Here is a 136596-nt window from a genome sequence, read left to right as displayed (position 1 = left end):
TATAGCCGGGCGGGAGCCGCCGAGCCGCACGGAGCCCGGCCGCCGCCTCGCCCCCATGATGGGCTCGGTGCTGCCCGCCGAAGCCCTGGTGCTCAAACCCGGGCTGAAGCCGCAGGGGCTGGCCCTGGCCGAGGTGATCACGTCGGACATCCTGCACAGCTTCCTCTACGGCCGCTGGCGGAACGTGCTGGGCGAGCAGCTCTTCGAGGAGAAGAGCGGCCCCAAAACCGCCTTCACGGCCGAGGTCCTGGCTCAGTCCTTCTCCGGAGGTGAGTGCCCGGCCCCGCCGCCGTCGGGGCTTCGCCGCCGGCCGCTTTGACTCGGGCTTGACCCGAGAAAGTTCCCACCTCGGCCGCGGGCTGAGCCGGGGCAGGGGAGGGGGGGGGGGGGTCGGGGCCGCCGCTTTCCCCCCGAGCCGCCCCCGGCCGCATTCAGGGCCCCGCACAATGTCCTTTCTCTCGTCCCGGCTCCCTTTTTCCCCCCTCCTCTCCCACCTCCCTCTCGGATTTCTGTTCCTCTCTTAATTTACCGTGAAGGCTAATTCCATTTCCATTCACGATATGTCAACCATCTCATCTCCCCATTTTGTAAGAGGAATTCCTGGGCCCTTTTAAACAAGCCCCCGCGCCATTCAGGCACAATGTAGCGCTACAGCATTCCTAAAGGACTAATGAATTTAGAATTAGCAATTTCTTTCTGCTTGAGTTTAATGAATGCAGATCACTTTAACGGCATGACAAATTGCTGGATGGGCCGAAATAGACACCATTTAACCCCCTTTCTCAGCCCCGCTCCCTCGCCCGGCCCGGGCCGCTTTTCCCAGGTACCGGCTCAATGCCCTGGAGGGGAACCTTGTAGCGCTTTGTAGGAGCCCTCCCGGCCCGTTAAAAGCCCCGGCCCCGGCACAAAGCGGCGCTTTGGGGGTGCCGGCCCGGGCTCCCCGCGCCCCCTCCCCGGCCCCGGCCCGGGGACAGCGCGGCCGGGCCCGGGGGCGGCGGCGAGGGGGGACCCCGGGGTGCGGGGGGGGTGCGGGGGGAGGCAGCGGCCGGACCCCTGTCCCCGCCGACCCCTGTCCCCGCCGCCCTCAGAGGTGCAGAAGCTGTCCAGCCTGGTGCTGCCGTCGGAGGTGATCATCGCGCAGAGCTCCATCCCCGGCGAAGGGCTCGGCATCTTCTCCAAGACGTGGATCAAGGCGGGCACCGAGATGGGGCCCTTCACGGGCAGGGTCATCTCGCCCGAGCACGTGGACCTGTGCAAGAACAACAACCTCATGTGGGAGGTAACGGCCCCCGGGGCTTTGTCCTGAGCTCTGCGTGCCTCAGTTTCCCCTGGCTCTCCCCAGGGCAGGCTGCTTTAGGGGACCCGTGGGGCTGCAGGTGGGTGCGAGGCTCCTGCAGCCCGGTCTCGGGGCAGCCCCAAACCCCTGCTGCTCGTGTCCCATGCTGTGGGGTCGCATCCTGCCCTGCCCTTCCCCGTTTGGGGTGAAACGCCCGCCTGGTAGCTCCCCACAGCGTGCAGGGCGGGTGAAACCGGCTCTGCCCATCCCCTGCTTTGTCCCAGCCCCGGTGTGGTTACCCTGAGTGAAGCCGAGGGTTTGGGGGTGATCTGAGCTGCCAGGGCATCACAGCCAGTAGAAGGGGTTTTGCTCCTTTTTTTGGTTTCACCAACTGCCCGATTTGCACCGATTATTATTATTTTATGCAGAGTGGAAGCTTGCCTCACCTTTTCTGCCACCCCACCAAGCATCTTCCTGCAGGGCCAGCTCCGGCAGGCCCCTTCCTGCTCCTCGCAGGGACGCCGCTTCTCCCCGAGGCGGTGGCAGGGTGCTGAGCAGCCCCTTTGGGGCTGAGCTGCCGGCTGGGCTCCGCCGAGAAGGGCACCGAGGCAGGGAGCCGGGCGGAGAACCAGCTGTGCCCACCCAGCGAGCACCCAGCACCGCGATCGGGAAGGGGTCGGGCACCTCCTGTCCGGAGGCAGCGGCTCCTGGCTGCCTGCAGGGTCTCGGCCCCGAGGCCGTGCTGCTTTGGGGCTTGTCCCCAGCCGGGGACGTGATCCCAGAGCATCCCCCAGCACCGCGATCCCCGTGCAGGAGGTGGAGGGGCTTGGTCCGCCACGGGCAGCGCCGCCACCGAGTGCTGTGTCCCCCTGCCAGGTCTTCAACGAGGACGGCACGGTGCGGTACTTCATCGATGCCAGCCAGGAGGACCACCGCAGCTGGATGACCTACATCAAATGTGCCCGGAACGAGCAGGAGCAGAACCTGGAGGTGGTGCAGATCGGGAACAGCATCTTCTACAAGGCCATTGAGGTACGCGGGGCCGGGAGGCAATGGGGAGCTGCAGGAGGGGAGCAGGGCGCTGGGAACCCACCTCTGCAGATCCCCCCCTTGTTCATGGGGCTGTTGCTGGAGCACCCGTGGGAGCGCAGGGCACCCAGACCCGTGGGGAAATGCCATTGCGCGGGCTTCAGGGAGGCAGCGAAGTGCCCTTCTCTTCTCTGAGCCCACCAGAAGGGAACATGGGGTGAGTTGTGCTGAGCACGGGGAGAGCAGACGCTGCCCAAGCTTGTTTTGGGGCATAAAATGTGAAAAGGGCTGTGATCCTGGCTCGGCAGGGGCAGGGTTTTGATGCTGTCAACAAACAGGATTTTTGCGCATGCAGAACTTGCTTCACTGCAGCAGGGAAAAGTCTGGGGGTCCTGTGAATGCCCGGTGCTGGGTGCCGGCTGCGCTTGGCTCCGCAGCTTTCACCTGGGGGTCGCAGCGGCTCCGGGTGCAAAGGGAGCAGGAGGAGGACGGGGCTGTGGGATCCGGGCAGGGAGCGGCGCCGGTGCCGCTGCAGCCGTGCCTTGGGCATCCTGCTGCGGACGAGGGCCTCATCCTGCCCAGCTCATCCTCACGCTCCTGTACAACATGCGGGCAAGCACTGGGTCCCAGGGATGCCCCAGGGTGTGGGGTGAAAGCTGCGGGTGCCAGGATGGAGGCGAGTGCCCGGCTGCCCCGGCAGCATCGACCCCACGCCCGTATGAGTTGCGCGGTGCCTGTAGCACGATGGTGGGCACCAGCCCTGCTTATGTGCAGCATCCCCGTAAAATGATCCTATTGCAGGAGGAGGATGGCGGTAGCGCAGGGAGATGTTGGCGGGCAGCTGCCCTGGCTTAAAGCGGTGCAAGGGGACAGCTCCTGCTGCTGCGGGGAGAGGGGGCGCGGCTGGGAAGAGCTCGAGCGCCCGCGGGCACCGTAGGCAGCAGCAGCTCCCCCGATCCTTTGGCCCCTGCGGTGGCTGGCAGAGGAGCAGGCGGGCCGTGGGAGAGGACCACGGCCAACCCTGCGCTGAGCCAGCACCAGGGTTTGGGATCGGTGCAGTGGGGTGGGGAAGGCGAGTAGGGGGGTGAGGGAAGAACAGCCCTGCTGCTGCTGCGGGAGGGTGCGTGTCCCTCACCGGGGTCTGCGAGCAGGAGCCCTGAGCACCTCCGTGCTGCTCTCCCCATCCTAGGTTTCCCTTCGCAGGCTTTAGCTGCGCCCAGTTTTAAGACCTGAAATTCTTGAGGGCGGCTGTGCCCGGTGTGGCATTAGCTTAGCTGCTTTTTATCCTTAGATCGTGCAGAGGTGTGTAATTCGGGGCACAGCGGCGTGTCGGCCCTTGCGGACCTGCCTATGCAGGGCAATGGGGCAGGTGAGATGGGTACTTGGGGAGGTGCGAGTAGGGGGTTATCGCATGGCGATAACTAATCCGCAGGCTCGTTCCCTGCTGGACTGAATCACTGAGCACCGGAGCAGATCAGTTTAATTCCCTCAGCACAGGCAGCGCAGTTGAAATGTGGAGAGTCGAACCCTGCGCGGTGGGGACGTGGGGATGAGAGGTGCCTGTGTCCTGCTGCAGCGCCACGGGGAGGGGAAGGGGCTGGGGCTTTTCCGGTGAGAGCGTGGGGAAGGGGAGCACCAAGAGGGTGAGGAGCTGGGTCACAGCCGTGCATGGCAGGTCTGGGGCTGCATCCTTTGCGGGCTCCCCTTTCCCACCGGTGCCTGTACAGCACGCCTGTGTGCACGCACACCCCTGCGGTCCAAAACCCGCTGCCTGTTCAAACTCCTTGGGGTTTGCGCACCGAGAAGAAATGAAAACGCAGGAGAGGTTTGCCTTTTGTGGCTCTCCCTGCTTGCTAATCCCCTAGCACAAACGCAGCGTCTCAGACGGGAGCGAGCTCCCTGCCCTCGCAGCCTTGTGTCCCCCCCCAGCACCCACCTGGCCCTGCTGCAAACCCAGCACTGAGACCTCACTGGGGCAGGGCAGGCGAACGGCGCTGCTCCTGGTGGTGCCCTTGGCCAGCAGCAGGTACCTGCAAGGGCACCGTCACCCCCCTGAGCCCCACTGGCCCTGGGGTGTTCCCCACCTCCCAGCCCAGCACCAGCGAGCCGTCCAGCCCCGCTGCGCTGGGACCCCAGCGCTGTGCTGCTTCGGACGCCTTTCCCACCTGCCCACCACAAAATTGGGTTTGCCGGGTGCCTTCCTCACCATTCTGCATTCGTATTTTCATGCGGTTTTGCTCGCTCCTGCCCTTACTCGGCGGTTTGCTTTTCCCATCCTCTTCCTCAGCAATTCCAAGTTGGAAAATGCAATACTGGAAGATACAGTGAGGGCAGCGAGCTTTGCCCTTCTATCCGAAGGCCGCGAGGTTCTTAGGGGGTAATATAAATTGATTTGGGGTGCATGCATGTGAACGCGCTGCTGGCATGTGCACCAGCTCCCGCAGACCATGCACACGTATGCACACCCACGATGTGCATGCAGGCATGCACTTGTTTTTTTTTTTTTAATCCTTCCAACAATATTTTATTTGTGTTAAAAATAATTAACTTTCTGTTAAGAGAAAATGATGCAGAGAAACGGCACGAATTTGGAAGGGGAAGCGATATTGGCTTCTCCTTCTCAGCCTCTCGCCCGGCAGCCCCAGTGAGGTCCTTACACAGAGGGAGACTTAAAAATATGGAGTCCGATTTCCACTGCTTTCCGCTACTTAAAATCAGGCACATTTTCAGTGCTACGGTGATCTAACTTATGATCTGCGTTTTGTGGAAATGGTGCTTTTCTTGAACCACTCTGCGTACGGAAAGCCGGCCTCTGCAACAGCAGACTGTCTCATTCCTAAATTAGTTTTTTAAAACTAGGGACCTGCAAGGGAAAAGCATACACTTTTTTTTTTTAGGGTTATTTTTTATTGGTGTTGCCTTGTGCAGTTGCTCTGGTGTGAGGGCGTCCGTGCTCCCAGCCACGGCTGCTTTGCGTGGCGAGGCTGGGCACCTTTTCCTGGCTGCTCGCTCCGGGGAAAAGAACCGCATCATTGGGGGCAGGAGGGGTGCCCTCGTTTCATGGGAGCAGGGCTGGTGAAAGAGCCCTTCCTGCCCTCTGGATCTGCTTGGGCTATTGCAGGCATTTGGGGTTCGGTGCAGGCAGCATCTCGCCCCCGAGCCATGCTCCCCTCCGCCCCCCGGGCTGGGCGAGCCCTTCGCTGCAGCTGCATTTCCACCCGAGTGCCGGCACGGCCTTGCTAAAACAACCCCGGTGGGGTGGGCGATGCCGCGCGTGTCCTGCAGCGAGGGGGTGCCCGTGGCTGCGCCCAGAGCCGCAGCGCCGTGCGGGGGCGCTGAGCTGGGTGCCCACGTCAGTGCTGCCTGCTCTGGGGTCTTGCACCTCGCTGCGTGTTGTGGGATGGCTTATTTCTCTGCGCTGCTGCATCCTCGCCTCCCTGAGCTGCAGGGACCGCAGGGGCTGTGCTCCGTCGCTGCCAGGTCACCAGTTGTCACCTTCCTGGCCCTGGGGGACACCAAGGTGCAGCTCTGTGCCGGCGGTGCGTGGTGCTGAGCTGTGCCACCGCCTCCAGCACTGCAGCACGGGCAGCGCCGGGACCTCCGGCAGGACCTGACGGCAGCGGGATCTTTTAGGGATGGGGAATGGCCAGAGGGGTCCGCAGCGACCGGCTGAGGATGCAGGTAGAGCCGCGCCATCCCGACACCCCCGTCTGTTTGTCTCTCTCCAGATGATTCCTCCGGATCAGGAGCTGCTGGTCTGGTACGGGAACTCCCACAACACCTTCCTGGGCATCCCGGGCGTGCCGGGGCTGGAAGAGGAGCAGAAGAAGAACAAGCATGGTAAGTAACGTCGGAGACAGACACGGGCACGGCATCCGTGTTGTTCTCTGCTCACCCTGTCCCCAGCTCTGAGGGCAGGGGTGGGCATGGGGCAGGGACCCCCTCAGCTCTCTGGGGACAAACACGGGGAACATCGAGCAGCACAACGCACCCCATGCCGGGCACACAACCCCACGTAGCTCTCCCTGGCTCCACGATCTTCCTGGGAGAGGCTGATCTGCCTCGACTGTACTGCAGAGCCCATCTTCCCTGAGGCAGAGCCATGCAGCTGGGGCAGGTCCCCGGGATTTGGGGACCACCTCCGTGCCGACCTGTCCCTGGCCGGTGCTGGTGCTGCGACCAGCGACTGCTGGGCAGGGAGGGAGCCCTGACGCACTGCGAGATGCTGGGATGCAGTCACACATTTTCCTGCTCTGCATTTAACAGCACAAGCTGTTTTTTCCCCAGATCCCCAGCGCAGGCTTTTCTTTCCCTGGGCTTTCACTCTCTGCCTGTTTCGGTGGTTCCCCGGGGCGCTCCTCTGCAGGCAGGCAGCGGGTCCCTTTTGGGGCTCACCCAAAGGGTGAGCTGGGCTCAGAGCCGAGCCCCTCCGTGCTCCCCGCTCCGTGTGAGCAGGGTCAGAGCCCAGCAGGGCAGGGGGCGAAGCTGGGACTGAGGCATGTCACTGCTGGCAGCTCCCTGTCACCCTCCTGTATCACACGCCCACGTCGCTGCTCCGGGTGGCTGCGGCGTGCGGCTGGGGGCACCCGGGCAGGGGCACGGGGAGGTGCCTGCCCCAAACCCTCAGCACCACCTCGCTCCACCCCTGCTCTCTGACCCTGGCTGCTTTGGCCATGTAGGTGCAGGAGAAATGAGAGGTAGCCAAAGGAGGGGGAAAGCGCATCCCGTGTGAAATCCCTTTCTGTGGGGGAAACGGGTCAGCGTGAGCATCCCCCCTCACCTTAATTGGGGTGAGCCTGCTCCCGGCTCTGTCCCCATCCCAAATCCGCAAACACCAGCCTGAGGTCTTGCAGTGCCGGGGCTGGTTGTGTCTGCTCGTGGGCACCCTCAGCAGGCAGGGGAGCCAGCGAGGGGGCACGGGGTGGTTATTTAGGGCAGTCAGCCCTGCGGGCAACTCAGGAATGGGGGTGAGCCCGGAGGGCAGCACCTGACCGCTGCGTCTGTCGTCCCCAGAGGATTTCCACGCGGTGGAGACGGGGGCCAGCACGACCGGGCGCATGCGCTGCGTCATCTGCCACCGCGGCTTCAACTCCCGCAGCAACCTGCGCTCCCACATGCGCATCCACACCCTGGACAAGCCCTTCGTGTGCCGCTTCTGCAACCGCCGCTTCAGCCAGTCCTCCACCCTCCGCAACCACGTCCGCTTGCACACCGGCGAGCGGCCCTACAAGTGCCAGGTTTGCCAAAGTGCCTACTCCCAGCTCGCCGGGCTGCGGGCGCACCAGAAAAGCGCCCGCCACCGGCCCCCCAATGCCTCCCTGCAGGCTCACTCCCCTGCCCTGCCCGTGCCCCATCCCGCCTCCCTGGCCCATCACATCCCCACCATGGTGCTGTGAGCCCCGGCACGGCAGCGGGTTTTCGGAAAGCCGCTGCCAACGGGCAAAAGACTGGCGCTGAGACATGCAAAAAGCCGGGGGCCCTTGGCAGAGCTGGGGGGCAGAGGCAGGGCTGCTTTGCGTGGTGAGCGGGGCGCTGGTTTCGTTTTGGAGCATCGCCGTGTGTGTGGGGTTTGGTGGGAGGGGAGACAGGGACCCCCCCCCAGCTCTGCGGGCTGCACCTTGCTGGGTGCTCCCCAAGGTGGGGTGCGATAGAGGGTGAGCTGCTTGTCCCCGGGGCTGGCAGGGGGACAGGGGCGAAGGGATGGTGCATCCACGGGCAGGGCACGGCGCGGCGCCTCGTGGATTTGCTGGCGCACTACGGGCGGGCTGGGGCAGCCTCAAGGCTGTGCCTGGATGAATCGCGCCTGGGTTTTGCAGATAATTTGGTGGAAAGACAAATTGCTCTTGCCCCTTCTTTCTGCCCCAGCAAGTGCCCAGCAGAGAGACGTGGCACGGCCCTGTTGGGGCCACCAGCTTTCTCTCTGGTGGCCCTTCCCAAGGGACAGGCTTCCCTCCCGGGGAGCCCTGATTCAGCAAACGGTCGTGTTTCCCCCCGAGCTGCATTCGGCCTCCCTGCCTGCCTTCCTCCGGCCCCAGCCGTGCGCTGGGGTTCGCCCGGCGCCTGCGGGTGATGGGCTCGGGGTGCCGCGCTGGAGGGGACAAGCCAAGGGACGCCCCCAGCACGACGTGCCCACCGGGAGTGCCCAGCCACGGGCAGGTTTTGTGGGGTGCTGCTCCAGCATCGCTCCCCACCGCTCCCTGCAGCCGTGGGGGAACGTGTCGCTGTTCCTTCTGCCGCCCTCTGGGGACAGAAAACCCGTCCCTGGGCCAGCTCCGTCCCCGAGGACAACTCCAAGCGCCCTCTGGAGTCCTGCCACATGCGAGAGGAGCTGTGTATCATAAAGCTTGAAAGAAGGTATTCTAATATTAATTATAAGTCTAAGGTGTATAAAGTTCTCACAAACTGTGTTTTACTTCCAGGAAAAAAAAAAAAAAAAAGGAAAAAAAACCTGTCACTTTAACTTTGTAAATATTTATGTAAAACATTATTTACAAAACTTTGATATTATATATTATTTGATTGTATATGTACACAGTGTAAATACATTTGTACCTCTCTCTTGTATTCTAAATAAAAATTACTTGGAACATTTATCATTTAGAAGATGGATAGTGTTGAGAGCTTTATTTTGCTCTGTGCTGGGTGGAAGAATATAGTGATCAGGAAGAGTTAGTCTCAAATAACATGAGGCAAATAAGTGGATGTAGCGTCGACTGTTGGACCAAGCAGTGAGAAGAGGAAAGATCAGCTCTAGGAAACAGAAACCGTTCTGCAGATCAAAAGCGAAGGGATGCATTCACACTAGTAACAGATGGGGTGGTACTATTTGGGCTGGTCCCTCCCTGCCTCCACTTGTACAGCCTCTGTTTGAAACAACAACTGTTGATATCTTTTAATACCTTCCGTGAAATAATAGTCATATTTCAGCTGCGACACGCTACGGGTGCAAGTTTTGCTTGAAATAATATTTGATTTTGGTCCTGAGGAACCGAAGCATTCACGGAGGGTCAGCCCTGGCTTTTTTTTTTCCTCCGTATTTTCTCAGCAGCTCTAAGACTCTAACTGGTGTTTGAAGGAAATGAACACAACTTCCACGCAAATGTATTATTTGATGTTAGAGCAGCTCTGCCAAGGGTAAATCCTTCACCCTTCAAGAGCGCTTTTCGGGCACTACGCTTCCCTGCAGACACAGGCTGTGGGCTCATTACGGGCATCGCTTGGGCGGGTGGCTCTGCTGTGTAACGCAGGTCGGGCCGGTGTTCTGCTCGCTGCCTGGCTCCTCCACGGCCGTGGCGTGTGCTTCAGCCTCTGCGCTTCGCTGACGGGGCTGGAGGAGCTCTTCCAGGCACCTTCGTTTCATCTTGGGAGACAATCACAGCATTGTCTCCAAAAAAAAGGGAAATAATTTACATGTACACACACACGTAAGCAGAAATTAAGAGTCAGGGGAGGGGGCGGGCTGCTCTCCTTCAGGTGGAACATTTCGCTCTGTTCCCTGCTTGCTGACTTTATCCCCTTCCACCACAGCCTCAGCAGCACAGGGCTGCGTTGCGCCACCAGTACGAAGCAGCAGCGCCTGTGTTTCCCCACAGCCAATTCCCCTGGTAAGAAATGGCTGCCGGGCCGGGCCTGGCTCAACGCGCTGGGCTGCAGGGCAGGGCCCCGAGCTGAGGGGCTGGGGGCTCGGGGAGCCCCAGGCCGGCGCTGCGGGGTGAGGAGAGGCCGCTGCGGGCCCCCCGCCTCAGCACCTCAGAGGCCTGGCACAGGGGTGAAGGCGGCTTGCCCGCACTAAACATGGCCCCCCTCTCCCTTTCGATACCAACGCAGTGAAGCCCCCGCCTCCCGTTCGTGCCAGCAACCAAAATGGCCGCCCAGCACGAAGGCGGTGCTACACCTGATGCTGCTCCCCCCCTCACAGCGGCCCTCACTCAAGATGGCGGCGCCCACGCCTCAGGCGTGCTTTTTGCCAGCAGCCAAGACGGCGGCCGGAAGGCGCGTGTGGAAGGGGGCGCCGGCGCCGCGCCGCCAGTCCCCAAGATGGCGGCCGTCGCCATGAGGCTGCCGGTATCCCGCAAGGCGGCGGCGCCGAGCGGGCCGCGGGGCGGCGAGAAGCACCTGGTGGCGCCGGGGGACACCATCACCACGGACACGGGCTACATGAGGTGGGGGCCGCGGCGGTGAGGGTAAGCGGCGGGGAGGCGGGGGCCGGCCGATGTCGGGCTCTCTTCAGGTTCCCGTTCCTTCCGCAGGGGCCATGGCACCTACGTGGATGAGGAGAAGCTCATCGCCTCGGTGGCCGGTGCTGTGGAGAGGGTGAACAAGCTGGTGTGCGTCAAAGCGCTGAAGACCAGGTGAGCGCCAGGGCCTCGGTTATGGTGGGGGTGATGCAAGAGGCAAGGTGTGGGTGGTTGCTGTGGAAAAAGATGTGATTAGTAGTTATTAAACTGCTTTCTGTCCCTCCGCTAGGTACAACGGTGAAGTCGGCGACATCGTGGTTGGGAGGATCACGGAGGTAAAGCCTGCAGGCCCCCCCTGTGCTGCCCTGCTCGAGGCGTGACTTTAGGGGGCTCCTAAAGGCGTGCTGGTATCAGGGCGTTGTGGTTCTTGGTGCTGCGGGACAGCCGAGTGCTTGCAGGGTTGGATGTGACGCTCTTTTAGTCTGCAGGACATTGAATAAAACACCTACTGAGAACAGAGAAGAATATGTTGGGTTACAGAGGCACTGTTAGCGTGTGCTTGTTCAAAAAGGTGAAGCTGAAAGTAGGCTGCAGTGCTGTCTCAACTCCCGCTTGTCTCAGTGCTGGTGCAGACCCAACAGAAGCACTTGTGCAGGTCCTGGGGTGGGCTGTTGTGGTCACATCACTGCTTGTGGCCTTTTGGCTTGAAGCTGTCAGGTCCTGAAGATCTCTGAAGAGATCTTCTTAGTTTTCTGAGTGTACAGCAACAGATTTTTTCTTTTCCAGGTTCAGCAGAAACGATGGAAAGTGGAAACGAATTCCAGGCTAGATTCAGTCTTGTTGCTGTCATCTATGAATTTACCTGGCGGGGAACTGGTGAGTGCAGTTTGTACAGAGAAGTGCCAGAGCCCTCTCTTGTTCTGCTTCCACAGCAGGAAGTTCTGGAGAGCCCGTCCCACAGTTAGCACACAAGTAGTGTTGGTTTTTGTTCCTGCAGGAGGGTCTGTAGTACTCTGGTAACTAACTTTTAGGGTTATTTTGACATAAACGCTTCCGTGATTTAAAGGTGTGCTGACCAGTTTACCTAATTTTCCTTGGTGACCAGATTGCATTTTTCACAGCATCCTAAAGAGATGGTCCCCCCTAGCATAGGTATTAATTAATGTTTTCTAATTCTTAGTGATGTGTAATTTTTTCTGGCATTGTTCTTTTCAGAGAAGGAGATCGGCAGAAGACGAGCTTGCAATGAGGGACTATCTGCAGGAAGGGGACCTCATCAGTGTATCCTTCCACCGCTTGCATTCAGACATAAGAGTCAGGGGGCATGGGGGGAACACCTAGACCTCAGCAAGCCTGGCTGACACAGAGAGCTCTCTGCCACGGGCAGCTGGTGGCTGTTGGCTCTGAGCAGCAGTAGGGAGCTTGTTTCCTTAACTGGCCCTGACAGGCAGAAGTCCAGTCTGTCTTTTCTGATGGAGCTGTATCACTGCACACCCGGAGTCTGAAATACGGGAAGGTAAATTTTTCAAAAGCACTCGGTCTTGGCCTAATTTTGTTCCATTTGGCTTACATGAGTGTCTGTCGTGGTGCTGAGCACTCTTTAGATTTCCCAAACTGCGTAACTGGCTGGAAGTGGAAGCAGTTTAGAGCTCTTTCTCTGATGGCATCTCCTTGCTACAAAAAGAGGGGTGTGAGAAAGGCAGAAAGAAGAGGAGATGTCACTTTGAAGAGAGCTCTGGTGAAGGGTATCATTTAACATATCAGAAAGTTATAGCTAGGTTGGTGGTCCTGTGTTAGAAGGCCAGGTCTTTCTTAAATACAACACAGCTCTATCCATGTCAGTAGAATTTATTTGATTTATATCAAGGTAACAGCGTGATTTGGCCTTTTGGGGAGACACTTAAGAAAAGCTCTGGAGAAGAACAGGGTGTTATAACCCATTTGTGCAGGTTAGGAAGAGTCTTAGCTCCCACACTGGAACACAAAGAAGAGTTCCCCAACGCAGAGAGCGTGCGCTTTGAACTGCTGCTGTCGCTGTTACGGATTGTGAGTCCTGTTTCCCCCACTAGCTGCTTGGGAGTTGAAACCCAGGGAGAAAAATCTTCTGGCTCAAACTTTATCATTCCTCTTCTGCAGGTCATTGCCCCTGTGACTTGTTTCTCACTCCAGGGCTCTATTTTAGGCTTTACGCAGTCGGCATTTATCTCTGGTTTTGCGCATTGAAATAAGCCAAGGGGCCATTGGAGCGCAGGCTGCAGTCAGGATTACTAGACCAAGGGTATTAGCACTTAAAAGATGAAAGCGAAGTGTGCTTATTGCACAAAGGGTGAAGGACAGCGACTGGATTAAGAGGGAAAGTGTTCTTCTAAATTGGGCCTCTCAGTCCTCATTTTTCTGCAGGGATGGTTGATGTCTAGTTACGATCGAGATATTATTAACATTTGTGCTAAGCACTTAGAGTATTCTTCATCTTCAAAGGACTGCACAGGCATTAGCTAATCCTTCCAGCACTCCCAGAGGCAGGCAGGTTTTATATTCACTGTTTCACAGGAAAGAATGTTAAAATTGACCGGTTCTTTGACCAAAAATGGAGTGCATGTCAGTGACTTGATGTTATCCATGGTGGCTTGTGTCTCTCACACTGAGTGTCGTGGTCTCTTCTTCAGCTTGGCCAGGGTGTGCTCGTTCAGGTCTCGCCCTCCCTCGTGAAACGCCAGAAGACTCACTTCCACGACTTGCCCTGTGGTGCATCTGTGATCCTCGGCAACAACGGTTTCATCTGGATCTACCCAACCACAGAGCAGAAAGATGAAGAGGCAGGGGGCTTCACCACCAACCTGGAGGTGAGAGGACACGGAGGATGACGAACCTTGTTCTACCAATGATACTTAGCTAGTTTAACGTGGTCCAAGAGGCACACAAATAACTTGAGGCTTTCAAGAAGTGGGTATTTTGTGGCAAAACATTTTTTACAATAGGCTTGCATGATTTCCGTGTGTATTCATCTCTTTTCATCTGTCCTTCCTCAGCCAGTTCCCTTGTCTGACCGGGAGGTGATCTCACGGCTCCGAAACTGCATTGTGGCTCTGGCTACTCAGAAGTTGATGCTCTTTGACACTAGCATCCTGTATTGCTATGAGGCATCCCTTCCTCATCAGGTACAGCTAGTGCCGTACGCTTTATTCCACACTCTGGGGGGGGGGATTAGAAAGGCTGCATCAGTTGCTGCTGAAGTTAATAAGTTATGTGGTAGGGCTTCTTTTTATCTTTCCAAAGGATTTTGTAGTAAGTGATAATACGAACTTCCCCCTTACACATGACATAAATTGCCTTGGACATTTTCAGAAATAGTTTGAAGGGTTCTGGCTCTGGCAAAGCCCACCTATTTCTGTAGAGAAATAGTTCAATTTTTTGATACGTGTTGTGTATCTCTTGCTGGGTAGGATTATGGACCATCTGTGATCCCTGTGAAAATAGCATTGCATTTGAGATTGTATGAGGCTAAGGTGCAGTTTGAGAACAAGTGAAAAAGCAAGCATCATGTATTGTACAGAGACTGGCCTTCTGTTTATAGCTTCATTCTGCACATGCTGGTAGGCTCCCTCAAGTTGCAGCTCTTGCTATTGTACACCTTTCCTCCGTGAGTTTGTAGGTTCTGCCAGGACAGTCATTAGCAGTTCTCCTGTCATAAACGAGTAAGATCTGAAGTGGCTTTTTCTTTCATCCGCAGTGGCAGTACACTCAGCTAGATGGGGTGTTCTTTTGAACTGTTCTCCTGGTTAAGACATCTTTTCCCTTCCCAAATACTGGTTTATGGCCTTCAGTAAAGGTTGGGAGTTGTTAGTAGATTCTCCTTTGATTTCTTATGGTCTCTATATGAAATAGTAGGCTGGCAAAGTTAACTTGGAGTGCAATGGTAGTAGTTGTTTTTTGGTGCCAATGTTACTTTTCTTTCCACTCCAGATCAAGGATATTCTCAAACCAGAGGTGATGGAGGAGATCGTTCTGGAAACACGGCAAAGATTGTTGGATCTGGAGGGATAGTGTCAGAAGCAGTTATTTGAAGCCCCACCATGGCAGCTTTTGATTCTCAGTATTTTTTTTCAGTGTTTTAGTCCCAGACATTCATTCCATACTTCAGAAATTACCAAAATTGCTCATTTTAACTCCTCGGATACCTCCTGAGTCCTTTTAGTACGATAGTACTAAATAGTACTGGAGTACAATAGCCTTTTAGTACAGCAGTACATATCTGACCTTTATGAAGACACAGATACAACTGGGACATACCTTGTTGCTGTGTCTAGTGCCCCTGAATTTGGTGTAGAACAATAGGGAGGAAGGGATGTGTTTTGCGATTGGTTTCTTCCTTCCCAAAGGCTTTTAAATTGTTTTTAATTTTTCTTTATTGTGATGCAGATCTGCCAGTCTGACTTAGAGTTTTTATTTTCTTTCTTCGAGACCGCAAAAGTACAAGTCTTTGGAGGAAAGGAGCATATAACCACATTGTGAGTTTAGATGTTCATGGTTTATATGTCTCAAGGGTTTGAGACTGGATGTGGCTGTCCACGTGACCCGGGTAGCCACGGGTAAGCGGCACCTTCTCAATCTGTGTGCATCCTGCTAGTCCCTTTTACATGCCTGATGTGGCAAGCTCGTCCTCTGAAGAGGCTCCGGTATTGTTTTCTATACAAATATTTTATATTTCAATAAATTTTTTGAAACAGAGGTAGTTGTTCAGGAGCGTGTGCATTGGTTTATCCTCCTCCGGAATTAATTGGGTCTAACTAGAGAACTACGGTTGGCTTAAGTTTCCTTGTGCCAGGACTCTTGGAATGGTTGCAGTGTCCTGGTGCCTCCCCTTCCACTGTTGCTCTTCATCCCTTTCAAACAGGACTTGACCTTCATTTTCAGCATGTCTTCCATGCAGGGTAAGTGTGTAAGTGCCTGGCACTGTTCACAGTGGCTTTCTCTCAATTTTGCTTCACTGCAAGATGCCGTGGAAAGGTGAGTCATGCAGCTGTGTCAGGGCTGGGGGAGGCAGGGAGCCCAGCAGGACGCTGGCCTGAGGACCTTGGTTAGAGGTGGGCATGCTGAGCCAGATGTTGTCGCTTGCCTTTCCTGTGTAGAATGGATGTGGTGCTTTTCTTTCAATATCCTTTCAGATCTCTGATGTCGTATTAGAACTGTTTTATATGTGTATTGTGTGTGTGTGCGTATATATATATATTTGTTTCGTATTAGAGCTGCTTGCACCACAATGTTATAGTTGTTAAAAAGGCTGAAAAATCAAAAAGTCTACCCCAGTTCCCCCTGAATCTAATCTTAATGTTTCAAGTTCTCATGCTTGCCTCAGGCAAAAGAAAAAAATTTTTGCTCAGTCTTTTCCTGGGAACAATAAAAATCTTTCCTTGCTTTTCATCTGGTTCAGACTGCTCTGCCTGTGGTCCAGAGTAAGCACTAGGTGGCAGCTTCAGATCGTGTTTGTAGTAATCTTCAGCAGCTTTGCTTCATTTCTTTCCAAATAACAAGGGCTGGATGTCTGCCACCAGTGCTGCTACCTAAATACTTAGTAGAGCATTATGGAGCTCAGTGGCTAAGGACAAGCAAGGACACGGGTAATCCATTCTGCTGCTGCAAAACTCAAACTTTAGCCCATGCTGCCTCTGTAAAACAGTACTTAAATTCCTGGGGCTGTGTCAGTAGAACATTCCATGCAAGATCCAGGAATTGTTATTTCTGAGTTTTGCGAGGATTCCTTGGGAAATGTTAGAACAATTACATCCTCAAGATGACTTGGGAAGGTTGAAGACCAAAGCCTGACGGTGACGTTTTCAGGTCTGTATATGAGGCTGCTACCAGCGTTATCTGCATCAGCATGGATGGGAACAGTACAGAGACCGAAAGCTTCAGCAGTCTCTGCATCTTCCAATTAGAAGAGTACCTCTTTTTTTTCTATCCCTCTGCTGTAGTGTAGCAGCTGTTTATCTTACTACTGTTTGGGGAGACTGCGGTTTCTGCTGTGAGGCATCTATGGGTATGTACAGGCAATGAGATAAAGTGTCTGATGTTCCCTTTTTTGAAAGCATTTTTGAAGGCTAATGAGTGGTCTGTATTTCATCCAGTAGCTCTCTTTTTGTCTCTGCCACTTAACTATGTCAGGTAAAGGGCAAAAAAAGATGAAGAGACTGTACTTCACCACCTCCCAGAGAGATCTGATATCTGGAAATGGTTCTGCTGATCTCTTACATGAACGCAAAATGCTGCTCTGTCCTTCAGCAACCTCTCTGCAGGCATCTAACAGGTCAGGAAGGATCTGGGGGTGGGTTATGAGGCTCTTGAAAGCACCGTCAGTAATGTGGTAGAAGTGTTCTCTCAAATGTGGGCTGTCAGACCTGCAAGGTGAGACAGTGCCAGGTTCTGATAACGTGAATCTCAGGAAAAGGGAGCTGGTGTCTCTGCAGCGGGATGTGCCTGCACAGATGAGTTGTTCTCTTGTTGTTTGTTTGTACGTTTTTTCTTATTTTTTCTACATAGCAGCATCTTTTTAAAACTATCCTCCATGTCCAGGCTTCTCGTGCTAATCCTGTCTTCCCAGCATGGACTTTGATTACTTATGCTCAATAAATGAATATTCAACCCGAGAAAAAACAAGCTAGATTTAGACTGCTTCATCTGTACACTGCAGCATTCCTGATATTTTGGCCTTGGGAATGCGTTAAAAAGGGAAGGGCATGGGACTCATCCGGTTACGTGCTCCCAGATTCTTGGCAGTTTTGTTTTTCAACCTAAGAAGAAGAGCATAAGCAGGAAAGGTTTGTTTATTGATCACTTCTGATCTGTGCAGGGAAATGAAGGTCCTGGTATTTTTCTCCATGGCCACGAGAGGTCATTGCTGTTCTCTGCACATTCAGCCAGTGCCAAGCCCAGACCTAAATTCTGTGAGAAGGCTTCAACGAGGGGATTGTTGGCAGTTCCTGCAACCCCATCTACTGTAGCTTTGCAAGCCAGCACGTAATAAGAGATGGGAATGACAAACTTGCTGGGGAGGGATAAACTTCCTAAGCAGTTTCAAAGCTGTCCGATACAAGTACATGCCCAGCAGCCATTTACTGATGATTTGACTGAATCCTTGTGGCTTTTCTCTTTTGATAAATATCGAGAGCTAGTGCTCATCCACCTCACAAGCGATGTGAGCTCTAGCAGCACATCCCAGATTCCACGCAGAGGCTTCAGGTGTTAGTCATGACCCACAGTATGGCAAATGGCTCTTCTACGTTGCCCACCAGAGATAAGTGAGGAGCTGGGGGGACTGGGGGAGGTTTGGCAAACAGGACTGGGGAAGCCAGGGCCCCCATGTGCATAGGCAGGTCCACACAAGAAGATGGGCAGGCTGTATAGATGCCTTTGAAATGGGAAGTGCTCAAGATGCGGAGGAGGACTCCAGCAAAAGCAGCATCCTCTCGCATTCTTGAAATAGCCTGTGAGATTTTGCTAGGCAGCTAAGAAGGAGGGATGAAAAAGAAGAAACTATGGTTTCTGTGGTTTAGGAACAAAACCATAGCTGAAACCGGGGTGGAAAAAATTAACATAGAGAGAATGCCCATGTACTCACTAAAACAGCTTAGAGCAATATGATTTCTGGTCACTGCTGTCTGACAGCATCGAGCCTGTTTATAAACCAGCCACAGCACCTGCTTGTGCTGCCTATTCCAAGGCTGATACATAGCACAGATGTGCTTGCAAGTGGAGCTAGTAAATAGTTCCCTTGCTGGTGAGTGCTGCCTGCAGAAACTAGAGCACAAATCACTCATCTGTAGAAATAAATTTCCTGTTTCTTGGTGCTAGCGTTTGATTCATGAACTAATATGAAGAACGGCAACCCCTCCCTTCACTTCCAGTAATAACCACTGGGATTTCAAATCTGTGCTAATGGATTATTAATCCAATTACTGCTGCTATTATGTTACTTCTGTATCATCTGTGTGCAGTTTTGCTGTTCAAGTGAGGTGAATGGTATAAATAAAAAGCCTTGAGCAGACCCTAGAAGATACTGAAATCCCACTGAGATTAAAGGCAGTCTCGAAATGGTTGTCTCAGGTTTCTGAGGACTGGTAATTAACGTGGTAAGGCTTGGTATTTGATGAAGTGGTTTAAGATATTGTTACAAGGGAAATGGAGAAAAATATCACTGCAGCTGTTGGATGTAACAACCCCACATGTAATGGAAGGTAAATGGAGAAGGTACTGAAATTTCTGGATTTCACTCTGCTTCAGTCCTACCATAGTACCTGATAGAGATTATCCAGAAGGGATAGAAGGGAGAAGGCTCAGAAGGGAGTAACGTTTTCATTAAGGGATGGTTGGTATTGACTAATCTAGTAAGAAATCTCCCTCAAGTTGCTCAGCCTGTGTTGACAGACAGCTGGTTCCTCATTTTCCTTCAATCCATGGAATCAGCCAGGGTTGGAGCTATCAGCGTTGGAGCTGAGTAGATTAGACCATTGTAGTGAAAAGCTGATCTCCATTATTGAGATAAACCTGGAGAAATTCTGCTGAGAGGTTGTGGCCCTGGTTTTGTCTCAGGGTAATGTTGCAGAATTTCTCTCTACTGCATCTGTAGCACAAACAGCCTCAGTACCTGCAGCTTGAGTCACTAATGGGGAAATACAATAAAAATAGTTTGGGATCAGTATCGTGGCTGAGAATTAGTGATGTAGGAGCAGGCGGGTGCAGCAGAGGTGGAGGATCCCTTAGGCCTGAAAGAAGGGCTGTATTTCAAATGCTGTTGCCGGAAGATGAAAAATACATGTCAGCCAGGGACCTTGAGTGTGGCGTAGGAGATGTGGAGTGTGTTTGGATTTGTCACAAGGGAGGAGCCCATATAAACAAGCCACTCTGTGGCCAGATGGTTACCCTGAGCAGGAGGCTACTGCAGAAATTGCATTTGTGTGTTCTCCCATTGTCAAGTGGGAGCAGACGCAGACCTTTGACCAAGACACCCTGACCTCATACTGCTGCCTCAACCCTCCTCTATTCCCAAGGTGAACCGGAGAATGTACGAGGAACTAAACATCTTCGGCGTCACGGGCTGTGCCCCGCAGCGTGGGGAACGCGTGTGCTGCACATCTAACGGGCGCCACAGTGCAGGCTGAACAATGGGGGGTTTAACTCCGGCGTGGTACAGAACGGTGCACGAATAAAATCGTATTTGTTTTATTGCCTCTTTGATTGGCCTCTGCGGATGTTTTTGGTGTCAAGTTTTGCATATCCACTGACGGCATTAGTGAGGAAGCCAAGTCCTTTGTGCAGGCAGGACGAGTGATCCCCGCCTGTGGCGGAGCTGATGGCGGGGCGTGCAGCTGCCCAGGTCGAGGTCTCCTCATCCTTCCACGTTCCTGTGGGGAACGCAGGGTCCTGAGCTGTCCCGGGGCCTTAGACCCGTCACGGCAGGGGGGCCGTAGGTGGTCCAGGGGCCAGCCAGCTCTCCCTGACAGGCGGAGGAAGCGACTTGGGTGGCCCTCGCACAGGGACAAGGGCTGTGCCGTGAGCTTTCTGGGCCCTTGGCTGTGCTCCACGTAGGGGAAGAGCCCAGCTTTACGCCTCAGTTCGCATCGTTTGGTGGTGTAATGCGAGCAAATACCTCTCCCACCTGCCCTTTCCACCATCTTCCCCTTCACCCCGTTCCCCTCAGATATCCCTCATCCTGAGGAACGTGGGGGCACCCCCTCCATGCTGCCTCCCCCCCCCCCCAAACACCCCATCGTGACACCCCCATTTGCCTCATGGCTTCGTTCCCTATCCCCTCGGCGCCCCATTATTCCCTCAGAGCCCCCCTTTCCCTCATTTTCTCCCAAATCCTCACCCATTTCCCTCACGCCCCCCCCATCCCCCCCCGATTTCTCCTCACAGCCTCGCCCCCGTTCCCTCTCGGTGTCCCCCCCCACCCCCCAAAATCTTTCCCCTCAGCGGCTCCCCCGGCTCTCCCCGTCCCCTCCCGGGCCCGGCTGCGGGAGGGAGGCGGCGGCGATGGCGGAGGAGGGGCCGGAAGGGGATGTGACCGCCCGCCGGCCGGGGCCGCGCCGCGGGTTCCGCCATCTCCCTCACCGCTCCCGGGGGTCTCCCCCCCCCGCTTTGTCCCCCTCCTCCTGTCAGCCTCCCTTCCTCCTTCCCCTCCTCAGCCCGCTCCGCGCTCCCCAGGGCCGGGCTCGGCCTCGCCCCGCCGTGCCGGGCTCCCCCCCCCTCCCCGCGGGCATGCAGCCGGCCCCGCTCGGCCTCCCGGGGGTGCTGTGCGGGAGCCTCCCTCCCGGAGCCCGGCCGCGGCCCCGCTCCTCCTCCTCCTCCTCCTCCTCCTCCTCCTCCTCCTCCTCCTCCTCCTCCCCCCCCCCGGCGAGGCCGGCGGCCCCCGGCTCCCCGTGAGGGCTCCCCGTGAGGAAGGCCGGAGGCAGGCAGCCGAGAGAGCGGGCCCAGCGCTGCTTCGACGGCCTCCATGGCCCCCCGGCACCCCCCCAGCTCGCCCCGAGGGAGAGGCACGGGAGGAGGCGAGGTGAGGCCGGGGGAGGCCGGAGGACGCCGGGCCCTGAGGTGCCCCCGCCGGGCTCCTTGAAGCCGGGCTGGTGTCGGGGGGACCCGGCGGTGCGCGGAGCCAAGCAGGCGGCTCGGTGGCCTTCGCGAACTCAATGCTATGCAAAAGAAAAGGAAAAAGAAAAAAAGGAAAAAAAAAAAAAGGAACCTTGACCCTGGTCGCAGGGGGGGAATGAGCGTTTCCTGCCCGGGGTGAGCCTGCACGTGGTTTCTCGTGTGTGAGGTGAACTAATCCTGCTTGCCTCGGTGGAAGACACGCTGCATATGGCGACGTGAAACTTTGGTGACACTTGTTGTTACGGCGTGATCGGAACTCTTAACTTTTCTTTTTTGTTTTTTTCATAAAGCCACCTAAGAAGCCTTGCTGCTGTCTTCAAAAGCATTGGGAGAATCCGTGCTTGTCTTGGTTCTCTGCCTCAAGCGACTTTGTTACACGGTGAGTGCAAGCAGCACACCCACCTGAAAGAAATTCTCCTTCAAAGCTCCTTCCCAGCCTGGAAGATTGGGGGTCGCGGACTTCTGCAGAAGCTTCTCGTCCTGGGAAAGGCTGCCCATAGCTGCTTTATGGGGCAGCAGCCTGGAAAAGTTCTTGGGGACCAAAGGAGGCCAAGTCTGCCTGCCCTGCACTTTATCAAAGGAGCAGGGAAGAAGGAGTCATCGAAGCATGGGGGCCCGCACTGTAACGTCTTTGTCGAACATGGTAAGAGGTTTCAGTTGTTTTTTCTCTTGGTCTAATTTTGATTTACTGACACAGATGTGGTACGAGTTCGCTGAAGTGCATAGTGCAGATACAAAAATGCTGTGCTTCGTGGAAGTCTTTTGTTTGCTCTCCCTTCGTGCTTAAGGTGAATCTTCTGTGATTGTTTCTTGTGGAAATATTCCACGTGCATCAGATTGCTCAAAACCAGGGTTGTGTTCCTGCTAAATATGGAATACAAGGAAGTAGCTTTTTAACATCCTACAAGCTTCTTATTCCTGCCTTGGATTTTTTTTTTTTTTAATGTCTGTGTAAGTGTTTCATCCTTTTTGAGTAGTTTATTTCGTAGGTGTTGATGAACCACAGCTGATGGTGATGCTACTGCCAGTGACAAGTGTTTTCAATTATCTTTACAAAAGGGGTTCTGCTACTTGAAAAAAAATAGACGGCTTTGGAATCTTTGTGGGTACTGCTGTTGTGACAACTGGTGGGAATAAAATAGTTTCTTGTTAATTTGCTCAGTGCTTTTACAGCACTTTTGGTTAGTGGTTTCTCATAGCCAGTTAAGCTCTGATCTTGTGCTGTGATGGATTTAAGTGCAAGAGGCTAAAAGTGGCCGAGTTAGGGGTATAGCAACCCTTTCACCTGTCGGCATCCCGCAAATTAAGAAGGGGTCAAGAATCTCAGGAAATAACAGCAAATCGGAAGTGCAGTAGAAATTGGTTGGCTTAGTAAATGTTGCAAATGATTTATTTGTTTTTTAAATGCCAGAAGAGATTTCAGCTAAAGGCATCTCTTTCAAAAGTTAGACACAGAAACAAATTGTTTCTCTGATTCTTTTTGGAGTAATCCTTGCTTTTGCACAGCAGTTTTTCAGTTCTAATATTATTTGAGAAAATGTGCAGCAGGCCTCTATCCCGGGCTGGAGGATAGGATTTTCATAAAGCTTCTTCAGCAGTTCTGACCTCACAAGAAAGTTTATCTGTGAACAAAACAAAACTGCATGTATAATCTTCATCTAATTAAAAATGAAAATGTTTGCTGCCTGAGAACATAATCCACCAGTAAGTGGAACAGCCTTGGTTTGGTTTCATTTTAGCTTTCAAACTTTCTCTTACCCTGTGTTTCTAGAAGGGACCAAGAAATTCTGTGAAGTGTTTAGCAAAGACACCAGCAGAGATGTTGTACTGAAATACTATTTTGAGTCACAGCTATTTCTTCTGATTTTTGCACAGTGTTTGTGTGCTGAGGTTATTTGGGTATTGGAGGTAATTACTGGAAGGTTGGAGAATAAGGGCTAATTTAGCTCCCCGATGATAAACCTGCTGCAGGACTTTTCCAAGCCGTGCTGTCCGGACCGTGCTACACCCACTCCTCCAACTCTGGTTTGGTCGCTGCTTTTGCTCCTTTGGACAGAGTTTCAAGGTCAGATGAGATACAGCGAGCGCTGACCGCAAGCAGTGCAGTATTCTACCCACCTGTGGTGTTTTGATGTAGCAGAAGAGCCAGAAACGCTCCTTTTTGATCATGTAACAGGAGTAGGCAGATGGTAACTTTATGCTGGTATGACCCCAGGTCAGAAGATCCTAGCACATTCGCAAAGAAAAACAGCAGCTATGATGTCCATATACCATATGTCCACAAGAGACCTCGGTGGCTTGATTTAGAAAAGAATAAACTTGAAAGGGGACATCAAGGCCAGTACATCTGTTCGGAGAACTGCAAAAGATCAGCCTCGCTTTTCCGCATGAGGAAAAGTTTCTGCCTTTGAGTAAATGAAATGGTTCTTCGTGATGCTGGCACGAGGAGGCTGTACCACCGGTTTTGTGTTGTTCAGCTCTATTTTGAGTTTGGGCTCCTTGTAGCCTGAAAAACGATGTCTTAAAATATCTAGAAAAATACAGAGGAAGCAAAGTTCATTGTAGAAAGTTATTCAACTCCCTCATTTTTTTTTTAATTGACAGCTTTCTTGTCTTTGAAAAAAAAAATACATATATAATCTGACATACGGCCCTTATGACCTGTTGACTTTCCTATTGATGGACAGAGTAATGTTTCATGGTTTCAGTCCTGTTCAGAAGTGGTACGATAGGCTGCATTTTATAAAAGTAGATTAGGATTTCTGAAGACTTAATTTTTTCCATGTTTGTCTTTCAGCATTTTCATTACGTGGTTTCTTCTGAACGCTAAACGCTGTGTCTGGATTCTCTGACTGGGCCTGCTTTAAGGGCTCCTTAAAGCTAACCCTTAGCGATAGCTGAATTCTTAAAGGTACTTGTTTGAGGTTCTTGTTTTAATATACAAAAAAGTTGAGTTGGTAGTAGCAGCCTGCTCTGGTTGTCTTTTGGTAAAGCCGTCTGTAACCTTGGCTCGGTGTTTCAGTGGGACTGCTCCCTGCTAAGTCCTACCAGGGGCTCCTCAGTAGACACTTAGCGGTGATTTTCAGAGCACTGGTGATCTTAAATGCTTCCCTAGTACTGAATTAGGTTGGTAAATAGGTAAATTAGGTTGGTAAATATTATCAGATGCTAACGGTGTATGGCAAAATGACCTTCAGGGCAGTAATTCCATTTCTCGGGCTGTAGCACTCGACGCAATGCATCAAGTGGTTTCTGAAAAGCGAGAAGGCAAGTGGCCAGCAGTCAGCTCTGCTGGTGGTCAGATGCTGGGCTGGAATAATGCAGGAAAGCTCTGAACTTTGTTATGAGTTGACAATTGTGGGAAAAATCTGTGGGCAAGTGTTGGAGTTGTTCTTTGTCTTGTTCCTTTATCCGCTAAGAATATTTTACGCGCTGGAGTTTGCTCTGGTGCAGTTACCCTGGGCAGCGGGGTAGCCCTTGACAGGATTTTATGGATTTTGGTGCAGATGAGAAAGTGTAATGGCAATGTTTACCTCTTCCCCTATACTTTTCTCAGCTGAGAAATGAGTCTGCAGTCGCTGCTTTTGTGGAGTATCCAGCTGAGAGCAAAACCTCGGCCAGTGTTTAATTAGTGGGAAGGACTTTGTCAGCGCAGGTCGGTTTGCCCAGTAGTACCTCGTAGTACCAGGACGTCGTTCTCCGCAGAGCTCTTGCTTTTGGAAAGAAGAAAACAAAATCTGTCTTGCCCCGAGACTTGCTGCACTCCATGAACATCACACCTCTGCCTGTCTTGGGGTGCTGCTGCCCGGGGAACGAGCAGCTTCGCTGCAGCATCGCGGTACAGCAGGAGCTCTAAGCAAAAGCGGCACCCGAAGGCTTTGAAAAATGAATTTTAATGGTTAGCTTGTGCTGCTGAGGTGAAGAAGAGTTGAGGTTACTGAACTCCGCTGGCTGTGGGGTTGCTGCCTGGTCAGCAGCAGGGCAGCGTTGCGAGGGGTGAAATCCTGAGAGGTTTCCCTGCTTGTATGTGCCCCAAAAGCTGGGTTTTGTACATAGATTGCGATAGCAACCGTGAACAGGACCAATCTGTCCGTGGTTGTGGTGTCAGACCTTGAGTGAGCTTTTTGGCTTTAATAATGGGAAATTCGGTAAGTAGCAGCCTGAAATGTAGGGTGTTCACATGATGCCAAAGCTCTGATATCCGTCTCTGCTGTCATTAGCACCAGTTTTGCTGCGGCAGTCAGAACTAGCTGACTGGGGGGAGCCGAAACTTTCTGGAGAGGTTTTGGGCATGCAACTTTTACATGTCGCCTCTCCTTACGTACAGCGAATCACTGACGGGTGCAAACCCAGGCTCATCACTTTCATTGTTTTCTGCTATAAATCATAGCCACATTTTTTATTACTTTGCAGCATGTGTCAGAGTTTATATATCTGACTGGTTGGTAGAAAGAGAAGGAGTTTTCCTTTTAATCCGTATTACACCTCCATGCTACCAGGGAGCGGTAGCTGCTCAGCTTTGAGCTTTATTTTCTGTACGAGAAAGCGATAGGGAAGCTTAAATGAGTTTCTTACCATACTGAAAATAGGAGAACTACAGGAACTGGATCCACTTTTCCTATATTTCTGGTACTGAATACTTCTGAAGTTGGCTACTATAAACTTTTTCATATTGGTTCTAACGTTTTCTTATAAGGGTGCTGAAAGTTTTGGTGCTTTAACGAGGAAGTAATTGCCCAAAACTGATCTGTAGCGTAAGCTTGCCAAAGCTGCCGGTTGGAGATCAGCCCTATGACATTCACTATTAGGAAAAAAAAATCATCAATTGAAAGTCTCTTTGCGTGTACTGCTGATATGAAAATTTACGTTTTTAAGAGTGTGAAGATTTAATGATCTAATTTGGTTTACATCATTACATTTTGTTTCCACTGTGAAAATTATGAAACTGAGTAAATTGCTTTGGTTCCTTCCTAATGAGTTAGTGACCGACCAGCGTATAAAAGTATATAATATAATATATACTGTTGTAATTATATTGGTATTTATAATTTTAATGAAATGTTGCTCTCTTTTCATACCACGTAGGAAAATACCTAGTTCCAAGAGGCTCCAATTACTGTTTTGTTGTGAATAAAATGTTCCTAGTAACTTGAAGACTTTGGAATATATTTCTCTCAGCTGGGTGCTCCAGGACAGGTTGTGATCGAGCAATAATGGGCGACTTTGTACTCGTTATCCTTTATCTGTCAGGTACTTTATATGCAATATAAATTTATTAGATCGCGAATTGCCCGTACAGGGAAGTAATTTAAATGAGATTCCTTCCATTCGAGAACTGCTTCTTTAAAACCCGTGTGGCTGTAGACCTTGTATATCTCTCTTTTCCTTGTTCCTCAGGACGTTTTTACGCTCAGTGTCTGCCTCACCACCTGCGAAAGCTGAGACTCGAAGGAGACAGCTTTACTGCTCCGATTCCGCCTAGACCTTTCACCTGAAACTGTATCGTTAACGTCAGCCTCATGGAAGTCCCTCATTTAAAACCCCCCTTCAGTATCTGAGCCTCTGTTCTAAACCGACAGAACTTTTTTCATTATTAGCTTAGAGATTTGGCAAGCCCCAAACTTTAATTTTCATCTCTATTAGGAGAGAATTATCTATGGCTTTTGAGATCACTGCTTATGTACCCAGCCCCGATGTGCTTCAGTATTAATCTGGGTAATGCTGACATCTGCTGCACACCAAATGCAGATCTGTGTACTGCCTCTCACTATATCCCTTTCCGTCATACAAAGCTCTTGCTATATTTTTTCCTGCTCCAATTATCAAATACCACTAAGTTTCACTAAGAAGCCCCCGTGCAGAACTTGATCCAGGGTTGGAATATGTTAGGAAAGAGGCCTAAGACTTGCTAAACTGTTTTTCCACGTGGTGAGGTGGAAGATGAGGATGGGGAAAGGCTAATCCTTTTCCTGGGCAAAAGCGGTTCTGTTTTGTACACCGACTAAGCTTTGATAGCTTGCCACGTTTAAGCAGTTCAGCTCCTTCGTGATGAATAGGTAGCAGTTGCTCGTATGCCAGAGTTTCATTAATAGATTGTGCTGGTTCTGCATTCTTGTTATTTACACGTTTTAATAGAAAGGCTCTGCGAGAAGATCAGGACGGGGAGGCAAGAGAAAGCTGCGGGGGATTAGAAACGGAAATCATGGCTTGCGAGCGAACATCTCCTTCAGCACGCTTCCAAATTTGCCAACAAACTCGCAGCGTTTTAAATGGAAGCGTTTAAGTCTTAAACTTGGAAGTGAGGAGTTGGCAGAGTCCCCCAGCGGAGAGCTGGGAGTGCTGGGTCCTGTCCTTGATGCTCTGTGCCGCTGGCGCTGTGGCCTGGGGCAGGCTGCGAGGGCACGAGGAGGCGGAGGTGGCCCTGGAGAAATGCGTCGCTTCGTGGCTGTGGGGCAGGGGCGTTGTGCTTTGCGAAACTGAGAAAGCAGGCAAGAAATAAATGGAGAATTAAAAGTGGTGTTGGTTCTAGGGGTCGTGCTGCGTTGGCTCCCGTGGGTGGGACTGTGAGCAGCGCCCTGGCGAGGTGGCAGGTGAGGAGTGCCTGGAGTAGCTTCCGCACTTCTTAATAGCCTCCTGGTGCAGGGATGTGTTTGGAATAGGAGGCAGGGCTCCCAGCACCACGGCCCAAAGCCTTCAGCACCCTCAGGTCTCGCAGAACACGGCTGCGGCTCCGTTGGTGTACGTGATGCACGCCATAAGGTTTGAAACCTGTATTGTCGGGGTGTTGTGTGCCAGTGGATGTTCGCTGTGGCATCTTTCTGCACTACAAAATTATTTGTGTTCATGAAGACTGAAGGGAACCTTTAAAATGCTTTAATCCTTCTGGAGTTATTGTTTCAGGTGGATTTTGCTTTCCTTCCTGCGAGAAGTAGTAAGTCTCCTTGTAAAAAGGTCTGTTGTGAACCACAGAGGTCTGGGGCTGTAGGAGCATGTAAAGCACTTTCAGCAGAAGTTAGGACTCTGTGTTTGAGTTTTTTATTTTTTGTCTTAGTGCATCTTGCTCTACGCTGATCAAAGATCAATCTAAACAACCTGTCGGGGTTGTTAATCTGCATACCAGACTACCCGTGTTATCAGTTTATGGAGGAATCCCGGACAAAAAAGGGCAATGAACACCCAGTCAATTTTAGTAAGCAGAGCCGAGGCAATGTTTTTCCTTAGTTCTTACCCTTTTTCTTTCAAGTGGCACGTTTAATCCCAATTCTGCACATAGGTGTCAACATAACTTCTCATGAAACAGCCGGGGGTCGCACTGACCTGATGGCAAAATTGAACACGGTTCTGCTAAAAGTGTGTTGTAGGCTTTGGAGCGAGTTCCTTTCCATGTGTCTCCTTTTAATGACAGGGTGAGTACGCCCTGAATACCAGCTTTCTCTAGTTTTGCCTAGAGTACTTTCTGAGTTCAGGCTTTTAGCTGATTTTTGTTGTTATTGTTCTATCCCAGCACTTCTTCCTTGCTGTTTCCAGCTGAAAAGCATGAGCTTGCTTTTCCGCAGAGCGTTTGCTGCTGATTTGCACAGATGTAAGCTAGACCGTCACTCTTTCACGAGTGGGAAGGACTGCTGCTTTACGTGGTATTGTCTCTGTGCCCTGCTTTTACCTAAGGAGTAGAACCTCACCGTATCGTTATTATTCATTAAGAATTTGGTTTCACTGCGTACGTTCAAGAATCAATGTTTTCAGACGTTGCCTGCCTTGAGAAGTTTCTTACCATTAGCGCCACTTTTCTAAGGCATTTTGGTGCATTTATTTTTTTGACTGACTTCAGCTCGTAGCTTGCGCCTCACACGCCTGTTCATACTCAGGTGCCTTGCCAGACCCCGAGCCGTGTCCAGCTGCATCCTAAACTCCCCTGCTGAAGCACAGCCTGCTCAGTGCAAACCCCGTTCGCTCCAATCTCTCCTGAAAGGTCAAGAAATAGTGCTATGCAGAACCTAATTCCGCGTCATGTTTGCCTCAAGTCTGGGCTTTGAGAAAGGGAAGCCTGTCGACGTAGCGGGTTCTTCCCTCCTGTGCTGACCTCCGCATCGCCTCCTGCCCGACGTCCGTCGCCACTGTGCATGCAGAGCGACCTGGGCACGCTCCCGGTGTTTCCCGGCAGGCTGACACTGTGTCAGAGGACACATCCAGGCTCTACCAAGGGTGTTACACACGCAGAAGAACAGGGATACGTACACATCGGCTCCGTCAGCTTGTTGGGGTGACTGTAACTGCTGGTTTTTCTTCGTGTGTGCTCCCGCAGTAAGCCGCGCTGTTTCCTCCAGAGGCTGGGCGTTGAGTGGCAGTGGGGTAAGGGCACGGAAGCTTTAAATAGGAAGCTGTCAGGCTTTTTGGAAATGCTCGTTAATTCATTTGTGTTAAGGCTGCTCGATTTCAGCGCATCCTCTGTGCCCTCTCGTGCGAGGCGGCCGGCGAGGGGCTGTGCCGTACGGGTACGTGCGGGGTGCTCAGCTCCTGGCGTGGTCAAGGAGGTAACCGAGGGTTATCAACAGGGCTCCGGCGTGGTCAACCCGAGTCTTTGCGCTTGTGGTACCTTTAGAGTAAACCTTGAGAAAAACGAACTGCCGTTTGGGGCGCTGGCCACTAGGTGTCTTTTTTTTGAATCTTTTTAATGACTAGCTCTGGTTGAAACAGCCCCTGCATAGGAGGTGGCTGGGAAAGGAGCAGAAGCTCATGGCAGGAGCCGGGGCCAGAAGTGACAACCGTGCGCTTCGCAGAGAGCGGCTGTCAGAGCTCCTCAGTTACTTTAGACCTATCGCTTTTCTAAGCTCGCTTTCTGATTGGAAAAAAACATCTGGGAGGTGATGTTTGCTTTTGCTCTTAATGGGGAAACCTCGCTCCATCGCTACCTTGAGCTCCGTTTCAGCCTGTTCTTCAGTCTTTGAAACAACAGAAAATAGGTTTCAGTGCTGTATTCCTTTTTAACTGTTGTTGACTTCTGCGTTTGATCTCATTTCCCCCACCTCTTTTGCTGTGCCACACCGACTTTTTAAAATTGCGTATGCGTATCTTTATTTCTTTATATTAAATTGTGTGGTCCTCTCAGTATAAACACTGATTTTGTAAATCCTCTTTCAGTATTGTGCCCAGCGTTTCTAAATGTGAAGTTTTCCTGGCGAGGATACTTGGGGAGGATGCAGAAAACAGTATGCAGCCTGTTGGAGCTATTTACACAGTCGGTGTCAGAACTGCTATCACAAAACTAATTGAGGAGGTAAACTTTTACGAAGTCATAACAATGCCAGCAAAAGAGAAGCTGTAATCTAGTAATACTCTATTTTACTCAAATCTCTTTTGGATGGGAGAAGTTTATTATAATGCAGAAGATGTAGTGCATCAAGCAAAATAGATTCAGCTATAAATATGTATGCTTGAATGGTTTTTTTATTTTTATTAATTCTGAGCTGTCTTCGTATCCTCTGTAAATCTGACAACGGATAATGTTGGTTTAAAAGGTACGTTCTAGTTGAGGCAGAATTACGGGAACAGCGATTAGAGCTGTTGTTGTCTGGTTACACCTCATGTTTGCAAATAGCTTTGGAAAGCTCAAATGAAAAGTATTGAATTAATGCCAAGCTGTTTCTTCTTAAATACATTTAATTTGATGGATAAGAAATGCATTTAAAATTACTTGCAATTGAACCTTTACTTCTTTTAAGGCCGTTGATGGATTCCGTTAAATATGTTAGCTATATATATATATTCTCTGAATGTGTAGCTATTTAATAAAAAATAGATATCCTTTACTGGAAATGAACCGGAGGGGAGACAAAGCTGTTCCCATCACTCGATACTGCTGATGTTCGTACAGAAGCTGCGAGTGCTGTGGGTTCTGCGGGTGCGGTACGTCTTGGTTACATTTCCCACACAGATTTGGTTCTCGGGGCGCTGTGATGCTTCAGGTGTCACGTCACAGTTACCACTGCGAGGTGATCACGGAAGGCTGCACGTGTTGCCCGACCCTTTGTGTTCGATGTCATTAGGAGAGCAAGCTGCTGGGGAAACTCAAGCCCAGTTAAACCTCGGAGCAGGACCTACCGGTGCCTTCTCCTTGTTCTAGCTAGAGATTGGGCATGCAGTGAGGATGACGATGAGTGCGGTGCCAGAGACGTTTCTTTGGCGTTGCTTGCATGATCTGTGGGTTTAGTACAGGAGCTGGCTCTGGAGGGGGCCCGATCCTGCGGGCTGCTGTTCCTGCGTAGCCAAACCTACAGTGCTGATAAAACCCCTCAAATAAGTAGGCAGTGTTTTTGAGCCAAGCAAAAGGATGAATTACAACAATCGTGGTTGGAGTTCCGGAGGCAAACATTAGCTTTAAATGCTGATGTAATCGCTTTGCTCACTGCAGTGTTGTCCTCTGCGAGGCGATCTGTCGGGTCCCGCCGCGGTGCTGCCGGGCAGAGCTCTCCGGCAGTAGCGGTGGACTTCCCTGTGCGGTAGCGTGGCTTTGTACTTGTGGTTAAGGACAAGGGATTTCAAGGACGTGAAGTGAAAATAGCGATCAGTGCTGCGTTTGTCATCCCGTCGGGATTCACAGAAATGTGCGATGCCAACGTGAGATTTACATTCCGCTCACTGAAATAAGCAGCACGAATCCAAGGGGGTGCGTGAGGTGTCTGTTCTAATAAAACACATTAAACGTTCTAATTTGGTGCCTTCTGTTACCTTTTCTCCCCCCACAAAGTCAGCGTTACGGTGACTCGGCCACATTCACGTCATTTAGCCCTACATAGCCACAGGGATGTTAACAGCCCCCAGGTCAAGGTGAAGGGCGCAGACACCCCGGAGCAGATGCTTTCCAGCTCAGACATCGCTGTCACCCGTGGTTTTCCCAAATTAGGAAGCTTCAGCTGGACTTCACAACCTGATGATGTGAAGCCCCTGGTATGACACGGCCACCAGCGAGGCTTGAATCACCCGGAGCCGAGGGTGCCTCATTACCCGCTGCGGGTGAGTCACGGCCTGACGAAGGGTCGGTGCTGGGCTGGAACGGCACCGAGCGGCGTCTGAAGGGCCGGCTTCTGCAGAGAGGTTTTGGTCGTTCTGCCTTGAAATCGGCCTGAGTAGCTCTGTGGATGTCGCTGGTTCTAAATTCCAGGATCAGAAGGACGGCGGCTGGTCTGTGGCTGAGGCTTTCATCTGCCGAAGCCGCGTTGCTGGAAGTTGATGTGCTGCTCGTGAAATGCTCCCCTAAGGCAACTCGGGCCCTTTGGGGAGGGGGACTGAGGACTGGAGCGAATCAGACAGGCGGTTTATGTTTCCATTATTAATACGGTACGTTTTACGATTCTCAAATTGGAATTGCTAGCAGCTGAATTTTAAAAATGCACAACTGCTAAAAATTTTAGAAGTAAAACCGACCTCGTGCAAGCCAAGGTGCACTCTCCTACCTCAGAGACCTCTTAGTGCAGTCATCATGTGCGATCTCGTTGGGGTTTGGGTTCTTTCTCCGTGCTGCGGTGTGTGCTGCCGTCACCGCCCCTCGCAGCGAGCCTGGTGGGCAGCTCGGTGCGAGCTTTGCGCCTCCTGCAGAGGAGGAGGCCCTACCTGAGGCAAGGGGCATCAAAAACGTAATTGTTGGGTGCGTTCCTGGTTTGTAAGAAACTTGTCATTTATTTAGAACGGATCCAAGCGCACAGCAGAAGGGAATGGTGTTACAGCGATGCTGGACACAAAGCTGAGCAAACTGATTCCTTCAGGCTACAAAAAAGATGGTAGAGACTTGGTAGGCCACTTCCCTTCCTCCTTTCTTTCTCATCATAAAGTGTTTGAAAAAGAGAAACTCCTGGAGAACAGTACTTGAAGCAACATGCTGCTGGGGAATAAAGGCGTGGGGGAGGCTCTGGGGCTGGTTGAGAAGTTCTGGCAGCGCACCTAAAGCACTTGGTCACGGTGAGCCTGGTTATCTGGTGAGGTTTTGTCCAGCCGAAGCCCAGCGGAGCCCATGGCCAGCTGTGCTCCCCTCGCACAGCACCTTGTCCTTGACTCCACATCCCCCATCTTGGCTCAATTGCGGCGGCTGGCGCATCAGCGCAGCACCCGGAGCTGGTACCTTGCTGTGGGGATTACTCCTAGCCCCGGGATCGCACCTGAAGCGCTCCGCGGCCCGCTCAGTGGAAGGGGACAGCCTCACCGGGAGCTGGCCCCGGGTTGGAGGCACAAGGAGAAGCTCAGAAGGGGGGCGGCGAGGACGAAACGTGCGGGGCTCTTCTGCTGCTTCCTGCGCGTGGGCGGCTGCGAGCCAGGCGGGCTGACAGAGCTCCTGTTATTTTGCAACGTGGTGTGCCACGGCTGAGCCGCACCAAGGCCGCTCGTTCCGACTTTCCCCTGCGCCACCTACGCTTCCTCCCGCATCTGGTTCTTGCACACAGCAGAGAGGAAAGCTGCTGCTACCAGAACCTAACCAAATAAAACCAAACAAAAAAGCCCATCGCACGGGGGCCTTTTCTTCAGCCGAACGAATAACTGAGATTTCTTTCCATCGTTTCCCCTCAATCCAGGGGTTGTCCTTGCGTAAGTGAGCTGTGTATTGTCGTGCTGGGTAACAGATTTGTGCAGGTAGTGACAGTGATACACCAGTGCCGAGGCAAATAATGAAGTGCTGTGTTCTTCCTTGTACCAGGGAACAGCAGAGCACACCCTGGGTTGGTTTGCTTGTTTTGTGTGTGAGTCAGAACCAAAAAACCTTTCTCCTTTTGCTTTTTGTCATCAGAAAGCTGCAACTTCTTGCTGTGTTAGCCCATATGAAGAGGAAAGAAGACTTGTTCCTCCTTCATAGGGGTAGAAGAGAGGGATAAGAAAAGGGTGGAAGTGCCTGAGGCTACCCAGGGATGGGATAATTTGTGTTGGTTGGTTTAGATTAAAGCACAGCCTTTCGTACAGGTGATAATGCCAATACACAGAACGGTATGCGCGTTCATTTTGCCTTGATTTTTCATCCAGGGCTGGGAAATAAAGCTGAAACTCTTCTTACATAACTTACAGAATGCTCTCCGGTAGGTGCCTATCCGATATCCTTCTGCCGTTTGCAAATTTGTGTAGTGCATGCCCTGACATTTTGCACTCCTCCGGTATTTGTCTTCCAGCGTGCTCGAGCTGATTTTTTTTTTCCTCGACCAAATTGTTGCTTTTTCTCTTGGAGAAGCAAGTGTCTGTCTCCAAATTGGATGCTCTTTGCAGCTTGGCTGGTTGCTTTGTGTTCTGTCAGACCGAAAACCCCGCTGTTGAGCTGAAGAAACTGAAATCCTTGCTTAAAAAAGAAAATTGTAATTTCTTACTGCCTGCTAGAAAAGCCGTTGGCCTGCACTTGCAGGTGACCTGCCAAAGATTTAAAAAAGAGAAATTGGATTTTATCCTCTTTTTTCTCCCTGGTTTTAAGATGGTCAGAGCTGGCATGAAAAATGGTAGCTTTCTAAGAGGGGCTTTGTCTGCCCTAAGCAGCAAAAAAGAGCAACCCTAATCTTGTTTTTCTTCTTGGGTCGCCTTTTAAGCTTTTGGCTATATTAGCTTGCTATTGAAAATAGTACTTCTTCTTTCTGCCCCTTTGTGTAAAAGGAAATAGATGTCTTGCCCACTCAATTTGCTATTTTGACATCTTTCTACAGTTCTCCGTAGTCGTTCCTTCCTGGCGCATGTTGTGAAGAGGGTGCTCACACGGTGGTGGTGCCCTTTTTGGGGGCAGCTGTATGGGAAGTGCTGTCGGGCCGGCAGCCTGCTCCCCCCCGTGCCGCTGCTCCAGCCGGGGTAGGGGTGCTGCTGCTTCAATGAAACCTGCCGGTTTGAGTCACTCGTGAGTAGTCTGTCTGATTTTTAGTCAATATTTTGGCTCTCTGATGTGTAAAATATTACCTCGGGGTGCTAACTGCAAACAGAAACAGAGAACGGTTTTTGGATTTTTTCGGATGAGGTTGGTCAAGGTTTTTACCCAAACTCATCGGTATGGCTGGGCCATGTTGCAGAGGGATTGCACGGACAGCAGAGGGTTGTGCATTATAATAAGCTTTGTTTTGAAAACCTGTCTTTTCCTGCAGATTGCGGTTACGTGGGGTGGGTCTTTGCTTTCCACTTTCTTCTCACCGGTTGTTGAGGTCTGACCTAGAGTTTGCAGGGAGGGTGGCGGCGTGATTGCAGCGTGTCGGTGCAGGACAGACGCTCCAGTTCAGATGTTTTGTTCCTCGTTCAGCCTGCTGATTTTTATTTATTTTAACAAACAGTAGCAGAAATTGAAGAAACAATAATGCACAGATCCACCTCTCGGCAATTTCCTTTCTTCCATTGCTCTGACCAAAACAGCGATGGGAAGGAAGGGGCATGATTGCAGCAAAGTGTTATGTGTCTCTTTCACAACGTAAACCCTGTACTTTAGGAAAGATTGTATTTCTGGACTAAATAGTCCAGAAATATTGTCCTTCAATTTTTCCTCTGTTGTCTCTTTCCCACAAATAATATTTTCATAAGATGCCATCTGAATTAATGCCACTCTTTTCTTTGGTGTATGAACGGTTATCTTTCTGGTGTCATAAAATAATCCTTCCAGCCGAGATTGAGTTCATCGTTCAGCATCTGTGTTCAAAGGAAACGTCTTCAGGATTACAAAAAAGCTAAGAGCCGTGAGGAGGCCATCTTGCTGGTGCGATCCTCCGGGCTTTGAGATTTTGGTTCATAGCACTTGGTTTTTTTTTTTACCTCATGTCTAGGGACATTTTATCATCCTCCTCTTTCCTGTTCCAAGCAATTACCATTTATTTTATCTTCAAGCAGCAGCCTGTGGCAATAAATTTTAGGAAATTCCTTCCCGCCCTTTATTAAGCCCTACATAATAGCTTCCGCTACTCACTCATACATTCATTAAGAAGAATTAAATGAGTGCTGGCGGCCATTAGCAGAGCATTTAATAACCTCTCCAAGGGAAGGTGCAGCAGATTGGAATAAATGAACAGGAGTAAAAACAAATGAAATAACTGTATAGAATATGCTCAACTAATTTGTTCTTAAAAAAATAAAATAATTACTTATTTACATGAACGTAGCGTTTTTAAAGGTGCCTGGTTGAGACAGTCCCCAGTCGCTGAACTCCGCAGGCAGCGACGGTGTGCGCTTGGCTGGGCTGCCTCGTGGAAGGGGTGTTTTTAGGGTGAGAAAGGGCATTTTGGTATGTCCTGCCGGCTTCCCTAGGTGCTGGTGGCGGTGAGGACATGCATCTGTCTGGTAGGAACCGGGCCGTAGCTAATAGCTCGTTGTGTCTCCTATCAGCCCCGCAGCGGGCTGCCAGGGGCTGATCCCTGCCAGTCTGTTACGTTCTGGCCGCTGACGTGGGGTGAAAACCGGGGGCTGGTTACCAGTAACCAAGTCACCCCCTCCTCTACCAGCTCTTAAGCTCCGGTTTAAAGAAAATTGCTGTCAGCTGACGCTCGGCACATCAGGGATCAGAGTCTGAACACCCCAAAACTGATCTCTCTGGAACGCAGCTAGCTTAGCAGGTATCCCTGCGGCACGTTGCATGGCAGGTCTCAGCGCTGCAAGCAGGACTAGTGATGGCCTTGGGCTTGCACGCTGCATCGTGTGCAGTGGCTGAAGTGTTTTCACTGCCTCTGCTCCCTTCCACTACTGGTAATACTTGAACATCCACGCATGCAGTGTGACCCGTGCCGATAAGCAGCAGGGACTCATGTAGGTTAAAGCCCTCCTGTAATGGTTGGGGAGGCTGCGTAGCAGGATATGCATTTCCTCTCGTCGTGATGGAGAATGAACAGAGGTTGAAGGTGATCCCAGCTGCTGTTCCACCATCCCACTCGTGGTGAGCTGGGGCAGACGGGCACGTGAGCGTGAAAGGGCAAACGCTGCCCACACGTTGGGTTTCCAGTGTAAGTGCACCTCAGCCTTGCTCAGCAGGCTGCAGCGCTCGAGGAGCTAATGCGGCCACGTCGTCGCGGCACGCCGCTTAATTCAAAGCCTCAGACTGACTTTTACTTGGGTAAAAATACCTAGTAAATAACTAACGCGAAAACTTTACAGCAGCGGTTCTTAACAGCCGGTGTTTCATAAAGGAAGTGGTGATGACCTTAATTTCATTTCGCTGTTCCCTGTTTTAGAGGTGAAAATGTCTCAATTCGAAAGTAATTCAGCTATTGTGGATGGCGTGTTTTTGTTGTTGAGGTTTTGTGGTTGTTTTTATTTTAGTTTTGCGGTAGTCATTTCTGATCTCATTTGAGGAATCAACGAGTTGAGAATAATGACACGATAATTGCTGTTATTGAACCGAAGATGCAGTTTAAGATTTTTACCTGGATCACTACATTTGATTGATATTTTAATTTGGTTTTGGCAGATGAAAGATAATGAGAATTGGTTTGCACTGGAATTACTGATTTTTTTTCCCCTACTTTCTAGTACATATGTAGCTTCCCTATTTTAATTTCTTATTATATTTAAAGAATCGACGGTATACGAAAGGAGCTGATCTGCACAAATAACTTCAGTATCTGTGCTGCTAATACGCCCTGAACGTCTTCTCCAAGTCTCTGTGCCAGGTAATAGTTCAGCTAATAGCTTTCAGATGCATTGCAAACAACATCGGAGAGAGACACAAACGTCTATATCAACTTGGATGTTTGCATTGCTTTTTGAACGGCCTAATCACCTCTCGTTTACGGGAAGAAGTCGGCGGGAGAGGGGCAGGTGCTGCTTGAGCCGATGGGTTTGGGATCTCTGGTGGCGTGGTACGCGGGCGACCAAGCGTTGCTGAAGGCAGAGCCAGCCTGCGGCGTGGCGGAGGAGCGGTGAAATGCTGACGGCGAGCTGGTGTGTGCCCCGGGGTCACTGCCCTGCTAGGAAATAGCAGCCTCGGTGATTCTCGCTATTTCCTCGCACTTCTGCAGTGTCTTGCAGGTGGGCCCTAGCTTCTAAATGCAGGCAATAAAAGCGGGGATATTAAAACCAAACCAAGAGCAGCCGTGCTTCTGTCTGCGGCGTTCCCCCTCGTTGTCATTGTGGCTTCAGCTGGCAGTGCTGGGGCACTTCTTGCTCTGTTTCAATTATGCTGGAAGCTTTTGTCCCAGATTTGAGAAACGTGGTTAAAGAGTCAACGTAAATCCCAAATGCTTGCCCTCGCTCTAATCGAAGCTAAAAATTGTAATAATATCGTTATCGTTCGGCACAATTCCCTGGTGCCCTCCTCCTGCCCAGTAACGTGAGCCGCTCAGCACGCTGACATCTGATCCGGAGTGGAGGCAGCCGTGGAGGCAAGCAGCAGCTTGCTAATGGATTTCTGATTGTTCTCCTGCTCCCTTCGCATCCTGATGAATGGTGCGTAGTCGGCTCTCGCAGTCTGGGGAGCTGATAAAAACACTTTGCCCTCATGTCATTGCGTTTCTCCAGGAGAGTAAAAAAGCAGATTTCCTTTGCTGTTCCAATGGCTTGCTCTCCTGCTCAATTAGGAAGAGATATATAAAGAAGCAGCCGCCCTGTCTGAAGCTGAAATGAGTCTTATGGCTTAAATTAGGTCTTCCTTGGGTGCCTGGAGAATCCCTGCTTGTTCTGGGACAGCTCGAGCAGCCCTTCCTAACACTGCTTTGCTCTGAAGGCCTTGGAGCATGGATGGTTCGTGGCTTCTGATGGGTGTCAACGTGGATAAATACTGAAAAGGAAGGCACAAAGAGGATGGAGCCAGGTCGTGGAGCCTCCCTCCTCAGAGAGGTTCAGGAGCTGCCTGGACGTGGTCCTGGGCACCCTCCTGGAGCAGGGCTCGGACCAGGTGGACCCGGAGGTCCCTGCCACCCCAGCCCTTCTGGAAGTCCCGCAGAGCTGACAGCAGGAATGCCCTGCAGCGTTTTATTCCCATGCATCTGAGCAATACCTGCTGAGTGCTTCAGCTCGTATTTCAGTAGTTATCTTATTCTTATTCCCTCCCAGTTTTAGAAAAGATGATGAGTCGTTGGCTTGGTCGGTGCCGTTTTGTAGCGGAACAGTTCAGCGCGCGTTTCTTCCCATCCCCATCTCGTTATATTCCCCAGCTACCCCTGTTGGCCTCGTTCCGATAAGCAGTGTTAACTTGTATTCAGGCCCAAACCCTGCGCGCACAAACCGTGCCGTCGTTCTGTCGCACGGCTAAGTGGTACCGAGGTGAAGTCATTTCCGTGCAGGCGGCTGCCTCTAGGGAGAGCCAACGCACAGTATAGGGTCAGCAGCGCAATATAGATGGTCAGCAGCAGGGTTCATCTTCTCCTGAAGGCAGCGGTGTTTGCTCAGCATCTGCTGCCTTCTGGTGGGATTTGAAGGCGTCCTCCCGTGGCTGTAAGAAGCTTTTAAGTGAGATCTTGGTCTCCCCTTAGGAAGGAGGCGGCCGGTTTACCTCCGCTCGTGCTGTTAGTCCCTTGTTTTGCCTGGTACTCCTGCTGTTCTCCCTGCGTTCAGCCGTTCCTCAGCTGTGTTTCAACTCCGGTCGCCGCAGAAGATGCAGGCCGGGCTGGTTTCCTGCGGGTCTGTTCAGCTAACGGGTGGCTTCCAAAGCCGCCGGGTGCTCATTGCAGGAGACCGGCTGCTCGGGCCGGCACGTCGGACGGGGCCACGCACCCGCTTCAGGCCCTGCAGGGACGTGCAGCTGGAGCCCTCCCCTGCCCCTTTGTTCGACTCCTCGATAACGGCCAGCTGATGATTTTAGCTTGCAACAGCCGTACCCCTGTCCTGAGGACAGCCTAGTGCTGATCGTCTCTATGGCCATCCATTATCCCTTCGTTTATAGTGCAAAAGATGTAAAGCAATGTAATCCTTTTTCCCGTGGATCCGTAACGCTTGGCTTAGCGACTGGTTTTGGGCCTCGTTTGCCATTTGAGTTACAGCCACTTGGTTTCTTCCTTTATTTGAAAGGATGCCAGCAGAACGGAATATTCAAATGTTTCCAAACTTTCCCCGCTGCGTGTCACAAGGAAAATAATCGCTGTGCCAGCACCACCAGGAATCCTTCTTATCATACGTGGGTTTTTTTTTTCTTCGATTACAGCCTCGTGAAAGGTGGTGTTGAGGCAAACATTCCTCTTTGTGTTTCCTGGGATGGGCTGTCAGTTTGTTAGGCGTCCAGCAGCCCTGTGTATTCACGTGTGCCTTTGGAGGAGCTGAGGCGCAGCAGGTCACTTTGTGCCTTTGTTCACTGCTGAGCAGTTAGAAAATAATTTGTCTTTGTTTCTGCTCCCAAATCCTTTAGGGAAATGATTGCATATTCTTAACCCGAGAGCTGTGGCATTGAGACCTCTGCGTAAGACAGAAGCTGCTCCTCACCTCCTCAGCACGGGGGCACTCTGCTGCTGCTGGGGCCCTTTGGCTCTTACTTAAAATTAAGTGAACAAAGGATTTTCCCGTTCAGCCAGAACCAGGTAAGTGGCACAAGAGGTGTACGTGCCAAATCCCTGCGGCGTTACGAGTGAAAGCTGGAAGGCAGCTGGTGTGGGCACCCCGTGGGTACGTGCCAGCACCGATACCACAGAGCCCCTCTGCTCCCACGAGCGGGGAGCTGCTGCTGGTAGCAGGCAAGTGGGCTTCTACAGGACCCAGCAACGTTGGCGTTGCAGGCGTGGAATTAGGGCCTAGGTTTCTTGATTATCTAATAGCTTGGTCGTCTGCTGTTTAACCTGCTGAAGGTTAATTAAAAAAGGGGATGGATGACCTTGTGACCTTCTTGTTAATCCGAGTATGACTGGGCAGAAGTAAGAAGTGCTTTGTGTGCTGAAATTGGTTTTGAAGCCTTTTCTAGATTCCCTTCCCTCCGCCCACTGCTCTGCGCCTGGCATTTTTTTTCCCAGCTTGACATAAATATTTGGCTAGGGCTGAAGGGATGAACAGAATTACATGCTATCAGCAGAATTAGAGGAAAAGACGTTCCTCTGCCAGTCACATCATGCGCCGGGCACGGCAAAGGCTCGGCTTAATGCATCTTATTGTGTCCGGCGTATGCTAAGCAGGACGAAGCAGAAGTGGGCGCAGGTCATCGCCCACTGCGCGGTTCCCAGGCTCGGGGAGAGCCCTCTGCCCGGGAGCTGGAACGAGCGGCATGCGGCGGTACCCGCTGCATTCCCCGGGCTCATTCCTGGCATAACTCGGCCTTTCCTTCCCCCTTCCCCGCCCCTGTCCTGGCTGGCGGACCCCGTGCTCGCCCCAGCCGCACGGCTGCTTCGTGGGAGAGCCGAGCCCGGGCTGTGCTCCGCTGTTTGCCACGGGGCGAGAGGTCTGCCGCGGCTGTGAGCCCGCCGGGATGCTGGGGCAGGAGGGGCGGCACGCGGGATGGGTGCCTGGTGGCACGGGGCTGGACACAGAGGTGTGCCAGCCCTGGCAGGCAGCGTCACAGCACTCGTGGGGGCATCTGGAGACTGCCCGGTGGGTGGTAGGGTTTATTTACGTGGAAGAGAAGAGCCGACTGTACCCTCGTCGGCTTGCTGAGCTTTAGACCAGTGTAGATTTGCCCGGTGAAGATGTTTATCCTTGCAAGGGTACGGTAACCTCTTCCGAAGTAATTGAAACTAAAGAGAAAAAAGAAATCAATAACGCTGGCGTAAGCGTCAGCTAATGGGTTGTGCGTGTCTGTGTGATCCTCGGGGTTACAGCAAGGTGTCGAGCAGGCGGGACCTTCTGCCTTGGGTTTTCTGCTAGGGCGATGATGGGTGTGAGAACAGCTGCTTGTGCGAGGCGTAATTAAAGTTTAATTGGAGATGGCCATTAGGAGGTTAGAGAGAGTGACGCGGGGAGAAAACAAAGGTGAAAACAAACTTGAAGGTTTAAAGAAGAGAGTTTGAAGAAAACTAAGCTGAGGAATGGAGGCTGGCACAACGGTGGTGCAGAGGAAAAAAAAAGGGCTGAAGAGCCAAAGGGCATTGGGAGAGTTGAGCTGGGGATCGGCTCTCAGAAGTGCAGTTGTCTGAATCCTTCTGGGATGGCAGAGGAGGAGCTGAGGAACATCAGGACGTGAGTTCAAGGAGCTCTGCGGTTCTTGGAGGATGTATGTTAATGCTCACGCCCCTGGTGAGTGGGAGTGGGTGTTGCATTATAGCAAAAATGCCTTTTTTTTTTTCCCCAAAATATCACTGGTCATCTCTCTAAGCGTCAGCGCTGTGTTTAAATCCAGGTTTACGGTTTGTCGTGTCAGAGTTTCACAGGGAGCTGTTTGTGTCGAGCGGATTTGCAGTGGCACCGGGGAGGCAAATCGCTCTTTGAGTGCTACACGTTCCCGTGCTGCTCTGTGAACCGAGCAGCAAAACCCCACAGATCAGGGCCCTCACAACCAAGCCACAAACGCTCTCCCGAGCTCTGCAGGGGAGGCCTGTTTTTCCTGGTGGAATTAAAAGGGTCGTTCACTAAGCATTTCCCACCCCTTCATCTTCCTTCTAATTCCGCTGGAGTTGAGGCATGGAGGAGTGCAAGGGCTTGTCCTCGGCCCTGCTGGAAGCCCGTGGTGGGGCTCACTGAAGCCTGGCAGTCACCGAGGGCTGCCTACGATGTTTTACCCTACAACTTCTAGCCAACAGGAAAATACTGCCCTTAAACAAAATATTTAGGCAGACTCTATTTAAACATCCCCCGGAGTTTCCTTTCTTTGGAGTCGCATGCTGAAATATGTTTGAGAATTCTGCTGTTGGAAGTGGAAAATGGCACGTTAGCAGTTTCCATTGAATTTTCTCCTGGTGAGCATGCGCCTGTAGTGCCTGCGGACTTTCATCACGCTCTTCAGCAGAGTTGCTCCCAACTCTTAACGGGGGGAAGTGCCGTTTCCTAAGAATCCGGGCACGCTTGAAATGCTGGGAACAGATTTAGTAGCTTTTGATGAGAAGGTTAGCCCGGTGCTTAGAGCGAAGTCCTGGGAGCTGTAAAAGCGCAGGGCCATTATGCTGGAGGAGCCGAGTGACTTTCCTCTCTGCGTGACCTCCAGCAAGTCCTCAGACCTCTTTGCATATCATTCAGCCCAGCTGGAAAACCCAAGTAAACAGCAGGAACCTTGCTGGAAGCCAGAAGCCTCGATTGACTGAGTTATGCTGGGGAAATGGGGAAATTAAATAAGTCATGAATTAGACTCAGGGAGGGAACATGCGGACTGGATTGGCTTAAAGAGAAAAGAAGTCTGCAAATACCCCAAACTACCTTGTTTGGGCTTTGTTGGAATGGGTGAAGCGGCTTGGTGCCATCCCACTTCACGGCGAAGACAGAAAATGATACTTGCACTTTGCCTTTTTATCAGACTGTTTCGGAGGCTGGAGGAATAGTTAATCAATATTTCTATTAGACACACGCTCGGGCCCCTTGCCACAAGCACTCATTTTTAAACCCTTCAATCTTGTGTCATTTATGGAGATTGTATTGTCAGAAACAGCGCCGTAAATAATTTATTTTGCTGCCAGAGCTTTTCTAAAGGTCTCTAGGCGCGATGCGAGATTTCCTCCAGGAGCTGTAAAGCTTCCAGCTCAGTTCGCTATGGCAAAGGAGGTTTTTTTTTTTGAAAGAGAGACGAGGAGGGTGGTGGAAATGATTGGTTATTTCAGGAAGTGGCTGGCAGCTGTTTCTTCTGCATTGCTATTGCAATCCAGAGAAGAGCAATTAGTAAGTGAAATTATTGCTGTCTGATTGTTTCCTACTCTGCGTGGGAGCAGCGGGGTTTCTCGTGCACCCAACTGCCTGGAAGCCCGGACCCGATGAGCCCACGTCCCGCGTGTGGGGTCGCTGTGGGTGCCAGGTCCCCTGCCGTGCCGTGGTGACCCTGCTGTAGGTGATGAGCATCGTCCTGCACGGCTCCAGCAGAAGCGTGGAGCCTCCAGTTTACCTGTTTGACGTTTTCCTCTCTCTTTAGTTCCTACCTGGGCTGTCAGCTGCAGAAGAAATTTGGCACCGGCTTCCATTTGTCTCCCTGAGCTGAAATTCCCTTGGGCTGCCCAGGTCCCCTCTCCGATGGGCAGCTGGCGAGCACCCAGCGAGCACCCATCCTCAGCTGGGTCTCCGAGCCTGCAACACAAACTGAAGTCTGTCAAATGTCTGTAGCTTCTCAAAGCCTGGAGACTTCGCTGAAGGAGGATAAAACCCTATAGCAGGCCCAAGTAAACGCTGGCTCTGTACTGGGAGGCTTGCAGGGAAGTCGCTATTCCCAGTTTACTCTTGAAAGCGTTCCCAGATCTCTTAACGCTGTTAGGGATTTCTGGTTAACTAGCAGGGAGTGCAAGGAAAATCCTGTGTAAACTAACCTGGTGTACTCCCCAGACAAATTAGAAGGCAGATACCTAACAGTACTTGCGGGAAAGCAGTCACAGGTAGCGCAAATTATCTCCACGAGCTTCCTTTGCTGAAGGTCGGGCGCAGAGAGCCGATTTGGCCTTAGCTGTGCCCTGCGAAGCTCCGCTGCGGCCCGGACAGCCGGCTGGGCAGGGGCTGCGCGGGGATCGTGCTCCACCAGCGTGCTCAGCTGCTCGATCCCAGCCCTGACCTGCAGAGGTTGCTTGCTGCCGATGCGGGTGTTAGCGACTCCTCGGAGTGCCCCTGCCTTGCTCACCTTGGGTTCCGTACCGAGAAATCGGCGCTTCTCGTAAATGAAGACTAAGCAATTTAAGAGAAACTCCGGCTTTTTGCTTGGCAGGAAGAACAAAGCGCAGCCCGGCTGCTGTTACGTGGCACGTGGCAGGTTCCAGGTATGGGAGGAAACAAACGAGCAGGTCCTGAGCAGGTCCTGAGCAGTTCCCGAGCTTCCCAAACGGCATGGAGGCGATGTGCCTGCAGCTGGGGAACGCCCGGCCTGGGGCTGGGGCCTCTTCCCATCCGCTCAGCCAGCCCGGCCTGATTGATCAGAGCCTGGTTAATAGATGAAATGTCAAATGCTTGTTTGGTGTAGATGTATGAATTCTGAAAAATTGCCTTTTTTTAGTGCGTTAGGAAAATAAGCACAATAGCTATACAAACCGAGCACCCTCATCGCCTCCATCAGGTGCAAAGCGTTGCGTTTTGACTCGCTGCACGTGGAAGTGGGAGGCTGGCGCTTTGCTTCTTTCTGTCTTCCATGGGCCTCATCCTTCATTTGCCCCTCCCTGGCTGCCGTTTCACACGGAGCAGTGTCTGCAGGCTTGGCTGTCGATGATTTTCCCGCTTCAAAGGAGCGGATCAGGAATCGAATTTATCTGGTTTTATACCGAAAGAACAAACCGTGCGGTATTTGATGTTTCCTTCTTATTTGATGTTTCCTTCTCAAGTAATTTTTCCCTGGCTCGATTTGGTTGTGTTGCACCGTCTCTCCCAACATTTTCTATCGTCGTGCTTAGTTGCAGGCAGCATCTCAGGCCGTGGGGTGCTTCGCTCACGTCGCTGCAGTGGCCATGCGGAGCGCTGCCGCTTGGTGACAGCCTTTCAAAGCCAAACCCTCGCTGCTGGAAGGAGGGCTGGACCTCGCTGCGCTGCCCCACCGCCCAGCTCGCTGTAAATAAGGAGTTGTTCCCTGGGATTTGTAAATATCTGATGGCGGCGTGCTCTAAGCGGCACGTTATCGGCTCTCCCTAAGTCCCTGCCTGGAATGTTACGTGCTGGTTAGACCTTTGCGGAGCAGTGAAATGAGCTAAACGACAGGTTCCTGTGCCGGAGCATCGCTCCGGGGGGTTGTCACCCAGGGTGACGCACACCCACACCTTCACAGCCCCCAAAGGCTGCTCCCAGCACCTTGCTCTGGTCTCTCCTGGGGAGCACACGTGGACACGATCCCGGTGCCAGCACATCCTTACTGGTCTGATTCAGGCAGTGAGCCCGTTAGCTCCCCTTTTCCCAAATGAAGACAGGTTTTTAATCGGGCTCCCTGAGAGCTGTCTTGCTGTCCCATCAGGCAGCCGGTCCGGACCCGGTGACCTGCAGCCGAATTTAGCCCAGGAAGAGAGGCAGCAGCAGGGAAAGCTCCAGCTGCCGGCCCCCTGCGCGCTGACAGCCCCTCAGTCTGCACGGCGCGGTCCTGGCCTGAATGCAGGGTTGCTGGGGGAAGGAGGGGAGCTGGGGGGGTACGGGAGGGGGGGCAGAAAGCAGTAGCACCCCAGTTTCTGTATTGCACAGCCGCAGGCAGCTGCTATTGCCCTGGGGTGGGCAGACGGAGCTGGGCTGTTCGTTTCGGGGCACGTGCAGGTGCATATATGCAGTGCTTGCCCTTGGCTCTGCGCTTCTCCCGTCTCCCCATTCCCACCGCCACGTCTCCCTCTGCCCCCCTGTAGCCAGCTGGTCTCACCGGACCTTCAAAACCTCAAAATCTTCTCTTCACAGCCTGATTTCTGCATCCTGGCCCTGCACAGAAATGATATTCTCTGCATTCTCTACCTAAGGTTACAGACTAAAAATGCTGAGTTATTTGCAGAAGCCTGTGTTGGCTGCTGTTGGGTTTCAAATGCGGCTCCTGCTAAGGGGCGGCAGGTACAATTGCTCTGACAAAGACCGATTGCTGTCTGAGCCGTGGAAGTGCTGCAGTCCCACTTTGTATTCCTTTTTTTCCCACTTATCTGCTGTGATCAAGAAAAGCTGATGCAAATGTTGGAGTGAATCACCGCGAGCTCCCAAAAGCTGTGCTCTGCGATGTATCTGTCACTTTGGGGAACTGGCGTTTTGAGAGGAGAACAACTGGCGTCATGTTTGTGCTGGGATTTGTTCCGGCCACCAAAATTGCGCATATTTATTTTCCACTTTGCTTCTGTTCAATCACGCGTTTAACCCTTTCATCCCGCTGTATTTTTATCTTCTCTGTTCACTCAACTCCAGGAACGTTCTCCCAGAATGTCGGAGCAGAAGAAAGCAAAACCGAGCAGTTTGCTCTCTTTGTGGTTTTGTATGGCAATGCTCTGGCCGTTGAAACATTTATGAACCCGTCTACCATTGAGTTATTTTAGTGGATTTCGTGCTGCTGGTGCCAGGAGAACCTCTCTAATAGATACAGTCCTGGAGCAAATCGGCGATCTCAGGAATTCGGGATCAATCTAGCAGGTTTCTGAAGTCTTGTGTGCTGCCACCAGCGCGATAATTTGTGTTGTGCTCAGTTCAGCGCGGAGCTGTGCAGCAACACGGTGAAGTCAAATCCCTTGTGCCTTTTCTGGTTGTATAATTTACAGCTACATCCCAGGATTATAAGAGACAGGAGGAATACCTAGTAAAGGCCAGAGGTTTCCTCTGGAATAAGCCAATTTGATGGGTTTGTTGAAGACAACAGGGATTCTGATTTAGGGCCTGCTCTTTAGCTAATGTAAGACATTAAAATACAGAAACTACAGTGGCAGTTTCCCTGTTTGATTTTGCTTTTAAATTTCTGTTAAGCGAATATTGGTGTTACAGAAAAGAGTTTTCCCTTCTCAGCCTCATGAGACCCCCGTGTTTCTTCAGCTGTGTGACTCGGGCCCGCTGAACACAGGAGCAGGAGAAAGCTGGGCTCCCGCAGGGCACAGAGCCATCCCCGTGCATTTCCATCCTGCCCCGTTCCCGTTGCGGGTGCTGGGGGCTGTCGGGTGCTTTAGATTTACCGTAGCGAGCTGGGTTCCCAGCACAACGAAGCATCAACGAGTGCTGCAGCTCAGCGCCAAGGGCACGGCCTGGCCCGCTTTCGCTGTGCTGGTGCCTGACCTGGGGCCGTGCAGTGAATTGCTTTGGGCCGCGTGGTACATGACCGTGATCAGGGGGTGATCTGTCAGCCTGGCGTTATTTAGCTGGCTCCGAGTACCAGCGAGCTGTGTTTTGACTCCATTTCTTCTAATCCCCCTGACGCCAGCGCAGCACGGGCCGGGGAGCTGACCGCAGCTTGGAGCCAGCCCGCTCCAGCCCCGCCGGCACCGGGCCTCCCACGCTCAGCCCCCTCGGAGCCCACGTCGTAGCAGGATGCCATTTTCTGTGCCCTTCCTCTTCGCTGCGATTCCTGCAGTGTTCCTAGGCTGTTTGGAAGGACTCGACATCGGTTTCTAATCAGCAGTGGCAGCGGAGCAGTTCTGCGTCGCGGGGCGTGATGACGTTGTTTGGCTCCGGCGGCTGCCAGGTGAGTGAAAGTCGATCCGGAGCTGCGGAGCGAGTGGAAATAATGTGGCCCGAGACATGTGCATGTAATTTGTGCGGATGATTCAAGCGAGAGCCATGGCAACTGAGATAAACAGAGGAAAAGATACTGGAAAAGCAGCAGCGGCTCCGTTTTAATAGCGCGGCCTTTCTTCCAGACGGCTCAGATGTTTACTATAAGAGCTCCATCCTCCTGCGTGTCTCTTCCTCCCCGCCGCCCCCATCGCTTCGCGTGCACTTAGTCATGAGATCGGATGGCTCCTTGGGCAAAGCACCGCAGGCCAAATTCCACAGTTTCTGCTCGAGCAAAAAAGCCCTTGACCGTCCTCAAATACAGGCTGCAGAGCTTCTCTCCCCGTCTTCACCGCTGTGATGCAAAGGACCCCGATAAAAACCCACCTTCCTCAAGCTCCGTGTGGATCCAAATGCGCTTCCTGCAAGCATCGGAGGGGTTTTTGGCTCGGTGGGATGTCTGAGAGTGGGACGAGCTTCTGCTCGAGATAAAGCTATTGGGCAAGCGTGAAGCCTGTGCTGTGTGAAGGTGATGTCTGAAATGGAAAGAACGGAGCGAAGCGCGCCGCCGCCACGCTTCCCACGTGAAGCCGGGGAGGAGTTGGCCGGTGTGCGGCTGCGGAATAACAGCCCCTTCCCGAGGAGATCGAGCGCGGCTCCCATGCCAGGGCTGTCACGTGCTTGGCAGCGGGGCCGTGCTGGTGTGTGGGCTTCTGGGCAGCCGAGACCTCAAGCTGCGAGTGGAAACAACCCAGCGAGAGCCGCGGCCGCCTGGCGCTGTGTGGTGGGGAGAGGGCTGGGAACGAGGACCTGCCTCCGTGGAGCCATCCCGACGCCCGTGCGTGCCGACAGGGCTCGTGTAACCCCATGCAGGGCTACAGTCGGTGTGCTGGTCCCCAGTCACCCCCCCCCGGGGGACCTGCTGGTGATTCACCTCGGTGAATCATAATTCCTGACGCTTTTCTGATCGCTGCCCTCGGTGCGTCCTCGCTTCCCGGGCTGCAGATCCAGGCTGACTGGGAGGCGCAAGCTTTCAAGCGGTTTAAAAGCTGGCCGGTTTCCTACACCGGTGCCGTTAGCCTGCCTCAGAGATGCATCTTTGTGTCTCCTTTTCATTATGAATTAGCTTCTCAATTCTGCCATTCCAAGATATTGTGAACACCAATCAAAAACATCCAAATAAACTTGAGTACACTTACCCTCTAGTTGCATTTTTAGACTTGAGGTTCAGTACAAGACTCCCAGCGTCTAAACAGAGAATTACTGGGCATGTGCTGTGTTTTTTTTGCTTTTTTATATTACTTTAAAAAAAGGATTAAAGTTAGTTGTGCAAATATCCTTTAATTCATCGTTTTCCAGGAGGAGTGGAGCCAGGGCACTGGTTGCTGAGCGCTTGGCTCAGGACTTGCATGGAGCCCTCCTGCGCCTCTCAGCACGTGCTCCAGGCCTGCTGCCTGCTCTTCTTCTGGGGGCTCCAGCCTGCCCCATATGCGTGGTTGCAGCGCCTGCCTCTCTGTTACATGCTGTGAAGATTGAAGTACAAACAGGTTTGGTTTAGACATTTATCTTATTTAACTTGGCTTGAAGGGAATAACAAGGCTCCCTAGCAAGCCTTTTTCCTGAATTTTTTATTATCGATGTTAATGTAGATGATAAAAACAAGACACTCGTCTTTCTCTGATTTTTTTTTCCCACTTCATTGTTCAGTTTTACATTTTTATGTCACTTCCAGTTCTGTCACAGTGACATCTTTCAGAGTGGATAAAAGCTGAAAGTTACAAGCAGAAAACAAAAAAAAAAAATCAGCTGCCTTTGGAGCTGAAACATAAGGCAGCAAACGTAAGTCAGAAGCCCGGTGTTTGTTTTGCTTTTATCGCCATTCCTGTAAGGAAAAAAAAAAAGTACATAAAGGGTCCATCTTCTGACGTTCAGTGACCAGAGGAGCGCAGAAAGCTGAGTGAAGGGCTTCGGAAGAGAGAATTTATTTAGTCTTCAGACATGGAAGATGCCTTCTCTGGTGTCACAGCTTTGCATTCATCTTCCAGCTGGTAGCTTCTGGGGTCTTTTTGCGGACTCCACCGTTGGTACAGGTGCTCAGCCTCTTTGAGCGTTACCCTAAATTCTCCCAATACATTTTTTTTTTCTCTTTCTTTACCTGCCCAGATTTGCTGGCGGGTAGAGTTGAGAAACTGGGCACCGGTGCGGAGAAGCTGGGGCAGACGTTGTGTGCGGGGTGCTCTGAAAGGGGCAGCCTGGGGGCAGAGACGTGCATCGCCACGGCCCCCCACACCGGGAACAAGCCAAAAAGGTGCCCAGGTGGTGGACCTGCACTCCTGGGGTTTAGCCAAGAGTGAACCATTTCCCCAAAGTGAACTATTTCCTTCTGGATCTGAGCGGGAACAGGAGCACCCCTAGCAGTGCACCCTAGGAATGGACGTGCCGGTGGTTAACGCGTTTACTAGAAGGAAAGGGACTGAAGTTTGTTCCCTGTTTCACAGGGGTGATGCCCGCTCGGTAAGAGCACCCGATTTACACCGTTCTCCGGTGGCCGGTTTTTGACTGGAAACGTTTGGAGCCTGTTTTGAAGCTGTGCAGAAGGAGCGTGCTTGCGTCAGCCCGAAAATGCAGTGAGTCAGTGGAGTCCTGAGGGAGCTGTAACAGCTCAAACAGCAACTTGGAAAAGGAAACGGGGACGGATTTAAAGCCGCAGCATTCGTGGTCGCTGCTTCCTCTGGGGCTGTTCTGCCTTCGGGGAAGGCGCTGGTGGTGAAGGGGTTTGGGGAGGGCTTTGCCGCTGGAGCCACGAGCGGAGCTTTATAGCAGCGAGCCACCCGGGGCAGGGTGTGGAGCTGGAAGGGGGTGGTAAGCTGGCTCTGCTCGCCATTGTACTCAGGATTTTGGTATTCAGGGAATCTCCATGAATTCCTCATTGATATGTGTGTTTTGGTATGTTAATGAATAACTTATTGGGAGGGACAGGAAGGCAGGCGGGGGGCAGCCTCTCGGTTTGGCCCCCGTTCCTCCTTTCTCCTCGGCGTTTTCAGCTCTCTGTGCTTGGGGCCGCTTTGTGCAGTGCTCCAGCCCGTGCTGGGGTTGCTCTTGGGCCATTTCGTCTGTCCTGAGAAGACCAGATCCCGTCAGGGAACCCCACTGGGGTCTGCCAACACGTGTGCGGATCTCAGCGGGGTTACGGGCGGTGGTGGAAGCACTCGCTGCCCTGGTGTGCCCAGCGCAGGGAGGCTGCCCGTTAACGCGCCCTGTTCTCTTCGCATCCATCCCACTGATAAACAGAAGGGATGTGGGATACCTCCTTCCTTCGGGCCTAACGTTGATTCAGATGAGGTCATTTCAGGGGTTAGATTTGGTGTTCTTAAAATGGTTTTGGTTCCTGTTACGGGTGGAACGATCCAAGCCTGTTACGGTGCTGTTGGTGGGTTTATTTGACAACTTCCTATGGTGCTAACCATTATCGTATTTGGGGTCCTCAAAACCATAGATGAGTTTATGATATATTTCTGGAGGGAAAAAGCATCCACATGGAGGCGTCACAGTGAAGTCAAAGACAACATTTTGGGCTTCATAAATTCTCTGATGGATCCCTAAAACACGTGCTTTGAAATGGAGAGCCCATTTTGCTTGTTTACAAGGCATCCTGTTTAACAAAGCAGACTGAAGCTGTTCCTCCCAGCAGAGATACCAGAAAGTAGCAGAACAACCAGCCCTGAAGAATTTCCCCTCCGCACAGGGCAGACCACCTGTAACGCAACTGCGGCTGCTGCGCTTTCAGCTGAGCCAGACCAAGCGAGGTGCGTCCGAGGCAGCCGCCCCTTGCAGGTACGGTTGGCCTCTAGAGGGACATCTCCAAAAATAAAAGAACCGGTTTCTGGAGAGCCAAGAACGGAGAAAAATGAGAAAGCCTGGCTTTGCCTGTTGGGGTTTGCTGAGCGGGGCAGCTCGGTGTCTGGGCATCCTTGGGAACGCCACCAGGGAGACTTGGCACTGGGTTACCTCACTGAGTGCTCAGCATGAACGGTCCCATCTGTCCTGCTGGCCTTGGCTGCTCTGCAAAACTAAACCAAAAACCTTCTTGCTCCCAGGGTTTGCCTCTGCCTCACTGTGGGTAGCTTATTGCAAGCTGCTGGCCGCTGAACGTCTGCAAGAGGATCCTCTCTAGGCTTGCAGTTCCCCCATATTTGCTAATTTGCTCCGAATATACGCCCCTTCCCCGAGTCCGCTTCCAGTGGGTTGTTTGTTGATCTACGTATTCTGCATATACAGACTGTTCCGTTTCTTTATCATCGGGAATATAAAAACGTTCTGGGACTGTAATGTACAACTTCCAGCGTAATAGTTCAGCTCTCTCGCTGTAGCTATTACATTCAGCCGTGAGAGCTTCATTAGTTCATTGTGATTGAAGAGTGCTCTGTTCCTCAGCGATGCTTATGCAAATTAATGGCTCACATCCTTACAATTGAATTTAAATATCTATAAAATTTTAGAGTTAGGCAAGTAATTGCACTGCACTCTTTGCAACTTCTGTGAAAGTTTTTTTTTTTTTGTATCTGAGGCCATATTTCAAACCTGTGACCTCATTCCCATAAAGCAAAGCTATTTCATTACATCATAGCTGTGCAATTTGACTTCTGATAGCTGATATTTGCATTTATGTTGGATCCATTAAATACTTGTCTGCTTAAAAAGCTGCCAGGCATGAAACACATTGGCTCATAAATGCTTAAAAAAATATATATTAAGAAACCCACAACTGGTATTCTTTTGGCCTTCTTGCTGGCAGTTTTGCTGAAAACAAATGAATTGTAGTTTTCACTTCCATCATCGCCATCTGCTTGGTTTCCAGAAAAAATGATTAATGATTTTTTGCCTTTGCAGCTGCAATATTTTATTAAAGTCTGACTTCACTAGTGATACATACGGAAATATTTCTGCCGTTAACCGGTGTTTATCAAGCCCGCAGCAGGTGACTAAGGCCATACTCAGATGCGGGCACTCTCCTGCGGGATCTTTGCAGGGTCCCCTTTGCGCAGTGAGAGCAGGTCACAGTTTGCAGTGGCCAAAGAAATGCCCGAGGAGCTTCGTGTCCAAGATCTCCTGCCATTCCTCTTGCTTCGGGGTGCCGTGGTTTCCGTGTTGCTCCCATTCAAGCTGGGCTTCAGATACACTGGATGAGAGGTGTGTGGCCCCTTTGGGGCAGGAGGGGATCACTCTGTGTTGAAATGGTACAAGGTGCCCGTTTGCAAGCTTCATGTAAATGCTGAATATTTTAGCTTAATGTTTGTTATCCTTAGCAATAGCCAACCATCCCCGAGCCCTCCTGCACTCCAGCACTAACATCCCCTGCTGCAGCGGGCTAAAACACATCTTTTATCACTTTATAACTCTAAATCACCCTTTTTTTTTTTTTTTCCCCTGAACCTCTTCTGTCACCTACCTCTCGCCAGCAAATCTTGTGAAAACAACATCCCTTGTGATTCAGCTCCGCTGGCTGTCTGGCACCGGGCTGACGCAGTGCTGGGGAGGACCCCTCCCACGCGCCCCGCGCCAGGGACGATTGCCTAACCCCGCTGCGAGCGGGATGCTCAGCGATGGGCTCAGCAAGCCTTCCTCCCATCAGCACGCCTTCCTCCCATCATAAAGCCTTCCTCCTGGCACGCTGGAGAAGGTGATGCTGAGGCTGACAGCAGAATTTTCTTGGCCCCGGAGCAGCGGAGTTAAATTCCTTCCTCAACCATAGCCTCTCTGTACCCCCTCCGTGCACCCAATTATCCAGATTAAAGAAGAAAACAAAAAGGGATGATAGCCCAAATTTTGTGAAATGGCTATTTTTGTACATTGAGCCTCAGATGGCGTTTGACCCTTCATACAGATGGTTTCACTTAATGTATTTTGTTTAAACAATCCCTGTTCCTGGAAGTGGTTTCAGAAGAGGCCGTTCCTCGTTGCTGCTCGTGTTTGCTTTTTCTCGTGATATTACAAGAAGCTCGAAAAGAGCAAATTCAGAGAAGGGCGGCATTCAGCGCTAACAAGCGGTCATATATCCCAATTAATAGACTGTAATTGTGTTGACTCATTGCAGCTTTCAAGGCTGAAGTGGAGTGGGGCGCTTTTGTCATCGTGCTGTAGAGCTCGCTTCATCTCTGGGAGTCCCAGTACATTTACGTGGAACAGCTCATCATCTGAGAGAGCTCCTGGTTCCTCTTGGGACAGGCTTCTTGGTGTTCCGACACACGAAAACCTTCCCTTTTTCTTGGGTACAAATGAAGTGTTTCTGTGTGAGGGAGGTAAAATATCTGTTATCCTTGGACCTTCTCACATCTGTTGTAATTTCGGCGTGTGCAGGCTTCTCGCAGGTAGCGCAGGATGCCTCGTCGACGTTGAACATGCCCGGCACGAGCTGTGAAAAGCCGAGAAGCCTGCCTCGAGTTCAGCTCAGCAGTTTTTATCCTGTCCTCCAGCTGCCACAAGGCGTCTTTGAAACCAGAGCACGGGAACGCTGTGCAAGAGGAGTAAGCCAAAGGTGGTTTATAAGCTGGAGGTGGTGCAGCGGGTGTATGGCTGAGCTTTCACGTGGTCGCTGAGCCTCCCGCTGGGGGATCTCAAGGCCCGATTAGCGGTCAGCTTGTCCGGCAGCCTGGTGACCTGAAAATCTCGTACACTGGAACGAAGTGGGGGCACAAGCACGGCACCAGGTTGGTCGACTGCTGTGGGAGCAGCCTGAAGAAGAGCTGGGAATAAAGCTGTGGTGTCTCTACTCCATAAGTGTGTGTTTAAGCTGAGTGCTTAATTTGCCCTTCATTTATTTTCCTAAAATATTTTCCATCTTAAAAGCCAGATCAAGTCTGAGGGCTTGACACTGAGCAAACGGGAACCAGGCTATTATCAGCTCTTTCCGAAACGACAACCTGATAATCCTCCCAGTGCCTTTGTGACATCCTTTTTATAACACTCCAGGTGTAATTACAAGATGAGAGCTCACATAATCTGTGGGGCTTTTCCTCTGCGCTTTCGCTCGATCTGATAACCGGTATGCTACACGGCTTGACATCCTTCTGCGTTACCTCTCTCGAGTGCAGCAGTGGCTTCGTATTCCCCTTGACTCCGGGGCTGCTGGAGATTTCTGGGCTGTTTCTTTCTCCAAACCTTCCTCTGCTTTGAGATTAATTTTAAAACGGGTACTGCTGGCACCCTAACTAAGGTACATGGTGGAGGGAGGGATTAGGGAACACAGCAGCTCTTTCACTCTCCGAAAATCCTCTGGCCACGTTCCAGGAGGGAGACTTGCACAGACTGAGCTGAACCAAGAGAAGGGAGGAAATGGGGACGCAATGACCCACCGAAAACCAGAGGGCTTTCTCCCTGGATTTTCCTACCTCTTGTCAGCTCAATCCATAGCTTTCCGTGTCCTTTAACAGTGCGTGGTGTAGGCTGCTCCTGGTTGTTCCCTTATTTTGGAGGGTTTAATCGTTATTGTTGTCATAACGTGACCCAATGCATCTCAAGTTGGCTGTGCAGGCAGAGGAACTTCTGTGGGCAGTCTGAATGTGCTGTGGCCAGTGAAGTTCAGTCTGGGATTTCCACGCTAAATTTCAGGTATCATCCAAGTAACCCCAATTTAGAGATCAGTCTCCATCTGGGAAAATGAAATGGAGGCGTGTCTGTTGTATCCTACCTGGGCAATAGGTGATATTTTCCATTCCTCTTGTAAGATGCTGGGAGAGAGACGCAGCTGGAGAAGATGCTGGACATGGTTTATTTTTACTGGGAGCATTTCACGGCTTTTCCTTCACAGAGAAAACAAGAAGAAGATAATATCCATAAGAACATGTACGAGAGGTGCTCACCGCCTGCAGAAGTAGCATGCGGTTTACCTGACTCACGCCCCCGACGCCAACCTGAGCAGGCACAGCGGGGAGCTCGAGGAACTCCCTGCTGGAGCATCGCCTCTGTTGCAGCACTGTTGTGTCCGGGTAGCCATCAGCAATGGCAGAATTTGAGGCTTTGCCATCCCACACTCGCTCTGGGGCATGTGCACTTCCTGAGGCTGGCTGCCGTGCTCCCGTTTCAGGTGGAAGCAGCTCTCTATGCTCAGTGCCTCTGGTCCGTTCGATGGCGTTTGACCGATTCCTGGTACACATCGATACGTTGCCCACGCCCACATTCACATTTATTTCCTTTGGAGCTGTTTGTAGATCTTTCTTCGGGAAAGGTCAGCAAAGTTAAACTGTTCATATGACTCAGTACTCATCACTACAGATAATTTTCTTGGTGTTTTCAATCAACAGCTCTCCTGGCCCCTTTGGGACCCAGCGCCATCATTGCTATGGCTAGGCAGTGAGGAACACTCAAATTCTTGAACGGGCTGCCTACCGCACGCGAGCACTGGTGCCAGCAAAAGGGGGATGATGGTATTGTATGGCAGGTATTGTACTTTGTTGGTGGTGCTGGTTGCTTGTAATCATTTGCGTAGGTCTTCAAAAACCTACTTTTGTCTCTGTAAATGATGAAGCAACGAAGCTGAGCCTCAAGCACCGGCTGCGGCAGCTGTAGGGCGGGTGTGAAGCAGGGTCGGAAGCTCATAGGATGCTGACTGTTGCTATACGCCCGTGCTCGCGCACTTTTCTTTATTTTCTGTCTGGTATGCGGGCAGACAGGATCTACAATCTTTCTTCATGCCAACAGCAGTAAACCTCAGACCACATGTAATATATCTGCCCTGCGAATGGCTCTGATTAATGACAGACAGGTAGGGTGAAGGGAAAGGAGCTTTGGGTTTCTCAAAATACACGGAGGCGCAGAGTGTGGGGTTACCGGGATCGGTAGCACAGGTTTCTTCTTTTACACCATCTTTTATTACTTTCTTGTATAATTCTTTTGCCTGAAAAGGCAGAAAATGTGGAGGCATTCCACAGCCTCATACCATGTTTTAACTGAAAATGTAAATATGACAAGTATTGTATTCTACACGTACCAAGAAAACCCGTTCTGAAAGGATTTAATGTAAAAACTTCTTCCCTGATTAGTTCTGCATCAGGTTTTGGTTTTGTGTTAATGGTGCAACCTAGAGGGACCACTGCTTCGGTCTTCCAAACCAGTTCAAACCCCGGGAAGGTTCTGCGCTTGGGCTGCGTCCCGTTACGCTAAGCAGGAAAATGGGTGCCTCTTTCTGCACCCTGCCTGCTCCTGGACCGGGACGGAGATGAGGGAGATGGATGTGTCCGCCTCCACCTCTGCTGCTCTCCAAGGGCAGCTGGCTGGGACCAGGAGGGAGATGTGTCCGCCTCTTCAGAGGCACGACTGTTCAGGGTTAGACCCCTGGAGAAGCGCCAGCCTGGCCATCGGACCGATGCCGGGCTCCCAGTAAGGTACTTTGCTCCCCAGGCATTACTTGACATCTTCTCCCATTTGAAAACCACGCTGTGCTCCACTCAAAGCATCGATGGACGGAAGGTTTTGAATATTGGCCGGACACGCTCGGGACAGGTTGATGTTCCTGATTTGCACGACAGGATCTGGATCGCAGGAAGGCGTGCGTGTTTGCGGCCCCGTTCGGCTGCCACGGAGCTAATGCTGGCGGAGTATCGCCGCCTCCGCGTTCCCCCTAATCCCTGCTGGGGCTGAGGCAGCGCTGGTTCGCAATACTTGTTTTCTTTTCCTCTTCTCCCCTTCCACCCCCTCCTCACGTGTAATCTGATCTCCCAGGCCTGGTCTTCTGCTTTGGCAGATTTTTCGCCTCTCGAGTGGAAGGAATTAACTGCTTGCTTTCTGTTCGGGAACAAGGCGGGTTTTACTGGTCCTCCTGGCTTTTCGGGTGGACATGATCAGCCGTGCACAGGATAACCCACGAGGTCAGCACCTCTGAACCCCCTGGCGCACCCTGGTTTTCACTTTTCATTCACATCTCCTTGCCTTTTCAGTAAAACAACACGGAAATGCTCCCACTCAAGCTCTGAGTCAGTGTTGGGCAAAGAAACGTTTCTAAAAATCTGGTTTCTGACACTTTGGAAGTATGCATCTCCTCTGATTGTGTCCTGGCTCCTCTGGTCTGGCAGCAAACACTGAACTTCAGCAGGATCCCTAAGCTGGTGTGACTCTACCTAGCGCTCAAACTCTCGCTCCCCACTCCACCTCTCACAATTTTAATAAATTGGCTGGGCAAGGAGAGTTCAGCACTCAGGGTAAGGTGGAGTCAGTGTTATTTTGTGTCTTTAGGGTAAGCTTCTATCTGTTTTTTCCAGATCTGGAAGTTGCAAGATGCCTCTTTCTTTTTCTTTGCCTGCAGATGTTTCAAAAAGCTCTTAATGGAAGAGGCCAAAAGCTTGTTCAGTGATTTATAAAGAGCCCCTTCGGGCTTGGATGAGCCTTGCAGGCAAGGGCTGGTAACACAGGCAGCTCAGTGGAGCTCACAGCCCATCTTGCTTTTTTACCTGGGTACCAGGAGGACGGGCCAGCGCTGCAGGAGCTCAGTAGGACCTTTTGCCTTGTTACTACCTTAAAAGAAGGATTCTGCCCCGTTGCTGGAGAGGAATCTCAAACAGTCGAACATCCCACCTCTGTAATCCCACCGCTCCTCGGCCGAGTCCTTCGGTTGTGAAGATTGCAAATAGCAAACATCTGTTAAATCAAGGAGGAACAAACCCCAACAAATGCACATGCCGTATTGCAAAATCGTTTGTTTTTCTCTCGAGGTCTCCAGGGGCCTTCTGGTAACCTGCCTTTGTTGTTGTTTCTTGCCTCGCAGTCCAAGTGCCACAAGTGTTAATATTTCATGGCGTGTGCAGGTAGCATCTGGGCTCTTGCTGGGCCGCTCACAGCGTGCGAGATGCTGTCTGAAGGAAGGAAAACACTCTGCCCTCAGGTGCTGGCTGCCCTTTACTCAAATCCACGTGTGATTGTCTTGGCTTTTTTGGGGGGCTGGAGGCAAAATGCCTAGTGTAGAGGGAGCAGAAAAGTATTGGAGTTGTAGTTAAGAGGCTCTTGTTTCTAATGTGCTATTCTGACTAGCAGCTGTCCGTGCTGTTGTGAACAAGGCAGCTGAATTTTGAGAAGAGCTTAAGATGGAAAGGTAAAATAAGGGGCTCCATAAGTGTTTGTGCATGAACCACGAAAGGTAGAGATGCTGCACGAAGGCAGGAAGCGAGCAGGCGATGGCAGCGTCAGCAGAGTGCACCTGAAATAGGACAGTGCTGGAGAAATTCACACCACTGAAGGCACGAAGGTCCATGTGGGCAGAGCAGAAAACCACTTGGGTCCCCTGTCTGGGTCTGCCTGTTACTGGTGCTGCTGGTCTGACTGGTGCCTGCTGATCTCCAAAGTCAGCAGCAGCCAGAGGTCCTTCAGTATCCCGCTCACTTGGGCTTTCTCCTTAGGTACGTGGACACACTTGGAAAGTTTTAGCGGGCTAACACAGCCCCTCTGTGTGCAAACAGACACGGCCAAGGACTGTTCCCACCCTCTGCCCGTTCCGCGGCAGGTATTGCTAACAGGCCGGGGAGGTAATCGCTTTTTTGTGCAGCGCCGCTGCGGCTCAGTAAGCGGCGAATGGACGAGCGCCCTGCAGGACTTGTTTCCTCGTGGAGGCGTCAGTAGCTGCAAGGAGGCAGCGAGCAGTTCCTGGGGCTGAGAGGTGACTGACCTGAGAGAAGTCGTCTAAACCTGAGGTGGCTTTTATGGGCCACCGTAAAAATGAGGATGTACGCCCTGCTCTAACCACCAGCCTCTGGCTCCCAGCTTGCAGCATGCTGCGGCGGAGCTCTCCCTGCTTACCAGGCACAATGCACTGCAGGGCCAAGGAGGCAGGCTTTAGTAGCCAGGATTTTAGATCCTGCTAGTCCCCTCGATCGGTATCTTCCAGAAGGCTTGGCACATCCTGTCTGAGAGTAGACGGAGAATTTTAATGGTGGAAGATCTGAGAACCCAGAGGAAAATCAGAATCTGTCAGGCAGAGCAGGCCCAGCCCCCGGGAGAAGAGGCAATATTGCGCTTGCTGTCAGATCAAAGCCCAGCTTTGTTACAGCTGTGTCTGCAGCACATGCTGTGTCACTCATAGATTTCAACATAGGTTTCTTTGATCGCTTTCATGTACACGTATATTTGCGATCAGGTAATGGTGTTAGATGTGTTGTGCCACCGCCTGAAAGATTTCATCAGAGAGCGCTGCAGTATGGCACGGACCTGCTCCTAACCAGAGAGATGGTGACCTGTGGGTGCCCAAAATCCTGAGTAACCCTAGCGCTTAAGAAGGAAAATGCATCTTATAAATGACGTGATTGGATGTATGGAGCAACAAAAAGAGACAGCAAAGTGCTGTACAGCCTGTGTTGAGCTCCCTAACACCGTGGGGAAATCCTCAGCTGCATTTACAGAGGAGCAAGATGAGGCACGGGTGACCTGTAACGGTAAGCAAGAACCTGCTCTTTTGCTGGGGCACTCCTTCACTGCTTTGCTTTACCCACTATTTTGTGCTTGCCTCTGTTTCAGGACAAAAAAAGTCCCTTGAAGGTACCTATGAAAAAATCCCCAGTGTTTGGGGCTTCAAACTGTTACCTTTCTGGCTTCAGAAGGGGGTTTTAAATTTAAGCTCTGCTTTTAAACGGGTGACGAGCAGTCAAGCTGTTTTTAATGGTATCGCAACAAAATTCACTCCAGTTGTCTGAACAGGGTGGGATCATGCCAAAACTCACTTTCTGCTCACGGAGCCCAGTCCTTTCACTGCGGCTGTCGTGCATGTGCATGTGATTGCTCTCTTGGAAAGAGCTGTCCTGAAATTTTGGGTAGCTTTAAGGACGTGAAGAATAAAATAGCCGTCCGCAAGAAGACGCTCAGACGTGGAGGCAGTCGGTTAAGGAGGTTATGCTCTTGTAGGAGCCTGAACAATAAAGGCTAGCGGCGTACTGGATGGCATCAGCAGGAGCATAGCCAGCAGGTCGAGGGGAGTGATTGTCGAGCAGGACAGAGGGTGACAAAGCAGAGCAGGTCGTCCCCGAGCAGACGATGCCCAGGGCAGGGCAGGGCAGGGCTTGACACCGTTTTCTCATGGGTGCCGGGCAGCCAGACGTGGAGCAGCGTTTACAGCTTGCAGCGCTGGGTAGGTACGAACATAGAGGTGTGGCGTGCTGCAGGCATGGTTAAACTTTACCTGGCAAGGGCCAGGAGCAGCCTGGTGTAGCCCTCAAGCTAGCCGTGCTCTGAGCGGGAGGCTGACCTGGAGACCTTCTGAGGCCAGTCCCAACCAAAATTGTTTTGCCGTTGCAACAGCGGCTGAGTGAGAGGTTGCATCAGTCTCTCTGCAGTCCAAATGTCTGCACGCTTTTCATGACTGACTTTATCCGAAGATGCGTATATGACAGACATGAAAGGGATTAATAGATGTCAGCCATAAGAGTAGCAGCACTTGTGTGACACCACCAATGTGGCTTTTATTTCTGTATCGCCAGCTAATTTCCTAGCATGCGCTAACTGAGGAGTGTTTGCTCCAAAGCGTTTCCAGTCCAGCTTGCCATGACACACATGAAGAACTGCTGAAGGATGAAGTTTGTAGCAGAGGGACCACACAGGCCTGTCTGCATGGAAAAATAAAGGGAATTAATTTAAGGGTTTATCTACAGAGGAAGTTATCCCAGGAAAGCTCTTTGTGTTTAACTCCCTGAGTGGATGCGGTTCTCCTGCAGCGAGGTTCTTCTGCAAGCGAGTTAATTTAACTTGAACCGAGGCATTCTTCGTCTGGAATAAGAACCCCAGGGGTTCATCGGGAATGTAATCCGCCTTAATTCTGCCGGCACTCATTGTAGTAACCTTAATCAGAGCAGTCGGGGGGCGGCCTTTGTGCTTCCAGGGGAACTGAACGGGAATTTCGCGTTCCTACAGCTGCAGTCGAACAAGGCAGGGCAGGGATGCTCGTCACGTGGAGAGAAGTTGCGTGCAAGATGCCTGGTCTGCTCTTCAAATCTTACTTCATCCCGGTTCCCTAAACATGACACTGGGCCTGAGCACGTGATGGCTGAGCGCCTCCTGCCATTTACGTAACCTTTCTCCTCCAAATCTGCCTTGTTTTTTGTTTTGGTTTGGTTTTGTTCTGCACAAGCTCTTGGTTGCAGCGTCTTCTGAAGTTGGGTGGGCAGGGAACAAGCAGGAGGGGTTGGTTTCTTTTGAAACACGCTGCCATGAAAGAGAAAGAAATCCTTTAGAAGCAGAGGGAGGAAGGCAGGGCACGGGGAGAGCTGCGGCCCTGCCTCTGTAACGCACTGCCGGCTGCCGGGGGGGTCCAGGCACGTAGCCTCACCTCTGTTTGGGCTGTCTGAATTTCAGGAAGCTCAAGTTCTCTCTCTTTTCTGGCTTGTCAAAGGGGGTTATCCATGCCCGTCTGCTTTAGGAAGAAGGGTGAAACCACTTGGAATATTGTGTTGTCCTCACCGTAAACATTTCTCTGCTAGAAATGATGCGGCTTGTGGTATTTTTGAAAACAAAAAGGGCAAATGTTATTATTGCTGTTCAGTGTGGCATGAGCTGAGGGCTGACGGTTCCTTTCCAGGATCAGAAGAGTGAAGCAAAGCAATGCTGCAAAACGGTGCCTGTGGACTCTGAGGGTCTGCTGCTCTGAGGCAGGGTCCCCATATGCTGGAAGCACCCGGTTTCCCCTCAAGTATGAAACGGTTGAAAATTTTGGAGGGCAAAAGAGCACGAGCTCGTCAGTAACCTTGCCGAAACAAACCGTCAGAGGTGAAGGGAAGCCTTCAGGGACAAAACGGAGGATGTGTCCTTCGAGGATGTGTCGCTTTGTCGGTCCCGTGGGCAGCTCCGCAGGTGGCTCCGGAGGCGGCCTGGGCCCTCGGAGCTCTGCTCCCCTGGGCACCCCGAGCTCGGGGCAGCAAACGGGGATGTTTTAGCATGAAGGTGCAGCTGTGTATGTGCCCAGATGTCCGTCTGCGTTACAGGCGGTGATATAAAGCACAGGCAGGTACAGAATGGACATAGATCGGCCTGGGGGGGGGGTCCAGGCTGGACGTTAGGAAGGATTTCTTTCCTGCGAAAGCGGTCGGACACGGGACGAGGGTGCTTGGTGCTTGGCGCCCGGTCGGCCTCGAGGATCCTCGAGGGTGCCTCCCACCCGTTCGTTTAGCGGAAAAGCCACGGCTGCTTTAGCGAGGAGGCGCGATAACGCCCGGACACGCTGGGGTGGGAAACGCTTCCAGAAGCAGGCAGGGGGAAGTCTCGGGAAACCCGCGGGAGGCCGGCCGCAGGTGCCGCCGCGGAGGCCGGGGGGGGGGGGGGGGGGGGGGGGGCGGCTCCTCTCCGGCCTCGCTCCCCGCACGAAGCCTCCCCCGCGAGGCGTCGGCGCCTTCCCGTCGCGACTGTCGCGACAGCGGCCGGGCTCGGGGCGTGCTGCGGCAGGAGGAGGGTTAAGGGGCGGGGCGGGGCTCGGCAGCCGCCGGCGGGGAGGCTGGGGCGCGGAGGCTGCGAGGGGGCCCTTTGTTGGCGGCCTCGGGCGACTTTTTGGGGCGATTTTGGGCAGCTTCGGGGAAAGCTCGGGCGCTCCCCTCCCAGCCCGTCCCGCTGGAGGAGGCCAGGAGCAGGGAAGATGGCTGGAGGAGGCTGCCCGAGGGGGGAGAGGCCGGCCCCCGGGGCTTTCCTCCGCCAGGGCTCGTCCTTGTGAGGGTGCGGAGCGCGGAGGGTCCGCAGCCTTCTCCTGCCGGGCTCCGTGGGGAGGGAGAGGACCTCAAAGGGTGGGGGGGGGTGGGGGGGGGAAGGGAGACCGGACAGCCGAGGCCAAACTCTGACAAATGAAAATGTTGGAGATCTGCTTGAAACTGGTGGGCTGCAAGTCGAAGAAGGGGCTCTCCTCCTCCTCCAGCTGCTACTTGGAAGGTGAGCGGGGCGCCGGGGCGCAGCTGGGGGCCAAGGGGGGCGTTTGGGGGAGATTTGGGGGTTTTGGGGGGGGATTTGGGGGGATTGGGGGCTTTTGGGGGAGTTGAGGGGGGTTTTGGGGAGCTGGGAGAGCCTGCTCGTGCCGTGGGGTGCGTGCGCGTGCGTGTGTTGGCGACCAGGTGATTTTCATTAGGCGCCGTGTACAAAGGGAGCGCGGCTCTACCATTTATGGTTGTGAAATGTCAAGTGGTCTCCGAGCCGACCCAACAAACAACGCCATCGCGGCAGGCCCGGGCTTTATTTTTGCCCCCAGAAGGCTCCAGCTTCTCTCGGGAGCGAGAGGAGGGTGGGAGAGCGACTCCGGGCGAAGGCGGAAAACCCCTCGGCGCCCGTCTGCGCGCTCCCCGCGTGCATCGCCGCGCGGGCCGGGAGCTCCTGGCCGCCCCTTTCCGCTCGCTTTTCGCGGACGGTCCTGCAGCCGGACTCGCGTGATCGCTTTCAAAATCGTGGGCTTGAGTCACCCCCTTTGTAGGAATTGACATCGGAGTTGACGCGGGTGGCTAACCGAAGGCCTTGCTGATAGAGGCACCAGGGAGCGCGGCTTGAGGCCCCCTTGCTTTGCCCCTGCTAGGCTGAGGAACCCCAAAAAAGTCCCCCCAAATCCCAGTGGGGGCTCGGGACCCTCTCCCGAAGCAGCCAGCAGCACTTTGTCCCGGTGACCAGGGGGCTCGGCCGGGCCCCCCAGCACCAGGGGAGCGCAGCCCTGGGCTGTGCCCGGGCGGGCGATGCATTCTTGGGCTTCTTTGTGTCGCTGGATGTTACTTCAGTAAAAATAATCCGCGTGCCAGGAGTACTTTGCTAACTCATCAAATCAGAGGGGAGAAACGCCACCACCTGATGCGGCGCGGCCTATGGCGAGCGGCTCTTGCTCAACTCTCGAATATTCAGCGGAGAAATGTTCCTCGGAAATTCATAGGTCAGGAATCCCAAAAACTACATACAAACGGCTTCTCGGGACAAACGGAGCCGGAGGAATGCCGCATGGAGGCCGCGTTCATCGGCCGCCCTTGGTGGCTCCGAATAGTTTTCTGCTGTCTAAAACCAAGGGACGGTTGCCAGAGAGGAGTTTTTTTTTTTCCACTCTCGGTCCTTTACGCCCCTAATCCCGCTCACTTAAAGTTTCAGAAACTTCACGGTGGGCGGACGCGTGCCCTTCCCTACGGGACCGGGTTCCTCGGTGAGCTTTTGGGCCTGCGAGCGGCGTGTGGGTGCCGTGCAGCGCTGGTACCGCCGCGCCGGGGCCGGCTGCGTGCGCAGCAGGGCTGGGCCGCGCTGGGCCTCCTTCCCGAGCAGCTGCATCTCTCAGCGCGGCCCTTGGAGGATAGGCAGAGCGGTTCGGGGCCTCCCGTCCCTGCAGAAGCGAATGCTGGGGGATGATGTTACAGGGGTGTTGCCCTGGCTGTTTTTTGCAAGTCTTCTCTTTTGTACACGGGGCAGGCACTGCCCCCTCCCCACTGAGCAGCGCGGTTGCATAATGGGATTAGAGCACAGCTCGCCTCGCTCCGGCCGGGCAGTGTCGAGTTATCAGCGTGATCAGGCAGTAAATACTGCGCGATTTTCACCTTCAGCTTCGCTGGGCCTGTGGCTAGGTATTTATGTTTCACGACGGAGTGGGAAACGAGCACTGAAGGAACTTTTAAACAAACTTCTCTCGAAGTAGCTCAGCTCAGCACGGGGCAAAGCTGCAGCCAGCACCCGCGTTCGTGTGGAAGATGACCAAACACCACGACTGCGACCCTCATGCTTTTCCCTGCACTGCTGTGACAGCCGCCTGGGACAGCGGTAGTCCAGGCCCCACCACAAGCGAGTCTGATGGAAGCCGTGCAGGCCTACAGAGGCCCGAGGGGCAGACCCCAAGAGGGGACAGCCGCGTGTCGGGGCCACCAGCCACGTCCCCGAGCTGTGTGGGGTGGCCAGGCCGTTCTGCGCGCGGCCTGCCGTCGCGCCGGCGCTTCGGAAAAGATTAAGGAGATCATGGCGATATCACTGAGGATTTAAGGCCGCTCGTGTTGTCTTAGCGGCGTGGGAAGCTGCTGAGGACATGAGAGGAGAACTTAAAGAGTTTCTTCCCCATGGTAGACTGTGAAACAGTAGAGAGCTGCTGAGGGGATGGAAGGACCGCTAGTGGCATGGAAAGCCAGCTGGAGCCTGGAGGATAGATTCAATTTTACCTAATTCGATTTCTTTTGGTTTTCATCTGCTAACAAAAATATGACAGCGTTTGATGAATAGCATGACTCCAACAATCAAATCTGTTTATAGTATTTTCAAACACACTTCTTGACGGTATTGTCTTGAGGTCGGGCTCTAAAATAGAGGTTAAAAATCTCCCTGCAGAGCTGATTCAGAGTCAGTTTGTGTAGGTATACGCACACGTCTTTGGACCAAGCAATCAGAACTGTTTCTTTTCGTGGTGGTCCTCTTCTGAAAGGCTTTTACACCCTCCTCTCTGCGGGAAGGAGGACTGATGGGTTGTGAAGCCCCCTCCGTGGAGGCCGGGGCCGCGTCCTGTCGCAGGGCACTCGCCGTGCACAGCCGGGCTCGCCTGCCCGCTGGGAGGCTGTGCCGTGCGTCACTCCTGGGCTGCCCCGAGGCCTTGAGGATCGCCTGAACTCCAGCAGAAACCCTTTTCGAAGCGGTTACGTGATCGCTGAGATTCCACGTTGCTGTTTGAGCTGGCCATTTTTTGCTCTCACTTCTATCGGCGCTAGTAAATATTATTTTTAAATGTGAGAGATCTGAACTTCTGTCGTCTGCTTCCTCCTTTTCGCCTTTGCCAGACTGAATAATTCCTCCCTCACTTCACACCAAGAAAGGGTAAAGAGTGGAAGGGAAGAGGCACAGCAAACTGCTGCCAATCTGATCTGCAAACAGAACGTGTCCATGTCCCAAATAGGGGCTGAAATAGTCTCGCTGCCTTTTTGGGCTCGCTCTACCACTGAAGAGCAGAAACCTTGTTTAAAACCTGTCAGCATTCTCTGTGCAGCTGAAAACCGTTCTGGGGACACCGGTCGAGCCCTTTGTTTTCCAACTGCAACCATTTCTGCCCTGCCAGCTGTCACACTGCCTGCGTGTCTTCTGTTTTCAGCGTGTCTTGCTACACTTAGAGCAGACGAGCCCGGGGAGGAGCAGCAGCCCATGGCCGTTGCCCGTTCCCAGAGGGCTTCTTTTGACACACTTGGGCACGTACTGGCCAGGTTCTGGTCTCCGCAGCACCAGGGACTCATCCTGCTCCTGGAGCAGCTGGGAGCAGCGTTCAGCCCCGCGGTCAGTCTGCTGGGAGGCACGAGCGCGTGCAGTAGGTGCTGCTGCCTGCCAGGGAGAGCCTGCTGCTTGTTTCCTCCCTTCCTCGGCTGTTTTCCCCTCTTGGCCTCTCATCTGCCATCACTCAGTAGAGTTCTTGCTTTTAAATACGTTTCTGGCTCTGTAATGGCTTGCTCCAGTGGTTCTTGCCTGTCCCATCCTTATTAAAAATGTGGCTGATGGTGCTTGTTACCATTTCCCATGGGTCCTGGTGAAGGAAGCATTATCATTTCATATGAGGAACCAGAGCTGTCTTCAGACCTAAAACTGATCATCCATGGACACGTTCATCTTCCCCTAATGCTCTGGAGCTGCTTAGTGAAATGGGGAAATAAATCTCCCTGATTTTTCCTCGGTGTTTTCTCTCCTCAGGGCTCCAAAATGGGCAAACCTCACTTATTCTGCTCTGTGAGCAAGGAAACCAAACAAAAAAAAAGAAAAGTAAAGTTTTCAGAAATACGCAAGCGTTGTTTGAAATTCAGGTGGATCTAGCTACTCTTTGCTCTTCCTCTCCCAGACATTACAACCTCAGGTTGGGCAGCAGCTTAGTAGCAGATTTGGGAATAAAACCTAAATTTCTGCCAGATCCGCTGTTCCCCTTTATACATCTGCAACCGCGATTAGCTGGAGAAAGATGGTATTTACCCTGTCACTGAGCGGTTATAAATGGAATATACTCAGCAAATAAACTCCAGTGGAACCTGCAGGATCATGTAAGAGTGAACTTTCAAAAAAGAAAAAAAAAAAAAAAGGCAAGATGACAGAATAATATTAGACAAGATAAAACACTGCACTGACAGCGAGGGGCTCTTCGTGCCTGGGCAGCAGAGCAGGAGCCCTTTGCAATACCGAGCTCCAGCGTGAGCCTGGGGTAGGGTGCGGGTGCGGGACGGGCGAGCGTGACCTCTCTGGAGGGGATGGGTCTGAAATCCAGCACAAAACCCTCTTTTTTTTTTTTTTTGAGGGATCTGCTTTGCAGAGCTTTTTGTAAATCCGTATCCCATCAGGCACGGAGGAGCTGTCAGCGGCCGCTGAGGAAATCACCGGGACGGAGGCAGCTCCTCCACCACGTGTGCGCAGGGCCAGGAACGCCGGGCGGACGAAATCTGCACAGCTCTGCTCGGTTCATCGGCCTTCCTTCCAGGGACGAGGAGGGCAGGGGGAACGCAGGCAGAGGGAAAGCTCAAGGCGGCACGTGCTGTACCTCCGGAGAGATCGCCGAGTGTGTTCTGCGCTCCCTCGCTCTGGAAACCTTGTGGAAAAAATGCCAGCGCAGTTTGTAAGCCCACAGGATGTTTGCTTTGTAGGGAGACAGGAGGTCTCTTCCCTCCCTCGGGACTGCCCCGCAGTCAGCTGTGGAGGAGCCGCTGGTAGTTCAGTGCTTTTGCCTCTCTTCCAACCCTTCGCTTAAATTTTTCAGGAAAGCTGCTTGCAGTGGTGTCGACCAGAATTGTTCACGTCTGAGGGCTTCTTACGCCCTAGCAGTGATTCATGACTTCGCATAAACAGTGATTAGCAGGAGATAGTTGCACTTAGGAAACCTTTTAGCGTACAAACATAAATACCTCCTGCTGCAAACTTAATTCAGGGGGAAAGGAAGGCATTCGCACAGCCAGTGCCTCAAAGTAAGAGCTCTCCTTGTCTCGTTTCAAAGTCTGCTCTGATAACTGTGTGTCGTTTAGGTGGTGCTAGCGGAGATCTGAGTTACAGCGCTGGGACTCCTCCGGGTGCCACCCTGAGCACGGGGTGATCAAAGCAAGAAGTGAGAGCCGTGCAGGGAGCAGCAGAAGGGCAGGTGGACGCGGGGAAGGAGTCACGGTGATAAGCGAAGGAGTTAAGGCTCGCTCCTCACCCCGTCCCTGAGCCAGGACACCGTCCCGCGGGCCCAGCGGCCGGGCTGACTCACTGGGAGGAATCCGGCCCTTCGAAGGGCTTGGCAGCGCTGTGAAATTACAGTTAAGGGCAGTGGTAGGAGGTGAAGAAGCCGGAGTGTGTTGAAAATGACCCCCAGTATGTTTGGACAGGAACATCTGAGTCCTGCTCTGAAGGGCTGCAGCGTCTGGGCAGATTTCCTTGGGAAACTCTCTAAGAGGGACAAACGCTGCTGACAGCCGGCCGTACACAGCACCCAGAGGGACGTGTCGTGTCTGGTTCTCTTCCCTCGTGGTTTTGTGTCCCGGACCTGTTAATAGCCTCCTCTTGGGGCCCAGACCTTTAGAGGAGTGTTTTGTCATGGTCCATCGAGCGTCTGCTGCGCTCACGTCCCCACAGCTCCGCTCTCTTCGTCTACACTCTTCTCCGTGCTGACCTGGGGCCCCATCCTTCCTTTCTCGTTGTCCTTTAATAACATCACCACCTTCCCTGCCACCTCCTGTGGCTTTGGGCTGCTGCCTTTTGGGGGTGCAAACCCTAAGCACGTGGTCAGGTCCCGGAGCCCGGCTGCACAGCGCCCTGCGTGTTCGCTGGGGCCCTCGCTTGGTTTCCCAGCGTCGCAAATTCTCCTCCGTTTATTTCACAGCCTTGCTCTTGCCAGCCGTTGGGTCTGCAGACGCTTATCACCGAATCGGTGGTTGTAGGAGTGCCATGGAGCCAAACCAGCCTTTCTGGACTTCCGTATGGCCGCTTGGCGGGTGTTTTCAGCCTTGTCACAGGGTCTGACCCGGAGCGCGTGCACCTTGGCATCCGCGGAGCGCCAGCCCCCGGCACCGCTCCCCTCCCGCGCATGAGCCGTCCCTCGCCGGGCTGCGATCATCGCGCTGCAGCTGGAGGGGCGCCCGCCTTGGATTTCCTGCCTTCCTGTTGAATCAGGCCCCAGTGGGGGAGGCGTTTTCCTTCCTCCCGGAGGTTACGGCCGCCCCGCCGCCCTGCACATACGCGGGGCCGGAGCATCGCAGCGTCGCCGCTCCGCTTGCAGCCCCTCGCTGCCCGTCTGCTCCAGGGGGTTGCTGCCGATGGGAGTCGCCCCCGAGTATCTCCGGTCATTGCAGTGCCCTGTGCTCGATAGGGGAGCTTAATGGGCTTGGCAGGATCAAAGCGCTTTCATGGTAAAATGATTATAGCTCCATTTTTTCAGAAAGTAGATTTTCTGTTTCTTTTCTCACTGTCCCTCTCGAAGCAAACCCGGAGTGCCAAAGTGTACTTTCCTGCAGGAGACGGGAGGAGGAAGAGTGTAGAGGTTTCAAAATAAAAACCCGACCATGCCACCACCTTTTCTGACTGTGGTATGACCACCGGAATCGTTTAGGAAGCGGTATTGCTTGGCTTCTCTGATTCACTATAAAAATATATCTCCCTGCTGATATGGTTTGGCCAGGAAAACAGGCCCAGCAGTGTGGTGTGCGCTTGGGTTTTTCCTGACTGCCCACTTACGTGGTCTCACCTTTTCCAAAGAACACACAGCGCTCGTGTTCGTCGGGAAGCACCCGGGGGCCTTTTACCAGCAGCGACCTGACCACCACGGTGAGGACGCCAGGCTGTCTGCAGGGAAACACTGGCACTTTTACCACCAAAGCTCAGAAAATAACCAGATTTGTTATTGTTTGGAGTTCTTTTATTATTACTATATGTATAGCGTTCTTATACAGCATTTCCCCATTGTTATTTGGGCCTGTCCCAGCCCACGCTTGACTGCCAAAGGTTTTCTGGTGCTGCTTGTGGCAGCTCCTCGCTGCTTACTGCCAGGTTTGCAGACCAACCACGCTGTTACAGGGACGGTTTGCTGTGATGGCATCTACATTGCAGCTCCTCGCTAGTTAGCACTAAAAGCACGAAGGCAGAGCTATCCTCCAGATGGAGGGCAACCCCTTACAAGAATAAATAAGGTTTGCATACTTTGTTACCCTGGGCTTGTTTCAGCACAGGCACCGCTTTGGTGGGGCAGCATGCGGGGCCGTCGCTGCCCCAAACTCCTGGTGGCACCCTGGTAATTCCCCGATGTACTTGGACTTGGCTAATATTTACTGAGTAGTACACTTAGCATGCCACAGAGTGCAAAAAGCTTCGTCAATTTGGCTTTTACTCACCTGCGAAAATCAGTTTTGGGGACTGTGTTTTTCTCGAGGCATCTCAAGCCTCCTAAAAACGTACAAAGCGCAGCGTGCGCTCTCGCCGGGCGCTGCTTTGGGGAGCAGCATGCAGGAGGGAGGCTGAAAAAAGGGCCAGCCTTTACTCAAGCAAGATGAGAAATGATTTAAAACACTATAAACGACAGAAGTATGTACCCAACTCTGTACATCCCACGTCTTCACAATCTCATCCTGCCTGGCTCTCGGTGCTTCTTCGAGTTCTGGTGATTTCATTTATAGGATAATTAAGGGATTTACCTTTTAAAGGTCTTTGCTTTTGTTTTCAAATCTCCCCATTGCAGCAGCTGGGCAGGAGCCAAGGGATTTACGGAGCAGCAGGCAGCCTACGTGAGCAGCATTTCCTGGAGGGAGGAGAGGGGCTTTCCCCGACCAGCAGGGAGCTTGAGCCTTCGGGAAGGGCTGCGGGGGCCCCGCAGCTCGCTGGCGAGGATGCTCTGTGTATGTGGCACCGTCCGCCTTTGTCCTCTGCCACATGAGGAGCACACATGTCAAGAAAATGAGAAAAATCACAGCGCGGGGGTTAACCAGCTGGCTTTTATCAGCAGAAATGAACCTCCTTTTTCCTCCCTCTCTCTCTCTCCCCTCTCCAGAAGCCCTTCAGAGGCCGGTAGTGTCAGATTTTGAGCCCCAGGGCCTGAGTGAAGCCGCCCGCTGGAACTCCAAGGAGAACCTCCTGTCCTGCCCCAGTGAAAATGACCCCCACCTCTTTGTTGCACTGTACGATTTTGTGGCGAGTGGGGACAACACTCTCAGCATAACTAAAGGTAAGGCAACTGGGCAGAACGGTACCGGGAGCATGTGAGAAGACATGGGATGGAAAGCCACTGGGGAACAACTGAGTTACACACTAAACACTATGGAATTTATTTATTTTTTTAACTGTGGGAATTCTTTTTAAACAAACAGAAATATTTCTTGAAGTCATAACCTTTTAAAAGGTTAAAAACTAGCTGAGGTTTTTGCGTTGGCCAAGGCTGTTTGTCAGAGCTAAGGTCTCCACTAGGAGCAAGATTTTGAGCTGAGAAATCAAACTAAGCTGACCCTAGAGGCTGGCCTCTGCCGTTTTCATGGTTCTCCAAAATGCAGGCTTTCTTAGAAAAATGACCTTACACAGGAGGTGTTTTCTTGCTCAGTCCTTCTGTTCCTTATGCAACTCCAAGTTGCATCTATTTACTTTGCTAATCAAAACGATTTTTTACTGTTTATCCGTTCCTGTTGTAGTCAACTCAGTTCAAATAAAATTTGTTGGGATCTTCTCTCAGCTCAAGCAGTATCAGAACTGCTATGGAACTGCACGGGAATTTAACAAACTCTTGAAGCATTCATGTCGCTTTATTTGGCTTCTGTGGTCCACTCAGGCTTAAAGCAATGCATGTGGTCCCTGCTCGGTCAGGTACCTATTCTTACGGGAGATTATTTAATGATCCATAGGGCAGAAAGAACCCACCCTTTACTCCGCTCCCAGGTTTGCCATGTCTAAATATATTCTCTTCTCCTAAGGTGAAAAGCTCCGCGTCCTGGGCTACAATCACAATGGCGAATGGTGTGAGGCTCAAACGAAGAACGGACAAGGCTGGGTGCCCAGCAACTACATCACCCCAGTGAATAGTTTGGAGAAACACTCCTGGTATCATGGACCGGTGTCGCGTAACGCCGCCGAGTACCTTCTGAGCAGCGGCATCAACGGCAGCTTCCTCGTGCGGGAGAGCGAGAGCAGTCCAGGACAGAGATCTATTTCCCTGCGATACGAAGGAAGGGTGTACCACTACAGAATAAACACTGCATCCGACGGAAAGGTAGGCTGCAGGCTGTCCACACTGTTAATGAAAGCCTTGCTGGTGTACTCTGTCCGCTGAACGCGTGAGGTCAAGTAGCAGCAATTGAGCTGTGCAGTTCCGAGCCCCGATCGCAATGTTCAGCATCCGTCGTTACAATAAACTGTGACATTCCAACAAGGCTGTGACAGAACAAGCTTATTCCTTTAGCAAACTGGTGAGGTACAGTGCAGCTCAGTAGCGAACCACTAAGGTAGGAGACACTAGAGCTTACATCAGAGCTGGATGCAACAAATCTTGTCAGTAAGGTATTCTAACAGAGGATTTTCATTGCATGTGTTCTAAAGGTAACATCTTGGACTGCCAAATCAGAAAAGTCTGTTGCTGATAGTCCTGTAAATATTAGGGACAGAATACCTTTTGAACTATTCTGCATTATTTTAAACTACTATTTTGATTTCTCTACAGCACTTCAAGGTGATTATTGAAAACGGGTAGGCACTTTCATTGTTGTTTGGGCCCCCTTTCTAGTGTCATCTTTTTTTTCCCTATATCTTTGTGTACTACAGCAGTGTTGCAATGCCTTGCTTGATGGATGCTGCAGAGAAATGTTAACATAAGTGTAGTTTTCCACAGATTTTCATTTGAATTTCATGGAAACATTTCTTCTGGCATTGGATTTCGGAAAATTTTGTTTTTAATGAATCTATTTTAAGCAGCGTCACTTTAGATCCTCTGCAGAAGTTGCAGTGTGGGTCTGGAGCATGGCTGCTGATGCTCTTCTTGCCAGCATCTAGTAGTTGATAGATTCTGTGCCATTGAAGTACTTTTAAAAGAAATAAAAAAAAAGATTATAGTATTGTCTTACCATAGCCAATTTTCCTTTGTCCTGTGAGAGCTGTATTCTTGATACAGCAGAATCTGTAATATAAAAACATAGGGAACAAAAAATATCGTGTTTGCTATTTATCAGACTCATCACTCTAAAACCTTTAATAAGATAAACAAATTTTATTAATTAATGGAATGCTTTTGGTCTGCTTTAGCAAACAGACTGTAATGGAGACGATTGCTATATTATATAAGGCGATGGATTTCTTCGTTACAGTGCTTGAGTTCTTTTTTCGTTCTGTGCAGACACACTCTGTGGTCACATCAGCCCTGAGAAATGCTGACAGGCTGCGTACTCCGAGGAGTACATGGCAGTCTGGAATATTATTCCTCCTCCTGTCTCTGTGCTTGGTAGCCCTTTGATTCACATTGATGCTGGCAGATGAGCAGTGTTCACAAGCGAACACTTTGAACCGCGGCCTCCTCCTTTTGGCGTAAATAACCGTGTGTCCCTGGTGCTGTAGCACCTTCTCCTTTTTCGCTGTAAAAGGGTTTGGCATATGAAGGCTTTCATCCCCGCAGAGCTGTTTTTATCCCCCAGAACAGTTCTGCAGAGCTACAATAATCTGCTCAGGTCTGTAGTAGCTGGGTTAACTGTTCATTTTCCACAGAGTTGCTTGAATTGGTGTTTTCGACAAAAGGTGCAGGTCAGCATGAGAGCTGTGCCTGCGGGGCTGAGCGAAGAGGTGGCCGCGGTGCTCCCTCTGGCCCTGCTGTCCGCACGGAAGGGGCCGTTCACCATCCCCAAGCCTCAGCGCTGCAATTCAGCTTGTTAAATCGCATCGATTTCCATTTGTGTTAACGAAGCGAAGTGCGACAGCTCATCAGGAGCGTGCTGCCAGATGCCTGCCTCTGCTGTCCACCTCCACCCGGAGCTGAGCCAGGGCATGCCATGCTCTTCCAGTGCCCTGTCCCAAGCTGCTGAAGCTTAGAAGCAAGAGAGTAAAGAAGTAAGAGAGTGCTAATGTCCCTGCTTTCCCCTTGTGAAATGGAGGCTGCTGCACAGCATCCCCGCTCTGAGCTGCCGGGGCCGTGCTCTGTTACCCATTTCGTAGCCAAGCACGGCTCTGCCGAAGGGCAGCTCTTACCTCCGGCTCCCCGGGCACCTGGGGCTTCCACAGCCCGCCGGGTCAGCAGTCAGCCTTCTGAGGAATTCACTGCAGCACTTGCAGACATCGAGGGTGAACGGCCTTGGTGGGTGATACCCTGTGACTGCGAGAACAGCGCACGATCGGCCCAAAGAGGTTTTACAGAAATAAGAGGAGCAGCTGCTGCTTGGCGCGGAGGGGGGCCGTGCATCACACAACCTCCTCCAGCCTGTAGGGAAAGTGAAAGAAGTAGGAAGAGATTGGAGATGCATATACCTTAATTTTAGCACCGTTCATATTAAAGCTCTGGGGTTCAGTAACTTTAAACAAGTAATTCATCAGGGGATTTCTTTTATTTCCCACTTTAATGGGTCATATTCTTCCGGACCACCTTTTAATGTTTTTTTTAGGAAGACATTCAGAATGACCTTTCTGGATTTGGCTGGCACAGCGCAGCTAGTAATCTGGTAAACCACTTCCGTGGAACAGAGGCCTTGGGTTTTCCTGCCTTGATGGTACTTGAGGCAAAGCCTCCTGTTGAGTAACCAAACTGAATAAACAGCGCTGTCCAGCCCGTTCTTCAAATCCTGCTATGCTCAGCATGAGGGACACAGGACATGTCTTGACTGAGTCTCTTGGAGCTTCCAGTGGCTTAACAGGATGCAGATTCATTCCCTTCTCATGGATCTTCGTGGATTTTTTGTGAGGGCTTTTAGTATTGTCTGCTGATGGCAGGGTGAGAAATCCCTTCACGTTAAGGATGTGTTGCATGGGTCAGTTTAACAACACCCTTACCAGCAGTCAGGAGACACGGTCTGATGGTAGAAGCTGTGGATAAACAACTGATTTGTGCAAAGCTGAGCAGCCTGGAGCACCTTGGAACAGCACGGCTGTTAGTTTGACTGAAGACGCACGAAAATTGACCAAATAATAAGTGCCAGCCAGGATGCAAATTGCATGAGCCCCCGCGTAACCTCCCGCGCTGCAGAACTGCTGAGTCTGGCCCCGCTTTATGAGTACAGTGAGCAGCACCGGACCGTTTACGTGGGGAAAATGATCCAGTAAGCATCTTGAGCTAAGGCTTGGTGAGCGAGGTCGCTGGAGGAGGGAGGGCGCAGCAAAGCTCGCTGCGTGGCACCGGCGGCATGCCCTTCATAGCTGCTCCTTGTTGCCTCGTCTTGTGATACGTGCTTCACATTCCAGATGAAGATTTGAACACAGCCTAACTCTGATTTCCAGGAGTGCCGGTAGGGAGAAAGGACTTGAGGTGTCGGTGCTAAGATTTCATCACCGAGAGGGTAGAAAAGCTGCTTCCGCAGGACGAACACGCTTGGTGGGTGGCTGGGTGTGCTTTTTCATGTAGGTAGAAACCTTCCTGGGTGTTCAAGCATGGAGCCTTGTCCTGGCATCCTGAGCTCTCTTCCCCAACCTGCTGTGGGTTTCTTGTGAAACCTTTGGCCGTTCATTTAACTTCCTTCTCAATCTGTAGCAAGTTCATATCTGTCACACAAAACAGGGATATTTGTAAATTCCACGAGATTTTGAGATAGTGGGATGCAAGCCATCATAAAATTAGGGACAGCTTCCTTCTCCACACTTCCCTGATGCTTCCAAGCAGTCCAAGAGTTCAGCATAGTTTTACACATCCATACTTTTATATTTTAGTCCTCAGTGTAACGTGAACTGCTAGTACCCCTGCTAGTACTGCAAGTTGTTCCCAAACAGACGCGGTTTGTTTCCAGTTGTGGTTACGCTGGCTATTCCGTGGTGGTCTGAAGAACTGTTTGCTTCTTGCCTTGCGACTGTGAGATCCCCTCTGAAGTTGCCATTCTTCTGTTCTCGGAACATCTGTTTTTAAGCTGATTTATTTCACCTCTGATTGCGAGTGGTGTTTTTTTAATCGTAGTGTTGAAATGAGACCTGGTCCAGTTACTTCACCAAACCAATATTTGACTCCTTTTGGTGAGGACTGCGCACTGCTCCCCAGGAGGATGCCTCTCTTCTCTAGAGATACAGGTTTCTGTAGGAGTTTCACTGTCAGCAAACGTAGCGAAAGGAAAGAAGCTGCCTCCAGCCCAGCGTATAAAACCCTCAACTCATGCCCATGCACATCCAACAGTAAACGTGCTGTCACCAGAGTAAGTGTTCAAGGAGCTGTTCTGTTCACGTGGCTTACAGAAGGGTTGGCCACTCTGCATCTTCTCCTGCTCTCCAGAGCCCGGGTGCTGTTGCCCTCAGAGGAAATGCTGTTTTAACCAGGGGATGTGATTCCTCAGCAGTGGGAAGGGAGGCTTCTCAGCTAGCTGCCTTCTGTGGGTAACGTTCGTGTCCCAGAAGCCTTACAGAGGGCATTGCTCTGCTGCAAAGAGCAAAGCTTGAGAGCCAGCAGCCACCCTGCACCTCGCAGTAGTCAGTGGCCGATTTGTGGGGCTGTGCACTGCTGTGTAACCCTTTTTGGGTAACGCTGTGTGCCCGAGCTGAGCATTTTTACCTTGCTGTAGCTCTTTCAAGTAAGTCCATGACATACGTAGCTGAGCGTTCCTGCCAGCTCTCACAGAATGGTCACCATCTGCACTGAAGCCTTTGCCTCGTTCTCAGAAACTGAAGCAGGAATTTGGGCCAGCAGGATGCCGAGGGGGAGAGGGCCTCTTCCGTGTCACTCCGACTTCCTTGGATGATACAGCTGCTCTTTTCACTCACCTTTTCATATTCGTAGGGCCAGTGCTCTTGTTTCCTTTGGAACATTTGGTGTTTTCCAATGCCTCTCGTTCTCATTTTGGGTTTTCTGTAGTAAACAGACGCCTGCAAAGGAGGAACATCTGTACAGAAATTGCCAATCTCCAGATCAAAGGCTCTTTTTCTCCTCTCTGCAAACATTTTTTCTCTATAAATACATCTTCCTTTTCTGTTGGACATGTTCACTTAACACATCTGTGAAGCTCCAAAAATTTCTTTTTCCGCCCAAGAGTTCTGTCTAGGTGGAAGTAACAGAGTTTGGCCCCAAGTCTGGGATTTGGGGCTGAGTGGCAGCCCTGTCAGCTTCCCAAAATCCCAGACAGATGGCCACTGCACGTGCACAGACTGAGCTGTTCGGTGCACATCCAGCGAGGCAGAAGGTTTCTCCCTCTCCTTCAGGTGTTGCAGCATCACTTTATTATTATGGTTATTATTACTCTTCTAGCTTTTGTCACTTTGCATAGCAGAAGTTTGGACTGGAGTATGAAATAGGAAGTAAATACAGAGCTGTGTTTATAGGTGTCACTTTTCTGCCTTTAGCAGGCTTTTAGGCTCAAAATGGATCCTCTCTGTAAATGTTAAAGCGGTAACAAATGCAGGCTGCCATGCCTCGCAGTAGGTCCGCACTCAGTGGTAATGATTTTACTTCGGTGTTATTGATCTGTGCCCATCACAAGGACGGAACAGACCAGCTGTCCAGCTGAATGCAGAACGCTATGCAGACCTTAGCCCAAAGCCAGGGAAGCTACCAGTTTGTTAATGAAACTTAAAGGAGAATTCAGGAAGGTGAAATGTCGTAACTCAGACAGGAATAACGTGATCCAGATGCTGAGGTAGAAAACCCAACTGTTCAGGAAACATCCCACAATCTGTGCTGACCAGCCTTTTGAAAGCAGACGTTTCAAGCAGCAGCATGCCAGTCGAATGCTATTTGCGGTTATTCCTTCCGTTGTGTTTGAGCAAAGTGCATGTATTTGCTGGTGGATCCATGCACTTATGCAAGTGTTGATCTTTCTCAGCTCTGAGCTTCTGCGAGCTAGTTAAAGAGCAAGTGGAGCTCGTGGCACTGCAGTGTGACTGGAAGCCATGCAACACTTTGATTTCACGGTTTTAAATGTAGTTTCTGCATACGAATGCTCCAGTGTGCATGATGTGAATGAGCTTTCTCTTTCTCCTTGTCCCTAGCTGTACGTCTCTTCAGAGAGCCGCTTCAACACGTTGGCGGAGTTGGTCCATCATCATTCGACGGTAGCAGATGGGCTCATCACCACTTTACACTACCCAGCGCCCAAACGCAATAAGCCCACTATTTACGGGGTGTCCCCGAACTACGACAAGTGGGAGATAGAGCGAACTGACATCACTATGAAGCACAAGCTTGGTGGCGGGCAGTACGGAGAGGTGTACGAAGGAGTCTGGAAGAAGTACAGCCTTACAGTGGCTGTGAAGACCCTAAAGGTAGGACTCGCATCTCTCAACATTCCTACGTTCCTCTCCTTTCAGCAGGAGCCGAGTTCAGGCTGGCTGCCTTCCCTCAGCCCCACTTGACAGTTTGGGTTGGTGATAGCCCTTAATTTCTGTGCGTAGGCCTGGAATAACAGAGAACCTGAATTGATGACGGTTTTATGTGGCACTTGAAACACACATAACTAAACAGGATGTTAACAGCGCAATTTTTGCTTCAGAGCAGATGAAACCTCAGAAATGTAAATAACTGCTGTGATACCTCTTGCATTCAGGGGGTGGCAAAGGTGTGCTGCTCGCAGGTGAACGCACAAAGACAAGCTGGGGCATTAAGGAAAATTGCGGATCGTGACTCAGGCAACAGAAAATTCAAGGGCTGCGTTTCAGGGAGGATCTTAATGTTTTGATTGTTTGTCTTATGTGGCGTCTTTCGCAAAGACAAGCTCCCTGTGTACCTAGCAGTCTTAAGCAATTGTTCACAGCTGTTTATTATCAAAAGATACGGGAGGGGGAAAAAGTGTATCCAAGCTCAAGTATATTAAAATTCGTAAGAGGCTTTAGTGGGGAACTGGGTAATCAGTTCTGTTTCTGGCTCTGCTCCCTGATTTCTGAGTCTTGGTTTCCTTGCCTCTTGAAATGCAAATAATGCTCTGAGTTCATAAGGTCATTGCTTAATTCATTTATGTTTATAAATGTGTCTTGAGATCTCCTGGCACCATCTACACACATTGCATTCGATTGCTTAATAAGAGTTTATGTTAACTTGACACCATGTTCTTTCTCCTCGCATTGGGATGTGGCTTGGGCTTGCAGAAACAAACAGAAGAAGGCTTTTTGTTTGTTTCTTTTTGTTTTTTTGTTTTTGCAATGGAAATTTTGAAGTGGAGAGACCTGCACAGGTGCGGTAGCGTCAGGGGAAGAAAGTTTCCTTGATTTGGGGAAAATATTTCTCCCTGACTGTCTGAACGGTGGCTACCTCGGTATTTCTGGGTTGCTATGGCTGCAGAAAGTATTTTCATTTTGGCCTTTTTTGTACTCTGGAGATTCCTTTTGCTGCTCCCCAGTGGAGAAGAGTTCAGCGCCTGGTTGCACAGGCAGCGAGTGACACCTAGTGTTACCGGTGCTCGGGCCAACGCACTGGGACCGACCGCAGGGCTTGCTCGGGAGCACCATGATGCAGGTGGAGCTGCGATGTGACCGGCTTGAACAAAACATCCGTATCTTGAAAAGGAGAAGGAAATCGTGTCCTGAAATGATAACTTTGCTGCAACATCTCCTTCCGTGGTGTGAGGATGCCTGATGTCTTCAGGTCTCTCGTTTGTGCCCAATTCTAATTTTTGCGTTCCTTCATCTTCTCTCTAAAACCCATCAACAGAGGCACATTTTGTGCGATGCCATCGAATCTCTGTGCATAACGAGAAACCTTAATACAGACCATGGCTGTTTCAAATAGATCAAATAAATATTTAATGAAACATGACTAAAAGTGGTTCATAATGTAATATGGAGCAGCATGTTCCACTGGGGAATGTAAGAATAACCAAAAAGAGAGTTGAGAAACACTTCAGTCTGCAATTATGCACACTAAAACCATCCTTAAAAGCAAATTTATAATCCACCGTCCTTAAATCCATCAGTCTGCTACCTGACAGGTGGGATTATAGCTTTCTTCAAAGTTTTGGGAAATATTTTAAAATCGCATTTATATTCTGGTTCTACATGGGAAAACAAGCCTTCAGCAGCTGCTTCACAAACACTCAAACGACTCACTTTATCTTCATGTGAGAGAATATTTTTCAAAACTTTACGTGGTTCTGGTTCCCTCCCCATCTACCCCGTGTATCTGCATAAGAAAGATAAAGGGGAGGGAAAGCTAAAAGGAAAAAAAAAATCCCTCCCAGCTTCCTTTTGACCAGCAGGGCTCGGGAAGCCCCATTTGTTGGTCGTTTTTCTGTCATGTCTGAGCGGAGCTCACAGCCGGCACAGAAGACTGGCTCACCCGAGGAGACGATAAAAGCAGCACCCTGGTTTTTGGTTGCACGTAACCGGGAAGCGCTAGGCAGCGTGGCTGTGCTCGGATGTTTCCCATTTAAATATTTCATTAGGAACTCGGTGTGATGGGCAGGAGGCAGCAGCGCTTCTGAAGGGGGTGTTACCGTCACACGGCTGCACTCTGTTCTTGGGGTTTTGCACCTGGTAAGGAAAGAAAGGGGCCGCGGCGACTGGGGATGGAGCTTCGTGACCCGCTCCAGCATCATCTCCGGGCTGGATGCAGCCTGCTGGGACCGCGACCCAAACTCGTTGCCCTGTGAGGGCCATTAAATGGCTGAACCGTTGTGAGCTGGCCACCTCAGCACATTTCTTCCTGCACACGTCTACCCCCCGTCCATTAAGGCTGCCTTCAAAGGCTGTCTTTTTTTTTTTTCTTTGTTTTCCCCAGCAGAGAAGCTTGTGATTTAAATCGGGCAACGTGCAGGCCAGGTGCCCCTTAATGAGGTTCGTGTAAGTCAGGGCTGAGACACGGTCCTGTACTTTGCTAGGAACATATCGTATTGCTGGAACCCTTGTGTTTATTCTGTGGTTTTGTGCAGGGGAAGATGGAAACTGGTAAAATTCTGCTCTTTGCATGAGATCAGATTTTCAGAGAGATCGCAGTTACGGTAATTCTCTCTATGCATCCTCCCGATTGATTTGGTCACTGAGAGGTAAAGGACTGAAAACCATCGAGCGGCCGTGCCGAGGAACCGCCTTTCCCAGTAGCACACAAAAGATAAGCGCGTGTTTAGGTCCGTTTGGCAACCTGGATTGTTAACCCCGTTTCCTTTGCCAAAGAAAACGGTTTAAAGTTCTGTTCACAAGGCCCTTTGGGCTATTAGTTTTGACAGAGCGTGCTCACAAAAAACACAGCTGCCAATCAAGTTAATTGGCGACGAATAGCAAATGATGGAATGAAACCGCTCGAAAAAGGTTCTCGTAGCTAACTGCAGAGCAGAGCGCTGCCTGGGTCTTAGAGCAGCAGCCCACTGTTATCATTCTCACCAGCAGCAGTAAATCCTCTCCAATCCGGCCTTAAAACACTTCGTCCATGTAGGCTGTCAACATTAATCCACCAACGGAAAAAAAAAAATATGGATATAGAAAGAAACATTGCTTTAGGAATAGATCTGTATTTTTGCACCACTTTGAAATGACCTTCCGGCCATTTGGGGCGTATTTGCTTCAGAATACGGGTCTTTTGAGCCAGATTGGATCTTCCCTGGTTTTCTGTTGTGCCAAGCAACTTCACGATGCTCAACAAATAGGTAGTGACACATCTGCCCGGAACAGTTACGTCACGGGTCAGATTCTAAATACCAGGAAAGAAATCTGTGAAACCTCGGGCTTTCAGTCAAGGAGTCGCTGCCGTCGGCCACGCTGCCCTGTCTGAGGGTGGGCGTTTCTTGCTCAGACCCAGCGGAATCGGGGGCTTGCATTTCAGCAGTTGCCCAAGCCTTCGATTGCGGCGTAGCCTTCCTTTTATTTTCACTCGAGTTTCTTTTCTTTCTGTACTGTTTATTTCATTCGGTTTTATTTTCTGTTAGGAACAAACATTTTTAGCTTTTCCCTTTTCAGCTCCTGCGTGGTCCTGTGAGAGGCCCTTCACAAAAGGGATATGGATTTTCTTGCCCTAAAAAGCTCTGTTCCAATACTACAGTATGAATGATAAAAATGTATTTTAAAAAATCCTACCAAAAAAAAAAAAGTTCCCAACTCCCTGGCATTGTGATGTGGCTACGGGGAAAAATTACCTTGAAAAAACTGTGGCTTATGTTGTCACTTTGCTGTTCGTTTTGTGTCCCCGTACAAAAAAACTGTTCCTCCTTTGCGCACGCTGTCCTTGCCAAAGCTTTGCTATTGTTCTGCAGGAGGATACCATGGAGGTGGAAGAGTTCTTGAAAGAAGCCGCAGTAATGAAGGAGATCAAGCATCCGAACTTGGTGCAATTATTAGGTAAGTGATAAATACCAAGCAGGGGGATTTGAACTTAAACCCTTGTGCAGTGATACGGATGTTAAGGAGCAGATAAGCTGCTTACCATACCAAGGCTTTAAATACAGACGCTTATTGTCTGGCAAAATTCACAATTTGTACCAGTAATACATGATTTTTAATGATCTCGTCTCCCTAACATTTTAACTTGCCAGAGCCTGAAGCAGGAAATTAAACCCCTCTATTAACCAGTTCCAAGCGCAGCTCAGTCTCTCTGCGAGCCCTGTATTTCCCCGTTAGAGGTGTAAATTGCCTTAGAAGACAAAACGCAAAAATGCACTGATATTCTCAGGTGTTCAAACCAAACTTTGTCTTGGTCCTTAGGGGTGTGCACACGGGAGCCTCCTTTCTACATCATCACGGAGTTCATGACGTACGGGAACCTGCTGGATTACCTGCGCGAGTGTAACCGGCAGGAGGTGAATGCGGTGGTGCTGCTGTACATGGCGACTCAGATCTCCTCAGCCATGGAGTACCTGGAGAAGAAAAACTTCATTCACAGGTAGGAAGGACACTGAGCACCCTAGAATCTCAAGCACAAAACGCCCCTTGGTTTATTTTCAGGTTATCCCAGCATTGACTTCGGATGCAGTCCACGTCCTACATTTAAGACGCTGCTGTGCTGCATTCTCACCCAGTGCATTGACCTGTCTGTAGGACGGTCTTCTAATTGTTTTTCTCTGTGCTTTTTTTCTTTCTTTTTTTGAAGCAGATGCAGGCTAAAGACATATCAGTACTTTTATAGTTTGGACAAATGCCTTAGCTCTAAATGCTTCCTCAGGTAGCAGGCTCTTAATGGACCAGATAAGCCTCTGCCCTCCCCTGATTCCAACAGCCCTTAAAAACTGCTGCAGGCAGTTGGTGTTGCTGGATGTGGACAGGTGCTCACAGCAAAGCCACCCTCTTAGTGCCACCTCAGCGTGTGTCCCTTCTCCTTTATCTTGCTTTTTTCATCCCCTATGGGGATTGTTTTCCATTATTGACCAGATTGCGTATTTGACTTTAATAAGCATCTTTGCAGTCTTAAAGTCCCAAAGACTCTGACCTTTAAGCGTGCTGCAATTATGGCTAGAGCTTCGCATTCTTCGTCTGTAGAAATGGCCTCCTAGCAATATAATGACACATCCTGTGCGAAGGTTTGAGAGTCGCTGAGTTTAATACAAGATGTTCTCTGTGCCACAGTGTGACCTTTCCTACCCAATTAGCTGGAATATGAAATTAGCACATGTTTTTTTATAGAGACAAATATGAAGATCGTGTGTAAAGTTCTAGGTCTTCCTCTAAGACATGCGTTGCCTTTGCTGCCTGAAAGGCTTGTTTAAATGCTTCTGTCAGTCAATAAAGTGAACGGTGATGCTGCAAATTAAATTTTTTCCACCCTTTGATTTGCTCTGTTGAAAGTATTTCATCCCTTCAGCCTGCAGGAAGTGAACTTTAAAAACTGCTTTGTGTGAGTCCCATTTGTCTGCTCTCCTGTTCATTTCATTTCCTCTTATTTCTGATGACCCATTTATCTAAAATAAATAGTAGCATTTTTCCTTATCAGCCACCCCCATACCCACCTACCCAATTATATTAGGAGTGTTGTCACAATTCGCATCCATGAATTCAAATGCTGGGCTGTGACCTCATTTAATGAATCAGGAAGGAGGAGGAATTTGATTATGAAGAGGAGCTTTTATTTAGACACACATTGTAGTAATCAGCATTGATAAGAAGATACATTCAAAAACATAGTGGAAATTTAATGGACGTCTCCTAAGATGTACTTTTTAAAATCTGTTCTGGCTGAGCAGAAGAAACAAACAAAAGAAACAGCAGTGTCTGCCTCGTATTTGAAGAACATCTCACGCTTTCTGGTAGAATCAATTTTTAGTTCAATGTAACATAATCTGAAGAAGCGTTTTTAGTAAAACTTGGTATTAGGAGAAATGTAATTCTGTGCTTTACATTTTTATACTCATCGAGCATTTCTGAGGGTGCTAACAGCACGTCTGAGGCAGGGAGGTGGCAAATGCGGCATGTGCATCTCTCACCTGCCAGGGTGAAGGCAGGTGAAAAAATGTGGAGGAAAAGCTCGATTTGCTTATTGCTCAGTCTTTTAAAAATGAAAGTGCTGATAGCAGAGGCCACAATAGGTTTGAAAAGGCCAAAATCTCTCCTGTTTGAAGATTAGGCTTTGAACTGAAAGGGTGAGAAGAAACTGTTGTCTTGCAGCTACCCACGCAGGCTTTCTTCTGCCTCCTTGCAAGGCAGCTGGGGTTGCTGCCTTTATAGGTGCTGTCACCGAGCTGTCCGTATGGTCACCAATGGCATTTTTGTGTTGGGTATGAAAACATTGCGTTGTAAGACGTGGTATCTTTGGGAGGAAGGAGAGCATAGCTGGGGATTAAACCTGGTAGTTGAACAGGGACTGGAAGAAGAATTCTGGAGAGTGACTGGTGTTGTCTAGGGTGATGGAAGTGTTGGAAAAGTGGGCAAGAAGTGAGGCATCGCAACTTCTTTAATTCAGTGCTCGTCCTCAGCTATTGATAACTTGAGCACTGACATTTCTTTAAATTATTTTTATCCTGAGGGTGGCAGCTTTTATTGAAAGTGAGGGGGCTTCTTGAAGCTTTCACTTCACATTAAAAAAAAAAAAAAAGTTGGGATGACAGTCTTACAAAGCTGGAATGGAAAATAACTTTACCTCTTACATGTATGCGCAGAACTCCATAATTTCTGTGTAATACTCTGATCAAAATAATCACATGCAGGCCCAGACTTCTTCGGGAACAGCGAAAAGTGAGATGACAGACCACTCATTTCCTGGTTTTGTTCTTTTTTTTAGGGACCTCGCTGCCAGAAACTGCCTTGTAGGGGAGAACCACTTGGTGAAGGTGGCAGACTTTGGCCTGAGCAGGCTAATGACAGGCGACACATACACTGCCCACGCTGGAGCAAAATTCCCTATCAAGTGGACTGCACCAGAAAGCCTGGCCTACAACAAATTCTCCATTAAATCTGATGTCTGGGGTAAGAATTTTATGTACAGATGAATTCGGATTATAGCCTTGTGTAGCCTTCTTTTCCAGGGCTGTGCAGTGAGTACATTGTGAAACGTTTCAGGAGAGAGCGCGTTCCCTAGTGTGAGCTGTGCTGTTCTGTGAGCTTGTCAGAGTTCAGGGATTAATCTCTGCGAATTCAGTCCTTGAGTGGAAAACTGAGGATGTAGACCTGGCTTTGTATGTTTGAGTCGTTGGCAAGTATGAAAATAAAGGATGCTGTAGTGTTTATAGGAATGTATGGAATGGGGCTGGAGGGCACCAGTGCTGCTGACTTGATAGAGTTCTGGCACAGAGCTATGAAGCAATATATTGTGATATAGCCAGGAAGTTTCAAACTACTTTATGGAGGAAAGTGAGAATCTGGTTCATTTTTATGTTAAAAAATTATGTGTATATCTGTCTAGTGATAGCTCCGAGCTCGTCTTTCTGCATTTTAAAAGAATAATCTTTGGAATGAGATGAGCAGAAACAGAGAGAAAATTTGATGACAAATGGTTATTGAAGAGCCCTGAGGTGGTGGTGATAAGACTAGGCTTAGCTAAATGGAGCTAAATTCTATCAAATCTGACTGTAGAAAATTTCATTGTACTTTTTATCAGCCTTTCTTTGGATTTTATATCTCTGCCATAGCTGATGGTCAAATTCTCAAAAGTGCCCAGTGACATAAGATAGAAGTTGGAGGGACTTGGTCCCAAGGGCACTTGAGAAATGTTATCCTGAGCATCTTTTATATATATATATATAAAAAGAACAGGCAGTAGGAAAGCAGCAGTGAAGTTTTCTGCAGATTTGGGGAAACGGTGCAGAGAAAGGCTTCATTTTGAAGGAACTTTTAGGGGACGGCTGATAGAAAACATTCCAGAGATGGCAGAGGGCAACCCTGCTGAGGTCTGTGTGCTGAGCAAGGTGTTTCTTCTGCTCCGGGCTGGCGTGGCGTGGCGCTGGCCGTTGCTGGGTAGCTGCCGCAGTCCCCAGGATGCTGCTGAATTGCTGGCGGGGCTGTAGGGATCCCTGTCATATTTAAACAGTGGAGTACTCCGGGAATTTCCGAAAGGATTACTGGGTGTCTTTAATTAAGGTTAGTGTAACCTTGCAGAGTGAGAGTCGGGGCGGTGGATTAGGGGATCTGACTGGAGCACGCCAGCCATCCCTAGAGGCCACGGCTGCTGCTGGCCATGCCAGGGTTTGGATGCTTTTCACCTCACTGCCTCGAGACAGAAATCAAAGAAAATTGTGCACAGAAATGTCTAATGTAAATTGCCCTTGGTGGTGTTACCATGTAATGTGATGTGATTTCCTTACTTATGCAGAATTGTAATCGCTTTCTCTTCAGTTTAAGGCCAGAATAGGGTGACTGAACTAATTACATGCAGGTTGCTGAACTGGTGTTGAGTCTGTTCTGCATGCCTGACTCCTGGGTTAGCTGCCTGACCCTGGCGCTGACCTGCACCGGGTTCTGGGACTTGAACGCCTCGCCTGGTTTAAAACCTTTTCGTGCTCTCCCTTTTGACTGTTCAGCTTTCCCCGTGACCACAATGTCTCACCCAGCCATTGTCTCCTTCGTAGCAACTGCTGAAGATCTCTTCTTGCTGCTGGGTCCCCACTTTCCCCTCCAGTCTGCAGCTAAACAAGGGTGCCCCAAAAACCACCGAGCTATTAAAACATGCGAGTCCTCTAGGGAGAGGCTGCAGATGAGAGGAGCTGTCAAATTGAGAGAGAGACTGCAGTGCAGCAGTGAAACAGTTTCAGCTAATCCACTGTGAAGTCTCTTAATTGTGCCTTTAATAGGACTTGAAGGATCTCAAGGCGTTCAGGTTTGAGACAACTGATACATTGAAAATTAGTCTAATTCTACCCTGTCATATCTCAGGAAACTTGTCTGTGCTGACGATGGGGCTCGTTACGCTGCTTTAACATTTAAGCTGCTGCCGAGCACGGGATCTGAGCCACCCAGAACTGGTTTAAGTGCAGCACTGTTTAGTGACTACTCCCACTAAACATCCTCTCAAATTGAAAATGAAAACAAAGCTTATCGATTTTTTTTTCCCACTGCAGCTTTTGGTGTTCTGCTGTGGGAAATCGCGACCTACGGCATGTCCCCGTACCCTGGGATTGACCTGTCTCAAGTCTATGAGCTGTTGGAGAAAGACTACCGCATGGAGCGCCCTGAAGGCTGTCCTGAGAAAGTCTATGAGCTCATGAGAGCGTGTAAGTTTTCTTCAGCCCTGCAGACGGAAATGCTGCTATTTAGCTCTGCAGAGATGCAGTAGGAGTGCCAGGATCTGGCCACACGCAGCCAGACACAAGAAACCCTCTGCCAGTTGTAGTGGAGATGCAATGCAGTGTAGAAGTGCTTGCTTCAAATCGCTTTCCCCAGAGGATGAAAGCACTGCGAAGCCGGCCGTCCTTCTCTGCTGGGAGTACGTGGGCCTTCGGGAGGGGTTTGTTGTTCAGCTCAGTGTTTTCTGTCTCCTTTTTCCTGACAGCTTAACAAAAAGCTTGTGCTCCAAGGGCGAAGCAGGAGTTTGTTAGGCTTCTTAAGGGACCGAGCATTGCTCTTCCACTGTGGCCTTCTGGTACATGACTTTTGTAGTGTGACAGATTTTTCTTCCAGGGGTGCTCAGCACCTACTGTTACTTTGGCTCAGTGGTGGTTGCAGATACCCAGCGCCCTTCAAATCAGGTTTCCAGTTGATGTTTTCTCTCGGCCGTTTTATAAAAAGGGAGCTGTGATAGCTAGCACCTCCTGGCGTAGTGTAACGAATGTCCAGTGCTGGGGGGCAGTTCTGAGCCGTGGTGTTTTTGCAGGCTGGCAGTGGAGCCCCTCCGACAGGCCTTCCTTTGCTGAGATCCATCAGGCATTTGAGACGATGTTTCAGGAATCCAGCATATCGGACGGTAGGTCTTGGGTCAGGTAGTTCCAGGGATGGGACAGGGGGCACTCGTGTCCTTAACTCTGCACGTAGCTTACGGGCTGCTTTGCGATGACATTCAGCCATGGATTCCAGTGCCTGATGTAAACGGTGCAGAAAGCAGACGTACACTTACGTGGGGGCTTCTTCTGGGTCTGATTTTAAAGGGCCAAATGGCTGAACAACCTTAGGGAGCTTCTGCTTTGCGGTGTTTGCTTTTCTTTTATGTAATTAACTCTGAGCAGTGCAATAGTTTTTATATTGTGTCTATTATAGTGATTTTTTTGTCATCTGTGTATTGCAGAGGTGGAAAAGGAATTGGGAAAGAAGGGCATGAGGAGCGTAGTGAGCAATTTCCTCCAGGCCCCAGAGTTACCAACCAAAACACGAACGTCAAGGAGAGCTGCTGAAAGCAAAGATGCCAACGAGGGTTTGGAGACTGCACATGCTCGAGGCCAGGGGGAATGTGGTAGGTTTTAATTAAAGTCATTATTCCTTCAGGAAATACAGGGGAAAACAGAATGCAAGTCCCGGTCTTCACCTAGGAAAAGCAGTGTCTAAAAGCAGGTGCCACCTTTGTGGATCAGTATTGTGTTTCTGGGTGACACGCTGCTGAGATCGCTTCCCTGGGTTCAGAGCTCCTTTTATCATTTTTTTTTACAGAAAGGAAGGCTGTTAATCTTGGGACCAGATACAAACACACAGCATCTGGGAGTGCGAATGCTTAGCTGGCTGAGGGATTGGCGCTATACCTGCGGTTGCTTAGAGAAGCCCTAGGAGTTGTTTTAACTTAATGGCTGTCTCCTACAGCTCCCCATAGACCAGAGCCTGAGCACAGAGCTCTCTGATCATATTCTCTTCCCATTTCCTGGTAGAAGCTATCGGTGGGATCTCCCACTGCATCCGAGTGCTGGGTAATCTGCTGTGTTCAAGCCTCTTTACACTACCACACTGCATAATTTAAAGCAGGACGATTGCTCAGGTTTAGCAAGCCCCATAAGAGAGGTTTCTTCAGTGTTTCATCATAGCAGGTCTGTGCTTGTAGCACTGAAGAGTATTACTCCTGGCATGTACCAAACATAATTTCAGCAAGGGACAAGGAGATATTTACAGAATCTTCCATGAAATTAAACTCTATTCAGTCAGTTTCTTCAAGCATTTACCTTCCATTTTGGGGTAATAAAAGCAGTGGTAAAACACTGAATTTATACAGTAGGTTTGTATCCAGATCGTTTGAAAAATAACAAGATAAAACAAAATACATTTTTTTCCACCTTCTGTTAAGCGTGCCTTATGTGACCATTCATGTAACTGACCTTTTTTCGGTAATGACAAACTCACCTAGTAGTACATGTATCAGTAGCAAATGTACGTCTAGACAAAGGAAAAAAAGAAGAAACAAGAGGGAATGTAAAATCCAGGAAAAAGAAAGCATCAGTGACTTAAACAGAAAGGAAGGTTATTTACAGAAGGGCTTGGAAACACTGATTTATAAAGCAACTTAGTTTTCTAATGAAAATTAAACGACTCTTCTGCTTCTTTTGTAAAAAGGTAAGAATAATGAGCACAGTATGCCCGTGTTTTTTGTTGTAACTCAATTAATACAACACAGTGTTGAAGACCAGTGGTAAATCCAGCCTGCCATATATAGGAAATATAATTGCCTGGTATTACGAGCTTTGAAGTAAAATAACTTCATTTAAATACTTAAGGGCTTTGAAAGATTCAAGTGCAGCAGGAATAATACGGTTTTAACACTATGCTGGGAATTATTTCATTCTTTCTTGTGAAAAAAGAATGTATTTCACATTGTAGTTTTATTGCAGATTCCTCTTCAATTGTCAGTGTTTTCATAGCAAGCCAGTGTCTGGAAGCCAAAACTTAGTGCAAGCTGCTGGTTTTCTCTGCATCTCCAGAGCTCCACCATGTCTAGACACGGTACAGCCATGGCCTCAACCTTCTGGTTGTCCAGGTCCACGTTAGTTTACGTGTGTGAGTGGTTTAGCTGCACGTGGTCCTGTGGAAGCGTGCTCTTTTCCCAAAGTACCCAGCTGTTTTTTCTTCAGCTTCTCCCTTCTCAACCAAAATAGTACTGGCAGCATGACAATCACCGATGCTAAGAAGCATCCTCTTCCTCCTTGTCTCTGCTTCATCTCCCTTTGCTACCTGCTCGAGCTGTAAATGTACCTGCTGCCCTAAAGGCATTCCTCTCTCGAATTAGCATGCCGTCGGAGTGCCTGACCGAGAAAGAGGCCCCCAGTCAGTCAAATGCAGAGCCCTTCAGGACTCTGTAAAAATTTATTATAAACCACTATTCATTTTTAAATACCTCTTGTAACTGGAGAAAGGGTGACCCCGTCATTTCCTTCTGGAGCGGTCCTGCTGAAGGAGGCTGTTACCACCACTTCCCTCCGTTATTGTACAGAACTGACCATCTCTGCGGCGCTGTGACCTGAGGCATGCAGCTGTCAAGGGATGTCTTGATTTCTGCTTGTGAAAAAGTTATTTCCATTCCCCGTGAAGGCTGGTATCAGGGAAGGAGGTTAGGAGTATCAGAATCTAAATGTACAAGGAGCCTGGGGATTGAGGTGGGTTTGCGGAGATGTCGTATTAATTCAGAGGGTCAGCTGTTCTGAAGGCAGCGACAGCGCAGGGACCAAATAAAAGGCCTCTTTATATTTATCTTCTTCTCAGGATGAAGTTTAGACAAGTCTCTGGATGCTAGGGTGGGAATCTGAACATAAACAGTTGGTGTTTGGATGTTGCTGTTTAAATCAGAAGCCTACAGGGAAAGCAGTTTGGCAGCCAAGCCCTATATTGGCCACCTCAAAAATGAGCGTATGTAGGATTAGGGACCGCATTCATTCAGCCTAGGCTTCAGCGTAGCTGTACTTGCTTTATTCCTGGTCTGGAGCTGGCTTTCTTTGTGGAACCTGCACCTTTTTGGAGGTGCTGCAGTGGTTTGATCCTGGAAGCAAACAGATTGTCCTGCCTGTTGAGGCGCAGCTCAGCAGACTCTTTTCTTTCCCTTGCAGACCCTCTGGACCACGAGCCTGCTATTTCTCCCTTGCTCCCACGGAAGGAGAGGGTGGCTCTGGAGAGCAGCTTGAATGAAGACGAGAGGCTGCTTCCAAAAGACAAGAAGCCCAACCTCTTCAGTGCCCTTATCAAGAAGAAGAAGAAGACTGCCCCTACCCCTCCGAAGCGGAGCAGTTCCTTCAGAGAGATGGACGGCCACTCGGACCGCAAGGCGGGTGGGGAGGAGGAGGGCAGGGATGCTGGCAACGGGGCTTTCACTGCGCCTTCCGCAGATGCAGGTGACCCCTCCAAATTTCAGAGCCCGAGCAACGGGGCTGGTGTCACCAACGGGGTTGTCGCCGGGAACTCTGGATTTTTATCTCCCCACTTACGGAAGAAGTCCAGCACGATGAGCATCAGTCGGGGGGTGGCTGGCGAGGAGGAGAGCAGTTCCAACTCCAGCAAGCGTTTCTTAAGGTCCTGCTCAGCCTCCTGCGTGCCCCACGGAGCCAAGGACACCGAGTGGAAATCCGTGACTCTGCCTCGGGATCTGCAGTCCACGGGACGCCAGTTTGATTCCTCCACTTTTGGGGGGCACAAAAGCGAAAAGCCAGCACTGCCTCGGAAGCGGGCAAACGAGGCCAAGACTGACATTGCTGTCAGGGGGACAGTGACCCCTCCTCCACGGCTGCTTAAGAAAAACGAAGAGACCACTGACGATGTGTTCAAGGACGCAGAGTCGAGTCCTGGCTCCAGCCCTCCGACTCTGACGCCGAAACTCGGCCGTAGGCAGCCTGCTGCCCCTCCTTCCTCCAGCGTGCTGCACAAGGATGATGGAGTCAAATCCAGTGCCTTAGGTACCACTGTGACAATGGACCAAGGTTCTGCTGCCAAACCCAACTCTGCCGGGTTTGCAGGTGCCAGCAAGGCTTCTGAGGAGCCCCGGCTGAGGAGGCTCAAGCAGACCTCGGAGTCGGCAGGGAAGGACAAAGGGAAGTTATCGAAGCTGAAACCGGCCCCTCCGCTTCCGCTCTCTTCGTCCTCCGTTGGCAAGCCTGGAAAAGTGTCTCACAGTCCCAGCCACGAAGCAGCAGCAGATGCGGTGTCGGGTCCGAAATCCAAACAGTTGACTCAGGTTGCAGATGCTGCGAGCAGCGACGCTGTCAAGCCAAACCAGTCCGGGGAAGGCGTGAAGAAGCTGGGGATCCCCTCCGTACCAAAGCCACAGTCCTCCACAAAGCTGCTGATGAGCACGGCAACCCCAGCTGCCTCTTCCTCGTCTGTGCCCTCCGCCCCAGGCGGGGAGCAGCCGTCGTCTACGGCCTTCATCCCTCTCATATCCACCAGGGTCTCTCTGCGGAAGACCCGGCAGCCCCCAGAGAGGATCGCCAGTGGCACCATCACGAAAGGGGTGGTGCTGGAAAGTACGGAGGCTCTCCGGCTCGCCATTAGCAAGAACTCGGAACAAATGGCGAGCCACAGCACTGTCTTGGAGGCCGGCAAGAACCTCTACACCTTCTGCGTGAGCTACGTGGACTCCATTCAGCAGATGAGGAACAAATTTGCCTTTCGGGAGGCCATCAATAAGCTGGAGAACAACCTACGGGAGCTTCAGATCTGCCCAGCGACGGCTGGCAGTGGTCCTGCAGCCACCCAGGACTTTAGCAAACTTCTCAGTTCGGTGAAAGAAATCAGCGACATTGTTCAGAGGTAGCAGAAGCCAGGTTTAAAAAAAAAAAAAAAGAATAAATCACAGTGGGCCAAAGTCAACTGTTGAGAGAGTAACAGCATGTGCGGACTGACAAAGGACTGGGGCATTCAGGATAGGGCTGTGCAAAAGCCACAGGCTGTTTGTGGATGCCCCAGCTCCAAAGAGCAGGGCTGTGCTCAAGAGGCGCTTTCCACCCTCTTAGCCCAGGTTCCCTGCGTTTCATTTACTCGTAATCGTCTTATCTGTGGAGTTCCTGCCTTGTGGACTACAAGTCTAAGTGCTGATGTCACATCATGCCTTTTTATTAATATTTTATTGCTCTGGACAGACTGCTAAGACTGACGCCAGACTGATGGACACTGAGATGCCATCCTCCTCAGGAGGACTTCCTACTGCGTTTTCCTGCCCTCCCTCTGCCCCGCTGTGCAGAAGGACCGGTGTTTGAATAGCAATATATCCATTGCGTTTCTCGGGAGAGTTGCAGCACGTGTCCCCAAATCTGACATTTACCTGGCATTAATGCAACACACCTGGAGCTTGGGAGAGGAGGGGGGGAAGTCCTTAATGTAACTTTTTAAAATGATAGAATGCTACACGTGATGTTTACCCAAATTCTTCCTGCGATTCCACCTGCTGCCCTTTGTATCTGTGTTCTCAGCATTTTCTTAACGTTTTTGAGCCCAGGTGAGTTGCTTGGGCTCAAACTGTTGCAGACAGCCCCCACTCACGTAGTGGCACAGGAGCCTGTCTGCAGGTCTCCTCGGCAGCGATAAAACGGACTGGAGAAGGTCCAAAGAAGGACGTTGCTGTTGCACTCTCATTATACCTGACATTAATTGGGGTGGAGGGTTGCAGAGCAGGCCTGGGAGCAGTAGGCTGGTGCTGAGCAAGGCATCGCTCCGTCAGTGACGGGAGGGGATAGCTTAGGGTGAGTTCAAAGATACCACTGTGCCTCCAGCAGTTGCTTCAGTTGAGCTTGCGCATCGCGGATGGGCAAGAGCTGCTGTTTTCTCTAGGTGAATTTCCAGCCTTTTTTTTACGCTGTGAGCGGAGGTGGGACCTGGCTTCTGCGCTCCTGTCGAGACCGGTGCTTCGCGGGTCCACGGTGCTGCCCTTGCCAGGCCAGCGCCGGGTCCCCTCGAAGAGCTCAGCTGCCAGTGCTTAGGGGTTGAAACCATCGCTGTCTTCGTGCTTCGTTCCACCCAGCGTCGTACAAGGAGCTGTGAAGGCTGCAGACACCTCTCTTTGGGTAGGTCTCCCGAGGAAGCTGCCAGCAGGGCTCCTGGGCTTCCTTCCCAAGGCCCTGTAACCTTCCCGACTAACGCAACACGACTGGGAACTAACTGTGACTCGTGACAATAGTGAAAGAACAAGGTTTAGGGCTATTAACAGTGCAATTTAACTCTAACAGTTCCAAACAAGAGGAAAAAAAAAAAAAAGGCATTTTCTATGTCCTGTCCCCTGTAACTCTTGTGGCCCCTCTTGTGTATCCTAAACACTAATTGCCTTCCATTGTATTTTATTCTGTTCTCTTTGGGACTGTTCGTTTTGTATATGATTTCTAGTAGTTCACTCTTGTGTGTTCACGCCACTTCTCGCCCTCACAACCAGCCATGACTTAACACGTGACAAATGTTTAAAAGAAACTACACACTTCTGCCACAGGCTGCCTTTAAAATGTAAGGAAAAGAAAAAAAACAAACAAACTTGGACTGTCTCTTTCCTGGAGGTACTGTTTTTACTTTGATAACATATTGTGCCACTATATTATACATTTGTATCTCGTTATTACACACTTTTGTAGACTTGTCTTTTTTACAGTGTGTAAATAGCTCTGTCCTTCATCTCTGTGACACTTCGGGGGGTCGTTTCCCCTTTAACTCGGTCCGGTACAGACGGTTTCTGTACGCGACTTCCAGTTCTGCCTCCTCTCTTTTCTCTCTCTTTCATTTTTTTGATTTATTTTTTATTCCAGTCTCTCTCGCGTAGTATATTTAAAAATAAATCAATGTTGAGGAAAACCCGTGTTTGTCTGTTAACAAATATTTTCAAACCCAGCTACCTCTGCTGAGACCCCCCCCTCCGAAAAGAGTCGATCCCGGTGTGAGCGCCTCGCCGGGGCCCCTCGGCACAGCGGCTGCTCAGAGCAGGCAGCAGCGCCTTTCCGCACGCTTTGATCTAGCTCTGAAAAGTCAGGAGAGGAAAAAAAGACGCACGGAATAAACACTGCCATCACCTGTTTTGAGGCAAACACTTTGCTGTTTTATTTTTTTTTGGATTTAAATCACAGATTTGGTTTTAAACATCTTGTTAATTGCTCGCATTCTGTAATTCTGCTGCCGTTGTTGGGTTTTCTTTTTTTTTTTTCCCTTCTCCCTTCTCTGCTGCGAAGTGCCCCGTGAGTTGCCCCATGAGTTTCCCTCCTTCCAGGTGAGCAGGGGTGAGGCAGGGGGGCGCAGCTCGGAGCGGGGAGCTCGGGGAGCTTCCCACTGCTCCCAGGCGGCGCCGCCACGCCATATGGCCGCGGTGCTCACTTTGCAGGTTGTCTGTCTGAAATCCGGGAGTCGTGTTGTTTCCAAACGTCCGTCCTCGTTGCCAGCCTTCAGACCACCAGCAAATGTCAAAGGAGGGATCGGATCTGGGTGCCAAGCTGTGCTTAAAACGCGGCCCTCCGGCTCGCTACATGGAGATGCTCACGAATAAAAGGGGATGAGAAGGAAAGGAGGGCACCGAGTGGTGTGCCTGAGGTCCTGCGGAGTTGCTCGGTGATGTTTTGGGGTTACAGCCCTGCTTGCCCCCTTTTCTAACCCCCCTCAACAACTCCCAGGTGAAATCTGCCAGCCCTGGCACAGGGGATGCCTGGCAGGCAGGCAGGGGAACGTGGGGGCTCCTCAGGAGGCTTGTCTGCGTCGGGCTGCTTCCAGGTTAGCATGGAACAGACGATGAGGAGCAGGAGGATGCTGTTGGCAAGTGTAAATTAGTCAATGGCCTGCACTTGGCAAGGCTCAAACTTTTTCGGCCAGGTGGTGGTGGCCAATGAACGCGTGCTCAAAGCTGCAAGGGGTTCCTGGCTGGTTTGTGACGATGACCCATGGCAAAAATCAGTGCCCAGGCTGCTCTTTGTATGCATCTCTGCCATAAAGACTGGGAGGTGGCAGATTTGGGGCTGGGGGAAGCTGGAGACGAGACCTGTCCCGGCATACAACCGTCCTGTGATCCCATCCCTGCTCGCAGGGGAGCGGTGTGGGATGGCAGAGGTCAGGGGACCTGGCTGGGGAAAGCCCTGGGATGCGCGGCGTTGGGAGTGAAGGAGCAGGATTAAAGGCTAAATTTAGCTGCGTACAGTAGGAGTTGATTTAACAGATCGATGCATTTAACAGTTTGATTGCTCCAATTTTCAAGGCTATTGAGCTTGAAAGTGAGAGTGCTCTAGGGGAAAAATAGCTGTGTTTGTGTTTTTGTTTTGCTTTTTGTGTCTTTGAAATTACAATGTTCGCTCTTTTAAGTTTCCCTTTAATGTCATCCTGCTTTTTTTTTCGACTAGCTGCTTGTCATAAGATGCAAAACGTGGTCAGTGTTTTGCGCTCAACTCTTTCTCAACAGCTAAAGATAGGCTGGCGGGGCAGGGACGCTGCAGGACAAGCGGCACGCAGGTGCACGGAGCTCTGCCCGCCCGGGGATGGTCTGGGGCCAGCTGAGAGCCTCTCCTTGTCTGATATTAATCCCCCCACGATGAAGGGAGAGGAAAATGTGCCTAATCTCCGTGTCACGGCTGCGGAGAGGATCGTCCCATCAGGTGTGAGCAGGCTGGTGGCAGGCTGGGGGCCGATCCCGGCGCGGCTGGGCTGCTCGCGGGGAGCGAGGCGATGCCGGCACGGCCCTGGTGCCCCAACAGGACACTCCGGGTGCTCCCGGTGGAGCCCTGCGAGTCCTTTGGCTGCTTTTTGTGGTGGGGATTGCTGCTGGGTGTTTTTCGGTGGTGGATCCAGCTCGGCAGGAAGCTTACCTGCGAGCCGGGCTGCGCCGAGCTGCTTTCCCAGCAGTCGCCCCCCCGTCGAAGGCTGTGTGTTTGTACTAAAACCGGCACGGGTCCTGTCTTTCTCCCGGAGCTGCGGTGCTCAGTGACCCAGTTATGATGCATTAGCACCCGTTATGGGTCCCCTGCACACAATTAAATCGGGCTCTTTCTCTACGGAGCCTCCGCTGGGTTTCTGTGATTTGCGTTGTGCGCTCTGGCCACGCTGCGGGGCCGCTCCGGGCGGAGGAGAGGCGAGGGGAGACCCTGAGCAGCCACCAGGACAGAGCCCATGGGTGGAGATGGGGCTGGGGTGCCAGCAGGGCTGTACCTGGCCCAGGGGAGGGTAACGGGGAGCTTCACAGGGGGCTGAGCACTTGCTCCCAGCACTTTTCCATTCATTTTTACCCTGCCGGTAAAAGCACCGGCTTTTACCTTTTTCAGGAAGGGTTTTTGTGCCTCGGTCAGAGCTGTGCCGTGCACGGCGTGCTTTCGTCGTGCTGCCCCAAGCCCCTTCTCCGCTACACCCAGCGCTGCAGGGCCGGGGCTCTGCTGGCCCCAGCCGGGCTCCCAAACCTCCCCTGCCCTCCCTCCCTTCGGCAGCGCAGGGTAAAATTGATCAGTGCGTATTTATTGACCATTTGTATGCTCCAAAGAAAGGGGGGGGGGGAGAAACGTTGCCATAGAAACATTGATAGAGCTCCCCCTCTCCTGATACAGCTCCCCACCTCCTGCAGGGGGGGGTCTGGAGGAGCCAAGGAGAGCCTGGAGATTTTGGGGTTGGGGGTCAGGCTGGGCTCAGCACCCCCAGTGCCAACCACCAGCACCAAACCGCGGTATCCTCCGCGTCCCCGCAAGCCTGGAGCCCTGCCCGCTCTGCGCCCTCGCTCTGCACCCCTGCAGCCCCCGGGGCAGCCTGTCCCACTGTCTGTCCGTCCGTCCTCCGGTGCCTGCCTGACCCACGGACAGCATCCTCCTGCCCTTTGCAGCTCAGCCTGCTCCAGCCTTCGGCTACAGCCCCGTCCTGCTGCGAGATCAGCTCGCGCCGGCCCCGCGGCGCGGTGTTAAGTGCCGTCTGCCTGATGGATATTACAAAGCGCCTCTCGGAGACTGATTTTTTTTTTTTTCCCTCCTCCAACCAAGTCCTGACACAGTCTTTGATTTTGAGGGTGCAATTTAGCGCTCGCAAATAATTGCCCTGCTACATTTTCGTGCCTGCAATGAAATATTAGCAGTCGTTAGGCGCCTAACTTGCCCTCGGTGCCTGCAAGGCAGGAACCTGGGCTGCTGATTGCGAATCTCTCTGCCTGCGGCGGCAGGCACAAGAGCAAACGGCGCTGTTGGCGTTGGCAGAGCTAAATCTGCCAAGAGGAGGAGAAGGCGGGCGCTGAGGAGCCGGGCTTGTTCTTCGCGGCCGTGGGCGTGCGAGCTTTTTGGGGAGCTCTGTCCCCAGCCGTACCTTTGGCAGGGGGGGGATTGGAGCGCCAGGGGTGGGTGCCTTCAGCCTCCCCGCACCCGGGGGCTTCTGCAGCAGCTCGGCTGGGCAGGGGTGGCCGTGGGAAGGAAGGAGCCCAGTTTTTGGGGAGGCCGTGGGGTGCCTGGACGGGGACGCTGGAGGTCGGTCATCGCCATCACACCCGCTGGGGACGGGTCTCTGCGTCGGCTCAGGGCTGGTGAGGCAGGGACAGATTTGCCTGCTCACGTGGGGATTTCTGAGGATAAGATTTTCTCGAGCCCCGCTGCTTTGTCCCGGTTCGCACGCAGCAGCTGACTCTCCTCAGTGGCATCTTGACACTAAGCAGAATTTGCTGCCGGAGGGACTGCTCGTCAACCAGGAGGAGAGCAGCGGCTCGGCGGGGAGCTGGAGCCCTGCTCCTCACCCGCAGCCGTGCTGGGGACACCCACTCCCGACAGCCCCCCCGGGACTGTCCCCACGTCCTTACCCCCCTGCCATCCTCCAGCCCCCCTCCGCCCGGCCCCGCTGCTCCCAGCACGGCGTCCCCAGCCCGGCTCAGGCCGTGTCCCCGGGGAGGGGACGTGGGGCACCCTCCTCTTCCTCCGCCGGGGCTGGGGGAGCCGGGGCAGGGCCGCAAGCAGAGCGAACGTGGTGCCCCCCCATTTCCCCAGGGGAATCCCAGCAGCAGCCCCTCCGCGGCGTCCTTTGGTCCGAGCAAACCCAGGCAGGAGAGGAGGGGACACGGCACACCTCCCGGGGCTCCCTGCAGGAGGTGGGGGGGGCCAGGCCCTGGCCCTCACCTCCCGAAGCGGAAGGTGAAGCCGCCTTTCTTCCTGCTGTAGCCGTTGAGCTCCTCGGCCAGGTTCCCCAGCGTGCCCCCGCGCTTCTCGCCCCCGGCCGGCAGCCGTGCAGGACCCTCCTGCCTGCCCGGCCGCCCCCGCGGGCCCCCGCGCTGGGTGCCGTAGCCCTGCAGCTCCCGGGCGATGCTGAGCAGGGTGCTCAGCTCCTCGCTTCGCCTCCGCTTCGGATTTGCCCACCAGCAGGGACCGGGGTCCTCGGCCACCACGTCTCGGCAGCTCGGCTTGAGCGCGGGTCCCTCGGCGGGGTGCCGGGGCTCCTGCTGCTCGCCGGGAGGGAAGCAGGCCCCCAGGGTCAGCAGGAAGAGGCAGGACAGCGAGTAGGGTGCTCTCATCTGGGGGAAGCACAGCAAGGGAGAGAGACACGGTAAATAACACAGCATCTTTGGGTCCTGTAGCCACAGAAGCTGTGTACGGTTGGCACACGCTTCCAACCCTGCTACGGGTGAGTGTTGCCTGTCCTCGTGCTGATACAGAGCAGCCACCCCAAAATCTGCTGCAGCACCCACCCAGCACCTGCCATAAAACCTTGCTGGCTCCTCCAAGCCCGCGGGAGGGCTGCTCTGCACCCCCGTCTCCTTCCGACCCGCTCCCCTTGATGGCGGCGGCCCCGTGCTCCCAAATTCCAGCCCTCGCAGCTGCTGCCCTGGGCTGGGGCTGGCCGAGCGTTAGCGGGGCCGGCTGGTGGCAGCCGCAGCCGCCCGCTCCTCTTAGAGGCACCGCGGGGAGGACTTAAGTGCGTTCACCTGAGCAGCCCTCGGCTTCCAAATGCGCCGCTCCCACCCGCGGCGCCCCGGTAATGCCTGCGCAGGGGAAGGTGCTGGCCATCCCTCTGCTTTATGGGGCCGGGGGCACCCCGCTGGCGGCAGGGTCGGCTGAGCAGCGCGGGGGTGACCTTGAGCACCGGCAGGGCTCCTCCGCCGCCCCTTCCTCCTGCTGCAGAACCTCAGAGAGGGGAAGTGGTGTTTTTATTTTTTATGTTTTCTTCCCTTTCTTTTTTTTTCCTTGCAGGAGATGTTGCCTTAAAACTCGCCGCTGATAATGGGGGCTGGGGTGCCTGCTCCATAAAATGTGGGGCTGCTGTGGGTGCTTTGCTCTCTTGCAGCAGCCCCCACCGAACCCAAACCCAGCTCCCCCACCTGCCCCGCTTTGCTTTGGGGTGCCCCATTGCCTCACCTGCACCTTGCCACCGTTTTGGGCTCTCCCAGAGCGAAGCCAAACCGCCCCGGGAAGCCAGCGTGAGGTGCACCAACCCCATCCCCATCCCCAGACCCTCCTGGGGCTGCCTGTGACCCCTGTTCCCGGAGCCCTGGCAGCTCCCCGTGCCACGCGGCCGCGGGCCACTCACCTTCTGCCTCGGGCGATGCCCAGCTCCTGGCCTGGCCCCGCTCTGCGCCCCCCCCCCAGCACCTGCCCAGACTGAGCCGGCCAGTGCGCTCCTCTCCCCATTAAATACCCGCGGGTGCTAATTGCCGCGTGCCCTCGCATACCAGAGGCCGGGAGGCTGGCGGGGAGGTGGCTGCAGAGGCGGCCGGGGGGCACGGGGGGACGCTGATTAACGCGCCGCCTTCGTTGGCTGCCTCGTTTGGCGGGGAGGCTGAGCGGGAGCAGGGCTCTCCGTTGGCTTGGAGCCAGCGGCGGCGATGCTCATGGGCAGCAGGGGCTGCTTGGGGGCACGAGTGTCCCCCACCCCTGGGGCTGCGCGTGCCCACCTGTGGCTGTTGAAGGTCCTGGATGCGTGTGCAGACCCTACAGTGCGCGTGGGCACCGGTGGAGGCTCCGAAACCCACTCAGGATCTGGCCCCAGGTGGAAACACACCCAAGCGCCCTCCTCGGCCCCAGTGCCAGGACGTGGTCCTGGCAGCGTGGTGCCAGCGTCCCCAGCAGGGCTGGGATGGAGGGCGAGGACTGGGTTCCTCCTTCCCCGACGAACCACAGCAGCTCAGCATCATCTCCCCCTGGGCTCAGCAGTGGGCTCGGGGTCCCGGTGGGGTTTCGAAGGGCTGCCGGGACGGCGACACCGGTCCCTTTGGGGAGCTGGGACCCGCCCGATGTCACCGCAGGGAGGTGGCCCCGCACCACGAGGTGGGCACAGCCACGTGGAGGCGGACACGCAGGGTAACGATGAGGTCCTTTTATTAAGGAGTTCAGAAAGTCCACACGGACGGCGCTGGACACCACTCACACACGATGGAGACTTCACGGCACGGCAAAACGACACGACCCGACGGGGAGGTAGGTGGCGAGGCTCCGGCCCCGCGAGCCACCCGTGCTGCCCCTTCCCGTCCCCAGCACGAGGCCGTGGCCGTGCCGTCCCCCTGCGTCCCCGCTGCCCCCCGGCCACCCCTGCCTGCCCCGCGGCGGGGAGGTGGCACCGCAGGAGCCTTTGTCCCAAACCGGGGCCGCAGAGCGCCATGCACGTTCCTGGCGTTAATCCTGGGAAATCCGGCACCTCGGGTCGTGCAATTCAAACCAAACTCGTTGGGAGTCCTGGGTGAGACGGGCAGTTACACGGGGAAGTGCTACCGAAACACTGCACACACGACGCCCCCTCCCCAGCCCCCAGAAGCTCCCACGATGGGGACACCGAGCACGAGCTCCAGGCCCTTCTCCCCGGAGGCAAACGCTATAAAACCGGCTACGTCTAATCCACGGAAATAAACGAGCTAAAAGCAAATTTGGGGCACGGCCGCCTTCCCTGCAGCCCCTTCCCGGGGATGCCGGGAGCCCCTCGGGAGCTGCTGGGGGGCTCCTGCCCCCGTGCTGGGTGGGAAAAGCCACCGCGGAGCTCCCCAAATCGCCCTGGTTCAGGCACCCAGCCCGGCTGGCTGCCCGGGTAGGGATGGAGCTGGGCTGATGGCGGCTGCCTGCGCTCACAGCTCGTCCCCATCGAGGGGGGAAATGTCCCTGGCAAAGGGCAGAGCTGGGGGGGCGGGGGGGGGCCGAGCACATCGCTTGTCCCCGCTCCCCCAGCGGGGCAGGGGGGTGGAGAATCGCCTGGCGGGTGAGAGGGCTCGTCCAGCACCGCCTCGCAGGGGAAGGCTTAAAAAAAGGAGCACACAGGGAAGTGCAAAGCTGCCAGGAGGACGGGGCTTTGATCTCACGGTGCCTCCAGTCCCCAGGCAGCGGGGGCAGCGGGGGCAGCAGGGGCTGTCCTCCCCTCCTCGGGGTGCTCCGGCTGCGCTCCGCAGGGCAGGGTCCGGTGCAGGGGCTCCTCTCCTCATTGCTGCTGGAAATATCACAAAGGGTGCAAGGGTCCCGGCTTCCCCTTCCCCTCCCTGCTCCCGCACAGGCTTTGTTGGGGGCTTTCTTTGGGCAGAAGCCCCCCTGGAGTCCTTGCCAGAGCCTGTTCCTCTCCCCATCGCTGCCCGTGCCCAGGGGTTTGGGGTTGCTGCACCCCTCGGCGGGTCGGCGGCGCGGGGCAGAGCCTGGCTGCGGCTGCAGCCCCGTTATCAGGGCCCTGCAGATGCTAAGCCCCACTCAGGGCTGCTTTCCGCAAAACCTTAATGGGATTTGAAGAAACGAAAGGCTTTGAATATCTGCAGGTGCAGAGCCGGAGCGTGGCTCATCGGGGATGGAAATGAACGCGGGGCCCCAGGCCGGGGGCTCGCAGGGGGAGGTGTGTGCTGGCCGAAGCGGGGGGATTCGGGCAAGGTCGCAGCTTTTGGATGGTGAAAATCCAGCCTGAGTCCGAGCGGGTCCTGTCGGCAGGGAGGGGCTGCGTGGGGCAGGCAGGTGCTGGGAGGCGAGCCTTCCTCGCTTCCTCCTCCTCCTCCTGCTCTCCACTTCCCCGATGCCACCAAAACGGCTTCGTGCGGCGCTCGGCTGCAGGCTTCCGTCCGTGCAGCGCCGTGCCCGTGTGTTCGGGGTGTCCGTGAGCGGGGACAGGCGGCCAGCCCGGCTGCACGCCCCAGCCTGGCGGGGACAGCGAGGTTTGGACGTGTGCCCCCCCACTGCAAGGACAGGGGATGGGGAGAGGGGAGCATTCGCAGGGCGGAGAAGGAGCCACAGGTGTGGTGATGCGAGCACAGGGGCTCCAGCCCCGCAGAGCCCTCCCCATCGCCAGCAGCACTGCGGGGGCTCTGTGGGTCCCCCCAAGTGGCTGCCAGCCCCTCGCCTGCTTGGCCACGCTGCTTATAGATGTCCGTGCCCACCGTGGGGACAAGCAGAGGGGACCAGCCTGGCACAACCATGCGGCTCAGCCCCCCCAGCACCGCTCCCCAAATCCCCACTGCACCGCAAGTGGCTTGGGGAGGGGGCACCCATCTCGGCAGGGAGTGGGGGGCACGGGATCAACACAGACACCTGGGGAAAAAGCTGCCGCCCCTGGGGGAAGATGCTCCCGAGGGACCCCGGGGGAAGAGGGCAGCCTGGGGTGCGCTGGGAGGACGGGGGGACAGGGGCACAGGGCGCTGGGGAAGGGCAGGGGCTGGGGGGGAGCTCGTGCCATCCACTAATTCTCCTCCCGGACAGGCCGGATCTTCATCTCGGTGAACTTGAGGGAGTACTGCCAGCCCGTCCAGGAGGACCACTCGATGCCGTCGGCGTAGGAGCTGTGGTGGCCCTTGAGGTACTGCCCGTTGAGGTTGGAGGTGTGGCAGTTGCGGTACCACCAGGCGCCGTGGTAGAAGGACGCGCAGTTGTTCTCCGAGTGGTCGTTGTCCAGGTCCTTGGTGGTGAACTTCATCCCGTTGTGCTTCAGGAAGGAGTCTCCTGCCGCAGGGTAAAGGAGCCGTGAAGGGCTCTTCCCACCCCTCTCCCTGGAGGACCCCTTGTCCCCGGGGGTCCCACACACCCCAGTGGGGTTCCCCGGTGCCGTACGGGGTGCTGGGGCTCACCCGCTGTGCCGATACCCAACAGCAGTCACTGTCCTGCTTCCAACCCTCCGCAGACGCAGACACAGTCCCAGCGAGGGGTTTTGGTGCCCTGCGGGGCCACGCACGTTCCCGACACCCTACCTGCCGTCCCCGAGTAGTCGGCGATGGAGACGGGGTACCCGTCCTCCTCGGGGTCGACGGAGAAGAGCCCCACGCCGAAGCTGCCGTAGTGCGCGAAGGCGGTGCCGTTGTCGAAGTCCTCCAGGTCGATGCGGAGCTCGTAGGTGCCCTGCACGGTCAGCACGTGGATCCGCTTCAGCCCTGCGGCGGGGGGGGGGGGAGGGGACAGGGTGAGCACAGGGTGTATCCAGGGGGGGTCCCCCGGGAAAGGGGCACAAGGTGGGATGCAGCAGCTCCCCCCCCCCCCCGCCCCTGCTCCGCTGGCCAAAAGCGCGCACGCAGCTTGCAGGCAAACAGCCCCGCCGCCTCCCTGCCTGCTGCTGCCCCTTTGCAGCCACCCCATGTGTCACGTCCCCCCCCCCCTCCGTGGCCAGGCAGCGTCTGGGGGTTTGGGTTCAGCCCTGTGTGCAGGAAATCCAGCCCCGGGGGGCTGCCGCCCACCCACCTAACCAGTGCTCTCCCGTCAGCTTGCCGAAGCCGTCCCGGTACGCTTCCCAGCCACGGAAGAAGTTCACCGAGCCGTCCTCCCGCCGCTGGAACACCTGGGGAGACATGGGGGGGGGGGGGGGTCAGCTGTGGGGTGCTCCGAGCCCAAGCTGCTCCTGGCCGTGCTGCTCCTTGTCCCGCTGCCTCATTAGGCCCAGGTAAAAATTAAACCCTTCCCAAATTAAACCCTTCGGGCTCGGTTATTCTGTAGGGATGCTGGAGCGAGCAGCTCCCAGGCGATGCCGGGTCATTACCCCCCGGGGACAGGGGGGTCACTTCAAATAGGATTTAACTCAATGCCCCCCCAGGATGTGGAGCAGAGCTCGTGCCTCAGCTCTCCGTGCCGCCCAGACCTGGGCCAGCTCGGGGCTCAGCCTGTTTTTTTCTGTCCGGAGCCACCCCTTTTCCTCCCCCGTCTGCTCACCAGCGTTTCACGCCCTGTGCGTTTCATCCTCTTTTATCATTATTTTGAGTTTGATTTATTGACAGCAATCCAGAAAACGCTGCTCCGTGTCCGACCATTTGAACGTAATTAAGCCTCCAGCTCCAGATTAATTGCATTAAACTTGGCCGCCCCTGCCTGCCTGCGGGGGAATCGAAACTGGCAGGACGGCCCCGCAGCGCTGCGCTCCCCTGGGTGCCGGTGGGCTCGGGGGGGCTCAGGGGAGCTGCCTGGGGCTGAGCACCCGAGCACCCAAGAACCCAGGCTGGGCTGTCCCCGCAAGCAGTGCCACCTCTCCAGGATGCTCCTGTCCTTCTGTGGCACAGCGCCATGGCACGTGTGGGATTTTACCCCCCCTAAAATGGCCACTGCATGTCCCGGAGCTGCTCTCCATGGGGACAGACCCCCAGCTCCTGCCCCCCGTGCGGTTTTGGGGCTGGGCGCTGGCGGAGACGCCTTGCGCAGGTGCAGCGCCATCCTCGGCGCGGCGCGGCGCTGATCCTGCTGTACTTACCTTCTAGAATTAGAGCCTTAATTTTTATCCCCGCGTTGAGCACTTGAGAAGCCGCGGCTAAGCCCGTTAAAGGGGCTTTCTGGGCGCTTGGCAGGCGAGGGGGTGGCGCGGCTGGCTGGGGGCCCCGAGCTGATTTTCCCCGGCCAAGGCTGGCTCCGAGCGCTGCCGCGCGGGGAAGGCAGCGGAGGCGATGCCGATGCTCCCGTTTAATCGGCTTTGACCCGAGGTTGTAAATAGGCCAATTGCCCGAGTGGTGCTCAGGAAAGCGTGCGGGACACGGCTTCATTAGCTGAGCCTCGGCACGGTGCGGTGATTACCGAGGCGCCTGCAGCTTAGGGCTGGCACGGGGCTCTCCCGGCACCAGAGCAGCCCTTGGTGCCCCACGATCCCCAAAATTGGCTCCGAGAGTCTCCAAACTGCCTTGCACCCTGCGCTGGGAGGGTGCCAGAGCTCCTGCAGCTTTCTGGGTCTCCTGCGCCCTCCTCTGCACCTCTTGTCCCTCCTGTTGCATCCCTGGTGCGCCCACCAGGCAGGGATGCGCTGGCTTTTGGTGAGCAGCTCGGGGTGCTGCTGCCGTCCCGCTCGCTGCCGTGCGCCTCCCGCAGGGGGACGCTGCAGGGGGGACGTGGGGACAGCAGCGGGGCCGGGGGCTGCAGGTGAGAAACGGGCTGGGGGCGCAGCATCGCTGCGAGCAGCACGGGCTCCCTGCTCTTTTCATCCCCATAAAATATGCATCGCCCCCTCTTAAGCAAAAAGGATTTCCTTCCCCGCTTTAAAGCCTAGGCTGAAATATTCATCGCCCCAGCTCGCTGCCTCCTCGGGTCGTTGGGAGCTCACCGGAGCAAGGCAGACCCCGGAAAGGCACGGGCCCAGAAAAGTGAGTAAAAATAAAGAAAAAAGGAGCGCCAGCCTCTGCCTGCAGCCAGGCTGGGAAGTCTTGGTGCTGCAGCCCCGGCGCTGCTGCTGCGAGGTTCGGTCAGCCCGCGGGCATCACTGCAATTAAACCCCGCACTAAGCACAGGGCACGGATGCTCCCGCTCACCGAGGGACAGAGACCTGGCCATGCACCGCAGCTGGTGGCAGAGGTGTCCCCGAGGCTGGTGGCACACCCAAAATAACGTCTTCCCCTCTGCCTCCACCTTCGTGCTGCCCTGCTGACAGCGAGTGCCCCCCGGTGCCGCCAGCTCCCTTTTCTGCCAGGATCTACTTTTTGACTATGTAAAATACATGGGAAACAGCCCCAAACTGCTTCCATCGCTCGCGCAGCGCCGGGGACGGTAGGGAGTGGAAAAAGCATCCCACGTCCCCTGGGTGCCCAGCCCCGGGCTGGATGTGGCCGTCACGTCGTGCCGCGGGGAGCAGAGCCGTGGCACGGGGAGCTGCACAGAGCTGTCCTGGGGATGGGGAGCGAGCGGGGACCCTCGGGGCGAGGGGACGTGGTGGTGACCCCGTGGGGACGGGGAGATGCTGGGGGGTGACCCCGGCCGGGTTTCTCTCCCAGCGGGGCATTGGCACGGCTCTGCCCCTGCCCTGTCTCCGCAGGCTCCGAGCCTCCCTTGCAGCCTCGGGCTTAGCTCAGCAGCTCCCAAGTCAAAATTGATTCAGCTGCTTCCACCCACCCACCCACATGCAAATAAGCCCAAATGTCAGGAGTAATCGCTCCGGAGGAGGAGGAGGAGGAGGAGGAGAGGGAAATTTCCCAGGCTCTGCACTACGGCACCCAGCTGGGGCTTACCTGGAGCCCCCGTGGGTGCGTGCCCGTGGACCCCGACACATCCCCAGCCCCATGGGAGATGAGTGGGACGCTTCCCCCAAGCCCTGGGGGTACACCTGTGAGCCTGCACTGCAGAAAAACCCAGAGAAAGGGTGGCAAAGCCGGGCTGGTGCCGTGCCTCGAGGCAAGGAGCCAGGGCGAGCACCCCGCTCCCTGCTCTGGGTGCTGCGGCCCCAAAGCACCGGGACTTCGGCTCCATGGTCCCCAGCTGAGGCCAAGACGCGTGGTGCTGCCTGGGGTAAAATCATTCACTTTGCACCCTCCCCAGCCCAGCTGGAGCCCTCCCAGCTGCAGCAGCTTTAAATAAACCTCTGAGTGGCTGGCTAATCACCTTGGGCTGCTCTTCAGGCAGCTCCTGAGTGTGTGGCTGGGGGAGGCTGTGTGTGTGGGTTTTGCCAGGACCCCCTGCACCTTGGGAAAGGAGCGGGTCCCCCCTTTTCCTTCTGTGAGCCCCCAGGATCCAGGGTCCCTGTGCTGTGCCTTGATTTCCCTGCTGGAGCTGCCGCTACGGACCCGGCTGCGCACGACAGGTTGCTCCTGCCTGGGGTGGGCTCCGGGCAGAGCGAGGCCGAAGGCTCATCAGCCCCCCGAGGGCAGGGGGGCTAAGCTCCCTCCTGGCACCGCTCAAAGCTGCTTAGGGGAAGCAGATCGCGGGGATTTATTTCCTAGAGCGCCCAGCTGGAGGGGCGCGGGGCGGCTCGGCTCAGCCAGCGTGTCCTTGGGGGGAGGCTGCCTGCCCCCGGGGTCAGCACCCTTGGGTCCCTGTGGGGTGGCACCCTGGCACCCCCGGCAGTGCCCCCCTGGGTGGGGGCACCCAAGGGGACCTGGCTGAGGAGGGTCCCCAGGTCTGGGGGGTGTGATTGCGCCCCCCTGCCCGCTCCGTGCCGCATTACTGCGATTTCGGGGCTGTCGTGGCGTTGCAGCAAAGCGAAGTGGACAAGGCGAGTTAATCAGTGGTGCAGGCGCCCCGGGGTGCCCCTTTGTCAGCTGAGGCGAAACGAGCTGGGGCTGGGGGCGTCCCGGGCTCTGGAGGGGGCAGGGAGGGCACGAAGCCGTCCTCTGAGCTTCCAAAAAATGGTGCAGAAAGCCCCGGTCACCCCCGATGCCCTTTGGGCAGGGGCTGGGGGCTGTTGGCTGTGACGGAGGGCAGAGCAGGCGTTCGTGGCTCCCAAGAACATTTCTCCTGATGTCCTCTGGCCTCATCTCAAGCAGCCCGGTTTTGGGGGTGCTGCCTGAGCACCCCGCTGGGGTCTGCTGGCTCCCTGCTACCTGGTTTGCCTTCACTGCCATGTTTTGCCCTGCTCCCGTGCGCCGCATCCAGCAAAACGCTGCGCAGAGCCCGGCACGAGCTCACACCGCCCAGCAGGACGCGGGGACGGGGCGAGCACAGCCGTTTGCCCCGTTGTGTCCCATCCTGGGACCGGCCCTGCTGGGAAGGACGGGCTCCGTCACGGCTCCATCACCGAGCTCCAGCCCCAGCAGCGCGTCCTGAGCCGGTGCCAGGTCCCGGTGCACAGCCAAGCGACGTCTCCAGCCCACAGCCCCCTCGTCCCCGCGTGGGGACGTCGCCCCGCTCACCGTCCAGCCGCCCCCGTCCGTCGTCATGTCGCAGTAGACCTGGAAGCCCGAGGGGTCGTGCGTGGGGAAGATGGAGTAAATCCCATCCTCTTGCTGTCCGCTCGCGTAGATATCAAAGCAGTCTCGGGGCCGGGAGCCTGGAGCGGGGCACGGGGATGGGGTGGGAAAGAGGGAGGCTGGTTAATTAATGAGCTAATTTCATGGCTTGCCATTTCTTCCAGGCTCTCGACCGTGCTGCCAGCTCTCATTGCCTCGCTCTTCCCATCCTCTCAGGCAAGCAGTGCTGGGGGGGACACAGCCACCATGGGGCAGGGACCGTCCCCAGGACCCCTGCGATGCCCAGGGCTGGCGGGTCCCAGCTGGGGAGGAGGGATCCAGAGGCAGCCGCAGGCAGGGCACGGGCACGTGCTGCCGGCCCCGGGGCCATCTCAGCCTCATCCCAACCCACGGTTTGAATGCCATGGAGGGAGAAGGGTCACTTCTGCACGTCCGTGGGGAATAGGCAGAGGTAAAGTGGCTTTTGGGCTGGCTTCGCAGGCCGTCTTAGGGGTAGCTGGGGGCTGCACGGTGAGAAACCCATCCTGGGCACACCTCCCTCCTGCCCAGGTCCCCCCACCGCACTCAGTGCTCTCCAGGCTGGGTTCCCCATCTCGGGTTAGTTTCTCCCTCCCCTTTTCCCGGTCAGGGACATGCCGAGGGCCGCCCCGTGGCAGCACCCTCTCCCCGGGCAGGATGAGGACCCCGTCTCACCGTTGGAGCAGCCGCGGGGCCGCGCTCCCCGGGCCGGGGCTCGCTGCAGGTCGGCCTTGAGCCGGGGCCGGGCGCCGCCGCGCTCCTTCTGCAGCGTGTCGAGCACGTCGCTGACGGAGCTCACCAGCCGAGCCATGTTGGTCTGGCTCTCCGAGAGCAGCTGCAGGTGAGGGGGACACGGGGGGGTGACGAAGCGTGATTAAATGTGATTTAGGCCCCCTTCTACCCGCAGCAGAGCAGCTCCTCCGTCCCCATGCAGCGAGGATGCTCTGCCCGCTCCCTCGGTTCCCCAAACACCTGCAGGCAGCAGCGCCACCAGCCAGGGCGCGAGGTGGGGACATGAGAGCCACAGCAGACCCCAAGCAGCCCCTCGGGTGCTTTCCAGCCTGGCGGGGTCTTCTCTGGGCTGGAGAAACCCAGCCCCCGGTGCGTCGATGCGAGCGGGCACAAGGAGCATCCATCCCTGGGTGACCTGGGGGAGCCGGGGGTGGCAGCAGGAGCCGTGTCCTGAGCCAGCCTCTGGCTCTGCCTTCCCCCGAGGTGACCCGGCCGGGAGAGGCAGGCGAGGTGAGGGCAGGCGGGAGCGGGGCAGCGGAGCTGAGCCCAGCGGCACCGAGCGAGCGGCTGCAGGAGGTGACAGAGGGACGGGCACCCAGCCGTGAGCAGGACCTGCAGCATCCTGGCAGCTCTGCCCTACCCAGGTAAGGTTTTGGTGCCATCCGGGGGGGGTTGGGACTGTGAATTGGGCAGGGCAGAGGGGCAGTCGGTGAGCAGGGCTCTGGGCTGGTTATTGCATGAGCAGGGAGGGGAAGTCCCCCCCACCGCCCGCTCGGCTATGCCCAGAGGTGCTGAGCTACACCTGGAGCAGGGAGCTGGGCACGGAGACCCTAAAAGGCTGCAGACGTTGTTGCATCAACCCCAGCTGCTCTCCGTTGGAGCTGCTCCCTCCACACAGGCCAGGGGCCGTGACCTACGAGCGTGGGGCCAGCCAAGTCCCCCAGGCAGCGCCGCGGGGCTGCACCCACCTGGATGAGCCTGCCCTGCTCGCCCTGCAGGGCGCTCAGCTCCTGCCCCATGGCGCTGTGCCCCTTCTTGAGGCCGTCGCAGTCGGCGCGCAGCTGGGCGGCGTGCGTCAGCAGCTTGGCCACCTCGTCGGCCACGGTGACCAGCAGGGCCTTCTGCTGCCCCTTGGTGGCCTTGGCCTCGGCGTCGTGGTCGGAGAGGGCGCGCAGCAGGGAGCTCTGCAGCCCCTCCAGGCGCCCGAAGCTCCCCGCCTGGTCGGGGCAGTTGGGGTCGATGAAGATGTTGATGCGGGAGCTGTCGGCCTTCTCGATGGTGACCAGCGCGTTGGCCTCCTCGGGGTTGGTGCTGATGACGGGGGGCGGCTCGGTGCCGGGCGTGTGGTAGTGGTTCATGAAGAGGATGGCCCCCGTCACCGTCACCGCCAGGAGGACGGCCACCGAGAGCAGCACGGTGCACAGGATGTACCCGCAGCTCATCCTCTGGGGACACACAGACAGATGCCATCGGGACCCATCCGGACGGACCTCAGGACCCATCCGGACAGACCTCAGGACCCACCACCCCCCTGCCCCTCCGCCACGAGGTGGGTTCAGGCCCTCAGGGGACAGGAGCTGGGCTCAGCCCCGGGGCTTACACCCGCTGCAGAGCGCTTTTGGCCCCGTGCAAAGCCCGGAGGGGGGCTGTGCCTTCGTGCCCTGTTTTCGGGCAGGCAGTCCCAGCAGGGCACCGGTCTCCCTGAGGGGAAGAACTGGGATGAGACCCCCCCCAGAAGACCCCCTGGGAGAAGGGGGGGGGGTAGCTGGCACCTAGGGGACAGCAGAGAGGCCAGGCTGTGGGCTTTTCCTGAGGGGTGGCATTCTGCATGTGCCTTGCATCCGTGCCCATGGGTTGGACCCGCACCTCTGCGACGGGTCCGGCAGCGAGGGAGGTGACGTTGTGCGCCAGAGGGGGGGGACACGGGACCCCAGGGACCCCGGGGAGCCCTGTGGCCCTGCCAGGGCTGGAGGGGCACGGGCGAGATCAGTGAGCAAAGCTGCTAAAACCGCCTGGGAGACGGAGGTATGAAATAATAAAGAGAGCGAATGGTGCCGCGGCCGCGTGCTGCCGCTCGCATGTTTTATTTAACAGGCGATGCTCAGCCAGAACAGCCCCAGCTCCAGGGAGGTGCGTGCGGGCTCCCTGCTGCCCTGCGCGTGCACAAATATGGGGAGAAACGGGGAAAAAAACGCCTCCTGTGTGCCCCGGAGCGGGGACCTGGGGAAAGCAAGGGGGTGAGAGGTAAGCACGGGACGTCCCCCAGCCGGAGCCACGCTGAGCACCGCGGGGACCTGCTCCGAGCGGGGAACTCCCTGCCCCAGGGAGCCCCACGTTCCCATCCCCTTTGCACCGTCCCTGTCCCCGGAGAGGAGCAGAGCAGCTCCCAAAGCCCTCGGCTCATGGCGAGAGCCTCTTCTTGCACGGCACGGAGCGCGACGCTGTCAGCGCGGAGGGCGCGAGCTGCCACCCGCCCCGTCAGCTCCCGTCCCCCCCCCCGCCTCCCCCCTTCCCATTACACCTGCGGGACAGAGGCTGTGATTTTCCCCTGACCCCAGCCGCAGCTGTCACAAGGAATTGCAGGGCTGCCAGAAAGCCGCCTATTCGCAGAGACAAAGACTACTTTCTCCAGGAATGAGAGGAAAATTGCTGCATCTGCAAAGATTTCCCAGGCCCTGTCCCCTCCCGTGCACATCTATCTGGAGTGACACCTTCCTTCAAGCACCCTTCACTCACGCTCCTGCAACCATTTGCATTAAGGTGACCCCAGCTGCGGCGGATGGGGAGGGCCCGGGGGGGGACACGGCTGCCCCCCAGCCCCAGGGGATGCTCCGGGTTTGTTCCCCGGAGCACGGGGTGAGGCTGGCGATGGGAACGGCGCTGGGCTGCGTGGGAGCCACCCCGCGGGGAGCACCTTAAGGAGGCAGCCCCAAAGCCTGCTGTGTGCGCTAGGAGGAAATGTCACAGCATTAAGGGGAGCTTTCGGCAAGGTGGGGGGGGTTGCTGTGTGCTTGTACATGGGGGGTGGGACAGGGACCGGGGGGCTCATCCTCGGAGTGCTTCTGCCCACGGGATGGGGCAGTGGGAGATGGAGGCAGGAGGCGCCCATCGCTGGCAGCCCCCTGGGGGCAGCTGGGACCCGTCCCCTGCGAGCACGGCAGCCGAAGGACGGCCGCTGAGCGGAGGCACTTGTTGGGATATTGGGGACCTGCGGGATGAGCTCTGCACCCGCCTGTCCTGCACGGGGTTGCTCCCGACCCCGCGTCCCCCCCTTACTGATGTCCTGCTGGGACAGGCTGCGACCCCCGAGGGAACCAGCTGGCAGTGATGGGCTTCAACCAACAGCGCCACAGGCATATGTACGATGTGCTGCTTCCCACGGCCACAAATCCCACGTGGGCTCCGACGCCACGAGCCTGCGGGGCTGCCCAGGAGCTGCACCCCGCTCTTCTCCAGCCTTCGAGCCCCGACACCGCGGGGCAGTGGGGGGGGGGACGGGACGGGACACGAGCCCTTTGCAAAGCAGCCCCTCCACTCACGGCCCCGCCGCACCGAGCGGTGACAGCGTTACAGGTCCCCCAGCATCTCGCTGGCAGGTTGTGTTACCTGGCAACCCGCGGTGGGGAGAGGAAGGGAAACTCATCCGGCGGCACCAGGAGCGCTCCCAGCTGGGTGGGGGTCCCCCGAGCCCCCCCCCCCCCCCTCGGCAGCCACCGCAGCAGCGAGCCCGGCTCCCAGCACGGGGCCCTGCAAGCGCCACGTCCCCCAGGGCTCCGAGGGTTTCTGCTGTCCACCGCGGGGCTTCGAGCTCGTGGATCTTCTTGCTGAGGCTTTTGGGCAGCTGTAGGGCATCCCTCTGCTGGACTGATGGACACCCTGCTGGTTAGTGTCCCCCTTGCCGTCAGGCTGGATCTCCTCATGTCCCCAAATCGCTTCTTCCTGAGGAGCGAGCGGAGCTTCTTCACCTGCAAACCTGCTCTGGGTGGAGGTGCGTGAGGCTGCGGTGGTGCCAGCCCCTGCTGCGCTCCCCGGGGGCGCAGAATCCCGCTGGGAAGTCGGGCACCGAGCCGCGGAGGAGAGCGAGGTTTGGCAGATGGATGGAGCCGTGGCGGTGCCCAAGGCGGCCTCGTGTACAGCTCCCTGCAGCCGGTGGCCTCCGAGCTGACGTCTGATGGCAGTGGCACCGGGAGCAGTCGGAGCAGTCCCGCTGCTTCCCTCCTGTGCCAAGGCCGAGCCCAGTTCTCTGCATGCTGAGGAGCAGCTGGATGCACGTGGAGCACAGAGAAGACAGCCCCACAGAGCTGGCGCCGAGGATCCTGCTCCTTTTTAGCCCTCCAAAGGGCTCAGAGCACCCTGGAGAGCCAGCATGGAGGGGCAGCAAAAGCTCCCGCACCCCAAGCCCTGGTTGGTGTCTCCACCCATGGCCACCGTGCCCATGGGGTGGTCCCAGCAGCACCAGTGCCCAGCACCAGCCCAGCAAGTGGCCGCACTGGGCGCAGGATGCACCAGCTCCAGCACATGCAGCTGGAGCAGAGCTGCAGGGAGGGAAGGACAGGAGCTGGCTTGTCCCCAGGTAGCCGGTGTGGAGACGGAGCCGAGGATGGAGAGCGGTGCTGGGAGAGGCTGAGCTTCGCTGTGGGGCTGCTCTTTGAGGAGGAGGCGCCCTTTGCTCCAGCCAGCCGCCGCTCTTTGCTGCGGGCTCACCAGGCAGGGCCACGGGGAGAGCTCTGGGACAGGGGCAGCGACTGCTGGGGGCTCCCCGTGTGAGCCGTGCCCCAGCTGGGTGCGATCCAGGCCCCCAGTGGTGCTTCTCAGCAGGGTTTGCATCAGCCAGCCCCTGCTGCTGGGGCAATCTGCAGCCCTACCACCCCCTGTGCTGCCGGGTCCTTCTGGCCCCAGAGGAGCCCCAGGACAGCGAGGGCTGTTCCATCCCCACCCAAAGGCACGGCTTGCTGCTCAGACAGCTCCTTGTGCGTCCCAGCTGCTTGTCCTGCTCTTCCCCTGCCCGCCCAGGCTGAAGCAGCCTCGCTCCAGCCCCTCTCCTCCTCCCCTCTTCTGGCAGAGCTGCTCCCCGTGGGGTGCGGGGCTGTGCTGGGGACGTGTCCCAGCACCCCGCTGCTCCCTGCCCATCCCAGCACCCTGCTCTGCTTCTCACGGACACGGCACAGACCTGAATCCTGCTACCTGCTCTCCTCAGTGCTCGCAGCCTGCTGCTGCTGCTCCTACGGCACGGTGCGGGGAGAGGAGCAGGCTGGCGAGCGCGCCGGAGCTGCCTGGCTGCGGGTGAGCGCGCAGGGACGGCTCTCTGCTGGAGCCTCCGGGAGCTGGGAGCAAACTCTGCCTCCTCTGCAAAGCCCAAACGGCTCCAGGCTGTGCCGTCCAGCCCCGCGCGGGGCCAGACCCATCGAAAGGCAAGGGCAAAAAGCAAGTGACAGACGTGGGGACGAGCGTGCCACCACCGCGCCTGCTCCCCGCAGACCCTCTCCGGGCAGCGGGGTGCAGAGGGAAGCCAGATGATAGAGGCTGCTGCTGCTGCCCCACTGCTCCCGGCTCCATCCCTCGACTCTCGGGCAGGGTCGGGCCCATCTCCCTCATTTCCCCCGGCCCTTTGCAGCCCCGCTCGCCCCCGCACCGCGCGCCTTCGCCCCCAGCCCTGCCTGGCGCGGGGTGTGAGGCAGCCACGTGCCCCGGCCGTGCTTCCCTGCCTGCCCCACGGCTTCGGGCTCGGCTGGGGGGAACCGACACACGCGTGGCCGCTGGTGCGAGTGGGCACGGGCACCCACGCATCACCCTGCCCCGCACCCCGCCGGCCCGTCCCCCCAAAACCTGACCGCCGAGGGAGAAGGGAGAGGCAGGAGAGGGGCAGGTTGGGGGGGGTGGGGGGGGGGGGGCGAGGAAATGAAGGCAGGCGGCTGGCTCTGGCTGCAGCACGGCCGCCGAACCCCCTCCAGGAGGTGATTTCGGAGGTGATTTAAACGGCGTGTGACGGCCCCGGAGCGTTCCCGGCGCACGGAGGGATGCGCCCCCGGCTGGAAATAAAGCACCGCGGGGGGGGGGGGGGGGTTTGACGGCAGGCAGCGAGCCCGGAGCCTCCCTTTGGGCTCTCCCCGGGAGGAGGATGCTCCCCCAAGGAGGGGGGGGACCGGGAGGGAGCCGCTCCCCGAGCGGGGCTGCCCCGGGCGAGAAGTTGGGGAGGGTCCCCCCCACCCCGGTCCCGCCGCCCCCCCCCCGTCCCGCCGCCCCCGGCTCGCCCCGTACCTGCGCTTTCTCCTGCTGCCCGTCCTCAAGTTGCGAGGCTCCTCCCATGGTTTTCCAGCGCTCGTTCCCCATCGCGCCGCAACTTCGGGCCAAGTCCCCGAGCCCCCTCCCCGGGCGCAGCCCCGCAGCCGCCGCCGCGCAGCCGGAGCGGGAGGACGGGAGGAGGAGGAGGAGGAGGAGGAGGAGGACGGGAGGAAGAGGAGGGAGGAGGCCACGGGCACGGACGCGGGGGTGGGTCTTCCCTCCCGGCAGCCCCGCCCGCCCCGCTCTCCCCCCCCCCCCTCCGGCCGTGGGCAGGGGGCAAAGGGGCGAGCGGTGCCCCCCCCACCCTGGGGTGCCCCCCCCCGGTCCCACCGCTGCCCCCCCTCCCCCCCCGGTACTGCCCTGGGGGGGTCTCCTCTGTGTCCCCCCCCACCCTGCTCCAGCCGCTCCGGAGTCACTCCGGATTGAAGCCCCCCTCCCACCCCCCCGGGCCGCCCAGATGTGCCGGCACAGCTGGAGGGGACGCTGCAGGTAAGGCAGGGGCTTGGAGCAGGGTGGCAGGGGGGGGGGTGGGGTGCCTCCTGCCCCCTTGGGGCTTTGGGGGGGGGGGGTGCAGGTGCTGGGTGCATGGCCCCCCACCCCATTTCCAAGGCCACAAAGCTGGGGGCAGCAGCTCGGGGGGCTCGGTGCCACCCTGCCCCACGGCGGGGGGGGGGGCTGTCCCTTAGGGGGTCTGGGCAGAGCGGGGAGCATCGGCATTATCCCCCCCTGCAGCCTTGGGAGCCAAAGGGGACCCGTTACAAACCCCTGGTGCCGGCTGGGGGGGGGCAGCAGCAGGGCCCCCACCCCCGGGGCTGCCCACCGAAGCACCGCGAGCAGGGCGTTTTGCCCAAAGCCCGGCGTTTCCAGCCCAAAGCGGCAGCGCCGGCCTGACTTCCCGCCACCTCTCGGAGCAGGGCTGTGGGTTTTTTTTTTCCTTCCCGTACCCTCGCGGCACCTCCCTTAAATCTTTCATCCGCCGGTTGTCTGACCTGCGGGCAGGAGCTGCTAAGAGCTTCGGAGGGGCATCCTGAGAGCACAGAGGGCTCAGCCCTGCGTCAGGCCGGCTGGGGAAAGGCGGGGGGGCTGCTCCCTCCCTCGCTGCCGAGAAGCCCCTGGAGACCTCTGAGCAGGGGGGGCACAAGGGGAAGTGCCCCGCAGGCTGGCGGCTCGAGCCGTGGGTACCCACGTGCCCGTCGTCCCCCGGCCAGGTGCAAATCCTGCCCGTGGCCCCGGTGCAGATTTACCGGGCGCAGCTGGTGGCTGCAGCCCGGCTCCTTCCCTGCCGGTGGCTTCTCAAGGACCCCTCGCTGCAGCTGAGGCCGGGCAGCTCGCTACGCCAGTGATGGGTTCGTGCCCCCCCCCTCCGGTAAGCAGAGAGGCCCCGGGAGGCTGTTAGAGCCGAACTCCGAACAATAAAAACTTATCATTAAAAAGAAATGTGTCTTGGCTTCATGTGGCCTGGCAGCGCGGGGAGGAGTGATTCAGTGGCTTGTCAGCCCTCGGTGTTAGGCACAGCGAGCTGAACAACTGGACCCTCTCCAAGTCCAGCAGCTCATTTTCTGCAGAGGGAGCCGGGGCTGTGCGGCGAGCTGGCGTTTAATTTGCAGTCCAACATACCTTGACATAACCCCCAGCGTCGGCCTGGGTGCTGGCGTGGGGCAGGGTGCTCGGCAGCCCGACGGGTTGGGTGCCTGTGAGGGTGCGGGCGCAGGGCGCGTGGCTCCCCGGTCCTCGTAGGCGCGTGTTTTTGGGGAGCCCTGCCCGTGCACGAGCACGGGGCCGGCGGGGACGCTGGCCTGGCTCACCGCTGACTCACGCCGAGCTGTGTCACCTCGTGTCACCCGTCACGGGCTCTGGCTGGAGCTGTGGTGCTGGGGATGCGGGAAGGGGCGTCCCGGCCGGCTGAACCCCCCGGCTCCATCCCCATCCCCTCCCCGAGGCACAGGCCTGCAGCTCCTTCACCCCGGCTCCTAACGGGGGGCACTGCATTTATCCCCAACATTTCGTTTTTAAAAGCCTGCCTAGACAAAAAGTGGCCCCGGCCCCAGACCCCAGGGCTGTGCGGGGTGGGATGGAGCACCCCAGGGCTCGGGCGAAGGCTGTGGCCGGGCACCGTGGGGCTGGGAGCCCCGGGGGGACGCCTGCGGTGCGGCAGCGGCTTGGCGAGGTGGGGAGGGGGCTTCTGCCGGCAGCCCGGCCCCGATCGATCCGCGCCAAGTAGGGGATGATTCATGTCTCAGGCTGTGGCCTGAGGGCGAAAACGGGGAGAAATGTTTGATGTGAGGATGCTGGTCCTGCTGGGAGCTGCGGCTCCTGCTGGAGCTTCCCCGCCCCGAACAGGCTCTGCCCCTGCTGCCCGAGGGTCCTGGGCTCAGCCTGGGGCAAAAAAAATTACCAAAGGATCTTGGGATGAGATCTGTGCGCCAAAATGCGGTATTTAAAGACAGTTTTTGGATGCTGCCTTCTGTGCCGTTGTTCAAGGCAGCGAGCAGAGCCGCTGTGCGTCGCGGCTGGCAGGGGCTGGGCTCGGGCGGGCTCTGTGCGGGGTGGCCGTGTCCTCTGTGGGGACAGAGAGCTCCAGGGAGCGGGGGACACACGGGACAGGGCTCGGTGCCGTGCTGTCCCTCGCCACGATCACCCAGCACTCGCTCTGCGCGCCCAGGACAACACGGCGCTGGAGCTGGGGATGGATTCTGGTGGGTCCCAGCAGGGTTTGAAGTCTGTGGGTTTGGAGCTTTTGGTACGGGGCTGCACGGGGCAGAATCCTGCATCTCGCAGCCATTTCCCCATCGAGATGCTGGGGTTTGGGGGGGGGGGGGAGGTTGCCAGGAGGCCACCACCTCCCCGAGTAACTGCGCGCTTTCCTTGGACGCGTGCCATCAGAGCCGGAGAGCCGTCGCTGCACACACACGGCGTCAGACATCATCATAATATTAATAATGAAAGGGCAGCTCCTTCAAAGATCTTCGCCCCTGCGCCGCGCGGCTGGCGAGAGCGCAGAATGCAAAGGAGCTGCGTGAGCCTCATCCCAAGCAGCCGCGGGGGGGGCGCCGGGATGCCCCCTGCCCGCCTCCGTGCGTTTAATCTGGGCTGACCAAAACCCACCAGGAGCCCCCGGGCGCTCTCCCCACTGTGAATTTTGCTGCGGGGGTCCCCAGCTCCTGTCCCCCCTGTGCCAAGCCTTGCCAGCGGCTGTGGCCAGAGCCTGTCCTGCGAGGGCACGGCGCCCTGCCCAGCATTCAGCGACGCCGCTCGCCGTGCCGGGGCGATTTCTTTCCGCCGGAGCGATCAGCAATCGATAGCTCAGACAAGGAGACGGGCTACCTGCAAGGAGGTGTCTGGGGCTGGAGACACAGCGGCCCACAGGGGTCGTCTCCTGTCTTTCTGGGGCGCAGGGATGCTCTGGTACCCCCTGGCCGGCAGTGCCAGAGGTTTTGGTGGGGCCACGAGGAAAAGGGGGAAGCAAAGCATCTCTTGGAGGGGGGGCTGAGATGGCCCCCAGCATCCCAGAGCATCTCCTCAGCTCCTCTGCCTGTTTATCTGGACTTCATAAAAGCCTCTCTTAGCCCCCAGTTTGGTCACTCTTTGGGTGAGGTTTCTCTGGGAGGATTTCACTGCGGATGCCCCAGTCTGGGAAGGAAGGAGCCAACCCCCGTGTGCTGGGCGCAGACCCCTGCCCACCCACACCCACCCCCGCCCATGTGCTCTCCGCACATTTTGGGGGTCCCGTTGGGCAGCAGCAGGGCCGTGCTCCTGCACCCCGGGGAACACAGCGTCAGCAGGAGCCTGCTGCGCACCCAGCACCGGCCCTTTGTGCGCAGCCCTTTCTCAGGCTTGTTTTTTTTTTTTTTGTTTTTTTTTTCCCCTCTCCAAACACAACAAAACCCCCAAATCCTCCCCGAGTGAGAAGTCTCTTTTTGTTCCTTTTTTCCCACTGCTTGCTCTCGCCGCTCTCTGCCGCGGCAGAGTATCGATCCGAGCTGATTCTCTGTAATCCGCCGTTTCTGTGAAGAGTTGGCATCCTGGAGCCCCCGGGGGGGGCCAATCCTGCCCCCACGCAGGTCTCGCTCCTCTGCCAGGCTGGAGGTGCAGCGGGGCACCTGTGCCCCCCCCATCCCATCCAAGCAAAGCTGGGGGCCAAATGCCAGGTGTGGGGATGGCAGGCAGGGTCGGGCTGCGAAAAGGCTCTGGTTTGGAGCAGAGCAGGGGGGGACCCTGTGGGGTGGGTTTCTGGGGCACCCTCCTGCCCCTCCTGTGACCCCCAGGGTGTTTCCTCCACTCGTCCCCTCCTCGCTGCCTCCCCATCTGTAGTTACTGCCAGCAAATGGGCTGTAGCTCCGGAAAGCGAGGAGGAAAAATATATACGTACATAAAAAAAACACCACCCAAACAGCCAAAAAAGCCTCCTGAAAGCACAGGCAAGGTTTTAATTTAAAACCTTTTCCCGCATGAAGAGCAGCAGCCCGGGCCATCTGGAGGAGCATCTGCAGGTGACGGGGAGGCGGCGCTGCCTCCCCCAGCTCCCCGGGGAAGGGGCTTGGGCTGGCGAGAAACAACCCCAGGGTGCCCACGCAGCCTGGCCGGGGCTCCCTGCCCAGCCACCGAGGTCTCTCTGCTTAATTGTTATGTGTGCAGGAAAAGTGATTACGAGTCCCAGACGCAAGCTGCAATAGCAACCGAGTTTATTGCGAGAGATTAATTCCGGGGTTTTAATTGAAACTTCGGGAGCAGGGCAGGGAAGCGTCGGCCAGGGCTGGCAGGAGAAGGGACAGCCGCGCCGTGCCCGCGTCCATCCCTAACCCCATTCCCACTCAACGAAACCCCAATTAGCAGATTACTCGTCAGAGGACTCCTCCATTGGCTGAGCATCACAGCCAGCATCCTAAAGCCCGTAATCTCCTAGCAACTCCCCTGCTCTGCCTCCCTCCACCGGGCCCTGCTTCCCCGGCCCCCCCTCGGCGCACGCAGCACCCGCTGGCTCTGGAGGCATCGCTGGGGGCCAGCGGGGATCTCACCCCGTGCACAAGTCGAAAGGTGCTCGTGCCGCACGGCCGGGCTGCTTGTACGAGGCTCAAATCCTCGGGTTTACGTTTTGATGGCAGAGGTTTGGTTTCTAAACGCGTTTCGGAAGGTTTCGTCCTCCCAGCAGGCAGCACTTTGGAGACGCTGAGAAATAAAACAGGGAACCCCAAATCGTGGCTAGACCTCGCAGCTCCTGCCCAGCCCTGGGAGGGGAAGGCAGTCCCCCGACTTCAACACCAGGCGAATTCCAGCCCCTCGCAGGGAAGTGGATTAGCGGCGGTGAAGTGGCTCTGCTCCTAACCTCTCTGCAAATAAAAACGTCCTTGAAAGTGTAAAATCGCAGCAGGGCAAAGGGGGATGCCCAGAGCCAGGCTGGCTGTGACTCTCCTGCAGTCCCCGTTTCAGTCGGGATCGTCAGCGCTTCCCAATCCTTTTATTTCGGGTTCAGAAGGCTGGAAAGAAGGGCTGGAAAAATAGCATTTTGTTGGTTGGAAATGAACATTTGATGTGGGGAAAAAAAAGAAAAAAAAAGATTTTTTCTTAATGCCTTAATATTTACAGGCTGGGAAATACGTCCACAGATCACGGAGCGCTGAAAAGGATAAATCACTTCTCTTCCTTTAATGTGCTTTGTTGTGCTTTATCTAAAATACAGTCATAAAATTACCAAATTGAAATTTTAAATGGGGGGGAAGGGGGAATATCTGGAGGGTTTGCTGCTGCTTCTGTTTTCTTATTGCCAAATAAAATACAATTAAAGCAACGTTTTATACGCCAGCTAGCTTAGCGAACACTGGCTTTCTGACGGCACTTTTTTGTGTCAGCCAATGAAAATAAATGGTGCGGGATTACCAGCGAGCATCCAGCCTCTGGGGCTGGAGGGGGGATCGGGAGCAGCAGGCGTTTTGAGTACGAAAGGAGGGATTTTAGTCCTGCTCCAAGTGCAAACCTCCAGGGATGTTCAGCCCGGAGCGATGCGCTGCCTTCCCCGGGCTCCCGGTCCCCACCAGTGCCTCCCAGTTCAGCCGCCGGTGGGGGGCACAAAGCCACACGGGGCTCCCAGTGACATCGGGGTGGCCCCAGCCTGTGCCCTGGGTTAGTCCCCGCTCTGCAGCGGGGCTGTGGCAGCTCAGCTGCTGACGGCTGAAATCCCTGTGGAAATAGGATCGGGCACCGCTTCCCAGGGGAACGCGAAATCAGAGCCCCGGCCCCAGCGCAGGGCGCCACGTGCGGGGATAAGGACACGGTAGATCACGTTATGGGGGTTATTTCTCCTGCTTTAAAGTCTAAGGTACGACAGCAGCTCCTGATTTGTCACGGAGCATCCTGGAGCAGCCTGCGCGGATGGTGAGGACTGGGGGCTGTCGCCGAGCACTCGCAGCTCATCGCGGTGACACGGGGCCGGGGGGGTCACTTAGCGAACGAGGGGGCTCCAGCGCCTTTCCTGGGTTATGGGTTTAGCTGGGAATCTGTCTGGGGTGACCATCTGGTGGCATCTGTGCCGCTCAGCTGTCACCCCCCCTCCTGGCAGCGGGGGCACGCAGGGCACCCCGTGGTGTTGGGGTACAAGGGGGATGCGCCCGCGGCTCGGGACCACGGCACGGGGGTAGGGGGCAGCCGTGCCAGGCACGTCCGCGGCTCCTGCCGCAGTGGGGACGGATGGACGGACGGATGGACGGATGGACTAGAGCAGGGAGGTAGGGCAGGACGGACAGATGAGCCTCCTTAGCAGACGAGGTGGCCTCAGGTGATGCCAACATCCCATTAAGGGGGTTTATCAAGGGAGGCCGCCAGTTTTAGCCGAGATGCTGCTTTTGGGCTGGGAGAGCCTCAGCTCCTGCTCGTTAATTAGAAAGGCTGCGGGGAGGTTTGTGCTGGTTGGCCTCACTTGCGAGCAGCCGTAATGTGATGAGCGATTAGGGACTCCCAAGCTTTTCTGCGGGGGTCGTTAAGCTACGGATGAACTCGAGCAGGGAAAGGGCATTTTTGGCCGTGCCCGAAACCGGCTGGTCCTGCGCTGCCCCGGCTCGTGGTCCTGACCTCCCGGGCCATCAGGAGGTGAGTGATGTGTGTGCTGGGGACAGCCACAGCTCGGTGTCACCCTGGGTCCCTCAGCTCATGTGTGAGATGGAGAGCTGGTTGGGCTGAGAGAAGCTGGGATGTTTCTCTTTGCTGTCTGGCAGGTGTGGAGAAAATCTGGGCATGGTCAGCTCCAGAAAGGGAGCTTCCAATCTTTGTGTGCCAGGTCTTGAACCGGAGCAAGCTGAGAGCCCTGCGATGGCTGTCCTGGCCGTGCTGCTGGAGTGCTTTGACCATGGCACCCCCAGAGCCCCCTTCCCAGCTGTTGGTTCCCCTGGATGATGAGAGCGGAGCCCTCTTGCTCAGGGGACACCCCTGTAGGGTGATGCCCCCATCCCATCCTCCTCTCGCCCCCCGAGATGCACAAATGCTGCGGCAAGGCAGGGACTTGGCAAAAAATCAGCCCGGTTTTGCCTCCGTTCTCCCTCCTCTTCTGCCTTGGCAAAACCTGCAGCGCCGCAGCATCCTGCCACAGCGTGGTCTGGCTGGCATCGCCTGCGCTGTATTTATGGCAGCGTTAATTAAATACGCTCCGCAATCAGCGCCGCACACGACCCTGCTTCCCGAGATGAGGCTGGGCTGTAATGTGCCATCACCGAGCGGGAATGTGACTGCCGCCGTCCTGGGGAATCTCTAACGGAGATTTACTCATCCCAGGCTTCCCATTTCTCCGTTTCATGACATTTCACAAAGTTCAGGTTTACAAAATAAGCCGGCACAATGAAGAGATGCTCCAGATGTTATTTACTCTGCACGTTCCACCTCCTGCTCGGTGGGGCCTTTGTCCCGTTCCCCGTGGAGCCGAGGACGGGGTGCCAGCTCAGGACCACCACGTCACCCTGCTGCAAAGCCCCTGGTGCTGGAGGTGCTTGCTCCATGCCCACCTCAGTGTGCCCAGGGAGAAGCTGAGCTCTGCGGCTGTGCTGGCCAAACCTGCCTCTAACCCTGTGCCTGTCATGGGGGAAGGACGTGCTTGGAGCAGGAGGATGGAGCACGGTCACGATGCCACCCTGGAGGATGCAGCACGGGGAGGTCGGGCTGTTGCTGCTCCAGGGGTGCCATTTGGGGTGCTGAGCCGCTCTGCTTTTAGAAGTAGATGTGGGCTGAAAGGTGCTGAGGTGTTGCGGGTGTGGGACACAGGTGGGCTGCTTGCCCTAGGTCTCTGCTATGGGCAGAAAAGGCAATTTGGGTAACTTGCTGGTGGCAGGAGCTGCTCCAGGAGGGTGGAAACCCCAGGGCTGGGCGGGGAGGAGAGGAGCTGCCAGGCCAAGAGCTTCCCAAGCTGCTCACAGCACCTGTTTGCCCCGTACCCAAATCCTGCAGCCTTGGGCAGGTGGGACATGGGGCAGAGCGCTGAGCCTGGTGACCAAACCCTCTGCCCTCTTCCTCGGGATGGAGCTCACCAAGGGAGCCTCGCACCCAGCTAGTGAGGGCAGCTCATCCTTTCTGGGGAAGGATCTGCTGGAAGCCAGGCGTGTGCTCGTGGTGCCCAGCCCTGCTGCAGAGCCTTGATACATCCCTCGTGCCACGGTGCCTCCTGGTGCCATGGTCCCTCTGGAGGGGATGGAGCCACCTCTGCCCTCCAGGCGGTGGCACCAGGTGGGGGTGAAGCTTGTGCCCATGCCCAGGTGCCCCTCGAAGCCCTGCCGCGCTCACACCACCGCTCTCCTGGCTTTGTGCGGGGCCGTGGGAGGGACGGAGCCGTGGGCTCTCGCACACCTCGCTCCCGCCCCGGTGCCTGCCTTGTCAGGTCTGATCAGGAGGAGGATCAGTCGGCCCCGCGCGCTCTCTCCAGATTTAATTAACGGGCCTTTCATCTCTACCCTGAAGGAATCTGCTATCTTCTGTCTTCTTAATTAACGTTCATTAAGCAAATCAGAAGAACATTTTCTCCCCACCGCCTCCATGGCTCTTAACCCTTACGAGGTGCCAGGTCCGTGCCAGGGCAGACGGCTCCTGGGCCGCGAGGACAGCTCGGGTGGTGCGTGGACACAGGAGCCTTGGTCACCACGTCTCTGCCTCGCTTGGACCAAAGTGAAAACCCCTCTGGGTGCAGAGGACTTCAGCTGAGATCAGGCCCTGCTCTACTGGGGGAAATGGGGAAATTCCCAGCTTTGGTTGCTCTTTTGGGCATCCCTGTCCGAGCTCTTCCACATCCTGAAGGACAAGGGGTTTCCCACAGCCTGCTTTAGCTCTTCGTCCCAGCTGGGGTGAAGCTTGCCCGTGGGAAGGGGACATCAGCGGGCTCGGGTTTTGTTGTCGGAAGTCACTGTTCTAACCTGGAAGGCTTCATAGTGCAGGAAAGTTGGCTCCAGCATCTTGCTCTCGGGGGGGGGGAAGGTTATTTGGGGCTGTTCCTGTGGCCTGAAGTTGGATTATTTTTTTTTTTAACCTTGTCCTTGGTGGACACTCATGGGGATGGGGTTTGGACCAAAACCCCTTGGATGATTTTGCTAGCCATGCTGGGGCAGCTGCTGGTCACCAGGACTGGGGGGAGATAAATGTAAAAACAGGGCCTCCCACCTCCCCACCACTGAAGGAAGCCTGGCAGGAGGGCATTAGCTTCCTCTGCGTGGAGATGAGATGATTTCAGCCGGCCTCCAAGCCAGGTCACCAGCAGCAGCTGGCCCCCAGGCAGTGCCAGGCCACGAACCGGGGCCGGATTCTGACCAGGGCACCCAACCTGAGCAGGGTGAGCACGGAGCATCACCTTGGGAGAGGTGAGGGCTTGTGCCAGCGCTGGGTGAGGGCTCCATGGCTGCAAGGTGCCAAACCCACGATGTGAGAGCACCTCTCCAGCATCCAGCTGGCAGCCGCAGCACACCTGGCGAGCCTCACCCGTGCAGGCTGGCGGCTGAGATGCTCAGGGCGAAAACCGAGCGGAAAACCCTCTTTATTTTCTTCCCCAGAGCCTGACAGTGGCTTTGCCACCGGCTCCCAGGCAGCGAGGCAAGGCTCGGCGCTGGGAAATTCACCCCCCCCCAGCGGAGCTGTCAGGGCCCAGGTCAATATATGTTAATGGGGCTTGGAAGCGGTGCTGCTGCCCGAGACCTCTGATTCACAGCTCCCCTCCGGTGCTTTCTCCCCGCAGCGCGCACAGAGAAGGAGAATAAAATAAATAAGAGTGGAAGGGAGAGGGAGGGAGCTTAAATTATAGATGAGGGCTAAGTTGCCCGTGTTTCTGTGGGCAGAGCGGGGGCAGCGGCGGGGTTCCCCTGTGCACCCCGTTGCTGTGAATGCAGCTAGTATGGAACGGGGCTGGTGGAGGGTGCCGCGGTCCTGAGTGGGATCCCCTTGGCACAGAGTGTGTGTGCAATGAGCACCCCCTGCTGAAGGGGTTTGGTGGCCATCTGGGGTCTGGTTTGGCCACCCCATGGGGACATGCGCTCGCCCCGGTTCAGGGGACAGGGCTGGCCCCGTGGCAGCAGGCAGGGTGGGCCCCCACCTCTGGGTGCTGGCGTGGGGGCACTGGGTGGGTCACGGGGCCCGGCAGGTTGGTGTGGGTGGGGAGCACAGGGGTGGTGCTGGGTCTTTTTCAAAGCCTTTCCCACACCCCTCTTGGCTTTCAGGCTGTGAGAAAACTGGTGATGCCCACCAACCTAAGGAAAACCCCCGTGTGGGGAGGGAATCCCCACGGGCTCACCCCTGGTGCTGAGAAATGTTGACGCTCGGCTCCATCTCAGCAGCCAAAGACCCAAACTCCCCCGTCCCCAAAATGATGGGGCCGGGATGCCCCAGCCGGGGGGGGTCCTGACCTGCCCAGCCCCACGGCCTGGGGACCAGGGTGGCCTTGGGGGGGGGGGGGAAGCTCCAACCCTGCAGCCCAGCGACGCACGCAAAGCTTTTGACATTCCCAGCAGCTTCCACAAGATGGACCTCGGAGCGAGAGGAGGTGCCGGGCGGGGGGGGGCATGTCCCATCCCTTCCCATCCCGTTTTGTCCCATCCCTCCTGCTCCCACCGTGCCAGCCGGAGGAGGCTCAGCGCCCTGCGAGGCGAGCCGCGGCATGGCACAACCCGGGGGGCTCTGCCTGCTGGCCCTGCTGGGGCTGGGGTTTGGGGCGGGGGGCTCACCAGCCTGCCAAGACCCCCGGGGCCAGCCCCGTCGCTGCATGCCCGTTTTTGAGAACGCCGCCTTCGGCCGCGCCGCCCGGGCCACCAACACGTGCGGCTCGCCCCCCGAGGACTACTGCCTGCAGATGGGCGCCCGCGACGCCAGCCAGCTCTGCCAGCGCTGCGACGCCGCCGACCCCCGGCTGCACCACAACGCCTCCCTCCTCACCGACTTCCACAGCCAGGAGGAGAGCACCTGGTGGCAGAGCCAGTCCATGGCCTTCGGCATCCAGCACCCCAACTCCGTCAACATCACGCTCCGCCTGGGTAGGCGAGGGAAGCGGAGCGCACGGGGCGGGGGGTGCTGAGCCCCCGGGTGCTGCGGGGTGGGAGCTGGGTGGGAGCTGGTGGTGCTCCGGCAGCCCGGTGCTGGTTTGGGGTGGGAGGTGGGACGGGCCGCACGCCCCAATTTTTGGGGTGCGAGGAGGGAGATGCCCTGTAAGTGCTGCTGATGGATCGCTGGGAGGACGTGGGGAGGGTCTGCCCCATCTCGCAGCCCAGCCCCGGTCCCTTACAAGGGGCAGAAGCTGGTGGCCGTGCCTGTGTGCTGCTCCCCACCCAGCCATGCCCGGCCATACACTCCCCTGTTCCTCTTCATAAAGATCATGCATGTTTGTGGAGCAGGAGGCAGGCAGCTCCCCGTGCCCCCGCCACCCACCTCGGAGCCTCGTATGCTTTGGGTAAGCGCTGGGGGTGTGAAGCCCGTTCCCCACCATCCCTGCACAGTGCTGAGGATGCCCCATATATTTTGGGGAGGGTCACAGCTCTGCAAACATCACGCAGCCCCGGCAGGTTTTCCCAGCTGAGATCTGACCCTCTGTTTTAAACAGTGGGCAAGCCGCACGTTCAGAGGGTGCGTAAAGCCTATGGGATCATGCCTGGCATTTTAAAAAGTTTTTTCCTTTTTTTTTTTTTTTTCCTCCCTACATTTCGCTGCCATCTAAACTATCTTGGCTACTGGCCAGCGCTGTAAAATCTTCATTCTCTGCTGTCTCCTGCCATCTGCATGCTGAAGGGGGGTAGCGAGGGGCTGCAGCAGGAGCGGCACAAGCAAGGAACGGGGCCGGCCGAGCGCTGCGTGGGGCCGGGTGGTGGCGGCGGGTCGGTCTGTGCCCTGCGGGGACGCGGAGCTGCCCGGCTGGGTGGAGGTCACCACGTTCCCAGCCCCCTGTGAGCGGGCAGACAGCTGGTCTGTGTCCCAGGCTGGGCCGGGCTCCCCACCGTGTGTGAGAAGTGAAGCTGGAGGAGCCGGTCCTGCTCCTGCACACCCTGTAGGAGGGGACGTGCCGGCTCCTCTCCCACCTAGCACAGGCTCAGGTCACCCTAAAATCAGGTATAGGTGATCCGAATGCAGCCAGCACTGCTGAGCAAGCCCCCGGTAGCCATCCCCAGGACGGCCGGGTGATCTTGCAGCCGCTGGTCCTGGCTCAGCACCCCAAAGCATGTGGGCTCCCGGCGCGTTGTGTGCCCCAGACTCCGAGCACAGGGCTCGCTTTCCAGCCTCTGCCTTCCCTCTGACTCTTCCCAGCCCCTCTGGGGGCTGGCGGTGCCCTGGCGCACCCTGTGCTTGTGTTCCCCACGGAGCTTTGTGTGGCCCCATATGAGGCCCTAATGCTGCACCGAGCTTGTCTTCAGCCCCGGTCCCTGCATCCCTCCCTGATCCAGCGCACCCTCTGCAAACGGACCTGGTGCTCCTTCTCCCTATATGCCTCGTATATCTTGCTGTGCTAGAAAGTGCCATTTCTGTGCCCAGCACATTGCTGTCTGACCTTTCCCAGTGCTGCTGGGCCCCGTTCTTGTCCCAGCTGCAGATGATTTTATCGCTGTTTTAATGCTTTCACTTGGGTTATGGAGGAAAAACCCAACCAGCCGTGCTGAGCCCGGCCCCAAAGCCCCTGGGACACAGCCCTGGACACGTCCTCGCACCCACGCCAACTGTGACCCACATGGCATGTCCCCAGCAGCACGTTTGTCCCACTCCGATGTGGCCAGACACCTTGTAGGGCCCCCAGCACGGTTACCTGGGGAGCTTATTAAACAGGGTTTCGAATGAATTGGACAAGACTTGTGTTTACCTGTAGGCTGTTGATTGGCATTAATTAGATTATCCTCCCTTAAATCTCGCTTCTCTGCAAGGCTTCAGCTGTGCCGTTACGGTGCACAGGCCTCGGAGCAGATCAATAACCTCAAGCGCCTGTGGCTGTTGCGTTTCCCCTGCCAGGCAGCAGGGAGGAACCCAAAATATCCGCAGGCTTGCGAAGGCAAAAGGCACCGGAGCGCCTCGAGTGGCTCCTCGGCACCTCCCCAGGTGCGAATGTTGGATGTAGGTGTGCCTGGGGTAGGGAGCATCTTCGTGTCTGTGGCCCTGATGCTGATTTTCCTACGGGATCTGAGCCTACGATGGGCTCCTGGGGCTGGGGCTGGGGGCTGGAGGTGTCTGGGCACATGCGGGGACGTGGCTGTCCCCCGTGCTCCTCTCCAAGCTCTCCCACCCCCAGACCCCAGCGTTTCCCCAGCTGCAGTTTCACCCCCCGGGGAGGCGAGCGACCACTTTGCTTGGAGGTAACACAACTATAAGAGGAACACGGGTGTCCTGGTGCCCCTGTCCCCTCACAGCCACCTGCGTGCCCACCCATGTCCCCATCTCGCGGCGTCCCCATCCCACGGCGTGCCTGGCTCTGGGCCGTGCCAAACCTTCCCGAGCAGGAAAGTGACATCCAGCCTGCGGTCACGGGCTGTGTTCGGGATTTCTTGGGAGGAAGCAAACGCAATTTGGCTGGTTTAAGGGACTGTCTGGAGAAAGCACACGTTTAGTCAGGACAACTGCGGCGAGCTTTCTCCGCCCGAGCTCCAGACCCCGAGCTGGCCCCCCTGGCCCTCCCGTCCCCCTCCCTGCAGCGGGGCCGCCTGGGGCAGGGGCTGTTTATTGACACAGCTCCCAGCTCCGGCCCTCTCCCAGAGGAAAGTGCTCGGCGAAGCGACTGCCCCGACCCCTCTGTTTTGGTAGGCGTCCCCCGGGGCCGCGCTGTCTGGGAACCGGCGCCCGCTGGGGCTCCCCGCGGGGTCCGGGGCAGGGGGCACCCCACGAGCATCAGCGAGGCCAGGGCCTGGTGGGTTTGGGGAGAGGTGCAGGGGAGCACAGAGACAATGGGGCAGCCCGGCCGTGCTGCTACAGCCCCTTCCCAGCCGTGATCACCTCCCTTTAATCCCGCGTCCCCCCGCATCCCTGATGGGAGGCAGCTGCTTTCCCCAGCGCCGGTAGCCGGGCTGGCTTGGCTCCCCCACAGCAAAATCGCGGTACATATGCGACAGTATTCATATGGGCCCAATTAAAGGCTTGTTTTCCTAGTCCCGGAATAACCCCTCTAACATTCCCAACTCATTATCTTTTCAAATAAAGCCAAAACCTCGCAGCTAATTGTTTTGCGCTGTCAGGAGCGGCGCTGTTATGGAGCAATCCAGTCTTTGAGCCGCTCCTTCATCTCTGGCAATTAAACGGTTCTGAAGTTCGCTTTGGTATATTTTCCCCTCCTTTTTGGTAATTCTTTCAAGTGATTTCAGAGCTGTGCTGGCCACTCTGGGGACTGGCATCCTCTGTTTGTCTTCAGCCCAGCAAAGCCAGCAGCAGTGCCAGACCCCAGCGTGCAGCTCTCTGGAGAGGGACCGGCCTTGACCCTCTCCGCCTCTCCATCCTGTCCCCAGCTCAGCTCTGGAGATGCTGACGAGTGCCAGGGGCCTGATTCTTCCCATCCAGCTGCTGGGCAGACCTGGCTTTGCACCATCTCCTGGCCCATGCAACCCGCCTGGTGCCTTCATGCAATGACCGGGAGGCTGCAGGGGGGGCAAGAGGCGATTTGGGGTGGGCAGGATCAGGGCTGCATGGAGCAGAAGCTGGTTAAGGGCAGCTGGGCAGGAGGAAAGCAAATTCTGCGTGGCACAGAGCCGTCGCTGCCAGCTGAGCAGTCACTTTCTGCTGCATGGTGCAGCTCTTTGTGCCTCCGGAGATGCAGATCGGGAGGAAAAGGGTGGGTTTCAGGTGGAAGCAGTGATTTTAGGGGATGTGAGCTGGGGATGTGCTTGCTGGGACCGGCACTATGGGGCTGTGCAGCCCGTCTGGGTGCTCCCCTATCACTGCAGTGAGGAGAGGGGCACAGTGCCTGGCCTGGGTGGCAGAGCAGGGTGATGCCAGCGGCCACGTGGGATGGGGTGCTGGGATGATTTTGCCCCTGTTCCTGGAGACCTTTGTGCCAATGGGGCAGGAGATGGTGACGGTGCGGGGGGTCTGTCCCCAGGCAAGGCCTACGAGATCACCTACGTGCGGCTCAAGTTCCACACCAGCCGCCCCGAGAGCTTCGCCATCTACAAGCGCAGCCGCGCCGACGGGCCCTGGGTGCCCTTCCAGTACTACAGCGCGTCCTGCCGCAAGACCTACGGCAAGCAGCCCAGGCACTACCTGAGGCCGGGCGAGGACGAGCAGGTGGCCTTCTGCACCGACGAATTCAGCGACATCTCCCCCCTGAGCGGGGGCAACGTGGCCTTCTCCACCCTCGAGGGCCGGCCCAGCGCCTACAATTTTGACGGGAGCCCCGCGCTGCAGGTGCTGGGGGGGGTGGGAGAGGGGTGGGTGCACGGTCACCGGGGCTTGGGGGGAAGCACCCGTGTTGTCCTGAGCCCCCCGGTCAGGATGGGTGCAGGATGTGCCCTGGTTGGGGTGGGGAGCTGGTAGCCCCGACCCTTCTCCAAGACGCCTTCCCCATGTCCCCTGCAGGAGTGGGTGACCGTCACCGACCTGCTCATCTCCCTGAACCGCCTCAATACTTTTGGGGACGACATCTTCAAGGACCCCAAGGTGCTGCAGTCGTACTACTACGCCATCTCCGACTTCTCCGTCGGCGGCAGGTGAGGGGCGGCCGGGCGGAACAGGACAAGGCCGCAGGGTTGGAAACTGTCCTGGGAGCACGCGTGGGGCTTGTGGCGGCTGCTCCCCAGCTCAGGCTTGTTTAATTGCATTATTGGGGCGAACTATTCAGATGCGAATACAGATGCTCCATCTGTAAACTGGAGCTGGCAGCGCAGCGCTGAATTGGGGAGCCCTTTGAGCTGCACAGGGAGACCTTCCCCTCCAAGCCCTCTCCATTTGCCACCTGTTCTATTTGCTTTCCCCTCGCCCAGCCCCACAACTTTTAACGTCACAGGGGCTCCACGTGTGGCTCTGCTTGGTCCCTGGATACAGGGGAGGAAAGGTCCCAAGGCACGGATGGGTGCTGGTGGGGTCAGCACAGCTGCAGCCCCAGGAGCTGAAGCAGCCACCGGTGGGCTTGGGCAGCTGATGTGGGACAGAGACATCGGCAGCGCCCGCTCGGTGCTGTGCTGTGAGCGCCCTTCCCTGGGCAGGGAGTTAGGAAAGGGGCCGTCAGACACCGCGCTCCACCCCGGTGAGAGGTGAGAGCCGCCCGCCCCCAGGCAGCGGGGCCAGGGATGCTCCCAGCTGGCCGGGAGCCCTCTTTGCTTTCTGACCCTCCTGGGCTCCAGCAGCTGGAGCTGGTTAGCATTCCGCGTGGGCCACCCTCAGCGTGTGACCTCCCAGCTGGCCGGGGCCGGCAGCGCCTCGGGGACAAGGCGGGCGGCCTCGGTGCTAGCACAGCCCGAGCTGTCACTGCCCCACGGCCACAGCAGCGTGGCCACCATCCCACTGCAGCCCCTACTGGTGCTCAGAGCACCTCGTCCCCACACCGGGGTCCCTCGCAGGTGCAAATGCAACGGCCACGCCAGCGAATGCGCGCCGGACGAGACGGGACGGCTGGCGTGCGTGTGCCAGCACAACACGGCCGGCACCGACTGCGAGCGCTGCCAGCCCTTCTACCAGGACCGGCCCTGGGCTCGCGGCACCGCCGAGGCAGCCAACGAGTGTCTCCGTGAGTGGCACCGGGGGCTGTGCACGGTCACGGTGTGCAGCAAGGGAAGGAAGCGCCTGCATTATTTTGCAAGGCTGCTCCAACCAGGGAGGGAGGATTTGTACCCCAGGGCCCCCATTCACAGCGTTGCCCAAGGACCCTGCAGCATTTCTTCACCCCACGAGTGCAGCTGTCTGCCCCGTGCATGGTCCCATACCCACCTTTTAGCACCATCAATAGCTCGTGCTGCTGAGCCGAGCATCCCCTCCACCCCAACCCAGCCCCAGGGCTCATCCCCATGGCCCCCCCGGGGGGCGCAGCCACCGCCGACCACCCCTCCTGCCTCCCCCCCCCCAGCCTGCAACTGCAGCGGCCGCTCGGAGGAGTGCTTCTACGACCCGGAGCTGTACCGCCGCAGCGGGCACGGGGGCCACTGCCGCCACTGCCGCGACAACACGGCCGGGCCCCGCTGCGAGCGCTGCCGGCAGAACCACTACCGCTGGGAGCCTCGGGCCGCCTGCCAGCCCTGCCACTGCCACCCCGCAGGTGTGTGGGGCCCCGCCGGGCACAGAGACGCCGCTGTGTACGGGGAATGTGTGGGAGGGAAGGGTTTGGCCAGTGCTACCCAGCCTGGGGATGTCCTGTTGTGCTTGTCCCAGTGCCGCTGTACCGCTGGGTTTTGCCAGGCTCAGCTCAGGGATGGGGTGGGACTCTGGAAAGGCTCAGGCAGGGGTTTATGCCCCAAGGAATCAATGTGGCCATCATTGCCCATCTGCCCACTGCCCTGCAGGGATTTGTGCAGCTTCCAGATCATACAAAGCTGATTCCCCACACCCCCATCACCCCAAGAGGGTAGATCCGCCCTACCCAGGGCAGGCTCCTCACCATAGCATGCGTCACCGAGCCTGGCCTTGGGAGTGAGGTCCCCCTGTCACCCCCTTGGGTCTCCCCCAATCTGGGGATCACTCAGGCTGGCCGGGTCCCCACAGGCTCCCTGCGGCCCCAGTGTGACAGCTCGGGGACCTGCGCCTGCAAAGCCAACGTGACGGGCTGGAAGTGCGAGCGCTGCAAGGACGGCTATCACAGCCTGAGCGAAGGCGGCTGCAGGTGAGGGGGAGCCCGGCCGTGGTGGGGGCACGGGATGGGATCGGGGATCGTCTCACGCCTTCGTCTCGCCCCGTCCAGACCCTGCGCCTGTGACCCCGCCGGCAGCGTGGGCACCTGCGACCCCAACACGGGACACTGCACCTGCAAGGAGAGGGTGGAGGGGCACCTGTGCAACAGGTCAGCTCCGTGGTACCGGGACGGGGATGGGACCGCGGCCCCTTTCTAGGTTGGGGTCAGTTCAGGGCAGGAATCTTTGCTGCTGTGGGGCATCGTTGCTTCCCCAGCCCTTAAACACAGCCCCTTGTGGGGGGGGGGTTGCAATGGAAACCGTGTGGGGTCGCTCCTTATGGAGGCTGGTGAGGCTGGGGGCTGCATCCCTCTGGAGTGGTGGGATTGGGCTGACTTGGAGCTGCCACCACTGTGCCCCCCCCAGCGCCACTGTGGTCCCCTGGCCCTGCCATATGTTTCGTCCCCATATCCAGGTGCCAGCCTGGATGGTTTAACCTGCAGCCCCACAACCCCGCCGGCTGCACCAGCTGCTTCTGCTACGGCCACTCCGCCGTCTGCACGGCAGCGACCGGCTACGAGGTGACCCACGTGCGCTCCGACTTCAGCCGAGGTACCGACAGCCTGGCCCCGGGCAAAAAACAGGGCACGGCCACAGGAACGTGGGCCAGGAAACTCGGGAGGCTGGGAAACCCTGGGGCTGAGCACCCCCCCTCTGGGGCTGGGCACCCTGCTTGGCTTAACGGTGATGATGGTCAGAGGGGAATTTTTCTGTCTGGCTGTTTGGCTGTTAGATCTCTGTTTTTGCCCCAGCTCCACAGGGACAGGCTCTTCCTGGCTCCCCAGGGCATCTCTCCATCCCGTTGTGCTCCTGGGGCTGTGCGTGGCTTGGGGAGTGCTGCAAGGCTGGGCACGACTTCTTTGGCACGCTACAGGCGCACTTTAAAAAAAAGAAAAAACG

General features: G+C 54.9%; 6 protein-coding genes across 18 annotated transcripts in view; 4 read left to right on the top strand and 2 right to left on the bottom strand.

Annotated features, from left to right (window-relative positions):
• The window catches only part of PRDM12 (PR/SET domain 12), an 8536-nt gene extending 251 nt beyond the window's left edge, over positions 1-8285 (top strand). Inside the window, exons 1-5 of the mRNA XM_080562283.1 lie at positions 1-269; positions 1089-1279; positions 2153-2308; positions 6034-6145; positions 7319-8285. The exon at positions 1-269 is cut by the window's left edge and continues 251 nt beyond it. Of these exons, the coding sequence (XP_080418409.1) occupies positions 56-269; positions 1089-1279; positions 2153-2308; positions 6034-6145; positions 7319-7701 (1056 nt within the window). The 5' untranslated portion in view covers positions 1-55 and the 3' untranslated portion in view covers positions 7702-8285. The remainder of the gene's footprint in view (positions 270-1088; positions 1280-2152; positions 2309-6033; positions 6146-7318) is intronic.
• A 1989-nt stretch (positions 8286-10274) lies between these two features.
• On the top strand, positions 10275-15210 carry EXOSC2 (exosome component 2). The gene is made up of 9 exons (XM_080562282.1): positions 10275-10467; positions 10555-10656; positions 10772-10817; positions 11269-11358; positions 11698-11763; positions 11930-11998; positions 13149-13325; positions 13512-13640; positions 14446-15210. The coding sequence occupies exons 1-9, from the start codon at positions 10343-10345 to the stop codon at positions 14524-14526; spliced, it is 885 nt and encodes a 294-aa protein (XP_080418408.1). The 5' UTR covers positions 10275-10342; the 3' UTR covers positions 14527-15210.
• Positions 15211-20593: 5383 nt separating this feature from the next.
• ABL1 (ABL proto-oncogene 1, non-receptor tyrosine kinase) lies at positions 20594-95913 on the top strand. Of its 4 annotated transcripts, none has more exons than XM_080562271.1 (12): positions 20594-21258; positions 21414-21766; positions 72128-72301; positions 73038-73333; positions 79213-79485; positions 83397-83481; positions 83845-84022; positions 86351-86535; positions 88623-88775; positions 89375-89464; positions 89783-89947; positions 92514-95913. In XM_080562271.1, the coding sequence occupies exons 1-12, from the start codon at positions 21167-21169 to the stop codon at positions 94208-94210; spliced, it is 3741 nt and encodes a 1246-aa protein (XP_080418397.1). In that variant the 5' UTR covers positions 20594-21166; the 3' UTR covers positions 94211-95913. The 4 variants fall into 4 exon arrangements, with proteins under 4 accessions (XP_080418397.1, XP_080418398.1, XP_080418400.1 ...); XM_080562272.1 differs by having other exon boundaries at positions 20597-21028; XM_080562274.1 differs by lacking the exon at positions 20594-21258 and having other exon boundaries at positions 21412-21766.
• Positions 95776-104271, bottom strand: QRFP (pyroglutamylated RFamide peptide). 6 transcript variants are annotated; one of them, XM_080562279.1, is made up of 2 exons: positions 101884-104271; positions 95776-100870 (listed from the first exon to the last, which is right to left on the bottom strand). In XM_080562279.1, exon 2 carries the CDS (start codon positions 100868-100870, stop codon positions 100475-100477), a length of 396 nt encoding a protein of 131 aa, XP_080418405.1. In that variant the 5' UTR covers positions 101884-104271; the 3' UTR covers positions 95776-100474. The 6 variants fall into 6 exon arrangements, with proteins under 6 accessions (XP_080418405.1, XP_080418404.1, XP_080418403.1 ...); XM_080562278.1 differs by lacking the exon at positions 101884-104271 and adding an exon at positions 101045-101856; XM_080562277.1 differs by lacking the exon at positions 101884-104271 and adding an exon at positions 101052-101856.
• Positions 104272-104419: 148 nt separating this feature from the next.
• FIBCD1 (fibrinogen C domain containing 1) lies at positions 104420-117605 on the bottom strand. Its single transcript, XM_080562275.1, has 7 exons — positions 117392-117605; positions 112102-112578; positions 111077-111236; positions 110327-110463; positions 105978-106074; positions 105494-105673; positions 104420-105248 (listed from the first exon to the last, which is right to left on the bottom strand). The coding sequence occupies exons 1-7, from the start codon at positions 117461-117463 to the stop codon at positions 104989-104991; spliced, it is 1383 nt and encodes a 460-aa protein (XP_080418401.1). The 5' UTR covers positions 117464-117605; the 3' UTR covers positions 104420-104988.
• Positions 117606-123328: 5723 nt separating this feature from the next.
• Positions 123329-136596, top strand: part of LAMC3 (laminin subunit gamma 3) — a 22293-nt gene continuing 9025 nt past the window's right edge. The window contains exons 1-9 of one of the 5 annotated variants that reach the window (XM_080562226.1): positions 123329-124495; positions 124621-128895; positions 132921-133225; positions 133397-133527; positions 134377-134543; positions 134880-135068; positions 135512-135629; positions 135708-135806; positions 136112-136248. In XM_080562226.1, coding sequence (XP_080418352.1) covers positions 128523-128895; positions 132921-133225; positions 133397-133527; positions 134377-134543; positions 134880-135068; positions 135512-135629; positions 135708-135806; positions 136112-136248 — 1519 coding nt within the window. In that variant the 5' untranslated portion in view covers positions 123329-124495; positions 124621-128522. The remainder of the gene's footprint in view (positions 124496-124620; positions 128896-132920; positions 133226-133396; positions 133528-134376; positions 134544-134879; positions 135069-135511; positions 135630-135707; positions 135807-136111; positions 136249-136596) is intronic. The other 4 variants (XM_080562229.1, XM_080562225.1, XM_080562228.1 and 1 more) reach the window with 4 other exon arrangements.

Source organism: Anser brachyrhynchus (genome assembly GCF_964034855.1).
Source record: "Anser brachyrhynchus genome assembly, chromosome: 19".
Lineage (NCBI taxonomy): Eukaryota > Metazoa > Chordata > Aves > Anseriformes > Anatidae > Anser > Anser brachyrhynchus.
Note: the sequence above shows the minus strand (reverse complement) of the source record. Positions and strands in the feature narration are given on the sequence as shown.

Excerpts from the sequence above, each read along its gene's own strand:
- EXOSC2 (XM_080562282.1), top strand. The coding sequence starts at position 10,343 with ATGGCGGCCGTCGCCATGAGGCTGCCGGTATCCCGCAAGGCGGCGGCG. Across the intron at positions 10,818-11,268 it reads TGGTTGGGAGGATCACGGAG|GTTCAGCAGAAACGATGGAA; the intron begins GTAAAGCCTGCA and ends TTTCTTTTCCAG. Across the intron at positions 11,764-11,929 it reads AGGAAGGGGACCTCATCAGT|GCAGAAGTCCAGTCTGTCTT; the intron begins GTATCCTTCCAC and ends TGGCCCTGACAG.
- ABL1 (XM_080562271.1), top strand. The coding sequence starts at position 21,167 with ATGCAAAAGAAAAGGAAAAAGAAAAAAAGGAAAAAAAAAAAAAGGAAC. Across the intron at positions 79,486-83,396 it reads TGGCTGTGAAGACCCTAAAG|GAGGATACCATGGAGGTGGA; the intron begins GTAGGACTCGCA and ends ATTGTTCTGCAG. Across the intron at positions 84,023-86,350 it reads AAGAAAAACTTCATTCACAG|GGACCTCGCTGCCAGAAACT; the intron begins GTAGGAAGGACA and ends TCTTTTTTTTAG.
- FIBCD1 (XM_080562275.1), bottom strand. The coding sequence starts at position 117,463 with ATGGGGAACGAGCGCTGGAAAACCATGGGAGGAGCCTCGCAACTTGAG. Across the intron at positions 111,237-112,101 it reads AGCAGGGCAGGCTCATCCAG|CTGCTCTCGGAGAGCCAGAC; the intron begins GTGGGTGCAGCC and ends CCTCACCTGCAG. Across the intron at positions 105,674-105,977 it reads GACGGGAGAGCACTGGTTAG|GGCTGAAGCGGATCCACGTG; the intron begins GTGGGTGGGCGG and ends CCCCCGCCGCAG.